Here is a 144,179-nt window from a genome sequence, read left to right on the forward strand (position 1 = left end):
ACACTCACTGACACACACACACTCACTGACACACACACACTCACTGACTTACACACATTCACCGACTCACACACACTCACTGACACACACACTCACTGACATACACACACACACACTGACACACACACACTCACACACACTCACACACACTCACCGACTCACACACACTCACTGACACACACACACTCAATGACACACACACTCACTCACTGACACACACACACTCACTAACACACACACACTCACTGACACACACACACACTCACTGACACACACACACACTCACTGACACACACACACTCACTGACACACACACTCACTGACACACACACTCACTGACACACACACACTCACTGACACACACACTCACTGACACACACACACACACACTCACTGACACACACACACACTCACTGACACACACACTCACTGACACACACACACTCACTGACACACACACTCACTGACACACACACACTCACTGACACACACACACTCACTGACACACACACAAACTCACTGACACACACACACTCACTGACACACACACACTCACTGACAAGCACACACACACTGACACACACACACACACTCACTGACACATACACACTCACTGACACACACTCACACACACTCACCGACCACACACACTCACTGACACACACACTCACTGACACACCACACTCACTGACACACACACACACACACTGACACACACACTCACACACACTCACACACACTCACTGACACACACACACTCAATGACACACACACTCACTCACTGACACACACACACTCACTGACACACACACACTCACTGACACACACACACACACTCACTGACACACACACACTCACTGACACACACACACTCACTGCACACACACTCATGACACACACACTCACTGACACACACACACTCACTGACACACACACACACTCACTGACACACACACACTCACTGACACACACTCACTGACACACACACTCACTGACACACACTCACTGACACACACACTCACTGACACACACACACTCACTGACACACACACACTCACTGACACACACAGACTCACTGACACACGCACACTCACTGACACACACACACTCACTGACAAGCACAACACACTGACACACACACACACACTCACTGACACACACACACTCACTGACACACTCACTGACAAACACACATCACGACAAGCACACATACACTCGCTGACACACACACACACTCACTGACACACACAAACTCACTGACACCACACACACTCACTGACACACACACACTCATGACACATACACACTCACTGACACACACAACACTCATGACACACACACACTCACTGACACACACACACACACTCACTGACACACACACCACTCACTGACACACACACACTCACTGACACACACACTCACTGACACACCATCACTGACTATACACACTCACTGACACACACACTCACTGACACACACACCACTGACACACACCCCCACACACACACACTCACTGACACACACACACTCACTGACACACACACACTCACACACACTCACTGACAACACACACTCACTGACACACACACACTCACTGACACACACACACACTGACACACACACACTCACTGACACCACACTCACTGACACACACCACCCTGACATATACACACTCACTGACACACACACACATCACTGACACACACACACTCACTGACCACACACACACACTCACTGACACACACACACTCACTGACACACACACACTCATGACACACACACTCACTGACAACACACTCACTGACACACACACACTCACGACACACACACTCACTGACACACACACACTCACTGACACACACTCACTGACACACACACACTCACTGACACACACACTCCTGACACACACACTCACACACCTCACTGACACACACACACTCACTGACACACACACACTCACTGACACACCACACTGACACACACACACTCACTGACACACACACTCACTGACACACACACACTCACTGACACACACACACACTCACTGACACACACACACTCATTGACACACACACACTCACTGACACACACACACTCACTGACACTCATTCACTCGCACACACTCGCACACTCACACCACGCACGCTGAAGCACTCACACACACTCACATACTCACGCACACGTACTGACTCACGTACACTCATCCATGTACACTCACTGACACACACACACACACACACACTGAAACACTCATACTCACTCACACACACTCACACACACTCACTGACACACACACACTCACTGACACACACACACACACACACTGAAGCACTCATACTCACTCACACACACTCACATACACTCACCGACTCACACACACTCACTGACACACACACTCACTGACACACACACACACTCACTGACACACACACACTCACTGACACACACACACTCACTGACACACACACACTCACTGACACACACACACTCACTGACACACACACACTCACTGACAAGCACACACACACTGACACACACACACTCACTGACACATACACACTCACTGACACACACTCACACACACTCACCGACTCACACACACTCACTGACACACACACTCACTGACACACACACACACACACTGACACACACACACCACCACACTCACCGACTCACACACACTCACTGACACACACACTCAATGACACACACTCACTCACTGACACACACACACACTCACTGACACACACACTCACTGACACACTCACTGACACACACACACACTCACTGACACACACACACTCACTGACACACACACTCACTGACACGCACACACACACTCACTGACACACACACACTCACTGACACACACACAACCTGACACACACACACTCACTGCACACACTCACTGAACACACACTCACTGACACACACTCACTGACACACACTCACTGACAAACACACTCACTGACACACACACTCACTGACACACACACTCACTGACACACGCACACTCACTGACACACACACTCACTGACAAGCACACACACACTGACACACACACTCACTGACACATACACACTCACTGACACACACTCACTGACACACACACTCACTGACAAGCACACACACACTGACACACACACACACTCACTGACACACACACACACTCACTGACACACACACACTCACTGACACACACACACACTCACTGACACACACACACTCACTGACACACACACACTCACTGACACACACACACTCACTGACACACACACACACACACACTGACACACACACACTCACTGACACACACACACTCACTGACACACACACTCACTGACACACACACTCACTGACACATACACACTCACTGACACACACACTCACTGACACACACACACTCACTGACACACACACTCACTGACACACACACACTCACTGACACACACACACTCACTGACACACACACACTCACACACACTCACTGACACACACACACTCACTGACACACACACACTCACTGACACACACACACTCACTGACACACACACACACTGACACACACACACTCACTGACACACACACTCACTGACACACACACACTCACTGACATATACACACTCACTGACACACACACTCACTGACACACACACACTCACTGACACTCATTCACTCGCACACACTCGCACACACTCACACCCACGCACGCTGAAGCACTCACACACACTCACATACTCACGCACACGTACTGACTCACGCACACTCATCCATGTACACTCACTGACACACACACACACACACACACTGAAGCACTCATACTCACTCACACACACTCACACACACTCACTGACACACACACACTCACTGACACACACACACACTCACTGACACACACACACTCACTGACACACACACACTCACTGACACACACACTCACTGACACACACACTCACTGACACACACACACTCACTGACACACACACACTCACTGACACACACACACTCACTGACACACACACACACACTCACTGACACACACACACACTCACTGACACACACACTCACTGACACACACACACTCACTGACACACACACTCACTGACACACACACACTCACTGACACACACACACTCACTGACACACACAGACTCACTGACACACACACACTCACTGACACACACACACTCACTGACAAGCACACACACACTGACACACACACACACACTCACTGACACATACACACTCACTGACACACACTCACACACACTCACCGACTCACACACACTCACTGACACACACACTCACTGACACACACACTCACTGACACACACACACACACTGACACACACACACTCACACACACTCACACACACTCACCGACTCACACACACTCACTGACACACACACACTCAATGACACACACACTCACTCACTGACACACACACACTCACTGACACACACACACTCACTGACACACACACACACACTCACTGACACACACACACACTCACTGACACACACACACACTCACTGACACACACACTCACTGACACACACACACTCACTGACACACACACACACTCACTGACACACACACACACACTCACTGACACACACACACACTCACTGACACACACACTCACTGACACACACACTCACTGACACACACTCACTGACACACACACTCACTGACACACACACACTCACTGACACACACACACTCACTGACACACACACAGACTCACTGACACACGCACACTCACTGACACACACACTCACTGACAAGCACACACACACTGACACACACACACACACTCACTGACACATACACACTCACTGACACACACTCACTGACACACACACACTCACTGACAAGCACACACACACTGACACACACACACACTCACTGACACACACACACACTCACTGACACACACACACTCACTGACACACACACACACTCACTGACACATACACACTCACTGACACACACACACACTCACTGACACACACACACTCACTGACACACACACACACACTCACTGACACACACACACTCACTGACACACACACACTCACTGACACACACACTCACTGACACACACACTCACTGACACATACACACTCACTGACACACACACTCACTGACACACACACACTCACTGACACACACACACTCACTGACACACACACACTCACTGACACACACACTCACTGACACACACACACTCACACACACTCACTGACACACACACTCACTGACACACACACACTCACTGACACACACACACACTGACACACACACACTCACTGACACACACACTCACTGACACACACACACTCACTGACATATACACACTCACTGACACACACACTCACTGACACACACACACTCATTGACACACACACACTCACTGACACACACACACTCACTGACACTCATTCACTCGCACACACTCGCACACACTCACACCCACGCACGCTGAAGCACTCACACACACTCACATACTCACGCACACGTACTGACTCACGTACACTCATCCATGTACACTCACTGACACACACACACACACACACTGAAACACTCATACTCACTCACACACACTCACACACACTCACTGACACACACACACTCACTGACACACACACACACACACACTGAAGCACTCATACTCACTCACACACACTCACATACACTCACCGACTCACACACACTCACTGACACACACACTCACTGACACACACACACACTCACTGACACACACACACTCACTGACACACACACACTCACTGACACACACACACACTCACTGACACACACACACTCACTGACACACACACACTCACTGACAAGCACACACACACTGACACACACACACACTCACTGACACATACACACTCACTGACACACACTCACACACACTCACCGACTCACACACACTCACTGACACACACACTCACTGACACACACACACACACACTGACACACACACACTCACACACACTCACCGACTCACACACACTCACTGACACACACACACTCAATGACACACACACTCACTCACTGACACACACACACTCACTGACACACACACACTCACTGACACACACACACACTCACTGACACACACACACACTCACTGTCACACACACACACTCACTGACACACACACTCACTGACACACACACACTCACTGACACACACACACTCACTGACACACACACACACTCACTGACACACACACACACTCACTGACACACACTCACTGACACACACACTCACTGACACACACTCACTGACACACACTCACTGACACACACACACTCACTGACACACACACACTCACTGACACACACACAGACTCACTGACACACGCACACTCACTGACACACACACACTCACTGACAAGCACACACACACTGACACACACACACACTCACTGACACATACACACTCACTGACACACACTCACTGACACACACACTCACTGACAAGCACACACACACTGACACACACACACACTCACTGACACACACACACACTCACTGACACACACACACTCACTGACACACACACACACTCACTGACACATACACACTCACTGACACACACACACTCACTGACACACACACACTCACTGACACACACACACACACACACTGACACACACACACTCACTGACACACACACACTCACTGACACACACACTCACTGACACACACACTCACTGACACATACACACTCACTGACACACACACTCACTGACACACACACACTCACTGACACACACACTCACTGACACACACACACTCACTGACACACACACACTCACTGACACACACACACTCACACACACTCACTGACACACACACACTCACTGACACACACACACTCACTGACACACACACACACTGACACACACACACTCACTGACACACACACTCACTGACACACACACACTCACTGACATATACACACTCACTGACACACACACTCACTGACACACACACACTCACTGACACTCATTCACTCGCACACACTCGCACACACTCACACCCACGCACGCTGAAGCACTCACACACACTCACATACTCACGCACACGTACTGACTCACGCACACTCATCCATGTACACTCACTGACACACACACACACACACACACACTGAAGCACTCATACTCACTCACACACACTCACTGACACACACACACTCACTGACACACACACACACACACACTGAAGCACTCATACTCACTCACACACACTCACACACACTCACCGACTCACACACACTCACTGACACACACACTCACTGACACACACACACACTCACTGACACACACACACACACTCACTGACACACACACACTCACTGACACACACACACACTCACTGACACACACACACACTGAAGCACTCATACTCACACACACTCACACACACTCACCGACTCACACACACTCACTGACACACACACACTCACTGACTTACACACACTCACTGACTCACACACACTCACTGACACACACACTCACTGACACACACACACACACACTGACACACACACACTCACACACACTCACCGACTCACACACACCATCACTGACACACACACACTCAATGACACACACACTCACTCACTGACACACACACACTCACTGACACACACACACTCACTGACACACACACACACTCACTGACACACACACACACTCACTGACACACACACACTCACTGACACACACACACACTCACTGACACACACTCACTGACACACACACACACTGACACACACACACTCACTGACACACACACTCACTGACACACACACACTCACTGACACACACACACTCACTGACACACACACAGACTCACTGACACACACACACTCACTGACACACACACACTCACTGACAAGCACACACACACTGACACACACACACACACTCACTGACACATACACACTCACTGACACACACTCACACACACTCACCGACTCACACACACTCACTGACACACACACTCACTGACACACACACACACACTGACACACACACACACACTGACACACACACACTCACACACACTCACACACACTCACCGACTCACACACACTCACTGACACACACACACTCAATGACACACACACTCACTCACTGACACACACACACTCACTGACACACACACTCACTGACACACACACACACACTCACTGACACACACACACACTCACTCACTCACTGACACACACACTCACTGACACACACACTCACTGACACACACACACACTCACTGACACACACACACACACTCACTGACACACACACACACTCACTGACACACACTCACTGACACACACACTCACTGACACACAGACACTCACTGATACACACACTCACTGACACACACACTCACTGACACACACACACTCACTGACACACACACAGACTCACTGACACACACACACTCACTGACACACACACACTCACTGACACACACACACTCACTGACAAGCACACACACACACTGACACACACACACACACTCACTGACACATACACACTCACTGACAAGCACACACACACTGACACACACACACACTCACTGACACACACACACTCACTGACACACACACACTCACTGACACACACACACACTCACTGACACATACACACTCACTGACACACACACACTCACTGACACACACACACTCACTGACACACACACTGACACACACACACTCACTGACACACACACACTCACTGACACACACACACTCACTGACACACACACTCACTGACACACACACACACACTCACTGACACATACACACTCACTGACACACACACTCACTGACACACACACACTCACTGACACACACTCACTGACACACACACACTCACTGACACACACACACTCACACACACACTCACTGACACACACACACTCACTGACACACACACACTCACTGACACACACACACACTCACTGACACACACACACACTGACACACACACACACTCACTGACACACACACTCACTGACACACACACACTCACTGACATATACACACTCACTGACACACACACTCACTGACACACACACACTCACTGACACACACATACACACACTCACTGACACACACACACTCACTGACACACACACACACTCACACACACACTCACTGACACATACACACTCACTGACACACACACACTCACTGACACACACACACTCACTGACACACACACACACTCACTGACACACACACACTCACTGACACATACACACTCATTCACACACACACTCACTGACTCACACACACTCACTGACACACACACACTCACTGACACACACACACTCACTGACACACACACACTCACTGACACACACACACTCACTGACACACACACACTCACTGACACACACACTGAAGCACTCATACTCACTCACACACACTCACCGACTCACACACACTCACTGACACACACACACTCACTGACACACACACGCACTGACACACACACACTCACTGACACACACACTGAAGCACTCATACTCACTCACACACACTCACCGACTCACACACACTCACTGACACACACACACTCACTGACACACACACACACACTCACTGACACACACACACTCACTGACACACACACACTCACTGACACACACTCACTGACACACACACACTCACTGACACACACACACTCACTGACACACACACACACTCACTGACACACACACACACTCACTGACACACACACACTCCCTGACGCACACATTCACTGACACACACAAAATAGTCACTCACACACTTTTCTCAGAATTGTCCATTTTTTTACAGAGATTTCTCTGATGCAGCCTGATTTCCTCTTTAAACAGGCTCCTTCTCCAGGTCCACCCTCAGCCTGAAATAAGCATGGCTATTTTAGTCTTAACGGAGGGAGAGGTATGTCACCAGAGTGACCCAGATACAGAGCAAAGCTTGGCGCTGTTTAGAATTTCTAAGGCATTTGTTCTGGTTACAGCATCAGAGAGAAATATTGTTAACCCACTTAATCCAAACGAATATGCTGGCATGTTTAACAGAGCATTGTAAGAGATGCTAGAATGTATTGATGGTAAATAAAAGGCGCCACACACCTAGAATCTTCAATCTAATTGATAACAAGTTTTATCAAATTCAATAGAACCCACTTTTTCAAAAATGAACATTCTTTAGAAGAATTGTAATGTATATTAATATATAATTATATAATACATAATGTACATCACAGTCAGACATAACTTCAGCCATTTTAAAAAGGGTCTTTAACCAGTATTTTAGAAATTAGCTATGAAGGTACCGATATGGGGCTGGTTTAGCACACTGGGCTAAATCGCTGGCTTTTAAAGCAGACCAAGCAGGCCAGCAGCACGGTTCGATTCCCATACCAGCCTCCCCGAACAGGCGCCGGAATGTGGCGACTAGGGGCTTTTCACAGTAACTTCATTGAAGCCTACTCGTGACAATAAGCGATTTTCTTTTTTTTTTCATTTCATTTCATTTCATATACATATTTGTAGAAATATAGAGGAAGAGGTCCTAGCCCCCTGACAATTCTGAAAAAGGTTTAACATTAAAACATTTTGTTTGAAAAAGGTACTCATTTATTATTTAACAGAGGTCATCCAGGGTGTACAAGGCTATGGGCTGGAAAATGCGATTAGATGGTAGGTGGTTGTTTTTGACCGGCGCTGATAGGCCTTTTCTTTGCTGTATGACTCTATATACACAGCAGGTGGGAATCTGTAAGGGTGCTGCAGCGTTGCATCCAGCATGGATCGGGGCACATTGGCTGAATAGCGGTAAAGGCCAAAATCAAGATTCGCATCGGGCGCAAACCGTGTTACGATTCACCCGCACGCTCCCAATGTCAGTTCTGGATCACACACAACAATAGCGAAAATCTCATTTTTAAAAATTGTTTTTAGTCAGGCCATTTTCCATTTTGCAGCAGACACAACATTCATTCCCGCCTAAACAATTATCATAATCAACAACTGACTCACGTCCCCCCTGGTGCGGGCCCTTTCTATTATAATAAACACCCCTCCCCCTGACGATTATCAATTCTTGAAGAAGGAGACAAACAGCCCCCAACTCAAATACAATCCCTCCTCCGACCCCCTGATGGCAAACTGGGTGGGAGACACATCTCCCACCCATGCGGGCCCCCTTGAACACCACACACATCTGTCCTCTACCTCTGGGGAGAACCCACTCATTCATGTTTTGGTCACATGCGCTCTGTACACTTGCTATGGGTGCGGTGTTTTCAGAACCCCAAAATGTATCATGGAGTTCAACCAACCTCCCCCTTTAATGTATTGTTGTTTTTGAAGCTCACGGCTTGGTCTCCAGGTGTGGTATTACAATTATGGACACGTGGGTTTTTAAACACAAAACAATGTTTATTCCATGAATTCAACTTAAACCTTTTTAAATAAACATTGGATCCCTTAACAGCCCTTACTTCAAAGATAACCCCGAAAATAATACAACACTAAATAATCCCTCAAAATGTTCCTTCAAACCTCCAAAAGACTTAACACCTTTAAACAGAAACACATCAGGTTAAAGATATTACTATTATGAGTTTAAATCACCTAAATAATTCAGAGATAGTCTCTCCTGGCAGAGATCACAGCAGATCCAGCTCACTGCAAACACAGACACACCCAAGCTCTTTTCCTCAAAACTGGCTTTCTCCTTTGAAACAGCTCACAGCAAACCAGCCAGGCACTTTTCAGCTGCTCTTTCTCAAACTGAAACTAAAAGCAGAAGTGAGCTCAACTCCCCCACCCTCTGACATCACTTCAGTAATATGAGTTGCTCCATGTCTTAAAGGTACATTGCTTAAACATCCATTTCTTAAAGGTACTCTCACATGACACACTGTTTTAAACTGGATCAGGCTCAGTCTTGCATGCGAGGAGGGTGAGTTTCTCCTTCCTAATACTTCATTCCACGCTCCCCTTTCAAATGTCCTACCCAACTCCTCCTTCCACTTCCTCTTTGTCCACTACAGCGAGGCCCTCTCTCTCTCTCTATTCACTGCCCCATAGATATCCAGGATCTTACCCTCCCTTATCTCATCCTCCGAGACAAGCTTGTCCATCACTGAAGGGGGTGGTAACTGCAGAAACATGGCCAAATTCTTTCATACAAAGTTCCTAACCGGTAGAATCCGAAACCCATTTCCCCTTAGAAGCTGAAACGTTTCCACCAGTTCCTCCAGCCCTACAAATCTACCCTCCATAAACAGATTACTAAATGTCTCTACCCTCCTCCTGTTCCCAAAGCTTATATGTCGAATCCAACCCCGCGGGGATAAATCTATGGTTCCCACCCATCGGTGCCCATAGCGACATTCCCTCTCGCTTAAAATCTTGCTTAAACTGATTCCAAACTCTTAATGAGGTTACAACTACCAGACTCGTAGAATACCTGGACAGTGAGAATAGAAGGGGTGGCATCACCAATGCCCTCAAACTCAAACAGGAAGCTTCCTCCATCCGTCCCCAAACTGCCCTTCCCTCCATGACCCATTTCCCATCCTTCTCGATATTTGCCGCCCAATAATAGTTAATCAGTTTTGACAGTGCCAACTCTCCCGACTGCCCGTCCCTCTGAAGAAAAACTCTCCAGGTCCAAGGCACCTTGCCTGTCCACACAAAGGCCGAGATCGGGTTATTAATCTTCCCAAAAAAGAATTTGGGTAAGAAAATCCTGGAAAATAACGAAGAACTTTGAAAGGATCGTCATTTTCACAGTTTGAACCTGCCCTGCCAATGATAGCGGAAGAATATTCCATCTCTCCCTTTCTACCAGGTTGGCCAAGCTCAACTTATGCAGCAATACCCAGTTATGAGCCACCTGTATTCCCAAATACCTGAAGCTCAACCTCGGCAGTAGACCGGCTGTTTCTTCAGGTCTCCGTCCTGTCCCTGAGAACTCACCGCAAACACTTCATTCTTCCCAATATTAAGTCTGCACCCCAAAAAGGAGTCTAACTTACCCAACACCTCCATAATCCCACTCACACTGGAGAGCGGCTCTGTCACATATAACAGCAAATTTCTGACCCTTAACGATACCTGCCTGATCCTCTGAGATCACCACTGGGAGGCTCCAGTCACAGCGCAAGCACTTTGGCCAGCAACATAACATCTGCATTTAAGAGTGATATAGGGTGATACGATCCACACTCTGTTGGGTCTTTGCCCTTCTTAAGACTCAAGGAAATAGAGGCCTGTGTGAGAATAGAGGGCAATGAGACCCGGGATAAGGAATCGTTAAACATATCCAGAATTAAAGGTACAAAATGCTCCGCACACTTCTTATAAAATTCAATGGGGAAGCCATCCAGGCCAGGGGCATCTGCATCAACCCAGCGTATTTTATAATTTCCTCTGGGCCCAACGGGGATTCCAACTCCTCGCTCCTCTCCCCCACCACAGCTGGGATGGATAGGCTGTCCAAATGTCAGTCATGACCGATTCCTCAACTAGAGGCCCCGATCTATAGTCACCCCGATAAAACAATTCAAAAGCCGCGTGGACCTGAGGAGGGGCGGAAACCAGGCTGCCGCTCAAGTTATGTACCTGCACGATCTGCCAGGAAGCCGCCTGTCGCTATAGCTGGTAAGTTAAGAGGTGACTGACCTTCTCCCCATATACATGCTCCTCGAGTGTTGCAGCTGGCCCACCACTCTGTCTGTTGACAGTAATTCAAATTGTGTCTTCAGCTTTTTTCTACGTAGAATAGTACCATAGAACCATAGAATTGCTACAGTGCAGAATGCGGCCATTTAGCTCATCAAGTCTACACTGACCCTCTGAAAGAAAACCCTAACTAAGCCCACACCCCCACCCTATCCCCGTAACGCCACCTAAACTGCATATCTTTGAACTGTGGGAGGAAACCGGAGCACCCGGAGGAAACACACACAGACACGGGGAGAACATGCAAACTCCACAGAGACAGTCACCCAAGGCCAGAATTGGAGCTGGGTCCCTGGCTCTGTGAGGCTGGAGTGCTAACCACTGTGCCTCTGTGCCGCCCTTGCCAACACTTTGGGGTTGGGGCAAGTGAGTACTGATGGTCCACCTCAGGAATGGAGTCCACAGGCTCTGCCGTTCCGCCCTCGCTGTAAAAAACCACGTGCACTTTGTGGGAGATAACCTACCCCCTGTGGACCACCTTCAGGGCTTTCCACAGGGTAGAAGATGAGATTGACTCACTTTTATTCAATTCTATATATTCCCCAGAGGTGGTGGGCATGCGTTTGCAAAATTTCTTGTCCGCTAAAGATGCCGTGTTCAGTCTCCATGGCGGACGCTGGGACCTGATTCTTGTGTCAAATCAACAGAATGTTGGGCATGGTCTGAAATCACAATCACTGAGTAACCAGCCACCAGCACACAAGGGAGGAGAGACCTTTCCACCACAAAAACAGGTCAATCTGCGACTGTACCTGATGCACATGTGAGAAAAATGAAAACTCTTTTTCACCTGGGTGCAAAAAGTGCCAATGATTTACGCCCCCCCCCCAACCCTCCCCATCTGTTCTATGAAAAACAGTAAAGTCCTGGCTATCCTTGATGGAATCTGGGATTTGGGCCAGAACCGCTCCAGCCTGGGGCCCAGAAAGCAATTTGAGGCCCCACCCAAAATAAGCTGATGCAGATCCAAATTGGAGATGGAGGCCAGCAAATTATTAATAACATTCGTATCATCCCAGTTTGGAGCAGAGATATTGACCAGAACCATCAGAGTGCCCACCAGACCAGATAGCGACAGACAATAACCTGTCTGCCATTGGGGCCGGCCAAGGTCTTAGCGGCAGAAAACTGAACCCTTTTATTAATTAATACTGCCGTACCCCGGACGCTACCATCAAAACCCAAATGAAAGACTTGTCCCACCCGGAAAGGACTATTTATTTGATGTGCTGCCGGGAGAGGCGGACTCCTTTGTAAAGAAATACAGATTGGGCGTGGTGTGATTGAGTGTCGGAGACGTGCATGTTGGATTGTTGAATTGTTGGGTTCCATATTTACATTTACCTGTTCTTTCTGGGCTTGAATTTTTGCAGTTTGGGCTTAGATTTGGGGTTTAGTTTCATGTGAGGTTCTGTTCTGATGGTTGTGAAAATATTTAGCCCCCTGAAGGAGCACAATGGTCCGTGGGATTTTAATATCCATTTGTCTTCACTCTAGTTGGGAGCAGCCCTGCTCACCTAAGAGTTAGCGGGCCTGGTGTTGAAGGGTTGAACTGCAGCTCATTATAGTAGTTTTTTTTTAGATAATGAGCTTAATAATGAGTTCTTGTTTTGCTTAAGTTTAGGTTTGTTAGAAGTAGATTTTAGTTGCTGATGTTCGCCTTGCTGTTAGCTGTATATGTGTATTTGGGTGCGGTAGTGTTCAAGGGCGAGGGCAAGGGGGAAGGCAGGGGAAGCTAGTTTGCTGATGGCAACTGCAGTTTTTTCATTGTTTCGTCTTGAGATTTAGTTTGGAGGCCATCTTGGATGGGCCTCGTTGCTGTACCTTTTATATATTGGGTAATCTCTCGTGGTGGAAATGCCTGACTTCGGATTTTGGGGGGGGGGGGGGGGGGGGGGGTGGCTGGTATGGCCCAGTGAAAAGGTTGTGAGTATTTGCTCACCTTAAGAGTTTCAATTCCGACGTGATATTTTTGCGGAGACTCATTTGCAGATCAGAGACCAGACAAGACTGCGCAAAAATAACTTTTCAAGTGCTAGGATATGTGTGTGTGTGTGTGTGTGTGTGTGTATGGCAGGGGAGTGGAGGGGGACTTGAATGACACAAAGAGTTTTGTGTCACGTGGCATTCTAAAATACATTCCGCCAAGATGTCTGTGCTTGCTACGGTTATACAGCTGGCTGAATAGTGCGATTTTGCCTGGAGGCAATGAGAATGCCAATTTCTCAGCAGCAACCAATCACTTGCCCTTTCCTTGACCTACTCAGCTCTCTTGTCATGCTTACTGCTTATGTCACCGCGAGAGTGACAGATCCCAGTGAAGTACCTCATTCCAGATCTGAGGGAGGGAGAGGCTGGTAACCTGACACCAAACCCATGGGTAAGGTGAGCCGCACGTTATGAAGTTCAGAGGCGTTTAATTGGGCACAATGAATGGAAAGCTGTGCACCGATCTTGATGAACCCGCTCACCAGAGGTGTTTGTGGCAGCGAGCAGACAGGTGTTAAACTGGATCTCAACTCTTACTGAAACTGCAAATTCAGGAGTCTTTGAATGACGACGGCAGCTGTGGGTGTTATTTTGTTCAGAGCTTTTTCTCCTCTAGGTTTTAGTTGCCCTTTTTTGCGATTCTCTTCAATTCCCTGCAGCAGAGGGGAGAATCCATTAGTCACGCAATACGATGTGCGGATCTGGAGGAGTGAGGCATAACCACATCAATGATTATGTTAATGCCCATGCCACTCTGTGGCAAAGGGCACATTGATCCATTGTAGGGTTTATTGATGGTCCCACATGCCAAACCTGTGTCCTTTGTACCAAACAGTGTGATCCTCACATGGAAACCAATAAATCAAATGTATTAACAGTGCAATAACTCACTTGGCTCTGAACTTCAGAATCACCCTGGTATCCGTTTTGCTGTTAGGGAGAGTACTTTGGATTGGGAACCATATTGTTCAGCTTTTTTAAGTCACAAAGATTTAGACTTTTATTCTTAATGATGCCTACCCTCTTGCCCACTGCCATCGTCAGTCAATGAATGAAATACAGGTGGAGACATGATCTGATGTTCAATTTGATCTGAATTGGATACTTCAAAAGTGAGACGCATTTTGGCTACAGTAATTGATCTGGGCCAAAACAGTTCCTGGTTCGATCCAGTTCTTTCTCCTGTTTAATAATTATGTTCAAGTTCATCTTTGAAGATGGTGCAACTGCACAACGGCCCAATGACGCAATGGTGTGATGTAACAGTGGAATGATTGGTAAAGTGTCATCTCATTACACTGGCCGAAAATGGGGTGAAATGTTGGTCCCCCCCCATCCCCCCACCCAGTAATCCCCTTCACACACGCAATCCAAAATATTAGCGATGTTCCAAGTGCAAACGGAAATCTTTGCCAACCAGCAACCTTTTATCAACCACCTCAAGAGTCACACACAACAATGTATCAAGCATAGGATTCCGAGGAGGCAAAAGGAGGCCATTCAGCCCATCGAGTCTCCTCAGATCTCTGAAAGAGCACCCTAACTTAGGCCCACTCCCCCACCCTATCCCCGCAACCCCAAACCCCACTTTTTGGACACTAAGGGGCAATTTAGCATGGCCAACCCAACTAACCTGCACATCTTTGGACTGTAAGAGGAAAGAGGAGCCAACCCACATAGACATGGGGTGGAAGTGCAAACTCCACACAGACAGTCATCCAAGGCCAGAATTGAACCCAAGTCCCTGGCACTGTGAGGCAGCAGTGCTTAGCACTCTGCTACCGTGCCACCCTGGTGATACTTTTGGCAAATTGGGGTGGGAATTTCAATGCTTTTTAAAAACATTTAGAGCACCCAATTATTTTTCCAATTAAGGGGCAATTTAGCGTGGCCTATCCTGCACATCTTTGGGTTGTGGGGGTGAAACCCACGCAGACACGAGGAGAACGTGCAAACTCCACACGGACAGTGGCCCAGGGTTGGGATTCAAACCCAGGTCCTCAGCGCCCTGGGCAGCAATGCTAACCACTGTGCAACCGTGCTGCCCGGGAATTTCAATGCTTGGATCCTTTTCCGTTTTCCCATTCCATGACATTCCTTGCACTTTGCTGCTTTCTTACTGCTTCACTTTCCCTAGAGTATTATCCCCATTTTCCCCGTTCCCACCCGAGTTGATAACAGTGAACAACTACACAAAAAAAACTACTGAGATTCTGAACAAATACAAACAAGACCGTATAATAACTCACCAGGTTTCTATAAAGCCATGAAATACAGCTGTTCCATGGATACATAGAGAATTTCTAGAACACCTCTATAAAAAATATACTGATAAGGGAATCAGAGAAAGAACGAAAGAAAAGGGCCAATTTTTGCGACTTAATATCCCATATAATGGAACGTTCCCTGGAATATTTCATTTTCTTCAGAATGCCTTGAAAACTAAGGGATACCACATTTTGTGTCTCACAATATTTAGTTGACTGGGTTTGCAGAGTTCTGTCACAATAATCCCGGGGTCAAAGTTCAGCTGTCTATCTCTCAGTGACCAAAGTATAGAACTCTATCAAACTTTGATCGAGTGAACGTGGACAGGATGATTCCACTTGTAGGAAAAACTAGAACCCAAGGCCACAATCTCAGACTAAAGGGACAATCCTTTAAAACAGAGATGAGGAGGGGTTTCTTCAGCCAGAGGGTGGTGAATCTGTGGTACACTTTGTCACAGAAGGCTGTGGAGGTCAAATCACTGAGTCTCTATAAGACAGAGATAGATAGCTTCTTTTTTTTTTAAAATGTTTTTATTCTATTCCTTCTTCGCATTTTCTCCCAAATATACAACCAACAATAAACAATAATCAGTAACAAATGTAATGTCAATCCCCATATCAGTAACAGCGATCCCATCATCCCACCAAACCCCCAAACATTAGCCCGCATGTTAACATAGGCATATGACAAAGAGGAATCAGGAACCACCCATAGTCACCATTAACACATACAGACCCCCTCCCCCAACCCTACCAACCCCCAACCCCGCTAATGTTCGATGTGATCCACTTCTCGAAAGTGCATAATGAATAATGCCAATGAATTGTAGAATCCCTCCATCTTTCCCCTCAGTTCAAATTTGACCTTTTCATAGAATCATAGAATTTACAGTGCAGAAGGAGGGCATCGAGTCTGCACCGGCTCTTGGAAAGAGCACCCTACCCAAGCCCACACCTCCATCCTATCCCCATAACCCAGTAATCTCACCCAACACGAAGGACAATTTTAGACACTAAGGGCAATTTAGCATGGCCAATCCACCTAACCTGTACATCTTTGGACTGTGGGAGGAAACCGGAGCACCCGGAGGAAACTCACGCACACACGGGGAGAACGTGCAGACTCCGCACAGAGAGTGACCCAAGGCAGGAATCGAACCTGGGACCCTGGAGCTGTGAAGCAATTGTGCTAACCACTATGCTACCGTGCTGCCCTAGTGCAGCTTTTCAAGCGTCAAGAATTCCAGCAGGTCCCCCCCCCCCCCCGCCAAGACAGGGCACAGGGTAGAGAGGATGATCTGCACCCGAACAGGATCCTCCTTCGGGAAATCAACTTGGCGAAGGCTACAACATCTGCCTCCGCACCCGTTTCCAACCCCGGCTGGTCCGACACTCCGAATATGGCCTCCCAAGGGCCCGGGTCCAGTTTCACGTGCACCACTTTAGAGATTATCCGAAACACGTCCTTCCAGTAATCTTCCAGCTTTGGACAGGACCAAAACATATGGATGTGGTTTGTGCACCCCCCCCCCCCCCCAACCCCACCCCCCCACCCCACCCCCCCACCCCCCGCAACATTCACACACATCTTCTACCCCCTCAAAGAGCCGGCTCATCCTCGCCCTCGTGAGGTGTGCTCTATACACCACCTTCAGCTGTATCAGCCCCAACCTCACACACAAGGTGGAGGCGTTCACCTCCCGGGGCACCTCACATTAGAACCCCTCCTCCATACCCTCTCCCAACTCTTCCTCCCACTTTGCCTGATCCCTTCCAGCGGCGCCTTCTCCTCCTCCAAAATAGCCACGTAAACTGCCGATACTGCCCCCTTCTCCAGTCCCCCTGTCGTCATCACCTCCTCCAGCAATTTGGAAGCCGGCTCTACTGGGAAGCTCTATATCTCCTTTCTGGCAAAGTTTTCATCCTGCACATCTCTAAATATTTCCCCCTGCTCCAGCCCATACTTCACTCCCAGTTCCTTCAATCCTGCAAACTGACCCCCAAGAAACAAATCTTTTAGTGTCCTAATTCCTTTCTCCTCCCATCTTCGAAAATTTCCATCCCACTTCCCTGGCTCAAATCTATGGTTCCCCCGAATCGGCATTTCCCTTGACCCTGCCCCCAACCCGAAGTGCTGTCGAAACTGCCTCCAAATTCTCAACAAAGCTATTACTACCGGACTCTCTGAGTATCTCCCTGGGGCTGTCGGGAGCGACGCTGTCGCTAGTGCCTTCAATCCCCCTACCCAAACTCTCCTCCCTTCTCCTCCATTGGGAATCAACCCCTCTGACCCAGCTCCGCACCTTCTCCACATTCGCCGTCCAGCAATAATACATCAGGTTCGGAAGACCCAAACCCCCTGCCTGCCTTCCCCTCTGTAGTAGCACCTTTTTAATTCTGGCCACCTTCCCTCCCCATATGAACGAGGTAATCATCCCTTCAATCGCTCTAAAAAATGCCTTTGGCAGGAAAATTGGCAGGCATTGAAAAATAAACAGAAATCGCGGCAGCACATTGATTTTTGCCGCCTGTACCCGACCTTGCCAGATCAGTTTTCACCCTCCCCACCAAACTAGAAATGTTGTACCTACGGAGCACCCCATCTCGAACAACCTGCACCCCCAGGTATCTAAAGTGAGTCCCTGCCTTACAGAATGGCAACCCCCGTCCCTGCCCCCACCCCTGGCCGAGACACCACAAAATATTCACTCTTGTCTAGATTTAATTTGTACCCTGAGAAAGGCCCAAACACCTGAAGCAGCTCCAGTATTGCCCCTATTGACACACTTGGTTCCGACAGGTATAATAACAAGTCACCGGCATATAAGGACACCCTATCTCTATACCCCCTGCACTATCACTTTCCATACCCCTGAACTTCTTAATGCAATGGCCAATGGCTCAATCGCGAGTGCAAACAGCGGAGAGGGGACATAGGACATCCCGGCCTAGTCCCACGGTGGAGAGCAAAGTATTCTGAGCTGATGTTATTTGTGCGGACGCTGGCCCTCGGCTCCTTACATAACAGCCTGTTCAAGGGACCCGGCATGGGAAGTGGTGTCTTCTGTCCTTGCTGCCGAGCCCCTCCCCCTCTGCCCTATGACCCCTTCACCCCATGACCCCACCACCCAAATGGCACGCAGGAGCTAAAAATCACCCGTTTTCCTCTAACCGGAGAACCGCTTCAGGTGAATGATGGTAGAACCTGAGAATGGAAAATTCACCAAAAATAACACCAGCATTTATCAGAACTTGGACACGCACGACTGTGTTTACGCATCAATGCAAAAACTATAAAATAATGTTTCTAACTGCAGTTCCTGGTTATAATAACATATTCAATCAGTGTTGTGTGACGTGAGACAGCAGCTCAGACTGCTGTCAGGTACAATCCCACCTGACATGTTATCACCATTGTTGTACCTCTCCTGCCCCATCCTATCTCCTGGCTCAAGACAAAAGTCAAAAGAATTGCCTCAACCCTCCAAGGTGTATTGTCCCAAACACAGGCAAAGTCACACCAAGAAAGCACAGATATGAAAAGCACATCTCCTGCAAATGCCCTGCAGGCAAGGCTTCCCAAGACTTCCCAAAAAGATAAACCCTTGCATTAACACCGAGAAATGGAGGAAATACTGATTTGTTTCCCATTTAACAAGATCCCTCAAGAGCTGAGCACTCGGCTCTATGAGGATTCAAAGCGTCTTGCTTGAGTATTTAGTCAAGTATGACACATGAGGTGACTGTGTCCTTAAATCCAACTAGTTGCGAGAATCTTATCCAGCTTTCAAATAGAAATGGTTGCTTCATATTTATATCCGGATTGTTTCAAGGACAACAAAATATTTCCATTGTCTTAGATCAATTTTAATCGGTTCTGCTAATTCAGATCAGTCGTAACAAAAAAAAGGAACCAAATCCTTCAGCTGCAGGTCTCCTGATTACCTCCCGCTGCATGTGTCCTGATTAACAGATCTTTCTGCTGCAGGTGGCCTGATTAACAGATCCTCTGCTGCAGGTGGCCTGATTAACAGATCCTCTGCTGCAGGTGGCCTGATTAACAGATCCTCTGCTGCAGGAGTCCTGATGAACAGAACCTCTCTGCATGTGTCCTAATTAACAGATCCTCTGCTGCATGTGTCCTGATTAACAGATCCTTCTGCTGCATGTATCCTGATTAACAGATCCTCTGCTGCATGTGTCCTGATTAACAGATCCTCTCTGCATGTGTCCTGATTAACAGATCCTCTGCTGCATGTGTCCTGATTAACAGATCCTCTGCTGCATGTGTCCTGATTAACAGATCCTCTGCTGCATGTCTCCTGATTAACAGATCCTCCCACTGCAGGTGTCCTGATTAACAGATCCTCTGCTGCAAGTGTCCTGATTAACAGATCTTTCTGTTGCAGGTGTTCTACATAGAACATAGAACATAGAACGATACAGCGCAGTACAGGCCCTTCGGCCCACGATGTTGCACCGACATGGGAAGTCAAAAACTAAAGGCCATCTAACCTACACTATGCCATTATCATCCATATGCTTATCCAATAAACTTTTAAATGCCCTCAATGTTGGCGAGGTCACTACTGTTGCAGGTAGGGCATTCCACGGCCTCACCACTCTTTGCGTAAAAAACCTACCTCTGACGTCTGTCCTATATCTATTACCCCTCAATTTAAGGCTATGTCCCCTCGTGCTAGCCACCTCCATCCGCGGGAGAAGGCTCTCACTGTCCACCCTATCTAACCCTCTGATCATTTTGTATGCCTCTATTAAGTCACCTCTTAACCTTCTTCTCTCTAACGAGAACAACCTCAAGTCCATCAGCCTTTCCTCATAAGATTTTCCCTCCATACCAGGCAACATCCTGGTAAATCTCCTCTGCACCCGTTCCAAAGCTTCCACGTCCTTCCTATAATGAGGCGACCAGAACTGTACGCAATATTCCAAATGCGGCCGTACCAGAGTTTTGTACAGCTGCAACATGACCTCATGGCTCCGGAACTCAATCCCTCTACCAATAAAGGCCAACACACCATAGGCCTTCTTCACAACCCTATCAACCTGGGTGGCAACTTTCAGGGATCTATGTACATGGACACCGAGATCCCTCTGCTCATCCACACTGCCAAGAATTTTACCATTAGCCAAATATTCCGCATTCCTGTTTTTCTTTCCAAAGTGAATCACCTCACACTTCTCTACATTAAACTCCATTTGCCACCTCTCAGCCCAGCTCTGCAGCTTATCTATGTCCCTCTGTAACCTGCAACATCCTTCCACACTGTCTACAACTCCACCGACTTTAGTGTCGTCTGCAAATTTACTCACCCAACCTTCTGTGCCCTCCTCTAGGTCATTTATAAAAATGACAAACAGCAACGGCCCCAGAACAGATCCTTGTGGTACGCCACTCGTAACTGAACTCCATTCTGAACATTTGCCATCAACCACCACCCTCTGTCTTCTTTCAACTAGCCAATTTCTGATCCACATCTCTAAATCACCCTCAATCCCCAGCCTCCGTATTTTCTGCAATAGCCGACCATGGGGAACCTTATCAAATGCTTTACTGAAATCCATATACACCACATCAACTGCTCTACCCTCATCTACCTGTTCAGTCACCTTCTCAAAGAATTCGATAAGGTTTGTGAGGCATGACCTACCCTTCACAAAACCATGCTGACTATCCCTAATCATATTACTCCTATCTAGATGATTATAAATCGTATCTTTTATAATCCTCTCCAAGACTTTACCCACAACAGACGTGAGGCTCACCGGCCTATAGTTACCGGGGTTATCTCTACTCCCCTTCTTGAACAAAGGGACCACATTTGCTACCCTCCAATCCTCTGGCACTATTCCTGTAGCCAATGATGACATAAAAATCAAAGCCAAAGGCTCAGCAATCTCTTCCCTGGCTTCCCAGAGAATCCTAGGATAAATCCCATCAGGCCCCGGGGACTTATCTATTTTCACTTTGTCCAGAATTGCCAACACTTCTTCCCTACGCACCTCAATGCCATCTATTCTAATAGCCTGGGTCTCAGCATTCTCCTCCACAATATTATCTTTTTCTTGAGTGAATACTGACGAAAAGTATTCATTTAGTATCTCGCTTATCTCCTCAGCCTCCACACACAACTTCCCACCACTGTCCTTGACTGGCCCTACTCTTACCCTAGTCATTCTTTTATTCCTGACATACCTATAGAAAGCTTTTGGGTTTTCCTTGATCCTACCTGCCAAAGACTTCTCATGTCCCCTCCTTGCTCGTCTTAGCTCTCTCTTTAGATCCTTCCTCGCTTCCTTGTAACTATCAAGCGCCCCAACTGAAACTTCACGCCTTATCTTCACATAGGCCTCCTTCTTCCTCTTAACAAGAGATTCCACTTCTTTGGTAAACCACGGTTCCCTCGCTCTACCCATTCCTCCCTGCCTGACTGGTACGTACTTATCAAGAACACGCAATAGCTGTTCCTTGAACAAGCTCCACATATCCAGTGTGCCCAAACCTTGCAGCCTACTTCTCCAACCTACACATCCTAAGTCATGTCTAATGGCATCATAATTGCCCTTCCCCCAGCTATAACTCTTGCCCTGCGGGGTATACTTATCCTTTTCCATCACTAATGTAAAGGTCACCGAATTATGGTCACTGTTTCCAAAGTGCTCACCTACCTCCAGATCTAACACCTGGCCTGGTTCATTACCCAAAACCAAATCCAATGTGGCCTCGCCTCTTGTTGGCCTGTCAACATATTGTATCAGGAAACCCTCCTGCACACATTGTACAAAGAACGACCCATCTAATGTACTCGAACTATATCTTTTCCAGTCAATATTTGGAAAGTTAAAGTCTCCCATAACAACTACCCTGTTACTTTCGCTCTTTTCCAGAATCATCTTCGCCATCCTTTCCTCTACATCCCTAGAACTATTAGGTGGCCTATAGAAAACTCCCAACAGGGTGACCTCTCCTTTCCTGTTTCTAACCTCAGCCCATACTACCTCGGAAGAAGAGTCTCCATCTAGCATCCTTTCCGCCACCGTAATACTGTCCTTGACTAGCAGCGCCACACCTCCCCCTCTTTTGCCCCCTTCTCTGAGCTTACTAAAACACCTAAACCCCGGAACCTGCAACAACCATTCCTGTCCCTGCTCCTGATTAACAGATCCTCTGCTGCAGGTGTCCTGATGAACAGATTGTCTGCTGCAGGTGTCCTAATTAACAGATCCTCTGCTGCATGTGTCCTGATTAACAGATCCTCTGCTGCACGTGTCCTGATTAACAGATCTTTCTGCTGCATGTGTCCTGATTAACAGATCCTCTGCTGCATGTGTCCTGATTAACAGATCTTTCCGCTGCAGGTGTCCTGATTAACAGATCCTCTGCTGCAGGTGGCATGATTAACAGATCCTCTGCTGCATGTGTCCTGATTAACAGATCCTCTGCTGCATGTGCCCTGATTAACAGATCTTTCTGCTGCAGGTGTCCTGATTAACAGATCCTCTCACTGCAGGTGTCCTAATTAACAGATTCTCTGTTGCAGGTGTCCTGATTAACAGATCGTTCTGCTGCAGGTGGCCTGATTAACAGATCCTCTGCTGCGGGTGTCCTGATTAACAGATCCTCCACTGCATATGTCCTGATTAACAGATCCTCTGCTGCAGGTGTCCTGATTAACAGATCCTCTGCTGCAGGTGTCCTGATTAACAGATCCTCTGCTGCATGTGTCCTGATTAACAGATCCTTCTGCTGCATGTGTCCTGATTAATAGATCCTCTGCTGCATGTGTCCTGATTAACAGATCCTCTCTGCATGGGTCCTGATTAACAGATCCTTCTGCTGCATGTGTCCTGATTAACAGATCCTCTGCTGCATGTGTCCTGATTAACAGATCCTCTGCTGCAGATGTCCTGATTAACAGATCTTTCTGCTGCAGGTGTCCTGATTAACAGATCCTCTGCTGCAGGTGGCCTGATTAACAGATTCTCTGCTGCAGGTGTCCTGATTAACAGATCCTCTCTGCGTGTGTTCTGATTAACAGATCCTCTGCTGCAGATGTCCTGATTAACAGATCCTTCTGCTGCAGGTGTCCTGATTAACAGATCTTTCTGCTGCAGGTGTCCTGATTAACAGATCCTCTGCTGCAGATGTCCTGATTAACAGATCCTTCTGCTGCAGGTGTCCTGATTAACAGATCTTTCTGCTGCAGGTGTCCTGATTAACAGATCCTCTGCTGCATGTGTCCTGATTAACAGATCCTCTGCTGCAGATGTCCTGATTAACAGATCTTTCTGCTGCAAGTGTCCTGATTAACAGATCCTCTGCTGCAGGTGGCCTGATTAACAGATTCTCTGCTGCAGGTGTCCTGATTAACAGATCCTCTCTGCGTGTGTTCTGATTAACAGATCCTCTGCTGCAGATGTCCTGATTAACAGATCCTTCTGCTGCAGGTGTCCTGATTAACAGATCTTTCTGCTGCAGGTGTCCTGATTAACAGATCCTCTGCTGCAGATGTCCTGATTAACAGATCTTTCTGCTGCAGGTGTCCTGATTAACAGATCTTTCCGCTGCAGGTGTCCTGATTAACAGATCTTTCTACTGCAGGTGTCCTGATTAACAGATCCTCTCGCTGCAGGTGTCCTGATTAACAGATCTTTCTGCTGCAGGTGTCCTGATTAACAGATCCTTCTGCTGCAGGTATCTTGATTAACAGATTCTCTGCTGCACGTGTCCTGATTAACAGATCTTTCTGTTGCAGGTGTCCTGATTAACAGATCTTTCTGCTGCAGGTGTCCTGATTAACTAATCCCGTGACTCATTTTGTTTATAACCCTTTACAAATGTGATTGTTGACTTTCAATATTAAATACTGAAATGCAGCATTAAAGGAAGTAAGGACATTTTAGTATTTCACTTTGATATATTTGACTATTAAAATTCGAGCCCAATATTCCTCAGAGGGTTAATAGAGCTATCGGTAAGAGCTGTCCCAAAATACTCTGGATTAATTCTGCATTGATTAGTAACTAATAGAAAGCAATGTGAATAAGATAAAAAGGGTTTGATTTTAAACAAAAGTAAAAACTGTATTTTTTACCTTGTTATCCATATTTTGGTTCTGCTTCTGAAATCTCAATGAGATGTATTTTACTCTGTCTGTTCCTCGAGTCCGGGAGAATTTGCAGCTCCCAATTCCTTTGGATTCAGGAGGAAGATTTTCCCTGAAAGATGTCCCTCTCTGAATTGATGGAGGTCCCGGCGTTCCTTGGTTTAGGAGTTCTTAGCCGGCAGCATTGATTACCGGAGAACTGAAATAAAAGGAAAAATAAGTTGCCCTACATAGCAAATCCCTCCTCCCTTATTCAGGCACGGGTGGGAATAAAGCTAAAAAGGAAAGTGAGCGGATGTTCTTTTCCCCTCTACAACCTCAAACCTGTCGGGTTGTTATCCAATTGGATTACAGGTGCTTGCTCCTACTCAAGCAGTGTAGACCACTTTGATGCATCCCCGTCTGAAATAAGAACCACGCAGCTCAATGTGTTGAAATCAGTTTACATTCTAAGCCCATTTATTTTTGTTGCCGAGAATCCCTTCTGTCAAACTGGGACATCTCTTGTACCTGATTCTGATTAGTCCACAGTGAAAGGCTGGGGGGATTGCTTTACTTTCTTTCACGTTTCTGCGTTTTCATTCACCTACAGGACAGTTTCTACTTGAGGCACTGGATACAACATTGGGTTCACCCAGTGGGGTAGATTTCCCCACTCTGTTGTACCTTGGGGGACACTCGGTTCTCACACACGGTGAATGGGAAATAGTGGTGAAGACCAGCTGTACCTAGCGGCACAGTAGTTCCTAGGGTTTCTCAACTTACATCAGCGTACCTGCACCTTGAGTAGGCCCAATTTTAGTATTTCTGGTCAATGAGGCCACTACCCTCAGTTGCCCCTGCCAGAGGCCTTTAGGCGACAAAGCAGAGAGAGAGAGAGAGAGAGAGGAACTTGAAGAAATCGGGCACTGAATCTTGTGACGGGATCCTGAGATTAGAGGATCCATACGTGTCTCTGGACAAGGGAATTAATTGAAGAAGATGGAGAGGTATTGCTCGATTTTGAATTAGTTTCCCCGCCCAGCTATTCTTGGGTCTTGTAGCTTCCAATCCACTCTTCCCCAACAACCAAAGGCCCTGATGCCAGTGATTAGGACACTAAAACCCCACATTAGGCCCCGCCTGAAGTAAGTTACTACTGGGAGTGAGTCTCCACCGGCAATATATCTCACCTGACAGCGGGTCTCTGCTGGGAGTCAGGCCACACTGGGAATGAGTGCCCACTGGGAGTCACCGTGAACAGTTTTCCACCTCTGGATTTGAATGCGGCCCACGCTGATGGGCTCAGCGTTCCCTCCGTCTGTTGGTTGTGAGGGTCCAGTCTGAAATACATTCGGACCATCTCATCCCAGTCTCCCTCGTGGACAAAGAATAAATCTCCCCCGAAGTTCAGTACAAATGGGTACTTAATTAGCAAAAGACTGCACAGTGACCACAAGGTGGGCTGGTGAGGGTAGTTCATTAAACCTGCCGCACACTGGCGATGCCTGCAGTATCGTAACTAGACTGTCCCCAGGTTCTCAGTTAGCCAGGGTTACAATATAACAATAGAATATTTTAAGTACTCTTTTAACAAACTGAAGGTGCCTGGATCAGTCAGTTTGGTGGTTATAATGCCCTATAATCCAGCAGAGTTCTCAAGGACTGAGGTGGACTGTTGTGTGCTGCACCTTCTCGTAGAGGCTCGCATGGAGATTAAAGCCACAGGTAACCAGATAAACATAGAAACGAGGAGTAGGAAGTGTTTTCTTTATTCGTTTATGGGATGTGGGCGTAGCTGGCTGGGCCAGCATTTATTGCCCATCCCTCCTGAGAGCAGCTAAGAGTCAACCACATTGCTGTGGGTCTGGAGTCACATGCCAGCCAGACCGGGTAAGGACAGCAGATTTCCTTCCCTAAAGGGCATTAATGAACCAGATGGGGGTTTTGTTTTACCACAATTGACAATGGTTTCGTGGTCATCATTAGACTTTTAATTCCAGATTTTTAAAAAATTCAAATTCCACCATCAAGCCCTGGTGGGATTCGAACCTGGGTCCCCAGAGCACTACCCTGGGTTACTAGACCAGCGACGATGCCACTACACCACCAACTCCCCACAAGGATAGGCCATTCGGCCCTTTGAGCCTGCTCCGCCATTCAATGCGATCATGGCTGATCCTCTATCTCAATGACATTGAGTAACAGCAACACCCTGAAGAAGATGCAAAGGAACAGCTGGTTGCAAAGTATACTCCTGCCAACCTGACGCCAGTCACCTTCCCATGAAAAGAGGGATATGTTTTAGAACTGGGCTACCTGCAAGCCCTTGTAAGAGAGTGTCTATTGTAACAGAACTTTACTCTCCGGTGTAAGAAAGAGGTAGTTATAACTGAGAGAGAGAGCCTTGTAATGATAGAGGAGCATAGCAGAGAAAGGTTTATGATTGGGGTGTGAGAGATAGTCTGAGGACCGTGTCACTCAGAACTTTAAAGTGAAAGCTGAGTGTATTTGACAAAACTTGACCCGGATGAGAACACAGCATTGCTTCTAAACAATAAAGCAATCATATAAAACACAAGAAAAATATTTACCCAAAGTAACAACGCTGGATGTTGGAGCTCCTATTTAAAAAGCAATGTGGGTCTGTCATTGTTTGTCAGCACGTTCACTGAGGTAAATATGATGCGGTGGTACACCCCCCCCCCCTCTCAAACCCAGCTCTGATATTTCTCCACATTCTTGTGGTCACTGGAGGGGAAAGTGCCAGTGCAATTCTAATACTCTTGCTGGGAGTGACGGTTCAACTAATTTATTCACTCCAGGTAAGCTGCTCCAGTTGCTGCAGACTGTGTCCCTGAGTGTCCCACTCCATTGACAGACCCCCCCACTGTTCCTCCACACTGGAATGTGCGCTAATGATTGTTCTGCATGACAGCCTCGGGGAGATTACCTGAGTTCCCAGGCCCTGGGTGAATATTGCCGCAGAATCTGCTCCTGGGTGACAGAAGCTGCGAACACTGTTTTTCCCACTGGGGCAAATTCTCAGTGTCCCACCAGCCGAGACAGCAGAGGAGCCGGGAAACCCTGGTCCGACAGGCTGCCCATCCTGAAATCATTTCCCACTCAGTTTTCCTGAAAAACATATAAAGTGGGAAGTTGGTTTGCATCGTGGTATTGTCACTGGGTTAGTCATCTGGAAAATCAGGGTAATGCTCCAGGGACCCAGGTTCAAATCCCTCCACTGCAGATGGTGAAATTTGAATTCAATAAAAATCTGGAATTAAAAGCCTAATGGTTATCGTGAAATCATTATTGATTGTCGTAAAAACCCACGTGGTTCACTAATGTCCTTTAGGGAATGAAATCTGCTGTCCTTACCCGGTCTGGTCTAAAGTCTGGACTCATTTCCCGGTGGTCATCGAACCAATTATAGAATCCCTACATTGCAGAAGGAGGCCATTCAGCCCATCGAGTCTGCACCGACTCTCTGAAAGAACACTCTAACCTTGGCCCACTCCCCCACCCTATCCCCGTAACCTCAAACTCCACCTACCTGCATATCTTTGGACCGCGGGAGGAAAGCGGAGCATCCGGAGGAAACGCACGCTGACACAGGGAAGACCTGAAAATTCCACACAGACAGTAATCCAAAGCCGGAATTGAACCCAGGTCCCTGGTGCTGTGAGACATCAGTGCTAACCACTGTGCCACCGTGCCATGATGTATCAATTGATCAATGGCCAGGGTTAGGCTGGCCCTGTGGAATCACTCTCACCTCAGTATCAGAGGTTATCACTTGGAGGGCCAATCCAGGACAGAAGCCTTCTCTGGATGATATCTGCTCAAGCGGGCCAAAGAGGTTCCGTGACACTATTTGGAAAACAGCAGGAAGTTCTCCTTGTGCTGTACTCAATCTTTATCCCTGCACCAATTCACGGTCCTCCCAACTGATTGGTATTGAGATAAATGATCAGAAAGTATATCTCATAAATGTATCGACCTGTACTTTCAGTGTACATGGTGGCCAATGAGGAGTCTTGCCTACAGCTAATGCATGTTGAAAAATTAAGCCAGCTCGGTCAATATAGCGAAGGGAACGCTTTAAATCTCATATACCCGTCATCTATTGGCCCACTGATTCTGTCCTGTATCTCCACTAACCAGTACTCACTACAGAGTTCCTCATGTCCTGTCATTACATTCCTCGGGAAATAATAGATACTGCATGGAGTACCACACATGCATGACAGCCAGCCACATCAGTGTGCACAAGTTAAAAGCAGCAATTTTGATATTCTGAGGCAGTTTCTATTAAAGTTGCTATCAAATGCCTCACATTTTTCTCGACCGAGACATCCGGGCAGTTTTTAACGCATTAAATTAATCGGTTAAAATGCACAATTCTGATCTTCAACGCACGGAGCAAATTTGCCCACAGATATTGGAGGATCATTGTGGATGACTGATTCGATCAGGCTTTCAGGGGAGAGACTGGAGTAGAGATTAGTGATCCTGACCTAGCTTTTAAATGTGTGAGCCCTGTAACTTCGCAGCCAGACGGGCGAATGTATCATCTGAATGTAAGAATGTGCCATTTGCAACGAGCTGGGTTAAAACATTCATGATCACACTACATTCCAAAATGCTCGAAAACGTGTCCAAAAAAGTGTCAGATGTCCAAATTTCTGGTGAGGGGAAGATAGATGGGCTCCCAGATTCCCAATTCCCCACCTCCCAACCACAGGAAATAACCCTTACATTTCCCATTCTCGCCAATTATTCCTTGAAATGCTTGTGTTTCTGCTCAGTGAATGAATGATGTGCATCCTCTCTTTCTGATGGTCCCTCGGAGCAAGGAGGATGCTTGCCACAGAGTATAGCCCCTGGAAAGGACCTGCATGTGGAGCCTTTCAGCAATGCAGCTGGTTCTGGCTGTCCGGGAGACTCTCCTGTTACCACCAGATTTAGAGATTGATAATCAACTTGTTCAGCCACACCAGGAACACACCTTCCGTGGCCATCAGGTCCTGGTGTGGAAGGTGAACCCAGAGTTCTTGGCACCGAGGCTGCACCACCGCACTTCCCAGCGATGTGTGTGTGTGCATTGACTACATTTAGCTCACTGGGCTAAATCTCTGGCTTTTAAAGCAGACCAAGCAGGCCAGCAGCACGGTTCGATTCCCGTACCAGCCTCCCCGAACAGGCGCCGGAATGTGGCGACTAGGGGCTTTTCACAGTAACTTCATTGAAGCCTACTCGTGACAATAAGCGATTTTCATTTCATATCCTGACTGTTACAACAGCAATAACATATTTATATGAAATGAAATGAAAATCGCTTATTGTCACGAGTAGGCTTCAATGAAGTTACTGTGAAAAGCCCCTAGTCGCAACATTCCGGCGCCTGTCCGGGGAGGCTGGTACGGGAATCGAACCGTGCTGCTGACCTGCTTGGTCTGCTTTAAAAGCCAGCGATTTAGCCTGGTGAGCTAAACCAGCCCCTTATATAGGGCCTTTAATGCAACAAAACATCCCAAAGTGATTCACTGGGGCACGATAATGCAAAATATAACACTGAAGGAGATATTAGGTCAGATGACCAAACTTTTGGTCAAAAAGATCATTTGTACGGCGTGTCTTAAATGAGGAGAGAGAGGTAGAGAAGCGACGAGGGCGAGGGAGGGAATCCCAAAGGGCTGGGGGGGGGGGGGGGGGGGGGGGGGTGGGGGGGGGGGTGCTGTGGGGGGGGGGGGGTCTAGGCAATTGAAGGCACAGCCACCAATGGTGGAACAATTACAATCAGGGGGAGCTCCAGGGTCAGAACTAAAGAGGCGCAGCTACGTTAGAGGGTTGTAGGGCTGGAGGACATTACAGAGATAGGGAGTGGCCATGCTACGCTCTCAGCATGACTTAATGATCAGGCCTCTAGGTTTTATTTCTCATAGGGCAAATAAAGGAGCCAAACCATGAAAAGTTATGCAAAAAAGTCATGAAATGAAAAGATATTTCAGCTTATTCTGTCACTGTGAAATGCTGGCTCTGATTCAATGTCTATATATTCAGGGGTGTCTGTGATATATTGGTTGCTTTTTCTATTCTCAATGTTTTTGAGGGTTGTGTTTGGGTTTTTTTGGAGAATTAATCAGCTTCAGCACACCTTTGATATTCCATCGGTGTCACTAACTCACAAAAATCCTTCTGTGCCATTACTGACCACAAACGTTTTCGTTTGGGACTGCAATATTTAAGGAATTCCCTGAAAGCCTTCAATTTAGAGACTCTGCATAAAGTGGATGGCGAGGTGTGAGTGACGTAATCCACTTTAGTACATCAGTTCCCAGATTGGGTACGTCCCCATTCTAAGGTCCACTCTGCCGCCCTGAATTTCTCCATTATTTTCAAGCCACTGCCTCATCTTAACTAATAATTTGTGGTGTTTTGAAAATTGAAAGCCGGTAGTGATAGGGTGGTACGATAATGCAGTGGTTAGCACTGTTGCTTCACAGCGCCAGGGACCTGGGTTCGATTCCCGCCTTGGGTCACTGTCTGTGCGGAATCTGCACGTTCTCCCCATGTCTGCGTGGGTTTCCTCCGGGTGTTCCAGTTTCCTTCCACAAGTCCCGAAAGACGTGCTGTTAGGTGAATTGAACATTCTGAATTCTCCCTCTGTGTACCCGAACAGGCGCCGGATTGTGGCGACAAGGAGATTTTCACAGTTATTTTGTTGCGATGTTAATGTAAGCCTACTTGTGACAATAATAAAGATTATTTATTTATTTATGTACCCTCAGATTTTTCATTCTCATCTTTCCTCCCCTTATCCCAATGAAGTGTTCACGCGTGGAGATTCAGGCTGTACACGTACATCCTTTTGCTACGTGCGGCAAAGGGAGTCGGTACTGGCTGCACAATTTCAAATGAATGGGCGCACTGGAAGTGCAGTTCACAGGAACATCCCAGTGATAGCAAGGTTTGGCAACTGTAAAGACTGTCTGAGATCCAAAATGTTTCAGCTTTCCAAAGTACTAACTGCCTGTGCATCACTGAGCAGATTGGCATGAAGATTTGTTCGGATTCAACTGTTTGCAGAAATGAGAACAACATTTGATCCATGCTGCACGACTTGTGCCTGATTGGACTCCGCTCATTTAGAATGAACTTTTAACAGCTTCGCATTGAGGCAAGTGTTTTCCTCAGGCTAGGAATAGTAAGGCTTGAGGTGAAGGGACAGCAGAGGTCTCTCCCTCTCTCACTCTGTGACAGTCTCTCTCTCTCTCTCTTTTTGACCGTTATATCTCTGTCTGTAATCACTTCTTGTGCCTATTGTAAATACCCTGACCCACCATCTGTCTGGTATCTGCACAGTCCCAAAGGGAACCAGTACGTTGTAAAATCCTGATCCCCTAAAGGATTAACTCACACTTCCACAATTAACGACATATTTAACACAAAGAAATATATTAAAAGCTACAGTCTCCAAGGCATCTCAGGAAAAAAACATTTCCATCAAACTGAAGTGAAAAAGTGTCAGTTGATGATCACAGAAGCCGAAACCAGCAGCTAACCCCGGGGAACGTGGCTTAAATTGTTTTGACATATAACCTGCAGAAAGTTCATTAAAGCAATCTGTGCCCCAGCTATTCTTACTTCCAGATTTGTTTTAAATGATAGATTCCGAGATGTAAAATGTACCAATGTATTTACGAGAAAACGTTCATCAGCAATATCAAGATTGCACTTAGAATAAAAAGAGCACTTAGGACACAGTGAGCTACCCCATAGTGTTGCAGAGCTATAGTCCAGAATACTACAGTTCAACAGGGCAGCACAGTGGTTAGCACTGCTGCCTCACAGCGTCAGGGTCCCGGGTTCAATTCCGGCCTCTGGTGACTGACTGTGTGGAGTTTGCACCTTCTCCCTCTGTCTGCGTGGGTTTCCTCCGGGTGCTCCGGTTTCCTCCCACAGTCCAAAGATGTGCAGGTTAGGTGGATTGGCCCTTTGTGTCCAAAAGGATAGGTTGGGCTATGGGGACAGGGTGAGGTGTGGGCCTAGGTAGAGCGCTCTTTCAGAGGGTTGGTACAGACTTGATGGGCCAAATGGCCTTGTTCGGCACTGTAGGGGTTCTATGAACGGAGATTAGGTTATGGACAGTGCTCGAAGCACTGTCAGATAACCAACAGAAGTCGTTGCCTGCTTTCATGCCTTGTACCGCCAGAGTTGATTACCAACTGGATTGCCATTCTAGTTTACATGGTTACTCATCTTGTACCTCCTTTCCCCAACTATCCCCGGGCCGGTTAACTCCCAGACTATCACCTATATGCCCAGTCGGCAAGTATCCTCAATCTACCAACTAAATCTGGAGAAGCTTGATGTAATGGCTTGAGTTACATTCTGACAGTTGGTACGGCAAAATTGAATGGGAAAATTTATAATGGTAAATGTTCACAGCAAAATGTAACCAAAATTCAACAGGAAGGAAAGTTTGCAGACTGGAATTGTGGGCCCTTTACAAGATTTTAAATAATTATATTGATAAAATATTAGTTGAACTCCTGCAGCATTCCACATGGGGAGTGAAAACCATATGTCGTTTCCAGGTGGAAAGGTGGACAGAATGGCAGATGTAGTTCAGTCCCCATTTTATGCATTCTTCCCTTATTTTTAAATAATACTTGTCCATGTCCTATAAGTCAATGTACTTGTTAATTATTCTTTTGTCTACTATGTATGTACTATGTACGTTCCCTTGGCCGCAGAAAAATACTTTTTACTGTACTTCGGTACATGTGACAATAAATCAGTCAATCAATCGATCAAGATTTAATGGTAGTTTGATTTAACGACTTGGATGAGGGAGTTGAAGGGTGGGTCAGTAAATTTGCAGATGATACGAAGATTGGTGGAGTTGTGGATAGTGAGGAGGGCTGTTGTCGGCTTCAAAGAGACATAGATAGAATGCAGAGCTGGGCTGAGAAGTGGCAGATGGAGTTTAACCCTGACAAGTGTGAGGTTGTCCATTTTGGAAGGACAAATATGAATGCGGAATACAGGGTTAATGGTAGGGTTCTTGGCAATGTGGAGGAGCAGAGAGATCTTGGGGTCTATGTTCATAGTTCTTTGAAAGTTGCCACTCAAGTGGATAGAGCTGTGAAGAAGGCCTATGGTGTGCTAGCGTTCATTAGCAGAGGGATTGAATTTAAGAGCCGTGAGGTGATGATCCAGCTGTACAAAACCTTGGTCAGGCCACATTTGGAGTACTGTGTGCAGTTCTGGTCACCTCATTTTAGGAAGGATGTGGAAGCTTTGGAAAAGGTGCAAAGGAGATTTACCAGGATGTTGCCTGGAATGGAGAGTAGGTCATACGAGGAAAGGTTGAGGGTGCTAGGCCTTTTCTCATTAGAATGGAGAAGGATGAGGGGCGACTTGATAGAGGTTTATAAAATGATCAGGGGAATAGATAGAGTAGACAGTCAGAGACTTTTTCCCCGGGTGGAACACACCATTACAAGGGGACATAAATTTAAGATAAATGGTGGAAGATATAGAGGGGATGTCAGAGGTAGGTTCTTTACCCAGAGAGTAGTGGGGGCATGGAATGCACTGCCTGTGGTAGTAGTTGAGTCGGAAAAGTTAGGGACCTTCAAGCGGCTATTGGATAGGTACTTGGATTAGGGTAGAATAATGGAGTGTAGGTTAACTTCTTAAGGGCAGCACGGTAGCATTGTGGAAAGCACAATTGCTTCACAGCTCCAGGGTCCCAAGTTCGATTTCGACTTGGGTCACTGTCTGTGTGGAGTCTGCACATCCTCCCCGTGACTGCGTGGGTTTCCTCCGGGTTCTCCGGTTTCCTCCCACAGTCCAAAGATGTGCAGGTTGGGTGGATTGGCCATGAAAAATTGTCCAAAATTCTATGATTAACCTAGGACAAAAGTTCGGTGCAACATCGTGGGCCGAAGGGCCTGTTCTGTGCTGTATTTCTCTATCTATCTATCTTTGAGAGGTAGAACTGGTTGTAAAGTTGGAGACTTCTGTCATAGGGACAGGGGAGTTGAGAGATGTGAGACTAAAGTGCTACAGCATCACTATTGGCGGGAGTTTATAATTACAGCTTGACCAATTTACATAACGAATTGTATTTATATAGTGCCCTTCATGACCTCAGGGGATTCTTATATTTTTAAAGTGTAGTTAATAACAAAATGTTGGAAAGTTTCTACCATAAGTATGAACATTGGAATTTATAATTCCATTCCTAATATAGTATAGGTATATATTTTGTCTCTTTTCCATTCATTTGCACTACTCCTTTTTCGAGTACCATGCCCTAAGAGGACAAGATGTGGAGATGCCGGCGTTGGACTGGGGTGAGCACAGTAAGAAGTCTTACAACACCAGGTTAAAGTCCAACAGGTTTGTTTCAAACACGAGCTTTCGGAGCACGGCTCCTTCTTCAGGTGAATGATTCACCTGAAGAAGGAGCCGTGCTCCGAAAGCTCGTGTTTGAAACAAACCTGTTGGACTTTAACCTGGTGTTGTAAGACTTCTTACTGTGCTAAGAGGACAATGGCAACCCTTGGCTTGGTCCATGATTATGCTGGGTAAAGTACTGCTATGGTTTGATGTGCCTCCTACACTATGGCTGACCAGGAAGCTCTCCTGCTCTCTCGGCTTACCGTCGGGCACACTGGTAGGATTCACAGGCTGATAATCAGCCTGTTGAAAAATGAAATGAAATGAAAATTGTTTATTGTCACGAGTAGGCTTCAATGAAGTTACTGTGAGAAGCCCCTAGTCGCCACATTCCAGGGAGGCTGGTACGGGAATCCAACCGTGCTGCTGGCCTGCTTGGTCTGCTTTAGAAGCCAGCGATTTAGCCCAGTGAGCTAAACCAGCCCCTGTTTGGCCACAGTATGAATGCACCTTCCATGGCCACCAACTCCTGAAGTAGGAATTGAACCCAGGGTTAGAGACACTACCACTGCAACACTGCTACATATTGTTATTTTAGCAATCGAAGATAAAGCTTTTGTTAAATGGGCTGTGGGCCAATCTGTGGGACACAAAGGTAAACGCAATCATTTTTCCCTCTTTCAACAGGCTACCGCTTGGATGTCACTCTCTGAATCCAAAAAACCCTTTTCAGCAATCACAAGCCAAACTTCGAATAATTCACACCAAACTTTGGGAGGCAGCTTCTAAATAAATAACCTCATTGGGTTACTCTAAATAAGTGCAACTGATATGCCAACCTGATCAAGGTACAACAAGAGTTAATGATTGGTTTTACAGGCCTGTCACCTTTTGCTCATTTGAGAGTGTAATCAATTAGTGTGTACCTCCTTCCAAATAAAGAAACTTCTCTTTATTTAAATATGTCTGTGTTCTCAATAACTCTTTGTGATCATAATAATAATCTTTATTGTCACAAGTAGGCATACATTGACACTGCAATGAAGTTACTGTGAAAAGCCCCTAGTTGCCACATTCCAGTACCTGTTTGGGTACACAGAGGGAGAGTTCAGAGTGTCCAATTCACCTAATGGCACATCTTTCGGGACTTGTGGGAGGAAACTGGAGCACCTGGAGAAAACCCACTCAGACACGGCGAGAACGTGCAGACTCCACACAGACAGTGACCCAAGTCGGGAATCGAACCTGGGATCCTCTTAACATTTCCCCAATCAGGCAAGCTGGTAAACGGTCTCATGCGATTTGATCAGATTCTGGCTTATTTTATGAATAAGCTGTTGGGCAAAAATGTAATTGAAGGTTCCAAAATAAAACCAATCTTCACTCTCTTCAGAGTTGATCAACTCTCCGAGCATCGTTGTATTTTACTTTATACTTTTGGTAGATTAATTTGGTTGATTACCCTGAGTTACCCCTGCATCCTTCAAATCAGTGGTGGGGGCAGAAAGTGGAATGTCAAAGTAAATAGACTGGCGCCTGTAAAGAACTTTCCATTCCAGCTGCATTGTCCTGGTGAGAAACCAAATCGTAGTAAGTGCCTTCGGTCCTGCATCAACCCAAGCCATCCCAATTGGCTATAACATCCCAGTGGTCAGCAGTGTAGCAGCGATGGCGGAGTTCAGCTACCTGCTCCATTGGCGGGGGCATCCTCTAGGTTAAGGTTGAGAAAGAACAATTCAGGGGAAAAAAATAGATGGACGTGAATCGCCCACCTCGTTTAAACTCTGCCTGGATTTATTTTCCATTAAGGTCACCAGGTTTGCATTCTCTTTCCAGTGTAGAATCCATAGACACAACAAGAAGCTTCAAGGAGCTTCCCTCTCTCTACCAGGATTCCTGTGCAGATCCAACAGACATAGGTTTTCGGTGAACCCAGAAGAAGGTCTTTTGACTCCATGGCCTGTCCCTGTGCTGCTGTAGCAGATGTCAGTTTATAACTGGAAAGTAAGGGGAGTGGCTCAGGGTTTTGTTATGTAATATTTCCCTTTAATAGGAGTCCGGTTCCATTCAACTTACAGTTACTGGGACAATGGTCACTGTTTCCAAGGTATGCAAGCATATTCTACTCAATTGATTTAATTAATAGTAATCTTCTAAATCCTACAGCATTTGATCATTCTAATGGATTTATTCAAGAAATAAATGGAGCATTTTCACCTTGATTGATCCTTGAACATCTTTGTTCTTTGCCAGGGAAAGCACTGCATTGGTTAGTAAGAGACACAACGTCCTGCTTGTGTTCCATAGAATCCCTACAGTGCAGAAGGAGACCATTCGGCCCATTGGGGCTGCACCGACCCTCCGAAAGAACACTCTACCTAGGCTCACACCCCCGCCCTATCCCTGTAACCCCACCCATTGTTCATGGCCAGTCCATCTATGGACACTAAGGGGCAATTTAGCATGGCCAATCCACCTCACCTGCACATTTTTGGAGTGTGGAGGGGAATCCACGCAGACACTGGGAGAACATGCAAACTCCAAACAGACAGTCACCCAAGGCTGGCACTGTGAGGCAGTAGTGCTAGCCACCGTGCCTCCCTGCTCATGGAATGGTGTTGATGTTACTTCTGAGAGAAGCTGTGAGGTATCTGAGACATCAATGGCAGCACTAAGGAAGAAAAGTGGGAAAAATTAATTTAACAATACCAATGAGTGAGTACAGTTTTGGGAAGTTTTTAACTCCTTTCTCGGACTTTATCAGCTTGGCCACCAGCAAGTATTGTTTTATATTTAAGGTGGTCCTTTTGCAAACACACCACAGCCTGTGTGTGATGCTGCCTGTAACCCAGCACCATGTGTGCAGCCCTGTATTCAACACTACATTATGTGTGATACCCTCTAACACTCCACCATCTGTGTTATCCTGTATGTAACATAGGGGATATGATGGAGTAGTGGTAATGTCACCCAGAGGCCCAGGCTAATGCTTTGGGGACACGGGTTCTAATCCCACCAGAGCAGCTGGCCAAATTTAAATTCAATCAATAAAATCTGGAATTGAAAGTTAGTCTCAGTAATGGTCAGCCTTGATAGTTGTTGAAAAAGAACCAAGGAAATCTGCCGTCCTTACCCGGTGTGGCCTACATGTGACTCCAAATCCACAGTAATGTGCTTGACTCTTATTAGGACTGCAATTAGGAATGACCATGTATGAAAGGATAAATAATAAATCTGTTAATCTATATGTAAGTAAAGTTGCCATAGTTTCAGATGACCACAGGCTGCTTTCCCCTTTGAGGGGGAGAGCTGATGGATGGTGATTTAACCTGAGGATCACCACACCTCAGGCGTGGGGCAAGGTTGAGAAGGCAGGGTCTCCATGAATAACCTCAGCCAGCACAGGAATTGAACCCGCGCTGCTGGCCTTGTTCTGCATCATGAACCAGCTGTCCAGCCAAGTGAACTAAACCGTCCCCTGCCCTATACAGGCGGCATGGCATGGTATCACAGTGGTTAGCACTGTTGCTTCACAGCGCCAGGGTCCTAGATTCAATTCCCGGCTTGGGTCCCTGTCTTTGTGGAGCCTGCATGTTCTCCCCGTGTCTGCGTGTATCTCTGGATGCTCCGGTTTCCTCCCACAAATCCAGAACGACGTGCTTGTTAGGTGAATTGGACATTCTAAATTCTCCCTCCATGAACCCGAACAGGCACCGGAGTGTGGTGACTAGTAACTGCATTGTGGTGTTAATGTAAACCTACTTGTAACTATAATAAAGATTATTATTATTATATGTAACACTCCACCGTGCATCGTGCATGCAATGCTCTGCCACGTGCATTTTCCTATATGTCAATCTTTCCGCTCTGTTCTGTCCTTTGGGTAACATGCGTGTTTTCCTAAAATGCAACCACTCTAGCCTTCACATTTGTCCATATAAAACACGAGGATGATGTACTAATTGACAACACATTGCAGGAGTTATGAATTCCCACCTCTGAGTTCCAGAGCTGTGGAAAACTTGTTAAGTCCATTCTAAGTTAATAATCTTTATTTGTGTCACAAGTAGGTTTACATTTGGGCGCAGTTGCCTTAAAGTTGTGGTCGTCGTTACTTCGCTGGTGGTTGTAACTCCTTCAATGGTTGGGGAAATTCTTCTGACTGCAAACTGCTGATTGCCAAAGCACCACACTTATGAGTGGGAGCTTAGAGCAATTCAAGATTGGTGCCCAGCTCAAACCACTCGGGTGGACTGAAGCCACATGCCCCTGGGCCCAAACCCTCAAGGAAAGATTTAATTCCTTTACAGCAGGGAGAAGAGGGGGGATAATAAGAAACCCTGTTCAAAAACAGACACACACCAATCCAGATCTCAACCACAATAAAATCTGTTGGAGGTGAAAAAGATGCGAGTGTTGGAGTTTTTTTTTATAGTTAAAGTCAATAAATGTAGTTTGTATTTCACTTAAAACGACTAGGCAAGCACGAAATAATCTGGAAAGCGAACCAATAATGGATGGAAGTGGCTTGAATTTGGGATGTGTTCCACCATTCTAAGCGGTGGGTGCCTGACCTGCCACTGTGTCCCCCCCATGTGTGGGGTTAACTATTGAAGAAAGTGGTGCTGGAGTGCCGAGGAGAGAGGCATTGTTTGGGTTTTAAAAGTGTTTTTTTGTTGTTGCACGGTGTCAGTCAGCGTTGGTTGTCCTGCACTCTCTGCCTGCCTCCCTCTCCTTGTTTATTGCACAAGGAGGGCCTGTGGAGGCGATCTGGACCGCGCCAATCTGGCCGCCTTTCCCGCGGAGACGCTGAGAAGCCGGGAGGAGGCGCGGGCAGAGCGGCGGGGAAAGGAGGGGGTGGGTGGGGGAGGCGGTAGAGGAGATGCAGCAGGAGCTGCTGCTGTGTGTGTGTGTGTGTTACAGCCCAGTCCCCAACAACCTGCACCGGCTCACTGCTTCATTCAGCCAGCAGCACAGAGAGAGAGAGTTTCCAGGACCAGGGAGAGAGCTAACTGGAAACAGCCTGAAACTCAGCAACAACAATCCCAGCTCTGGGGGAAAAGTTTGCAGTTGCTTTTGCTTTTTGCCTGATTCACCTGCTTTCATTCCGAAGGCGCCCTAAAAGTTGCCGGCGACAATCCTGGTGGGAGTTTGCAAACTTCCAAAAGAAACTTTTGACAACTTTTTGTGTCGTTTGCTGGAAGTTGTTACTTTGTGTATCAGTTTTGTGTGTGTGTGGTGTGTGGGGCTGCAGACACTGAACCTGCTGCAGGGTCACTTGGAGGAGGAAGGAACCATGGAATTGATCTCTGACCGATCCGACTAATCGATTTCTCCTTCCTCTTCCCCCCCCCCCCCCCCCCCCACACACACACACACACACTCAGCCACTCAGACTGCGCGCATGCGCCAGGGGAGCTGCCTTCCAGCGCCGGGAAATTCAAAAACGGTTTGTGTTGGATTCAAAAAAACTCAAAGAGGAGTTCGGAGCAATAGGAAAATCTCTGCAGGTACAGACATCTTAATCCCTAACTTTCTGCAACCCTCCCTCTCTCTTTCACCCCCCAAAAAACAAACAAACTGCCTTTAAACTCTCCATTGCATCTGATTCAAAGTTTTTTCTTTTCTTTTCCCGGTTCTGTTTTGCTCCTGTTTCCTTAATTTCTCCAAATGCAATTTAACCCTCCCACTTCCTCTTTGCTGACACACTTGCTTGGAGTTTCAACCGAATTGCAAAGAAAAGCAACCTGGCGAATTATTAACTAACTTGCTGCAAATTATGATTGCTTTGAACTTTTTATCTCCCCACCCCTCTCGCCCCAGCCCTGTATTTTGTGCAGTTTTTGTTCTGCACAATTCCACCTGTGCAACTCGCTTCTCTTCCTTTTTTTTAAGCCTCTCTGGAAGATCCCAAAGAGTCAGAATGAGTTGAGTGATATTCCCATTTATTGCCCCCTGATAGTTTTGTGAGGGTTCTTTACTGTGCAAGTTTGGCTTTTATTGGGGGGGGGGGGGGGTGAAATTCGTCTTGCTGAAGTGCTGGATAGCAACAACGTTTTAAATCCTGCAGATGGTAACAACCAGCCTCCCCAAACAGGCGCCGGAATGTGGCGACTAGGGGCTTTTCACAGTAACTTCATTTGAAGCCTACTCATGACAATAAGTAATTTTCATTTCATTTCAAATTGGACATTATGTTTTCCTCCTCCCTGCATGTCTACAGCTTCTGTGTTTTTGTGGTGTTATTGGAAGGAGATGATAGAAAACGACATCAGATCGGAAATGTCCGGGATACTGAGCACGTCAGGACCGAACCCTCACCACTCAACCCAGGACTACAGGTAAGGGAGCTTGGATCTGGGTTTGGGAGCTTGGAGCTGGGTGAGGGAGCTTGGAGCTGGGCTAGGGAGCCTGGAGCTGGGTTAGGGAGCTCGGAGCTGGGTTCGGGAGCCTGGAGCTGCGTTAGGGAGCCTGGAGCTGGGTTAGGGAGCTTGAAGCTGGGTTAGGGAGCTTGGAGCTGGGAGCTGGGTTAGAGAGCTTGGAGCTGGGTTAGGGAGCTGGGAGCTGGGTTAGGGAGCTTGGAGCTGGGCGAGGGAGCTTGGAGCTGGGTTAGGGAGCTTGGAGCTGGGCTAGGGAGCTTGGAGCTGGGTTAGGGAGCTTGGAGCTGGGTTAGGGAGCTTGGAGCTGGGTTAGGGATCTTGGAGCTGGGTTCGGGAGCTTGGAGCTGGGTTAGGGAGCTTGGAGCTGGGTTAGAGAGCTTGGAGCTGGGTTCGGGAGCTTGGAGCTGGGCAAGGGAGCTTGGAGCTGCGTTAGGGAGCTGGGAGCTTGGATAGGGAGCTTGGAGCTGGGTTCGGGAGCTTGGAGCTGGTTTAGGGAGCCTGGAGCTGGGTTCGGGAGCTTGGAGCTGGGTTAGGGAGCTTGGAGCTGGGTTCGGGAGCTTGGAGCTGGGTTTGGGAGCTTGGAGCTGGGTTAGGGAGCTTGGAGCTGGGTTCGGGAGCTTGGAGCTGTGTTAGGGAGCTGGGAGCTTGGATAGGGAGCTTGGAGCTGGGTTAGGGAGCTTGGAGCTGGGTTAGGGAGCTTGGAGCTGGGTTCGGGAGCTGGGAGCTGGGTTAGGGAGCTGGGAGCTTGGATAGGGAGCTTGGAGCTGGGCGAGGGAGCTTGGAGCTGGGTTCGGGAGCTTGGAGCTGGGCAAGGGAGCTTGGAGCTGGGCGAGGGAGCTTGGATAGGGAGCTTGGAGCTGGGCGAGGGAGCTTGGAGCTGGGTTAGGGAGCTTGGAGCTGGGTTAGGGAGCTTGGAGCTGGGTTCGGGAGCTGGGAGCTGGGTTAGGGAGCTGGGAGCTTGGATAGGGAGCTTGGAGCTGGGCGAGGGAGCTTGGAGCTGGGTTCGGGAGCTTGGAGCTGGGCAAGGGAGCTTGGAGCTGGGCGAGGGAGCTTGGATAGGGAGCTTGGAGCTGGGCGAGGGAGGCTGGAGCTGGGTAGGGAGCTTGGAGCTGGGTTAGGGAGCTTGGATAGGGAGCTTGGAGCTGGGTTCGGGAGCTTGGAGCTGGGCAAGGGAGCTTGGAGCTGCGTTCGGGAGCTTGGAGCTGGGTTGGACAGCTGGCTAAGGGAGCTTTGAGCTGGATTGGGGAACGGGCACTTGTGTGTGTGGAGGGGGGTCAACAGAAAGCGATAGTTGCACATTTCCATAGTTATCATTTTACACAGAACGATGTATTTGTGCATTCTCGAGAAAGCAGCATCTTTTAAAACAGTTTTCACGCAGCTTCGAAAAGGTGGAGCAACTTTCAAAACTAATAGGAAACTTAATTTCGACATGTTGAAAGTGTGGTGGTGATGTCCTGCGCAGGCAGGTATCATCCTTTCCACTCCTGTCATTAAGGGGAATCCAGGATAGGGTAGTGTCTCGGGGCTGGTTGGGAGAGGGGAGCGTCTCGGACATCTGCAAAGAACTAATGGGGTGGAGGAGACGCAGACTGAGGAGCTGAAGCGTAACTGGGAGGAGGAGCTTGGGGGAGAGATGAAGGACGGCTTATGGGCAGACGTGTTGGGGCCGTGTCAACGCGACCGCTACATGCGCAAGCTCGGCTTGATCCAATTTAACGTGGTCCACCGGGCCCACATGACAGTGGCCCGGATGGGTAGATTATTTGGGGTGGAGGACAGGTGTGTAAAATGTGTGGGTGGACCAGCGAACCATGTCCAGATGTTCTGGGTGTGTCCAAAACTTAGGGGATATTGGAAGGGGTTTGCGGACGTCATGTCCAGAGTATTGAAAACAAGGGTGGTAATGAGTCCAGAGGTGCCGATTTTCGGGGTGTCGGAAGTCCTGGGAATCCAGGAGGAGAAAGATGCAGATGTTCTGGCCTTTGCTTCCCTGGTAGCCCGGAGCCGGATACTGCTAGCTTGGACTCAAAGCCCCCGAAGTAGGAGACCTGGCTAACTGACATGGCGAGCTTTCTCGCCTAGAAAAGATTAAATTTGCCTTGAGAGGGTCACTGCTAGGTTTGCCTGGAGGTGGCATCGACTTCTTTGCGGACAATTAATCGTCAGTTGGGGGGGGGGGGGGGGGGGGGGGGGGGGGGGGGGGGGGGGGGGGGGGGGGGGGGGGGGGGGGGGTGGGGGGGGGGGGGGGGGGGGTGGGGGGGGTGCTAGGGTAGGGGATAAATAGGCAGGTCTTGTCGGTGTTTGCACTATGTTTATTGTTCTTTGTACATTGTTTTTATACTGTTGTTGTTCGTAATGCCAAAAATACCTCATTAAAATTGTTTGTTTTAAAAAAAAAGTGTGGTGGAGGGGGGGTGAGAAATGTGGAAATGCGGGAGTGAAATTGAAGGTCCAGGGAGCCGGCAGCGAGGCAATGGGCCGAACGGCTTGCTGCTGTAACTTTCTTCAGAATATCTTTTTCCAGTTTTGAACTTTGACCCAGTGATTTATTTTTGATAACATCATTGTGGAAATAGAATGGAATTGTTGAAGGGTTATAATGAACACATATTGAGACATTATTTGATTACTATATCTATAAATGCTGCTGACTAAAATTTTAAGTCTTTTGCACCATTCCCCCCCCCCCCCCCCCCCCCCCCCCCCCCCCCCGCCCCAGCTCCTTTATTAATGAGGTGGAAGTTCTAAGTTCCGCCCTCTGTGTTGACCTGTGTAGGCGGAACACGCCTGCAATGTAATGGATTAGCGTGGGAAAGGATTGTTGTTCATTGGGAGAGTTTGGTTTTTATTTCCCCTGCCGCCTGGGACCCTCTGCCTCACCAGGCACCGTGTGGCTGCCACCCCACCCCCCCCCCCCCCCCCCCTCCCCTCCAGCCCCATGTGAGTGTGTCAGTGACCTGGCTCCAACACCGGGGAGGGAAGCAAGTGTGTCTTTGTGGCTGCTTTCTCGGAAGGGCAACATCACGTTGAAGTCAGAGATGAGGAGGAGTGCCAAGAGGCCTTTGGAGTTCTCTTCGGCAGAGGACAGGGGTGCCTGGATCATTGCATATATTCAAGGCTGGGTTAGACTGATTGTTCATTGATTGGGGGGGGAGGGAGGGAGGGAGGGAGGGGTGGGTGGGAGAGTGGAGGTCAGGCCACAGTCAGATCTGATCTGCCCTGATCTTTTATTTTGGGTGGTGAAGCAGGCTAAGTGGGTCAAATGATCTACTCCTGCTGCTAAGTTGCTCTTATGGCAGCACGGTAGCATAGTGGTTAACACAATGGCTTCACAGCGCCAGGGTCCCTGGTTCGATTCCCGGCTTGGGTCACTGTCTGTGCGGAGTCTGCACTTTCTCCCGTGTGTGCGTGGGTTTCCTCCCACAAGTCCTGAAAAAATGTGCTGTTAGATCATTTGGACATTCTGAATTCTCCCTCTGTGTACCTGAACAGGCACCGGAGTGTGGTGACTAGGGGCTTTTCACAGTTAAGTTTATTGCAGTGTTACGTAAGCCTACTTGTGACAATAATAACATTATTATTATTATGGGAATCATGGAGGGTAGAGTCGGGTTTGAGAACTTGTTCAAGCTGTGTGTGATTTAAAGTGATCTGATAGCCCTCACTCCCTATAGGACGCTTCAATTGTGTGTGTGTGTTATCAGAATTCAGAAATTCAGCCCATCCCTCCTGCTCTAGTCCTGGGGATGAGGGTGTGTGGTGGTATGATCGATCCCAGGGTGAGACCCGAGCTGATATTCTAACCCTGGGCGTATTGAAGTTCTTCTGCAATTTGGGAGATGTGAAATATCCTATTCCGAGGACATGGAGTTCGCCTGGTGCCTTTGACTAACATCATCATCAAAAAAAGGACAGGTTAGAATCAGACAGCACACAAAGGTGGCCATTCGGCCCATCATGCAGATGAGTGAAAGAGCGATCCAATTAGTCTTTCTCCCTTGCTGTTTTCCGATAGCCCGACCAATTAGTCAAGAATGTTAATTAGTCATTAATCTCACTGCTGTTTGTGAATAGTTGCTCGTAAAGAATGATTGTCCGATTTGTCTACTTGACAATCACTGTATGTCATTAATTGTATGAAGTGCTTTGAGATGCCTGAATGCAATCAGCCGATGTATAATTGAAGGTATTATATTTAATCTTACTGTTTAAAAATCTGCAATTATTTTAGCTTAACCGCTTCCTTTTCGAGAGGTTCTGATTCTGACACAATAATTCAGTGGCGAGAAACTTGGGGAGATAGCAGGCTGGGTGGGCCCCACGTGAGATTTTGCAGCTTTGGGAAGGCTTTGTTGTTCTCCACTATCTTACTTTCACAAATCTTTTCCGGTCTTAACACGATCTTTGCTCTGTCCTCAAAAAAAAAAAATGACCTTGTTGATTGGATAGCATTTGTAAATGTATGCTGAGCACTTTCAAAATGGTGCAAGGTTGAACCTCGTAAGTTATTTGCTGAAGTGTGCATGGTGAGGGTCAATGAAGGAGCCTCTTTGCCAGGCATTTGTAATGTGAGGAACTCCGTTTGTAATGCTGTTCACTGGGGCACTCTGATTTTTGCAATCTTGCTTCACCGGGAGTGTTTGTGTACGTTCACCGCCACATTTACATCATTTTAAAGGAATTACCTTAAATGAGCTTTTTTGTCCTCATCGAAATATTTGACGTCTCTGATGGGAGAGGGTGAGAGCTGTGTGTCAATCTTTTGAGAGGACATAACCTGTAAACGTGGCAACAATGTATTTCAAAGTGATCTGATGCCGCTGTGTATTTGTAAACAAATGTAGAAAAGTGTTAATGAAGTCAATCCGCCTTAACAGGAAGGCTCGTCATTTTGTGCAGAAAGGCAGCTTTCTATTGGAGCACGCCTTATTATGACAGAGTTTGTGAAAATGTCTTAAGAGGATAGGGTGTTTTGTCTCTGCTGTTTTATCGAATGACATACGTCATCCAGTTATATCTTATCATGTAACCTAGCTATCTGCTTTCATGATCAGATATTACAATCAATTATCATTACATAAGTTTACATTCCTTCTTGGTGTGATTGCTCTAGACAGTATCAAAGGAATCCGATCCAAAAAGTGGACAAGTACTAAGTTTCTAAGGAAGATGGGTTGCCGCAGGAATGAATGTAGCTCTACAGTTCTCTGTTCAGACCCTGCATGCTGTCAGACCTGACTAGTCCCCTGAGCCAGGTATACTTCCTTGATGGTTCGCACTCAAATGTTCAAATGAGAAGGGCGGCATGTGGCGCAGTGGTTCGCACTGGGACTACGGTGCTGAGGATGCGGGTTCGAATCCTGGCCCTGGGTCACTGTCTGTCTGGAGTTTGCACATTCTCCCCGTGTCTGCGTGGGTTTCATCCCCACAACCCAAAGATGTGCAGGGTAGATGGATTGGCCATGCTAAATTGCCCCCTAATTGGGCAAAAAAATAATTGTGTACTCTGAATTTATTTTTTAAAAATGTTCAAATGAGACTATTTTTTTCAAAATAATGTACAAATCTTAGATGAAAAGACCTGTTCTATTTGATCACAATTCTTTGTGATTGCGGTCTTTAAATTATTCTGGATTGGAGATCACCCATTAAGTACCAAACTACTGGAGTCACAGAATTGGCCAAAACTTGGACAAGATCTGAAACCACAAAACCATAAGACATAGGAACAAAATTAGGCCACTCGGCCATCGAGTCTGCTCCGCCAAAGTCCCCCCACCGTCTTAAACTAAATAAATATGACAGCATTTTTGGGTGTTCTTAAATATAAGGAAGTATAAGTTATTTATTTGTGAATCCGACTGGATATGAGTGTAGCCCCTGGAGAATATTCCAACAAGCTGTTACGGTGTTAAATCAAGCTGGACCTTCCACACCAGCCTTTGAACCCCTACTTCCTTTAACCCCCACACCCTCCCAAAGACACTGTGGTATCTGAACTGACAAATTAACTTTGTTTAAAGAAATCTGTGTTTTATTTCGTGAAAATAACATGCAAGGTGTAAAGGAACAATATTTTTTTAAATGCTCTGCTTCAACCGACACATTTAATCAAGTTTTCTTATAAACTTTGTACTTTTGCAAACTTCATTAATGTGCAACTCTGTTACCTATTGGCACCTTTTCCCTGCAGATGAGCTTGGGTGATAGGGTTGGTACTGAGCCTATTATACATGTCGCTATCCCAGGCCGAAATAGGGCAAGCTGGTGCCGTACACGGAGATCTGTGTTACGGTGTTGACCTGGGTTGTGTCGCTTTATGAAGTTGGCTGAGTAAGTTTAAGGTGATTTCTCAATTGTATCAAAATCAGTTAGGTTGTAGTTATTGTTATTGGGCAGGTGGGTTTTTGCCCAGATACCCTACCAATCCGGGTGGCTAGCGGTTGTGGGCACAGTTGAAAACAAGCAGCTCCAAAGGCTGGTGGCATCGGGCAGCTGGACGTGACATTTTAGTTTTCTGAGAATTATGACTCCGCAGGATGCATTTGGGTGTTTTGGAACTGTTGAAACACATTGAAACACCGGCTCCTGGGACACTGTCCCATGTTTTCTCAATTTAAAACCGTACCCATGTTTCTGTGAGTAACAGATGGGTAATATGTGGCAAAAGTAACCCAGATTATTCTCATGGATGTCCAAGTAACTGATGTTAGAGCTGCCTGGACACAAACATGGTGGAAGGAGATTAAATAAATTACTTTAAAAAGAAAAAACGACTCGTGTCTTTAACACTCCCAACATGATTGTAACCTCACATTGATACGGTTGGGTGAAGGAATTGGGAACAACAATTACACTTGTTTCTCCTCCCCTTTCCATCCCCATGCCTCACCAAAAAAGCATTCGGCGCAGTGTCGGCGAGGGGAAAGCAGTGTAAGGGGCTGATCGATGGAACTTCAAGGTAAGGATTAGAATGGATGTTAGCAGCTGCCCAAAAGGGAGTGAAGAAAATTGAGGGCAAGTCACCTGGGTCCATTCCAACTTAGGTTCAGGTGCACAGTAGCAGTGGCCGAAAGCCTGGGCGGCAGTGGGGGTACAGTGGTTAACACTGCTGCCGCACAGCGCCAGCGACCAGGGTTTGATTCTGACCTCGGGTGACTGTCTGTGTGGAGTTTGCACCTTCTCCCCGTGTCTGCGTGGGTTTCCTCCGGGTGCTCCGATCTTCCCACAGTCCAAAGATGTGCAGGTTAGGTGGATTGGCTACACTAATTCCCCATGGTGTTCAAAAGGATAATAGGATTCCGGGTATAGAGTGTGGACCTGGGTAGGGTGCTTTTTCAGAAAGTCTGTGCAGACTCGTTGGGCCGAATGGCCTCCTTCTGTACTGTATGATTCCATGTCACTTGTTTGTCCCTGATAGTGACCAACAAAACTTCAAACCTCTTCCATTTCTGCCCAAAGTGCATTGCGAACATGGAACTCTTCAACTTGCCGCAAGTACTCATTGAATTTTAATAAAATTACATAGTAAGTAAGCGAGAGCAGATCTGATAATCTGGTAAAATTAATCTCGTAAAAGGGAAGGGGATAAAATTTTTAGCAGGGACACCCAGAGAATGAATTGGTGAGGGGGAATAACAGGAAGTCACAGGTCTCCATTTTTCTTTTCTTCATTCCTGGCATGTGGAAAAACACTGGCAGGCCAGCATTTGTCCATCCCTAATTGCCCTTGAACTGAGTGGCTTACTAAATCATTTCAGAAGGCATTTAACATCAAGCATATTGCTGTGGCATTTCGCCCAAGAAAGACAGATTTCCGTCTGTCTAGATGGCCGGGGCATTGAGGTGTAAGAATTGGCAGTCATGCTGGCATCTGTATAGAAACCTTAGTTAGGCCACACTTGGAGTATTGTGTTTCAATTCTGGTCGCCACACTACCAGAAGGATGTGGAGGCTTTAGAGAGGGTGCAGAAGTAATTTACCAGGATGTTGCCTGGTATGGAGGGCATTAGCTATGAGGAGAGGTTGAATAAACTCGGTTGTTCTCACTGGAATGACGGAGGTTGAGAGGGCGACCTGATAGAGGTCCACAAAATTATGAAAGGCATAGACAGAGTGGATAGTCAGAGGCTTTTCCCCAGGGTAGAGGGGTCAGTTACTGGGAGACAATAGGTTTAAGGTGCGAGGGGCAAGGTTTAGAGGAGATGTACGAGGCAAGTTTTTGTACAGAGGGTAGTGGGTGCCTGGAACTTGCTACCAGAGGAGGTGGTGGAAGCAGGGACGACAGTGACGTTTAAGGGGCATCTTGACAATTACATGAATAGGATGGGAATGGAAGGATACAGACCCCGGAAGTGTAGAAGATTTTAGTTTAGACGGGCAGCATGGTCGGCGCAGGCTTGGAGGGCCTGTTCCTGTGCTGTACTTTTCTTTGTTCTTTGAGATTTGGTTCACTAATGGCTTTTTAAAACAGGAGAGATTTGGTCACCATTACCGAGACTACTTTATATTCCAGATTCATTAATTGAATTAAAACTCCACCAGCTGGCTATGGTGGGATTTGAACCTATGTCCCCAGAGCATTAGCCTGGACCTCGGGTCCAACGACATTCCCACTACTCACTGTCTCCCTGTTTGTGTTCATTCCCTTGGGTCTCTTTAGTAAATTGAAGTCACAAGCCAAGGAGACATGTGGATCTCCTGTGTAAAGTGGCGGTTAACTGGCCAAGTGAAGCACCACAAGGCCTCCCGCCTGTTGGGGAGGTAATATACTCCGATCATCCAATTCCCTTGCAACTGACTACAAACAATTTCTTATTGCCTTGCAATCATTTATTGCTATTGTTAATCCTTGAAGGTCAGATTGTCATTACAACCTGAGTGACTTGAAACCCATTGCATGTCCGTCAAATGATAAATATGTTTTTAAATTGTATTTTGGAGTATTTTAAAGTAGTAATACAGCTCGGGTATTCAAGCCTTTCGATGGTCCTTGCCTCGACTGCACGCTGCGTCTTGGTCTCAAGTATCGATTGTTCGGTATTAAATCCTCAAGCTTTAGCTTACTCCAGAAACTCCATTCTTTTAGTTTAAACCTCTGAGCTCTACTTGCCCAAGCTGAGATGAAAGGAATCCATTGCATCTGTACAGCCTCTGGTGCTTGCGAGAGGATTTTCAATGTTCACCTTCATGATGGCAGGTGGATTGTCGAATTCAGTCTGAGAACTTCTGGCCCTCAGAGTAAAGGTCCTTTCCCTTCACATCAACAGCCAAAGAAAACAATTGAAATTGTGCAAAATGTGTTATTGTGTGCTGAAGCGAACTTAAAATTGGCTTGATTTTTTTTTGCTTATTACTCAGAAAGACCATTGATGCTTGGCATCTGCTTGAACCTGGGGAGGGTGGGGGATCTCCCAATCAGCTGGCCTAGCTTTGGTGGAAGCCTCGTTATGTGGTGTAAGTGGGGTGTCCAGTGAACCTTCTGTCTGAGTGATAGCAGTTCATTGGCAAGGCGGCAGAAGCCTACAGTCCTGGGCGGAATTCTCCCAAGCCTCCCTCGGCGGGTTCAATGGTGGGGTTGGGAGGGTGGGAGAATTCAGCGGGAAGCCCATAAATCTGTTTATGCTGGTTCAATTTCACGCGGGATCGTCCGCTGGTGGCCGCCAATGGTGGATCGGGAAACCCACTGATGGCTGGCGTGAACTGTTTTGTATTACGCTGATGGGATGCAGATGAAGGCCTAACCAGAATCATCACCCCCCCCCCAACCCAATCGTCAGCAATGCCAGCATGGAAAAAATGCCAGTGCAGACACATTTGGAACAAGTGGGTGTGAAAGTTGGGATTACCTGAAGGATGCCTGTGGCTCTCTCGGGAGTTGGGATGGATGCTGAAAGCCACCCAGGACCCTGTAACGCCGCAGCAGTGCATCATGGGGGGAGTATCTATCAGGGGGATGTTCCAGCTTCAGGGACTCTGAGGATCCATCTTACTGGAGATCAATCTTCTTTCTTCATTAGTGGGTCAGTGATGTAGGGCACCTTCTAAATAGGACTCCCAGATACGAAGGCGGGATGTCGGCAATCAAGCCACCCTGCCAGGAAATACGGCAATAAACCCCCAGATGTTGGCTGAAAGATATTGGGCCGGGATTCTCTGAGTCCGTGCCGGGTCGGAGAATTGCCGCGGGAAATTCCCGCCACAATGCTCCGATGCTGGGACGCGATTCTCCAGCGACCAGACTCAGAGCCAATTGCGCCCGCGCGCCAGTTGGGGGTTGCTGAAAGAGGCCCCCGTGGCGATTCTCCGCGGTCGACCGCCTGAATTCCCGCCCATTTCCGTCGAGTCCCGCCAGCGTGGTTCCAACCTGGTACCACCCCGGGAGCTCGGACCCGTGGCCGCGGTGGCCGTCCGACGGGGGGTGGGGGATCAGACACCGGGGGGTGCTCCATGGCGTTCCAGAGCCCGCGATCGGGGGCTACCGATTGGCGGGCGCCCGCGATCTGGGCGCCGGAGCAGCGTGCAGCACTCCGGTGGCGATTCTCCGCCGCCGTGCTGGCCCCCTGAGGGCCGCTGTATCGCTACGCCAGGAGGACCATTGACGCCGGCGTGCACCACTGAGTTTACGCCGGCGTCACACATTGGTTGATCACACATAGGTGTGATTTCTCGTCAGCCTCCACAACGGGAAACACTCCCTGATCCTGCCCCCACCACATGACCTAGTCCCAGACGGGAGAATTCCACCCAGTAATATTTTAATGCTATTGCCTACATATCAAATATTTTCAGAGAGCAGCTTCCTGCTGTCCTGACTGCCAGGATGGTTTTGTCGGATGCTGAACAGTGCAGAATAAGACTTTAAGCTACTATTGCTGTCTGCATTTCACCTCATCTGCCTCAAACCGGACTTCTCTGTCTGAGCTACACATTCATTCAGAGTCGGTCAGCTATTCACGGGTAACAATCTCTACAACATCTACAATCCGTACTGCTCACTCTCAACTCGATACTTGTGTCAAAAAATCATAGTAGCACGAATTGTTACGGCATTGAAGAAGGCCGTTCGGCTCACCATGTCTGTACTGGCTCTCTGAATGAGCAATCCACCTGGTGGCCAATTCCATCGCCTTCTCCCTGAAACCCTGCACATTCATTTTTTTCAGATAACAGTCTAATCCTCTTCTGTATGGCTCGATTGAACCTGCTCCCACCACGCACTCAGGAAGGGTATTCTCGACCTTAACCATTCGCTGCGTGGTAAACCTTTTCCTCATGTCACATTTGCTCCTTTTGCCAATTACTTTAAACCTTGATCGTTCTTGATCCTTGCACGAGTGAGAACAGTTTCACCCCGTCTACTCTGCCCAGACCTCTCGTGATTTTCAATACCTCTATCAAATCTTCTCTCAGCCTTCTTTTCTCCAATCTGTCTTCATAACTAAAATTCCTGAGCCGGATTCTTCGAGCCTCCTCGCCACAATCGTGGTTAGGCACAGTGGCGGAGAATGGGGCATGCGCGGACCCCCAACCGGAAGTGCAGGGCCCCATATCGGCAGCCGGAGCTGCAAGGAGCACTCCAGGGGGCCCTGCTGCCCCCTGAGAATCACTCTGGACTTCTCCAATTCCGTGCTTGTTTCTTGTGGGCGTGGGGAACATGCCCCATTTTCGGTGATTCCTCGGCCCTCATCCCTCAGACATTCTCGCAGAATCTTTCTCTGCCTTCCTCCAATGCCTTCACATCCTTCTAAAAATGGTGGCACCCCAGAACTGGACACATTATTCAGCTGAGGTGGAACTAGTGTCCTGTACAATTCAACACAGCTCCCTTAGTCTTGTACGGTGCACCCTTACTGCTCTCTCAATCTCTCCTTCAATGACCTATCCCATATACATCCAGGTTCCCTGCCCCTGCATCCTTTCAATTATACCTTTATTTTATATTGTCTCGCCATGTTTTCTGGACAAAATGAGCATTTCCCATTTCTCTGTATTGAATTGTGCCCTGTACATCAAGGTCTAGGTCGTTAACATATATGATGAAGAGCACTGACCCCTGGGGAACTCTACTGCGAACCCCTTCTCTCGTTCGAATGCTTCCATCCACCACTCCTCTCTGTTTCCTGACACATCACACAGGCTCTGGTTTTGATACCTGGTTTTATTGTGTATTCCAGTACAAACTTTCACTGTGTGGTTTTGGAGTGCATGGAACTGGGGGAAGGTACTCAGTGCCTGCATCAAAAACCACGACTTTTCTCATGACCAATATTATACCTTAAAAAGAAGCACTTACTTCACCAGTGTGAAATTGTTCTCCCGCATCAGCGACGCTGGTGACCTTAATGAGGCTGTCAATTTATTGTTAGGGTTACTTTGTTGAAATGGCGAATGTTGACGTAATTTGGGAAGCGGTTTGAAGCGGTTTTTGATAGGCCTGAGAGGGCTGGTCAGGCACAAACAGTTGAAACGGCATTAACAGGTTAATCTCACCTGGATCATTTGTCAGACACTAATTCAGCTCAGACACAGTCACACGTGGCACAAAGCGTCAAGGTAAAAGAACGGAATGTATACAAGGTAGAACATTGATGTCTTTTGCAAGTGTGACATTAAGAGGAGTCTTGGACCTCCGCTTTGATTCACGTCAGTAGGGAACTGGCCAGGGTAGAACTTGAACGGGAAGATTCCAAGTTCATTCAAACACTTTTCCCAGTTCACTGCCCGCACTGCACTTGGCAGCTCACCATCATCGTCTCAGCGGCTATTCGGAATGGTCAATAAATGCCAGCCCTTGCCGACGACACCCACGTCCCGTGAATGGATAAAAACAATGAGATTAATAGTGCCGAGGTAGCCAACCCTCAGCCTCGACAAAACTGCAAATTTCAGAAGACATTGAAGGGAGAATCTGGGGCATTTCATTTCCGTGAGGTATGCCAGTGGCAGAACACTTTTATTTATTCACGGGATCTGGGCATCGTTGGCTAGGCCGCCGTTATTGCCCATCCTAATTGCCGCCGAGAAGATGGTGTGTTTATTTTTAGATAAATAACAAAAACCAGACTGGACAATCGCAGCAGGTCCGACGGTATCTGTGTCGTGAGAAGGGGGTTAATTTTTCGGGTCTGGATGACTCTTTGTCAAAGCTCAGCTCGAAGAGATCGGGTGCCATTTTTAAATGGCAGTCTGAACTTTCGACCCCCCCCTCGGTAATCACCTCCGCGCCTCCGGACCCCCCACTGCCGCAACCTACCTCTAAGAATAAGGAGTTGACCTTGGTGACCTGCCCAATATTTATCCTTCAATCAACATCATGAAAACAGATGACCTGGCCACTGTCACAGTTCTGTTTGTGGGAGTTCGCTGTGTGAAAGTTGGCCACCATGTTTCCTACATTACAACAATCACTAGGCTTCAAAAAGTACTGAATTGGCAGTGAACCATTTTGCAACATCCTGTGGCTCTGACAGGCGCTATATAAATGGAAATATTTCATTTTTTTAAGAAGCTGTCAATTGGCCTCATAGCTTCCTCGTGAATGATAGACAATTTCCTTTATCTTGGCAGAAGGTCCTAATGAGGGCAGTTTGCAATATTCCAGATACTTAGACAGCATCCAGTTGTGATGGTGTGCGATAAACGTATTTTTTTCATAGAATTTACAGTGCAGAAGTAGGCCATTTGGCCCATCGAGTCTGCACTGGCTCTGTGAAAGAGCACCCTACCCAAGCCCACACCGCCACCCTATCCCCATAACCCAGTAACCCCACCCAACACGAAGGGCAATTTTGGACACTAAGGGCAATTTAGCATGGCCAATCCACCTAACCTGCACATCTTTGGACTAATTAGATCTTTGATCTAATTGAGACTAACCGTTAATTCAGGTCTTTCTCTTAATTTAGCACCAAGGTTCTGAAGCTCATTGTGAATCTGCGCCTTCAGGACAGGAGGCAAGTGGTGATAATTGAAATAAAAGGAATTGTGATGGGGGGGGGGGGGGCTTCCTTTTTAAAAGTTAAATCGGTGCATGTGATTCCTGGGCAGACTAAGTGTTGGATATTTGAAAGGTGCTCTGCCTTTGGCCCCCAAGCTTCTCACAAGACCAGAATGGGCACCTAAGGATTACGCAGCCTCCATTGCTCTCACGTTGCCTCTCCAACCCTGCTATTGGACTCTGGAATGATGTTAATGCGATTTGAACGCAACACCGTTTATGTTTTGAATTCAGAATATCAAGTGGCAGTTAATTTACTACAACAGAAAGTTTGACAGATAGCGGACAATGTTCACTCTCCTTATCACACACTGACCAAGGGAACACTTTCAACCAATTGAGTGTTTGGTGAATAGTGTTTCGGAGCAAAGTACAACCCAGAGGAGTTTTTGCTAACAGTGGAGGAAAAGGTGGAGGAAAAGTGGAAGATTCATGTTGAAGCGATGAATTCTTTCCACTGCCCACTGCTATTCTTTAAAGAACTTGAGGCAAATTTCCTCTGATCAACAGCGTGGACAAATCATTGCTGGTCCAACACCTCTCTTCTGCTAGCAACCAGGCAGTGTCTGAAGACCCTTTTCCTCCTTATTCCACTTAACCTTGTGGAGCCATTTCCAATGCTCATTCTATCAGGTAATCTGCTGGGTGGATTCTCGAGAACAAAATAGTAAATGGTATTCCATTGGAGTGTACCAGACATTCAGTGACTGACAAGGACTATTTTGGAGGGCCGGGAAGAATAAATCTGTGACAAACACCAAAGATGTAAAGGGTGTGGATCTCTTTCACTTATATATTTCAAGAGGGTATCGATGCAGGAAATCTGTAAATACTGTGGGATGACATTGGGTGCTCGGAGTGCTGAGACACACCCTGCTATCTAACACCCACTGGGTAGATCTAGGCCTCAGCGGGGAACGCGCGACCAAGGCCGCACTTAGCCCCATTCCCTGCACGAGCTCCTCCGTGCAGGGGGAAATCGGGGTACCGTTTTTAAATAGCGCCCCGCCCTCTCAGGCTCCGGACCACCCCCCCAAGCCCCAACTCACTATCAGGGGATTCTCAGCCCCCCCCCCCCCCACCCACCTACGCAGGGCACAGCCCAGCCTGATCCCCACCGCACGAAAAAGCCAACCTGGCACCTTGGCAGTGCCAGCCTGGCAGTGCCACATGGGCACCTTGGTAGTATCTGGTGCCAGGCTGGCACCAGCAGTACCAGGGTGCTACCTGCCCAGAGCACAACAACTGGGGGCCTCCGATCCCCTGAGACAACCCCCCCGCCCCCATGAGTGCCGTTCCGTCCAGCCCTTGTTTGTGGAGACCAGCACTGAACGGTGCCCCACGCAAGGTCTCCAAGGCAAGGGCGTTGACCCCATGCCTTGGTTAAATCCTGGGAACACATATTAGAGTGAGACTAGCTGACGCACAGATTGGCCATAAAGTGACTGCCAACATGGGCGGGATTCACATCGTGACCTGTCGCAAGATTGCATTAGATCTCGCAAGGCTTGGCAGGCCGGGAAGATCCCAGAAGAGGGATAACCCAGCATCTACTGGCCGCGCTGCTTTTCAGGTGCAAGCGACCGGTAGATCACCCCCATTATGGAGTGAGGAGGGGAGAAGGAAGAGGATGTCAGCTTTTGACTTGTAGGTGATCCCCCCCTTTGCTACATGTTTGCCCCAAGAACCAATCTTTTTTTTTTGCATGAGTGGTTTCTCATGGGACAAATTTCTTGATGACAGGAAATTGTTCTGTTAGTGTTTCTCAGACAGAGCTGGCCCACTGATTTACAGTGGCCTTTTGGCTTCCTACCTTGTCCCTTTTTAAAAATAAATTTAGAGTCCCCAATTATTTTATTTCCAATTAAGGGGCAATTTAGCGTGAACCAATCCACCTAACCTGCACATCTTTTGGATTGTGGGGGTGAAACCCACGCAGACACGGGGAGAATGTGCAAACTCCACACGGACAGTGACCCAGAGCCGGGATCAAACCTGGGTCCTCAGCGCCGCAGTCCCAGTGCTAACCACTGCGCCACATGTCGCCCTCTACCTTGTCCAGTTTAATCTGTCATTAATAACCCACAGTCGCCATTAGATGAGTTAACATTTCAGATGCGAGACTGGTACTAAGCTAGTGTGGCATGTGGCCAACGTTGTCAACACTGGGCACGTTGCTGTGAGCTTGTAAATTGCTAACCTCGTATCTAATTATTCCATTTGTACCAAAGATATCGATGTGGCTGTTTGTTGCATGGATTGGCCAGCTGTCATTAAGGTATTTTTCTTCTATCCATATTTCTTCTGGTAATTCTAGTTTTGAAATGGAACTAGCTTTAGAAACAAGGGTAACCCAGCAACCATAACCAAAACCATATCCAAACCAACAACTGTCTAATAAATTAAATGGTTCGAATTCTACCAGGAACTTGCATCACTGAATGTTGCCATTGCTCCATCTTGAGTTCAAGCTCCTCTCCAGGAACAGAACCCGTGGGCAACGCAATAACTCGCTGAAGGTTCGGTAGGAGATTTCTCCCATTAGGTTCCTGCCAAATGGCAAGAGTTGGCACTTGGCACTTCACCAGAACTGGCATGATTTTGCTGAAAGGGTCTCTGCTTGCTCCTCCCACTTCACTTCCAGCCATAATCCCTATTAATTTTATTCAGACACAAAGCCCCTAATTGGGGGAATCTCACCAACGTTGAAAAGTAGGGGAGAAGGTCACATTAACTTGGAAGGAGTGGCACTAAAGTTGTGTTCAAAAATGACCTGTAAGAGGGAGGGAGGATTGGTGAAGAAAGATGGTCTCACAGTTTTGAGAGAGAATCGTTTGGAGATGGTATGACGAGTCCTAATGTCGATACAGCGAGGAAGGGAAGAGGAAGGTGCATTCAAGGAGAAGGAATAAGTGAAGAACGATGTCTGTAGTAATGTTGGTGAAATGGAGAGATGTGATGTTATTTGTATTTGGATGAAAGGTTTAATTCCAAGCATAACACTCCCCACTTTTCCATCTCTGGAATTTAGTTTATACTGGAATCTCGACTTCTGAAGATATTTACAATGTAATGTCTATTTCTTTTCTAAAAAAAAGGGGCAGCACGGTAGCATGGTGGTTAGCATAAATGCTTCACAGCTCCAGGGTCCCAGGTTCGATTCCCGGCTGGGTCACTGTCTGTGCAGAGTCTGCACGTCCTCCCCGTGTGTGCGTGGTTTTCCTCCGGGTGCTCCGGTTTCCTCCCACAGTCCAAAGATGTGCGGGTTAGGTGGATTGGCCATGCTAAATTGCCCGTAGTGTCCTAAAGAATGGGGTGGGGTGGGGGGTGGGGGGGGGGGGGGGTTGTTGGGTTGCGGGTGCGGGTGTGGGGTGGGGTGTGGGGGGTGGGGGGGGGGTTGTTGGGTTGCGGGTGCGGGTGTGGGGTGGGGTGGGGTGGGGGTTGTTGGGTTGCGGGGTGCGGGGTGGGGTGGGGTGGGAGGGGGGGGGTTGTTGGGGTTGCGGGGTGTGGGGTGGATACGTGGGTTTGAGTGGGGTGATCATTGCTCGGCACAGCGTCGAGGGCCGAGGGGCCTGTTCTGTGCTGTACTGTTCTATTCTATCTGTAATGGATATGTCCCCTATGATGTGCATATATCTTCATAATTTATATGGTGAGTAGAAGTGCTTTGATAGCACAAAGTAGCATGAAGCATTAAGAAACCAACGTTGCTCTGATTTTCCAAACTATTTGATTACCGTAGCTGAGATCTGGGTCTCATCAGCGCACCCATTGCTTTACTTTCAAGTGTTACTGAGGTCACCCAGACCCAGTTGAAGAGACCTGTAACTGCCAGAACAGCATTTTGCTCTGGATTCATGTCCATACTGCATCATTCTCAGTGACTTGACCCCATTTCAGAGGGCAGTTAAGAGTCATGGAATCCCTACAGTGCAGAATCAAACCTAGGCCCTGGTGCTGTGAGGCAGCAATGGCAACCAATTTTGCATCGTGCCGCCCTTAACCACAATCGTCAATGTGGGTCAGGAGCCACATGTAGGCCAGACCAGTTAAGGATGGCAGATTTCCTTCCGTAAAGGACATTAGTGAACCAGATAGTGTTTTATGATAATCGACAATGGTTTCGAGAGATTCGAACCTGGGTCCCCAGAACATTACCCTGGGTCTCAGGATTACTAGTCTCGCAACAATACCACTGTGCCACTGCCACCCTCTAAATCCTGTGACTAGCCAGGATGATCCACCCTAGTGATATTCCCGACACATCTAATCCCTTCTCGGTAGCACTGCGATCACTATCAGTAACTTAGTGAAGTGTTGGTAGGGAGCGTAATAATAATAATCGCTTATTGTCACGAGTAGGCTTCAAATGAAGTAACTGTGAAAAGCCCCTCGTCGCCACATTCCGCCGCCTGTTCGGGGAGGCCGGTACGGGAATTGATCCCGGGCTGCTGTCTTGTTCTGCATTACAAGCCAGCTGTTCAGCCCACTGTGCTAAACCAGCCCCAGACGAGGCAGGAGGTGGTTGGATGGAGGAGATCAAACCATTGCTTCAGTACGCGTTGGTTTTCCTACTCTTTTACTTTGTTCCTGCCCTCCTGCTGTGAGGCTGCTGTGTGGGCCCCTGCCGCACAATCCTGCCCTCTGAATTTTGTGACGGTGGATTCGGCTCCCTTATAACCGATCGGGCTCACCAACTCTTGGTTCACCTGAGGCCTTTTGTCACAGATGCACACAGCCTTGTCCCGTTACAGAGCAGAGGCTTTAGTGACGGGCAAATTCAGAAGAACTTTTAATGTCTGGTGCTGAAAACAATGATTATGAAGGAAAAAAAATAACTTGCCGAACGACCTTTTTACTCATGATCGATGACATGGATTTAGGAGCATTTAAACAGGTGGAACAGCCCACGTGGAGGAGAAACCGTTGGAGGTGGGGGGGGATCTTGAAGTAATGTGCAGATGCAGGTTTTTGATTGGTTTCTCGTTTAAGGGTTACATGGTGTGACAGGGCGCAGACAGAGCTTGTTGTTGAATTGACCCCCCCCCCCCCCCCCCCACACCTTTTAAATAATTAGCAACTTGTCGGAGAGGTTAAGAATTCCATTTGGAATTGTGAGTGAGCCATGCTGCGTGAAAGAAGGATGTTCGTGGATGAGCACACGAGGTTTATTTACAGCAGGAGGTGTGCGCAGTCAGCTATGACCCTCACCGCCCACACGACCTAACGGTTTGCTCGGTGGTGGGGTGGCGAGATGGGGTGGGGGGGGGGGGGGGGGGGGGGGTAGTGTAAGAGGCGGGGAAGTGGTGCTGGGTGGGGTGGGGGGGGGGGGGAGGGGACATGGTGCTGGGTGGGGTGGGGCGGGGTGTAAGAGGCGGGGAGGTGATGCTGGGTGGGGTAGGGGGGGAGTGTAAGAGGCGGGGAAGTGGTGCTGGGTGGGGTGGGGTGAAAGAGGCGGGGAAGTGGTGCTGGGTGGGGTGGGGTGGGGGGGAGGGGAAGTGGTGCTGGGTGGGGTGGGGTGGGGGGGAGTGTAAGAGGCGGGGAAGTGGTGCTGGGTGGGGGGGGAGGGGAAGTGGTGCTGGGTGGGGTGGGGGGGGAGGGGAAGTGATGCTGGGTGGGGTGGGGTGGGGGGGAGTGTAAGAGGCGGGGAAGTGGTGCTGGGTGGGGTGGGGTGGGGGGGAGTGTAAGAGGCGGGGAAGTGGTGCTGGGTGGGGTGGGGGGGGGGGGGAAGTGATGCTGGGTGGGGTGGGGGGGAGTGTAAGAGGTGGGGAAGTGGTGCTGGGTGGGGTGGGGGGGGAGAGGAAGTGATGCTGGGTGGGGTGGGGGGGGAGTGTAAGAGGCGGGGAAGTGGTGCTGGGGGGGGAGGGGAAGGGATGCTGGGTGGGGGGGGGGGGGGGAGTGATGCTGGGTGGGGGGGTGGGAGAGGAAGTGGTGCTGGGTGGGGTGGGGGGGGAGGGGAAGTGATGCTGGGTGGGGGGGGGGAGAGGAAGTGGTGCTGGGTGGGGTGGGGGGGAGGGGAAGTGATGCTGGGTGGGGGGGGAGGGGAAGTGATGCTGGGTGGGGTGGGGGGGGAGGGGAAGTGATGCTGGGTGGGGTGGGGTGGGGTGGGGGGGGGGGGAGAGAGAGGAAGTGAGTTGAATTGCGCTGGTGAATCCACAGGGCCTTCAGTGGCAGATGGCATTCTGTGTCTGTTAAGTGCCTGCTGTCATTTCCTCCCCCCCCCCCCCTTCAGATTAATGTAAAGTTTAAAAAACACAATTAAGGGGATAGTGAGAGACACAATAGGCCCACGTGCCTCTGGTGAAGCAGCCGTTTCGGGAGACAATGGGGCCATCAGCCAGCCATACAGGAGCCAACTGTTACCCACGATACGGGCCGCCCTGGCTTTCAAATCATCTCTCAGTCGCTCTTGTTTTCTTATGATTTGAACCAATCACATCACTGAATAATGGTCACCTGATGGCCTCCCACCCACCGGCCGCCCGCCCCCCCCGACTCCTTTTGAATTGCCTGGCTTAAAACTAACTGCCTGATTTCTGTCACCAAGGCAACCCTAATTTTATTGTTCTTTTAAGTAGTAGGTGCATTATTAATCACCGGGGTGGCTGTAATTGCCTTCCTTTTGAATATTCAAACTGCTTCTTGTTTCTGGACTTTAAGAGGCGGTTTGTGCACTTTGCTTTCGCTCCTCTCGCCACACTCCTTCTTCGCTGGTCACTCACTCGCTCACTCCCTCTCCAAATGCTCCGACCTGACCAGCTTTAACGAGAGTGTCCGAGGCTGACTGGGTTTCCTCGAGAGTCAGTGGGTTTCAGCGAGTTCTTGCTCCCCGGTTGTGAAGTCAACAGAACCCATTACACAGGAACTTCCTCCAATCACAGTCTGCTATGCAGCCACATCAAAACGGGAGCTCAGGAAGATTTTGTTTCTGATATTTATGACTGGGCTACAGAATTATGTTGAAATATTCTCCTGGATTTGCTTGTAATTCCATTCGTGTGCACTTCTGTTGGGGGGGGGGGGGGGGGGGGGAATTCCACACTGACTGCTCCAGGTACTAATATTATGGTGGTCCCAATAAACAACAACAACTTGCTTTTATATAGCACCAGTAGAATCAGTACAGTGCAGAAGGAGGCCATTCGGCTCATCAAGTCTGAACCGACCCTTAGAAAGAGCACCCTACCTAGGCCCCATCCCTGTAACCCAGTAACCCTACCTAAATGTTTTGGACGCTAAGGGGCAATTTATCATGGCCAATCCACCTAACCTGCACATCTTTGGTCTGTGGGACGAAACCGGAGCACCCGGAGGAAACCCACGCAGACACGGGGAGAAAGTGCAGACTCCACACAGAGAGTGACACAAGGCCCGAATTGAACCCGGGTCCCTGGCGCTGTGAGGCAGCAGTGCTAACCACTGTGCAGCCGTGCCACCCTTTAACACGGGAATGATTGTGTTGATACTTGGCCACTTCAGGACATCTCAGGACAGGCGACCGACCGTAACCTTAGCCAAAGAAGTCGGTTTTGAGGAATGTCTTGAGGAGGGGAGAGACGGAGAGATTTAGGGAGGAAATTCTACAGCTTTGGGGGCTAGGCAGCTGCCAAATGTTGGAGCATTAAAATCCAAGGAGCTTAGCAAAAATCAGGACTGGGATTCTCCGACCTTGTGCCGGGTCCGACAGTCCCCGGGGCGCGGGGGGGGGGGGGGAGAATCGAGCCATGCCACCCCGACTCGTTGATTTTCGAGCGCCCGCAGGATCGCTACTGCGCCGGTCGGGGGCTGTTGAATGCGCCCCCCGCCCTGGCGATTCTCCAGGCCTCGACGGGCCGAGTGCCCGCTGCATTTGGCCGAGGCCCGCTGCGTTTGGCCGACTGTCCGCTGCGTTTGGCCGAGGCCCGCTGCGTTTGGCCGAGGCCCGCTGCGTTTGGCCGAGGCCCGCTGGGTTTGGCCGAGTGCCCGCTGCGTTTGGCCGAGGCCCGCTGCGTTTGGCCGAGTGCCCGCTGCGTTTGGCCGAGGCCCGCTGCGTTTGGCCGAGTGCCCGCTGCGTTTGGCCGAGGCCCGCTGCGTTTGGCCGAGGCCCGCTGCGTTTGGCTGAGGCCCGCTGCGTTTGGCCGACTGTCCGCTGCGTTTGGCCGAGGCCCGCTGCGTTTGGCCGAGGCCCGCTGCGTTTGGCCGAGTGCCCGCTGCGTTTGGCCGAGGCCCGCTGCGTTTTGGCCGAGTGCCCGCTGCGTTTGGCCGAGTGCCCGCTGCGTTTGGCCGAGTGCCCGCTGCGTTTGGCCGCGGCCCGCTGCGTTTGGCCGAGGCCCGCTGCGTTTGGCCGAGGCCCGCTGCGTTTGGCCGACTGTCCGCTGCGTTTGGCCGAGGCCCGCTGCGTTTGGCCGAGGCCCGCTGCGTTTGGCCGAGTGCCCGCTGCGTTTGGCCGACTGTCCCGCTGCGTTTGGGCCGAGGCCCGCTGCGTTTGGCCGAGGCTCGCTGTCGTTTGGCCGAGTGCCCGCTGCGTTTTGGCCGAGGGGCCCGCTGCGTTTGGCCGAGTGCCCGCTGCGTTTGGCCGAGGCCCGCTGCGTTGGCCGAGTGCCCGCTGCGTTTGGCCGAGGCCCGCTGCGTTTGGCCGACTGTCCGCTGCGTTTGGCCGAGGCCCGGTGGCTTTTGGCCGAGTGCCCGCTGCGTTCGGCCGAGTGCCCGCTGCGTTCGGCCGAGGCCCGCTGCGTTTGGCCGAGTGCCCGCTGCGTTTGGCCGAGTGCCCGCTGCGTTTGGCCAAGGCCCGCTGGGTTTGGCCGAGTGCCCGCTGCGTTTGGCCGAGGCTCGCTGCGTTTGGCCCGAGTGCCCGCTGCGTTGGCCGAGGGCCCCGCTGCGTTCGGCCGGCCGAGTGCCCGCTGCGTTCGGCCGAGTGCCCGCTGCGTTCGGCCGAGTGCCCGCTGCGTTCGGCCGAGTGCCCGCTGCGTTTGGCCGAGTGCCCGCTGCGTTTGGCCGAGTGCCCGCTGCGTTTGGCCGAGGCCCGCTGCGTTTGGCCGAGTGCCCGCTGCGTTTGGCCGAGGCCCGCTGCGTTTGGCCGAGTGCCCGCTGCGTTCGGCCGAGTGCCCGCTGCGTTCGGCCGAGTGCCCGCTGCGTTCGGCCGAGTGCCCGCTGCGTTCGGCCGAGTGCCCGCTGCGTTCGGCCGAGTGCCCGCTGCGTTCGGCCGAGTCCCCGCTGCGTTCGGCCGAGTGCCCGCTGCGTTCGGCCGAGGCCCGCTGCGTTTGGCCGAGGCCCGCTGGCACGGGTTACTCGGGTCCCACACGGCGGGACCTGGAAAGTGTGTCTGCGGGGGCCGACCTGGAGGGGGGGTGGGGGGGACTATGTTCCTCCGCGCCAGGCCCCTGTCGGACTCCGCCATATTGCCCAGGGGCCGACGCGGAGACGGGAACCCATGCGCATGTACGGAATCACGCCTGCCGTTCCAAGCATGTACGAACTGGCACCGGCCGCTCCGCGCCGGCTGGAGCTGCGGGGACCACTCCGGCGCTGACACAGCCCCCCTAGGAAGGGGAGCATTCCTCATTATCGGGGGCCGTTAACGCCGGAGTGGTTTTGCGCTGCTTTTCGCGCCGGCATCAGAACCTGGCCGTGGGATTGGAGAATCCCGGCCCAGGACTCTGTGTGCCAAAAACAGCCGTGAAAAGCAAAACAGCCTTAGACCAGTTGCAATCTTGCTCTCTCTCTCTCGCTCTACTCTCCCCCCCTCCCCCACCCCCCGTCAGAGGGGTTGATTTAAATAAGCATGTACAGTTCTGTTAATAAAACTTGTACTTTGAAAGCCACACGCAGGAATGGTACCTCTCCAGGATTCTGTTTCCGATTCGGTGGGTGCCAGTGTGCAGGAGGACGCTCTGCCCTCGATGATTTTGGGCTCCCCCCAGACCAATTTACAGGTGCTGGACACACAGAGCAGGCGGGCAGTCCCAGTGACATACCCCATGTAGAGCGGGAATGTTGCGTCAGGATTCCCCGTCCCCATTTGAGCGAAGCAGGCAAAAGCTCCAAGGCACAGCTCAGGGCGACGAGTAATTAGGACTTTCTAGAAATCGATCCTAAACTGTGCTGTAGGCAAATTAAGGTTTGCACATAAAACAGTGAAAAAGAGAATCAAAATGCATCTTTACTTCACTTGACATCAATGGCATGTTTTTCTTCCCATTCCCTTCCCACCCCAGCAAAATCGATTAAGCTTCGGGGGGTGAGGCTTGGAGTTGAAGGGGTTGAGGTGGGTGGTGATCCATTCACCATCTCCAATTTTGAAGGTGTACCCCGGCTGCTCTGTACCTCTGGGCATTAGGCTGTGAACAGAAGTATCACCAGGTGACGTCCTCTCGAATTATTATTGTCATTCTTTTCCCTACACCTTGAGAAAAACGCAGCGACCACTCCGTGCCTCGTGAGTCACACTTCCGAGATGGACAATTTGCCAGGCCCGGGGGTGGGGGTGGGGGGGGGGAGGACATCGCACAGTGTTCTGCTGCCCCACCCCCGGTGTGGCATCACCGAGTTTAACCATCACCCATGTGCTGCCATGTCCCGTGTTATCACCGTGACCGACATTTCCGTGTGGCTCTCCGCGTGCGAGGAACCGGCCCAGGAGCCTGTCTGACAGCGCAGTGGAAACGTGGACCGAGATCAGAGGAGGAAAGGGAAACGTGTTTGGGCGGGCACCGTCAAAGGGGAGGGTCTTTGAAAGGTTTTATTTTTCGAAAGTAGGGAGGAAAGTGACCAGTCGGAGGGAGTCCCAGTGTTCAGTGAAACAGCCACTAATAGTGCAGTGGTACCAGCACACAAAAAGGAGGAAGCCTGTGTTCAAACAGTGGACTAATCAGACCATTTGGCTGTAGACCAGTCTCTGAGGATGAGCGAGTGTGACCAGTTATTTTAACATATCGGACTATTTTGATGTGAAGCGATAATTGATAGTCCCACGGGAGCACTGGCAGAATAAACAGCCTTTGTTGGGTTCGATGCAACACATTGACACAGAGCAGCTTGTATCCTTGCTAAACGTCACATCTCTCTGCCTCCAGACCAAGCCTTTTGACCCCCGACCCGTCCCAGCTGAGCGAGGATGACCTCCCAAGTGACCTGCAGTCGTTGTCTTGGCTGACATCTGTCGATGTCCCCCGTTTACAACAGATGGCGACAGGCCGGATGGACTTTAACCTGAGCGCCCAGAATCCAACATTGACAACACAGACAGGTAACACCCAAGCGGCAACCTCAGCAACAATCTGCGTTTATATAGCGCCTATAATGTAATCAAACATCCCAATGTATTGGAAGCAGTTCTAATTACTGCTGCACATCAATTGTGGACAACAACAATTTATAAAGCACCTTTAATGTAATGAAGCATCCCAAAGTGTCCGCAGGAGCATAATAAAACAGAAATATACACAAGGAGCTATTAGGTCAGATGACCAGAAGCTTGGTCATCAAGAGATGTGTTAAGAGGTGTCTTAAAGGTGGAAAGCGAATGAGAGAAGTGTATGGATTAAATTCCAGAGTTTGGGGACCAGATAGCTAACCAATCGTGGAACAATTATAATCTGGAATGCACAAGTCATTTAAAGAGCGCAAGAGATCTCGGGAGGGTTGTGGGGCTGGGGGAGATTACAGAGCTGGGGAGGGGCAAGACCTTGGAGGGATTTGATAGCAAGGATGATCATTTCAAAATGAATTACCAGAGGTGATAGTGGAATGTGACTCGCTGTCAGGTAAAACACAGGTAGCAGAGTTTGGATGATCTCACGTTTACGGAGGGCAGAATGTGGGAAACTAGCCGGGAGTGCATTGGATTAAAACTCTCGATGTAATAAAGGCATGAATGGGGGTTTCAGCATGTAGACATTTGGATCTGCTACAAAAGGTTTGTCTCATTACAGGTTTAATACAATTAGAGAGGAGAAAGTGTCATTAATTTAACTGCCTTTGTCAGCAGGTAAATGAATTAGGTGGGGTTACTGGGTTATGGGGAGAGGGTGGCGGTGTGGGCTTAGATAGGGTGCTCTTTCCAAGGGCTGGTGCAGACCCGATGGGCCGAATGGCCTCCTTCTGCACTGTAAATTCTATGAACTACCCCCATGCAATACTGAACCAGCTGGGGAAGAAAGCCTCAGTGCTTGATCGCTGGCCCACGAGGGATTTTCCCTCAGCAATGGGTCTGAGAATCCCACGTTTTGCCACAAGTGGAGGACAGTAGTTAAAGTGCCTTCTCTCTAACGCTATCCCGTGGCTGGATTGGGTAGATACTGGGTGAAGAGAGGATGGAGCTCAACGTTGCCAGTAGGTTTCTTACCAGTTGTCCAAGGTGCAAGATGGGAGGGATTCGGGTTGATGGTGCAAGATGACGACCAACGGTCAGGAGAAAAGTTTCAAAACTGGTGAAAGGTCAGGTATAAGGACGGCTGATATCAGCGCCGGCTCTAGGGTTGCTGGCGCCCCGGGCAAGCTGAACTTCGGCGCCCTTGGGGGGGGGGGGGGGGCCGAGGGGGGGGGGGGGGCGAGGGGGGGGGGGCGAGGGGGCGGGGCCGAGGGGGCGGGGCGAGGGGGGCGGGGCCGGGGAGGGGCAGGGGGGCGAGGCCGCGGGGGGTCGAGGCCGCGGGGGGGGCGGGGGGGCGCGGCCGCGGAGGGGCGGGGGGGCGAGGCCGCGGAGGGGCGGGGGGCGAGGCCGCGGAGGGGCGGACCCGAGGGGGGGCGGACCCGAGGGGGGGCGGACGCGGGGGGCGGACCCGAAGGGGGGGCGGACCCGAGGGGGGGCGGACGCGGGGGGCGGACCCGAAGGGGGGCGGACCGAGGGCGCGGGGGGGCGGACCCGAGGGGGGGGGCGGACGTGGGGGGGCGAGGCCGAGGAGGGGCGGGGGGGCGAGGCCGAGGAGGGGCGGGTGGGCGAGGCCGAGGGGGGGCGGACGCGGGGGGCGGACCTGAAGGGGGGGCGGATCCGAGGGCGGGGCGGGGCGGGGGGCGGACCCGAGAGGGAGGTGGGCACGCGGGGGGGCGGACCCGAGGGCGGGGCGGGGGGGCGGACACGAGGGCGGGGTGGGGGGGGCGGACCCGAGGGCGGGGCGGGGGGGCGGACCCGAGGGCGGGGCGGGGGGGACTGAGCGGGGGTGGCGGACCGAGCCGGGGGGCCGCCCTGGGGGTGGGCGGCCACCGCGCATGCGCTGGTTGGCACCGGCCCAACTGCGCATGCGCGGGACCCGAGTCTCTGGCGCCCCCGAGCACATGGCGCCCCGGGCAGTCGCCCGAGTTGCCGGTGCCTTGAGCCGGCCCTGGCTGATATTACTGTGGACTATTCTTGTTCCAGTTTCCTCAGCATCCTCCCATGCCTAACATCTCCCATTCATTCCCTCAGGCCTGGTTCTCCATGATATGTCTAACAACCTGACTCCAGCTTCGGCACAAGGGGCCATGATCCAGGTACAAGCGACCATGCAGCATGGCATTATGGGAATGAACACCATGACAGCCCATGGGCAAAACGTAAGGTTACCCAATTTGTTCTCATTGAAATAGCTAAGTGGGCCAACGCCCAAATGTAACTGTGATTCATTTTGTACAAACTCTGACTTTGTCTCCCCACCCCCCCCCCCCACCCCCACCCGCCCCAAAGTGGTTTTATGGTCTAAAGCATGGCCAGACAAATAAGAGCCTAGGTGTAACAGTTTGACTTTCATTTCTTACTGAGCTGCAGGTCTCGACTTAACTGAATGTACATTGCACAACCATGGCATAAACATTAAAAAAAACATAACAATGATTTTTAGCAACACGAAAAGTATTTCCACCCAAAAGGCCATTTTGTTTTTGATAGGTGAATGCTCTTGCCCATCTCCTCGAGGACACTGGCATCCTAGTTCTCGCTTTAGAAACATACGTAATTGCCTATTTAGGTGCAACTATACTCTCTACCTGTACCCAGGTGACATATTTCACAAACTATATACTACTGATTGAAACTATGCCACCTAACTTAGTCTTAACCACTAACTTTAACTTCTGTTTAATTTGAAACTTATGGAAAGCCTGGGACATTTTTCCTTTGGATTTCCATTGAGCAGAATCCACCAGCAATCATAGAATCCCTACCGTACAGAAGGAGGCCATTCAGCCCATCAAGTCTGCATCGACCCTCTGAAAGAGCAGCCCACCTATGCCCACTCCCCTGCCCCCGATCCCCGCAACCCCACCTAACCTTTGTCTAAGCGAGTGAGGTGCTGCTGCAAGGGATTGATTGGAATTCATCATTTGACCTCCCATCTTCAGTCTCCCTGTTCAAGACAGTATTTCTCAGTGTGACAAAAGAAATGACCAGGAGTTTAATAAATGCTTAAAATATTGGAAATGAATTTCACTAACGAGAGATAATTCTTTTCCCGTCTCCTCTTAGATTTCCCAGTATTCTGTGGCTGGGCAGCACCCCTCCGGGTTTCAAACACAACAGTCCCTTTACCAAGCCCACACGCAACAGCTGTACAGCCTATCGCAACCTGGCCAGCAGGTACCGTACCCTTCCTTGTTGGTCCTCACAGCGGCAGTGAATTTATATGGACTCACAGGAATCTGATTGTTACAGTTGCGCTCCTTTCCAGTACCTCTTGCTGATATGAACTAAAACATGATCGTGTTCCTGAAATGTGTGAGACAGTGATCCCGGGGTGCCCTCGAAATGAAATGTGCCCCTATTGCGCCCTCCAGTGGCTTCTAGAAGGAGTTGCAAGCATGTTTGATGGGTCTGCTTATTGGTGCATGCAGGCATATATATATGTAACAGTGCGTGAAGGCGTACTGAACAACACATACCATTTACAGCTATTAAGGTACCAGATCATTGCAAGCAGGCTTGCAGCTAGGTTGACGTCACGCAGAATGCGGTGGTATCAAGTGAGGCTAGTCAGGGTGTGATTTTTCTGTATTGTACAAATTCCCACAGCGAACAGACATTTCTGGAATCTGCTGTTTGCTGAAATCAGTGGCTATGGAGTCCAGTGAGAATGGTGCTGTGTTAAGCATCATCTTTCAGGCTGGATGTTGAAAACCATGGAAATAAAAACTTCATTTGCTTCGAATTTTTTTTTAACATGCAAACCTGTTTACCTCATCTGCTTTCTATTGTACAATTCCCAAAATTTGATCCCCTCCCGCCTTTTTAAAACTGTTTCCATTTTAAATCATTTGTGTATATAACATCACTTCATAGCAGCACCTACACACACACACAGTCTGTGTGTGTAGCCTCTTCACTAAAGCTGCCTGATCACAAAAAGTGATGAAAGTAAGCTGGGTAGTTTGCCCTTTCAACGCCCCGTCCCCTTTCTACTGGAGGGAGAAGAAATGAATAATTTGAAGTCTTACTGCCATTTTTGTTAGTTTTTATTCTGGATTTTGACTTTGCGTGTGCGTTATGCTCTTTCTCTCTCCAGTGTTCTTCTGGCAACATTTACAGCCCATCTTACCATGCACAGTCTCAGTATGCACAACCCCGACTTGCCTCCCACACTGACCAAGACCTTCAACCCAAGACTTACCCCAAACCCATCTATTCTTACAGGTACGTAATGTCACCACCATGAAACCTGCACCCAATCTAAGGATGTTGCTTTTCATAAAATCAACGCACAAAAACGATGACGAAAAGGCTCTTAAGCAGGAATATAATGTTGAGGCTGAATAAGGCTCTGGTCAGACCCCATTTGGAGTATTGTGAGCAGTTTTGGGCCCTGTATCTAAGGAAAGATGTGCTGGCCTTGCAGAGGGTCCAAAAGAGGGTCACAAGAATGATCCCGGGATGAAGGACTTGTCAAATGAGGAGCGGTTCAGGACTCTGGGTCTGTACTCGATGGAATTTAGAAGGATGAGTGGGGATCTCTTTGTAACTTGCAGAATACTGAGAGGCCTAGATAGAGTGAAAGTGGAGGGGATGTTTCCACGAGTAGGAAATACTAGAGCCCGAGGGCACAGCCTCATATGGAAGAGACGATCCTTTAAAACAGAGATGAGGAGGAATTTCTAACAGGAGACAAAGACTTTTCCAGCACATTCACTGGGCAGCGAAGGCAAAAGGATGATGACGTGTTTGAAGCTTTGGGCAGTGCAGATGAATTGACTTCTGCAATCGGGTATGTAACCCTTAACGTTGGAGAATATTGGGAGCTATTGAGAAACTTGTGCTGGTGGTACACTTGTATTGCTCAAGGGCTGCAGGCGCTACACAGCAAACTCTCCAGACCAAGAAGGTTCAATCCCTCGTGCGTCATTAAACTAGCTCAGTCAGGTCAGCAGGTGAGGTAAGATTTTCTGTAGTTTCCCAGAGCTTTGGAGAAGTAAAATTACTCCGGGATTTTCACTCCTTCCCCAGGTATGGGGGATATTGAATAAAAGCATTGCTTGCGATGTCTCCCACAGTTAAATGAGGTTAGATGGATTGGCCATGCAAGATTGCCCCTTAGTGTCCAAAAGGTTAGGTGGGGTTCCGGGCATAGGGTGAGGGCCTGACCCGAGTAGGGTGCTCATTCAGAGGGTCGGTGCACACTCGATGGGTTGAATGGCCTCCTACACTGTAGGGATTCTATGATTCTTCAGCCAGAGGGTGGTGAATCTGTGGAACTCATTGCCGCAAAAGACTGTGGAGGCCAAGTTACTGAGTGTCTTTAAGACAGGGATAAGATTCAATACAGTGCAGAAGGAGGCCATTTGGCCCAGCGAGTCTGCACCGACCCCCTGAAAGGGTACCCTACCTGGGAGCGGGACCCCACTCTATTCCCGTAACCCAGTAACCCCAGCTAACCTAACCGCTAACCTTTTGGACAATAAGGGACAATTGATCATAGCCAATCCACCTCAGCTGCACATCTTTGGACTGTGGGCGGAAACCGGAGCACCCGGAGGAAACCCAAGCAGACACGGGGAGAAAGTGCAAACGCCACACAGACAGTGACCCAAGGCCGGAATTGAATCCGGGTCCCTGGCACTGTGAGGCAGCAGTGCTAACCACTGTACCGCTGTGCTGCAGTGGGTATGGGGAGACGGCAGGAGAATGGGGATGAGAAATATATCAGCCATGATTGAATGGTAGAGCAGACTCAATGGGCCGAATGGCCTAATTCTGCTCTTATGTCTTATGGTCGCACTGTCTTTTTAGCCACAGTCCTCCGATGATCAAAAATGATGGGTGGGATTCTCCGCCCCCCCACCCCCCGCTGGGTCAGAGAATCGGCGGGGGGGGGGGGGGGGGGGGGGGGGGGGGCGTGAATCCTGCCCCGCCGCTGGCTGCCGAATTCTCCGGTACCAGTTTTCGGGCGGGGGCAGGGATCACGCCGCTCCGGTCGGGGGCCATTGGCAGCGACCCCCCCCCCCCCAGGCAATTTTCCTGGCCAGTCCCGCCAGCGTGAAATGGACATGATCCATCCCAGCGGGACCTGGCTTGGAGGGCGGCTAGCCGAGTCCTCGGGGGGGGGGGGGGGTCCTCGGAGGCCACGGTTGCCTGGCCCGTGATCGGGGCCCACCCATCTGCGGGCGGGCCTGTGCTGTGGGGGCACTCTTTCCCTACGTGCCGGCCTCTGTAAGGCACCGCCATGGCCGGCGTGGAGAAGAAGCCCCCTACGCATGCGCAGGAAACACGCCGGCCGGTTCTGTGCATTCGCCACAACACGCCGGCAGTCCTGCGCATGCGCCAACTCGCGGCGGCCCTTCGGCGCCGGTTAGCGCGGTGCCAACCCCTCTGGCTCTCCGTGGCTTTATGAAGCAGAACCCCCCCCCCCCCTCCCCCCATCCACAACACAACAAATGGGAGGGAAATGAGCAGCAAAAGAGTGGAGTCTGAAATATTATGGGGGAAAGTTGAGCAGATGTGAATGACAAACCTGGATGAGAAAATGAGGCATTAACATTTCAAGTATCGTCCTTCTCAGGGGAGAACTGAATCAGGTTACCTGCTCAGGTTGGGCAGAGCCAGCCGCCACTAGACAACTCCCCGAGGGGAGATTTTGGATGACTCATGACATCCCGTACCGGCCTCCTCGAGCAGGCGCCGGAATGTGGCGACTAGGGGCTTTTCATAGTAACTTCACTGAGGCCTACTCGTGACAATAAGCGATTATTATTATCTCAGAGTAACAAAATCTGCCCTGCTAGTCGCACCCCGCTGGGATAGTGTGTCAGCGGGCCAGGGCCGGAGTAGTACTGAGAGCTGAGCTTACCAACAGTTTTGCTGAAGGAGAAGAATAGAGAATGGAAGAATCAATCCTTCAGCGATTGTAATAAGAAGATGGTGTGGGGTGGGCTAGAAGATGGATTCTGGAGAGAAAAGTTGGTCTGAAGGCCTATATGGATTTTTGGTTCAGCTTGGTCCAAGCTATCACCTAGCCAATCAAAAGGCAGGTCTACCCAAGGACACATGACTCATTTTTGGTGAAAGTATTGGGTGAAGGCGTGATTTTGTTTTCTGAACTTGAGTTACAATTCGTTCCGATTGACCGAAATATGCCTCACTTTGTCTAGTTGGGTAGATCCTATAGAAAAGAGAATTTGGTGGCCCACTGCTCACATCACACAACTGATCATAATTTGACATAAGTCGGCAGTCTTTAATCAGAGGACCAACAAAGACAAGCGCTTTAGGAACTGAAAATGCAACTCCGGCGTAACAAAGATGCTTGTATGAGGTTAAAGTGTTGGGCAGAGTACAGAGAGCCTTACTTTCTATAGATCTGTGCTACAAACAATCTGAGCATGCTTGATGTTGATTTTGGGTGACCAGAATAATGATGGGGCTAAAACCCTTGTGATGGCATCGGCAACAAAGAAACTTGAAACGATGGTTTACGTGCGCCATTTCTTTATTTGACAGCTGCCTCATTGCCATGGCGCTGAAGAACAGCAAGACAGGCAGCCTCCCAGTCAGTGAGATCTACAGCTTCATGAAGGAACACTTTCCCTATTTCAAGGTAGGCGACTGACAAAAGACAGCATTGTCCCGCAGTGCAGGAAGATGTCCACCAAAATGGTTAGCGGATAACTTTGCATCTTCAGTCACAAAGTGCACGAGTGTTCCAGAGTGACTATTTTATCCACTTAGTTTCTCACTGGAATAAGTCTGGCATCTGCCCCGACACATCTGGCCAATGAATTACAACCAGGAACTTTTGTTCTGGTAATCCATGGTTCAATTCATGTTCAATAAAACCCCGCTGGCCGCAAAAACCCTTAAACAAAAATTCTACTCCTCATGAACTTTGGTCTACACTCCAATACCCTTATATGCCACCGAATAGAGAATTCACTCAGGAAGAGGTGATTTTTGTGGTTGGTATTTGTGGTTGCAGCTTAGTTGGCTGGACGACTGGTTCGTGATGTGGAGCGACGTCAACAGCGCGGGTTCAATTCCCGTTATTCATGTAAGCCCCGCCTTCTCAACCTTGCCCCTTGCCCCTCGCCCGAGGTGCGGTGACCCTCGGGTCAAATCACTACCAGTCTGCTGTAGTGTAGCATTGTGTGACTGTCGACATTTTAATTTCATTGAGATGTGGAGTGAAGGGAGCTTTACTATGCATCTTACTTTGCCACATTGAATATGTATTGGTCATGGTGTCCGATTCAGGAATGATTTCATTCTACAGCTAACATCCTCTATCTAACCACATATCTAAACTTTTGAGAAACAAGACAAGGAAAGCTGTAAACCCTACACCTTACGTGCCAGCATGATTTGTGGTTTGTTATTTGCTGTGGAAGAGCCCCCGGTTTGTAAGGACATTGGATCTCTATTTCAGACTGCCCCGGATGGTTGGAAGAACTCGGTCAGGCACAACCTCTCCCTGAACAAGTGCTTTGAGAAAGTGGAGAACAAGCTGAGCGGTTCATCGCGGAAAGGGTGCCTTTGGGCTCTCAACCCGGCCAAGATTGAAAAGATGGAGGAGGAGATGCAGAAATGGAAGCGCAAGGATCTTGGAGCGATTCGCAGGAGCATGGCAAATCCAGGTAATGCTCAGTGATATTGGAATGTAGAGGGGTGGGGGTGGAATTGCTTAGCAAACTAATGCACCTTGGGCCAGTAACGATGGTGCGGTGGCGGTATATCCCTTCAACGGGATACGAGGGGCAGATATTGGGAGCTGTCTATTTACTCAAGATTCTTTGAAATCTGGACCTCACTAAAGACCTCTGTTCTCACTACAGACGAACTGGACAAATTGATATCTGATCGGCCAGAAAACTGCAGGAGGCCGTCAAAGTATTCTGAGAGAACAATCCACATGGCAACGCAGGTGGCGACCACACAAGGGAACATCACAGTGCCCCATCTCCCCCACCAGTCCGTGGCCACACTTTCCTTGCACCCTCTGCCTCTGCATCACCAGATCCAGCAGCAACAGCAGACGCGGATTACCCCCGACTCGCCGGCTCCGGCTCAAACCCCGCCTCTCCACGCAATGCCAGATATTAGCCACAGTCCGCTGTCACACCCTGGAGCTAGCAGGGTCGCTTCCGATCTATTCTGCATGACGACCGATATGAACACAGACGTTGATGCCCTGGATCCAACCATCATGGACTTTGCATTGCACGGTGAGTGGGTACTGCACAGAAAATATGCACTGAAGCATTGGCTAAAAATGCAAGTGCAATATTTTCTTTTTAAAAATAAATTTAGAGTACGCAATTCATTTTTTCCAATTAAGGGGCAATTTAGCATGGCCAATCCACCTACCCTGCACATCATTGCGTTGTGGGGGCGAAACCCACACAAACACGGGGAGAATGTGCAAACTCCACATGGACGGTGACCCAGAGCCGGGATCAAACCTGGGACCTTGGCGCCGTGAGGCAGCAGTGCTAACCACTGCCACCGTGCTGCCCCTCAGTGCAATATTTTCTCATATTTATTTGTCATAGAAAGCAGTAAAATTTGTGACTATTCGTGTGTGGAGGTAACCGCTCCCAGCGCGCAGTGTTTGAACTAAGCCGTGAAAATGGTTAATAAATGGGAATGAAAACACTGTTCCACCTCCCACGCCATTCACGGGTGCTGATCAATGTGCAGTGGAAAACTGACTTTGCCGGGAGAGGAAATGCGCTCAGCTGCTCGAGGTAGGGAATGAATACTTCTTCATTTCTGAAAATCCACTTCCAGGTCAGGAACAGCAGTTACTTTATTCCACCATCTGTCTTCAGGGCTCCTGTACTGTATCACAAGGTTTGACAATTCCATTTTCCACAAGAGACATCCTGGGTGAGATTACAAACAGAGTGGCCTTTCAGGAGTAACTTTGTGGCCAGTCAGGAGTAACTTCATTAGACAGGGCAAAGGCACCATGCCCTCAATTAAAAAGATAATTACCAGTTTTGTGTACACATGGAGTAATTGTTTCTTTGCTTATTGTCTCAAATTTATGAGATAAACTCTTGCGGGCTGTTGCTGGTGTGATAAGGGGTGGTTCAGTGGTAATGTCACTGAGCGGGTAATCCAGAGACCCAGCCAAATGCCCTTGGCACTTGGGTTAAATCCCACCATGGCATCATTGTGAAATTTCAATTCGATTAAGAAACTGAAATGAAAGCTCATCTCAGAGCTCCACTAGGTATGGGAAAAGAATTGGAATTAATGAGGCAGACTTTCATCCGTTTTCATAGCTAGTAATTCCTGGAACAGGTTGCTAGTCCACTTCAAACATGGCTGACCAGGAGGCTCTATCGCTCTTACCGTCAGCCATTGGCGTGTTGGAAGGATCTGCAGGTTGACATGCAACCTGTTTGGCCACGATATGAACGCACTCTCCTTGGCCATCAAGTCTTGGGGGTGGGACTCAAACGCCTCGGTAATGGTGACCATGAAACTATTGATGGTTCACAAACGCCCTTGGAAATTTACCATCCTTATCTGGCCTCCTCGGTTTATGTGGATCACGCAAACAGTACTGCCATTTTGTCTCTGCTTTAACTAAGTTGAGCTGGATTCTCTGCCTTTCAACCAGCAGTGGTGACACAGGGGAGAACAAATGAGGATAGCTGTCACACTGTACTTCTCTCTGGTCACAAGTCACATTTGCACCTCATTAAATCCAATTTCAAATTCCTAAAACAGCGGGCATGATTTTCACACCCTGCTGTGCCCGGTGCTGATCCCAGTGCGCCGGGTACATAGCAGGAGCGGCTCAAAACTGGTTCTGTGCGAGGCGCCATGGGATTGTGATACACTCACAACGTTCGACATGATCTGGATCACACCCTCGCAAATGGAGACCTGGCGTGATGGCATGTTGGGGGGGGGGAGTGGGGGGGTCAGAGTCCATTGGAGCCCCCTCGGGTGGCTATGGCACCCGGGCAGTGTCAACCTGTTACTGCAGGTGTGCTAGGTTGGCACTGCCAGGGAAAGGGTGGGGGGTTGGGGTGATGCCTCAATGCCCTAGGGGATGGATGGGTGTAGGGCAGGGTCACCCTCATGCCTGGGAGCAGAGAAGGGGCAGTGTCACGGGGACTTTTATTGATGGGGTGGTGGGTTGCCCATTCTGTGGAGGGATCAGCGATGTCTGAAGGTGGGAGGCGGGTGTGGGGGACCCTCAATCTCACTGACATCTCGGCACTCTTCAAAAATTGCACCCCAATCTCTGAGGAGCTGGTCTTGCCAGTGACTTCAGCCCCCCACCACAGAAAACAAAATTGTGGGATTTGCCGGTGAGAAACTCCTCAAGCTCCAACAAAAAGACTAAGAGCGTGATCTAACTTTAAGAAAAGAGAGGCTGTTCTGGGTGGGAATAACCCCGCTAGCTAATGGCACAATGATTGTTTTCAGTGCCCTGGCTGGGAATGGCCCCCACCCGCCTGATGCTGCACTGAGTGTCATTTCTGGCTCCGATGAGCGGAACTTCTCAGTGCAGGAAGAGATTTAAGATGACACTTAAATGACATACCGATCCCACGACCCACCAACCAACCTCTGGACCCCCCAACTCATCTATAAGGGGGTTATCAAGCCCCCACCCCCCCCCTCCCGCACCCTACCTCACACAGGCAGGGCACCTCGGGCCCAATCGCAGCATTGGCAAAATGGCAGCTAAGTGCCTTGGTACCTAGCAGTGCCCCTGCCAGTGTCTCCTGGGCATCCTAACAGCACCCTCAGTGCCAAGGTGCCACCCTGCTCAGAGGCTGACCTGGAGACCTCCGATCACCTGGGAGCCTCCCCCACCCCACCCCCCCCCCCCCCCCCCCCCCTCCCCACAGGTACCATTCTGCCTGGTCCCCTTTGTGGTGACCAGTTCTGAATAGCACTCGGCTGGGGTCTCCTCAGCGAGGCCGGTAGATACGGGGTGGCCATTAAATCTGGCACAAGCACGGCTAAGTGGGTTCTTGAACTCCCTTAGCCGTGCGAGACTTGGTCCCACATCACAACGTCTCACGAGATCTAACCAGATCTCACGAGGTGTAACGGCCGTCGGGAATTCCGGGGGAAGCCTCGTGCCCCGGTTCCAGCGGGACCCGGCCAGTAAATCGTACCCTAAAAAACACCAACCTGGATCTCACCAAAACGCCGGGTGCAAATCGCCCGCCAAACCCGCCCAAAATGACACTTAGTAATTTTTGGGGAGAAACGCATCCAGCAACTCTGTGAAGTAAGAAAAATCTATTCAAAGAAAAATGGACGGCGAATTATTCAGATTATTCATAATGGATCAAAAAATATTTGCCATTTTTCCTCCCTCACAAACTTCAATGTTCGAAATAAGGTTTACAAACTATTCGTCAAAACATGATTAAAGTTACTGATAAAATTGGACCCTTACCTCGAGTGTCTCCATTTAGAAGTCTGGGCTTGCAGTTGATGTATTCCCCAGATCCATAGTTCCCGAGAGCTTTAAAAGGAGTTACCATCCATGTTTGTGTTGTAATTCCCAAGCACATGATTCGGGCTGTATTTCTCAGCAGGTATTAGTCTGATTCTATCAGCGCCCTCAAGCTTAAATCATGATAGATTTTGTGATTGAGCTAAAAGAACGAATTTCGAAAAGATAATTTTCGGGTAAACCTGTCAGTGTTAAACTTTGTCTAGTCGCCCTTTGCTTCTCAAAAACAAATTGAAGTCGTCAGTCCGAACTGCAACTTTCAATCAGCTTTCTTTACTTTCACAGGAAATCTATGGGAGGAAATGAAAGACGAGAGTTTCAACCTGGACACACTGGGTGCGTTTAGCACATCCCCACTTCGCCTCTCGGACTCTCCTCTTGGAACAGTGGGCCTCACTCCCGTGTCCAGTGGAAGCGAGAATTCATTTTCCGACTTGCAGGTTACTGGTCTCTACACCACCTATGCTAGCCTGGAAAATGTCCCAGCACAATACCTGAACACACAAGGGAATAAACCAATAGCATTGCAATAAAGAAAATGCCAGGAATTATTGGTGAGGCACTGCTATGAGCATAACTGATACATCAATGCACTGATGACTAAACACACATCATTGGAAAGTGTTCCCATGCCCACTTCTTAAGACACGAGTATCATATCTAACTTTCTCATCAGGCTGTATTTTTCAATGGACTCAACTGTCTTAACTGAGTCAACCTTTGGAAAAGACCTTCCACTCTGTGCAACTGGAAGATCCAGAAAGCTAAATGTAGCCTTCTTGTGCAACAAAAGTTGAATGTAAAAAAGGGCATTACTTATTATTGACACAACTGAAGAAGATTGAAACTATTCTCATTAATTAAACAGAGAATTTTGTAAATAATAAAAAACATACAAACTGACTGTAATATAGAAGCAATGAGGTGCGATGGAAGAACAGAAGATGTTTAACTACCAAGTTAAATAGGTAAATTGTTCAAATTTACCATTGTTTACCTCTCAATGACACATTACCGTTCAGCCTAGAACAAAGCAATACCGTAATTGTTTGTGGTGTCCAGTTTGGATGAAGAATAATACCCACTCTGGCAAACAAGTCAATGTATATAGCAGTCTACTGTAGCCATTTGACCAAATTTAACATCCAGTGGGTTCAAGCAGTCTTGTGAAAGCACTGAAACAGCAGAGGCCATTCCAATAAGTTGCTCGTTCCAAAGGCCGTTTCAAAATCATAGACTCTGGACTTTACGGAAGACATTGGGTGCTGCCCAGCCTGTTAATAACTTGCGACGATCCACTACGCGAAACCTATTTTTGACGGTGAATTTTCACGGCCAAGTTTTTGAATTATTTGAGCTGTAAAGACTTTGAAAGGATTAACAGCAAAATGTTGTATCAAGGTGGAAGTGCGAACCCAGGGGAAGAACACAGCGATCCAATGAAATAGTGACCAATTAGAATCAGTAATGTGGATACTGGTTGTATCAACATCAGCTTTAATTTGCAGAAAGTGGGCAAAGACCCAGTTGAAGTCCCGAAGTGTTTGACCGTTCCAAGTTTACTGTAACAAAAGTTCTAAAAGAAACATGGGCACAAAGTTTGAGAGACATAGCTGCTTCTGTGGGTGATTAATATATATGTACTTTGAAGAAAGAGAATTGCTTACCCAGGACTCACAATGGAAACAGAAACAAATTTGAATGTGCATAATTGAATCTCATTAATAGCCTGAAACTCAGAAGTGAACAATTCTTAGTAGAGCCTAGAAATGTGAATTCCATTTTTGCTTTGTAAGTGTTCTGTGCATTGTGATAGCTCAGTACATTCTGTGCATTGTGCTGTGCATTCTGTGCATTGTGATAACTCAGTGCATTGTGCTGTGCATTGTGATAGCTCAGTCTATTCTGTGCATTGTGCTGTGCATTCTGTGCATTGTGCTGTGCATTAATAGCTCAGTACATTCTGTGCATTGTGATAGCTCAGTACAGTCTGCATTGTGCTGTGCATTGTGATAGCTCAGTACATTCTGTGCATTGTGCTGTGCATTCTGTGCATTGTGATAGCTCAGTACAGTCTGCATTGTGCTGTGCATTGTGATAGTTCAGTACATTCTGTGCCTTGTGCTGTGCATTGATAGCTCAGTACATTCTGCATTGTGCTGTGCATTGTGATAGCTCAGTACATTCTGTGCATTGTGCTGTGCATTGTGATAGCTCAGTACATTGTGCTGTGCATTCTGTGCATTGTGCTGTGCATTGATAGCTCAGTACATTGTGCTGTGCATTCTGTGCATTGTGCTGTGCATTGATAGCTCAGTACATTCTGTGCATTGTGCTGTGCATTGTGATAGCTCAGTACATTGTGCTGTGCATTCTGTGCATTGTGCTGTGCATTGATAGCTCAGTACATTCTGTGCATTGTGCTGTGCATTGTGATAGCTCAGTACATTCTGCATTGTGCTGTGCATTCTGTGCATTGTGCTGTGCATTGATAGCTCAGTACATTCTGTGCATTGTGCTGTGCATTGTGATAGCTCAGTACATTCTGCATTGTTCTGTGCATTGTGATAGCTCAGTACATTCTGCATTGTTCTGTGCATTGTGATAGCTCAGTACATTCTGTGCATTGTGCTGTGCATTCTGTGCATTGTTCTGCGCATTGATAGCTCAGTACATTCTGTGCATTGTGCTGTGCATTCTGTGCATTGTTCTGCGCATTGATAGCTCAGTACATTCTGTGCATTGTGCTGTGCATTGTGATAGCTCAGTACATTCTGCATTGTGCTGTGCATTGTGATAGCTCAGTACATTCTGTGCATTGTTCTGTGCATTGTGATAGCTCAGTGCATTCTGTGCAATGTGCTGTGCATTCTGTGCATTGTTCTGCGCATTGATAGCTCAGTACATTCTGTGCATTGTTCTGTGCATTCTGTGCACTGTGATAGCTCAGTACAGTCTGCATTGTGATAGCTCAGTACAGTGAAATGTGTTGGTGCTGTTGTGATAGACAGTATTACCGTTTGTATATTTTTAATTTATATTTATTGTTTTAAGGGTAAGAGAGAACCGGTTTCATTTGAACAAAGCACCGTTTACAAGAATATTTCTTAAAGATACTGTGTCTCCACTTGTTGGCTGGTTATTTTGAAAAGTTGTTTTTCTAAGGGCAAGGTGGATGTCAGTTTCTCAACCTTTGAAGCCGGGCCGGTGAGTCATTTACAACTCTGGTTGTATTGATTGAAACGTTGCCGCCATTTCATCTGATTTGTGGGGATCATTCTCATTCCAATATTTCCAGGGCCGCAGGGTGAATGAATTGGCAATATAGAGGAAAGAAATGTACCAGTGTGATCCTCAGCATGCGAGTTCATAGAATTCATTGAATTTACAGTGCAGAAGGAGGCCATTCGGCCCATCGAGTCTGCACCGGCTCTTGGAAAGAGCACCCTACCCAAGGTCCACACCTCCACCCTATCCCCATAACCCAGCAACCCCACCCAACACTAAGGGCAATTTTGGACACTAAGGGCAATTTATCATGACCAATCCACCTAACCTGCACATCTTTGGACTGTGGGAGGAAACCGGAGCACCCGGAGGGAACCCACGTACACACGGGGAGAACTTGCAGACTCCGCATAGACAGTGACCCAGGCCGGGAATCGAACCTGGGACTCTGGAGCTATGAAGCAATTGTGCTAACCACAATAATAGGGAAGGCATATTCGGGTGTCTTTCATTTAGAGATCAGATAGACTTTTGATAGGGTTGCTATGGGAAGCTTCAAATTAGCATCAATAGTTGTGGTCTCTCTGCAGTAGCTTCACGAGACATTCACAAGGAATTGAAGATGCAACTCATCGGCAAAACAACTGGAGGATAAACCAGAAGAACCCAGCTCATCCAAAAAGTAGGCAGAATTTGACGTGGTGTGGATATCCAACGAGGACATTTTAAAATAAAGCTTCCCAGCAATAGACCACTTTGGTTAACTGAAATAATTTCCAATTTCAATCATTTTTGGGGGGGTGGGGGCAAAATTGAATTCACAAGCATGTGAAGTCCAAACATCCAGAAACTTTGATATCAGATTTGGATTATGTCTAGAAACTGTGCACTGATCGGCAATCTCCACAATGCAGGAAGTGCATAAAGAAAACAGAGTTCCCACTTTGTTTGTTGACAAGGGAAGTGATGTCTCTGTACACACATCCATAAAATCGGTCATCCTTAATTGCCTAATGTGGCTGGCAACAGACGGAGCTTCATTTTCACAATTAAGGGATTCATTACAAATCTGATTTTTTAAATATGGTTTTTAAAGTCCTTTTAATACGGTATTTTAATACTAGCCACCAAGTGGGAGACTACAACTACAAGGTATGTTTTAAAAAAAATTTGTCATAACTTGATTAACAAACCAGATAGATCATGAGATTTATCTCAAAACTATCTTGGAGGAGAAAGAAATATTTGTTTTGTTTCTTTCCCCTCATTTAGCTTCAAATCTGTTGGCATATCTTAACTAGGAAGTAATGAAATGCTTTATGTAAAATGTCTTAGGTAAGTGAATAAATATTTAAATTTGAAAGTGTCCCTGTTGGATTTATTTGAGGATAACGACATATAGGGCGGGATTCTCCGCCATCCCGCCAGGTCGGAGAATCCCCGGGGGGGGGGGGCGGCGTGTTCTCCGGCCAGCGAAAAATCGCGCCGACGGGAATCGCGATGCACAGGATCGCGAGAATCAGCACGACGCGATGGGCCCCGGGGCTGCTTCAAATCTCCGGTCCGAATGGGCCGAAGTCCCGCTGATGTGATCCTAGGTCACGCCGACGTAAATTAAACATGCTTTTTAACGGCATCAACATGCTAGCTGTCGCCGGCAAGCGAAGAGGTAGGGAGGAGACGGCACGGCTGTAGCTGGTGGGGGGGGGGGGGAGTGGCACGGGTGCCGGTGGAAGGTGCACCCAGGGCCGAGCGGGCGTGCCGGTGATCAGGGTCAGGGGTGGGGGGGGGGGGGGGGGCGGGGGGTGGCCATGGCTCGGGAGTGCCGGGGATGGGGGGGGAATGCTGTGGCTCGGGAGTGCGGGGGTTGTGAGGTGCCGGGGATGGGGGGGGGGGGGAATGCCGTGGCTTGGGAGGTGCCGGGAATGGGAGTGCCGGGGTTGGGAGGTGCCGGGGATGGGAGTGGGGGGGGGGGGGGTGCGGGGGTGGGAGTGCCGGGGATGGGGGGGGGGGGAATGCCGTGGCTTAGGAGGTGCCGGGAATGGGAGTGCCGGGGTTGGGAGGTGCCGGGGATGGGAGTGGGGGGGGGGGGGGTGCGGGGATGGGAGTGCCGGGGATGGGGGTGCCGGGGGGGTGCCGGGATGGGAGTGCTGGGGTTTGAGGGGTGCCGGGGATGGGACAGCCGGGGATGGGGGTGCCGGGAATGGGACAGCCGGGAATGGGGGTGCCGGGGATGGGAGTGGCCGGGGATGGGGGTGCCGGAGATGGGAGTGGCCGGGGATGGGGGTGCCGGGGATGAGGGTGCCGGGGATGGGGGTTGCCGGGAATGGGACAGCCGGGAATGGGGGTGCCGGGGATGGGGGTTGCAGGGGATGGGCGTGCCGGAGATGGGAGTGGCCGGGGATGGGGGTGCCGGGGATGGGGGTTGCCGGGAATGGGGGTGCCGGGGTTGGGGGTGCCGGGGATGGGGGTGCCGGGGATGGGAGTGGCCGGGGATGGGGGTGCCGGGGATGAGGGTGCCGGGGATGGGGGTTGCCGGGAATGGGGGTGCCGGGGTTGGGGGTGCCGGGGATGGGGGTGCCGGGGATGGGAGTGGCCGGGGATGGGGGTGCCGGGGATGGGGGTGCCGGGGATGGGGGTGCCGGTGATGGGAGTAGCCGGGGATGGGGGTTGCTGGGGATGGGAGTGGCCGGGGATGGGAGTAGCCGGGGATGGGAGTAGCCGGGGATGGGGGTTGCCGGGGATGGGAGTGGCCGGGGATGGGAGTGGCCGGAGATGTGGGTGCCGGGGATGGGGGTGCCGGAGGATGGGAGTGGCCGGGATGGGGGTGCCGGGGATGGGGGTTGCTGGGGATGGGGGTTGCCAGGGATGGGGGTGCCGGGGATGGGGGTGCCGGGGATGGGGGTGCTGGGGATGGGAGTGGCCGGGGATGGGGGGTGGGGTTGCCGGCGATGGGGGTTGCTGGGGATGGGAGTAGCCGGGGATGGGGGTAGCCGGGGATGGGGGTTGCCGGGGATGGGGGTGTCAGGGATGGGGGTGCCGGGGATGGAGATGCCGGAGATGGAGGTGCCGGAGATGGGGAGTGCCGGGGATGGGGGTGCCGGGGATGGGGGTGCCGGGGGGGTGCCGGGATGGGAGTGCTGGGGTTTGAGGGGTGCCGGGGATGGGACAGCCGGGGATGGGGGTGCCGGGAATGGGACAGCCGGGAATGGGGGTGCCGGGGATGGGAGTGGCCGGGGATGGGGGTGCCGGAGATGGGAGTGGCCGGGGATGGGGGTGCCGGGGATGAGGGTGCCGGGGATGGGGGTTGCCGGGAATGGGACAGCCGGGAATGGGGGTGCCGGGGATGGGGGTTGCAGGGGATGGGCGTGCCGGAGATGGGAGTGGCCGGGGATGGGGGTGCCGGGGATGAGGGTGCCGGGGATGGGGGTTGCCGGGAATGGGGGTGCCGGGGTTGGGGGTGCCGGGGATGGGAGTGGCCGGGGATGGGGGTGCCGGGGATGGGGGTGCCGGGGATGGGAGTGGCCGGGGATGGGGGTGCCGGGGATGGGGGTGCCGGGGATGGGGGTGCCGGTGATGGGAGTAGCCGGGGATGGGGGTTGCTGGGGATGGGAGTGGCCGGGGATGGGAGTAGCCGGGGATGGGAGTAGCCGGGGATGGGGGTTGCCGGGGATGGGAGTGGCCGGGGATGGGAGTGGCCGGAGATGTGGGTGCCGGGGATGGGGGTGCCGGAGATGGGAGTGGCCGGAGATGGGGGTGCCGGGGATGGGGGTTGCTGGGGATGGGGGTTGCCGGGGATGGGGGTGCCGGGGATGGGGGTGCTGGGGATGGGGGTTGCTGGGGATGGGCGTGGCCGGGGATGGGGGGTGGGGTTGCCGGCGATGGGGGTTGCTGGGAATGGGAGTAGCCGGGGATGGGGGTAGCCGGGGATGGGGGTTGCCGGGGATGGGGGTGTCAGGGATGGGGGTGCCGGGGATGGAGATGCCGGAGATGGAGGTGCCGGAGATGGGAGTGCCAGAGATGGGGGTGCCGGGGATGGGGGTGCCGGGGATGGGGGTGCCGGGGATGGGAGTGCCGGAGATGGGAGTGCCGGGGATGGGGGTGCCGGAGATGGGAGTCCCGGGGATGGGGGTTGCTGGGGATGGGAGTGGCCGGGGATGGGGGTTGCTGGAGATGGGAGTCCCGGGGATGGGGGTTGCTGGGGATGGGAGTGCCGGGGATGGGGGTTGCTGGGGATGGGAGTGGCCGGGGATGGGGGTTGCCGGGGATGGGAGTGCCGGGGATGGGGGTTGCTGGGGATGGGAGTGGCCGGGGATGGGAGTGCCGGGGATGGGGGTTGCCGGGGATGGGGGTTGCCGGGGATGGGGGTTGCCGGGGATGGGGGTGCCGGGGATGGGGGTGCCGGAGATAGGGGGTGGGGTTGCCGGCGATGGGGGTTGCCGGGGATGGGAGTGGCCGGGGGTGGGGGTTGCCGGGGATGGGGGTTGCTGGGGATAGGGGTGCCGGGGATGGGAGTGGCCGGGGATGGGGGGTGGGGTTGCCGGCGATGGGGGTGGCCGGGGATGGGAGTGGCCAGGATGGGGGTTGCTGGGGATGGGGGTGCCGGGGATGGGGGTTGCCGGGGATGGGGGTTGCTGGGGATGGGGGTGCCGGGGATGGGAGTGGCCGGGGATGGGGGGTGGGGTTGCCGGCGATGGGGGTTGCCGGGGATGGGAGTGGCCAGGATGGGGGTTGCTGGGGTTGGGAGTGGCCGGGATGGGGGTTGCTGGGGATGGGGGTTGCTGGGGATGGGAGTGGCGGGGATGGGGGTGCCGGGGATGGGGGTGCCGGGGATGGGAGTGCCGGGAATGGGAGTGGCCGGGGATGGGAGTAGCCGGGGATGGGGGTTGCTGGGGATGGGAGTGGCCGGGGATGGGAGTGGCCGGGGATGGGAGTGCCGGGGATGGGGGTTGCCGGAGATGGGAGTGCCGGGGATGGGGGTGCCGGCGATGGGGGTGCCGGGGATGGGAGTGCCGGGGATGGGAGTAGCCGGGGATGGGGGTTGCTGGGAATGGGGGTGCCGGAGATGGGAGTGGCCGGGGATGGAGGTGCCGGAGATGGGGGTGCCTGAGATGGGAGTGGCCGGGGATGGGGGTGCCGGCGATGGGAGTGGCCGGGGATGGGGGTGCCGGGGATGGGGGTGCCGGGGATGGGGGTGCCGGAGATGGGAGTGGCCGGGGATGGGGGTGCCGGAGATGGGAGTGGCCGGGGATGGGGGTTGCTGGGGATGGGAGTGGCGGGGATGGGGGTGCCGGGGATGGGAGTGGCGGGATGGGGTTGCCGGGGATGGGAGTGGCCGGGGATGGGAGTGCCGGGGATGGGGGTTGCCGAGGATGGGGGTTGCCGGGGATGGGGGTTGCTGGGGATGGGAGTGGCCGGGGATGGGGGTTGCCGGGGATGGGGGTTGCCGGGGATGGGGTTGCCGGGGTTGGGGGTTGCCGGGGATGGGGGTTGCCGGGGATGGGGGTTGCCGGGGATGGGGTTGCCGGGGTTGGGGGTTGCCGGGGATGGGGGTTGCCGGGGATGGGGGTTGCCGGGGATGGGGGTTGCCGGGGATGGGGGGTGCTGGGGATGGGGGTGCCGGGGATGGGGGGTGGGGTTGCCGGCGATGGGGGTTGCCGGGGATGGGGGTTGCCGGGGATGGGGGTTGCCGTGGATGGGGGGTGCCGCCGATGGGGGGGTGCCGGGGATGGGACAGCCGGTGATGGGCGGTGGTTTACCTAGCCAGGTGCCAGCTGGCAACAGTGGCGACAATGCAACCCCTGGCACCTGGCTGCGGAGGGGGGGTATGGGCAATGATGACATGTCGACTACCCCCACCCCCCGCAGACCGTTATGTTTGGGTATCACCTAGCGATGTTGGCTGCCATGGCGGGAGCCGGCGTTGTACATGTTGCCCTATGGGAGCTGGAGCAGGAGCGTGCCAGGGAGACGGCGGAGGCTGCCGCAGAGGAGCGTGCCGCAGAGAGGCAGGTGGCAGCCGCTCTGGCTGGAGGGCCGCTCGCCCGACAGGACGAGGAGGAGGCGGTGGTGGTGGTGCTGGTGCCACGGCAACCGAGGCGCCCAATGAGGCCCCGTGTGTACCGGTGCAGCTCGTTGTACCAGGACCTCACGGACTGGGCATGCAGGAGGTGACTTAGGATGAGCCGAGAAACCGTCGCCCATATCTGCCATCTCATGGCACACCTGGCACCGCGTGGCACTGGGGAAGGACACTCTCTCTCGGTGGCCATCAAGTTACGGTGGCCCTGAACTTCTACGCGATGGGATCATTCCAGACGTCGAGTGGGGACCATTCCGGCATTTCCTAGGCAGTGACTGACGCCCTGTAGGACATCGCGAACCGCTATATTCAGTTCCCTGTGGACTGCGCCCACCAGGATGCCCGGGCAGCGGGCTTCGCTGCCATGGCCAGGATACCCATGGTCCAGAGGGTGATCGATGGGATGCACGTTGCCATGCGGCCACCATCGGATAACAGGGCTGTGTTGACGAACAGGAAGGGGATCTACTCCATGAACATACAGGTGGTCTGTGACCACCGGATGAGGATCCTGCACGTCTGCGCCTGGTACCCGGGCAGTGTGGGGGAGGGTGGGGGTGGGGGAGGGGGTTGGAGAGGGTGGGGGGGGGGGGAGAGGGTTGGAGAGGGGGGGAAAGGGTGTGGGGGGAGGGGGTGGGGGGGAGAGGGTTGGGGGGGGGAAGGGGCAACACGACGAAGGGCAGGCCTCCCCAGATCAGGAAGGTGATGGCAATGTACAGGACAGACGGGCTGGACATGGACGGGCGGCTGCCCACCATTACCGGCTGGGCCAGCGGGCACGGGATGGGTTGATAGCCACACGGTTCACAGACTGTGGGAATTGCCGAGCATGCGAGCATGGGCACGGAGAGCATAGTACGGCACCAGCCCACCACCCTCACCCCACCTACCACCAATCACCCTCACCCCAACCACCCACCACCAACCACCCTCACCCCAACCACCCACCACCCTCACCCCACCCACCACCAACCACCCTCACCCCAACCACCCACCACCCTCACCCCACCCACCAGCCCACCACCCTCACCCCAACCACCCACCACCCTCATCCCACCCACAACCCTCACCCCACCCACCACCAACCACCCTTACCCCGCCCATCACGGTCACCCCGTCCATCACCAACCACCCTCACCCCGCCAACCACCAACCACTCTCACCCTGCCGACCATCACCAACCACCCTCACCCCGCCCACAAACCACCCTCACCCCACCCACCAGCCCACCACCCTCACCCCGGCCACCAACCACCCTCAACCCAACCACCCACCACCCTCACCCAGCCCACCACCCTCACCCCGCCCACAAACCACCCTCACTCCACCCACCAGCCCATCACCCTCACCCCAACCACCCACCACCAACCACCCTCACCCTGCCCACCACCAACCACCCTCACCCCGCCCACAAACCACCCTCACCCCACCCACCAGCCCACCACCCTCACCCCAACCACCCACCACCAACCACCCTCACCCTGCCCACCACCAACCACCCTCACCCCGTCCACCAACCACCCTCACCCCGCTCACCAGCCCACCACCCTCACCCTGCCCACCGCCAACCACCCTCACCCTGCCCACCGCCAACCACCCTCACCCCGCCCACTGCCAACCACCCTCACCCTGCCCACTGCCAACCACCCTCACCCCACCCACCCTCACCCCGCCCACCGCCAACCATCCTCACCCCACCACCAACCACCCTCACCCCGCCAACCACCCTCACCCCGCTCACCCTCACCAACCACCCTCACCCCCCCACCGCCAACCACCCTCACCCCGCCCACGCCAAACCACCCTCACCCCGCCCACCACAACCACCCTCACCCCGCCCACCACAACCATCCTCACCCCGCCCACCACAACCACCCTCACCCCACCCACCACAACCACCCTCACCCCGCTCACCCTCACCCAGCTCACCCTCACCAACCACCCTCACCCCGCTCACCCTCACCCCGCTCACCCTCACCCCACTCACCCTCACCAACCACCCTCACCCCGCTCACCCTCACCCCGCTAACCCTCACCAACCACCCTCACCCCGCTCACCCTCACCCTGCTCACCCTCACCAACCACCCTCACCCCGCTCACCGCCAACCACCCTCACCCCGCACACCGCCCTCACCCTGCCCACCGCCAACCACCCTCACCCCGCTCACCGCCAACCACCCTCACCCCGCTCACCGCCAACCACCCTCACCCCGCTCACCAGCCCACCACCCTTACCCCGCCCATCACGGTCACCCCGTCCATCACCAACCACCCTCACCCCGCCAACCACCAACCACTCTCACCCTGCAGACCATCACCAACCACCCTCACCCCGCCCACAAACCACCCTCACCCCACCCACCAGCCCACCACCCTCACCCCGGCCACCAACCACCCTCAACCCAACCACCCACCACCCTCACCCAGCCCACCACCCTCACCCCGCCCACAAACCACCCTCACTCCACCCACCAGCCCATCACCCTCACCCCAACCACCCACCACCAACCACCCTCACCCTGCCCACCACCAACCACCCTCACCCCGCCCACAAACCACCCTCACCCCACCCACCAGCCCACCACCCTCACCCCAACCACCCACCACCAACCACCCTCACCCTGCCCACCACCAACCACCCTCACCCCGTCCACCAACCACCTTCACCCCGCTCACCAGCCCACCACCCTCACCCTGCCCACTGCCAACCACCCTCACCCCGCCCACTGCCAACCACCCTCACCCTGCCCACTGCCAACCACCCTCACCCTGCCCACCGCCAACCACCCTCACCCTGCCCACTGCCAACCACCCTCACCCCGCCCACCCTCACCCCGCCCACCCTCACCCCGCCCACCGCCAACCATCCTCACCCCACCACCAACCACCCTCACCCCGCCAACCACCCTCACCCCGCTCACCCTCACCAACCACCCTCACCCCCCCACCGCCAACCACCCTCACCCCGCCCACCGCCAACCACCCTCACCCCGCCCACCACAACCACCCTCACCCCGCCCACCACAACCATCCTCACCCCGCCCACCACAACCACCCTCACCCCACCCACCACAACCACCCTCACCCCGCTCACCCTCACCCAGCTCACCCTCACCAACCACCCTCACCCCGCTCACCCTCACCCCGCTCACCCTCACCCCACTCACCCTCACCAACCACCCTCACCCCGCTCACCCTCACCCCGCTCACCCTCACCAACCACCCTCACCCCGCTCACCCTCACCCTGCTCACCCTCACCAACCACCCTCACCCCGCTCACCGCCAACCACCCTCACCCCGCACACCGCCCTCACCCTGCCCACCGCCAACCACCCTCACCCCGCTCACCGCCAACCACCCTCACCCCGCTCACCGCCAACCACCCTCACCCCGCTCACCGCCAACCACCCTCACCCCGCTCACCAGCCCACCACCCTCACCCCGCCCACCACCAACCACCCACACCCCGCCCACCGCCAACCACCCTCACCCCGCCCACCCTCACCCCGCCCACCGCCAACTACCCTCACCCCGCCCACTGCCCTCACCCCACCAACCACCCTCACCCTGCCCACCACAACCAACCTCACCCTGCCCACCACAACCATCCTCACCCCACCACCAACCACCCTCACCCCGCCCACCACCGCATCACCCGCGTGCACAACACCCCTCGATTGCACATCTACCTACGGCACAACGGGCTGGGCTCACACGGTCGCCAGTGGAAGTGGGTGTACTGTATGCCATGGAGGATGATGACAACCCGCTCTGCGGGTCTGACTCATGGCCACAGTACCACCCTCCACCCGGACCGTTCCTGCATGCGGCCGTGACACTGCAGTGCACGGTTCTGTTCTCTGCCCGGGGGGATGGCGAGGGCGACCCGGGGGTGGGGGGGCACACTCACCTAAGCTCAACGTCCTATCACCCCTCACACACACACTGGCGCTCACCTCCCACCCCACCCCCGCACGCTTGGGACAGAGCACAGAGGCAGCTTCTGTCGGTGTGAAAGTGATTTTAATGACAAACAGTTCATACATATGCCCTAGCCCCTATAAGCCCCTAGTTGGCCCTGCACCTGTGCCAACTTACTCAGTGTCTAATTGTTTGGCCTTACGGGCCCTATGACTCCGTCCAGGTGCTTCCCCAGATGGTACAGCAGAAATGGAGGTGGACTCCTGTGATTCCTGCCCTTTGACTCGGGATCCCTTTGGCGGCCGTTTCCTGGGGCGGCCCGGCCTGGATGGGCCAGGCTGTGCCTCGGGCGAGTGGGATGGCGAGCTGCTAGCCTGTCCTGCCTGTTGCCCACCAGATGCCCCCGTGCCTCTCCATGGGTCGGGGGTGTGAACGGATCCAGCACCCGAGGCATCCCTGGCACCTGGCGCTGCCAGTCCTGGAGGCCCGCCCTGGTATCGACAAGAATCTGTGAGTTTGCAGCCATGGAGCTCAGGGAGTTGGCCATCCCTATCTGTGTCTGGGCGACGCCGGCCAGCACCTGGACGATGACGTCACTCCCTTCGATCGTCCCTGTCTATGTGTGGGTGTGGTAACTCCAGGAAGCCAGGACCCGTCTGGGCGGCAGCTGGTTGTCGGGGCTGGGCTGCCCTCCGACCATCCGGCCCCTCAGCTGGTCCTACCTCCACCTGCTGTACCGGGACGGTTGTGTTGTGCGCACCAGTCAGTGTACCAGAAGCCTCATCACTAAAGTGCCCAACCGAGGTGAGTGTCTCTGCGACGTGGAGGGCGTAGGAGATAGCAGTGGCGTAATGTAGAGGTCTGTGGTGATATGATCTGCATACTCGTCTGCCATTGGGCCAGAACGTCAGCTTACCATTGGCCCTGGTCGGTCATGTGCCTCTCGACCGATTGGCCGAGAGGCTGAGTTAACCACGCCTCTATTAACGAGGTATAAATGGTCAGACGACTGACGATCGTCCCTTTCCATTGTAGACGATCGCCGAGCTGTGTTCTAGTCAATTAAAGCCAGACTTTGGTAAATCACTCACCTCGCATACAATTGATGGTACATCAATTTAATTGACTACGACTTTGAAGATGGAGTTCCGCATCAAGCCCGAATGCCTCCGCATCAGCCCGCAAACTCCGAACTCTGCAGAACTTTCCAACTCTGGCTGACTTGCCTCAAAGGGTTCCTAGCATCTACAACCACCCCCCCACCGGGGCACAGAAGCTGCACGTCCTCCACTCCAGCGTGGGTATTGACGCTTACGCAATAATCAAAGAGGAAACGGATTATGATGACGCTATACAAAAGCTAAAAGGACAATTCATCAAACCGGTCAACAGGGTATTCGCTCGACATCTGCTGGCCACCAGAAAGCAGGTCCCCAGTGAGTCTATAAGCCAATACGCCCGGGCCCTCTATGCCCTGGGGAGAGGTTGCTCCTGTGTAGAGGTGTCCGCTACAGAGCACATGGAGCTACTGATCAGAGACGCTTACGTGGCTGGGATGCTGTCTCCCGTGATCCGCCAGTGGATGCTGGAAAGAGACAAACTCAGTTTAACTGAACGCTGACTCTCTCCGCCTCCCTGGAGGTCGCAGATCTAAGCGCTCGCACCTATGACCCTGGCCAGGCCGCCTCCTGGCACGCTTCCCACCCGCCACCCGCCGCTCCCGACCTCCCTCAGGCTTGTGCCACGGGACGCCCCGATAAATCCGCGGGGCCCCGCTGCTACTTTTGCGGGTACGCTAAACACCCTCGCTCACGCTGCCCAGCCCGCTCCGCCCTCTGTAAGAGCTGCAGGAAGAAGGGCCACTACTCCACGGTCTGCCAGGCCAAAACGCTGGCTGCAGCGCTTCTGGAAGCTGCACAGCACTCTCCCCCCCTCCCCCAGGCCTCTGCGAACGGCCTGTGTGCCTCTCTCTCTCCCCCAGGGCCCCTCCAGCCGCTCCCGACTCGCGCCCCACGGGCCGACAAGCGCACCTCCCCGGCCCCTCCAGGTCTCTGCCGGCCTGCCCCGCACGTTTCTTCCCCCCGCCCCCGGGCCCCGGCGCCCGACCGGCTCGCCTCTCCGAACCCTCCCGGTCCCTGCCTGCCCACAGCGCGACTCTGATCCCCCCCCGCCCCTGGCCTCCCGCACCCGGCCTGCGCGCCTTACCTCCTCCCGCAGCTGATGCATCTAACTGGCCTCCTGGAGCCGGCCTGCGCGCCTCACCTCATCCGCTCGCAGCGCCGGCAACGCTAGCTCCGCCACCAGCGGCCACGAGGGCTTCCTGGGCGCCGCCATCTTGGGGCGCCGACCCCACGTGCGGGTCCTGGGCGCCGCCATCTTGGGGCCCCGATCCCACGTGCGGATCCTGGGCGCCGCCATCTTGGGGAGCAGACCTCACATATGGATCCTGGCCACCGACTTCCAGATCTGCCACGCAAGGTCCCTCCAGCATCGACTCGGACGGCGACGACGGATTTTCTCCACGGCTCGCGGCCGTTCAACTCAACCAGTCTCGTCCACGCACACTCGCCAAAACGACAACGCTGATCCACCTCAACGGCCACGAGACGGACTGCCTGCTGGACTCCGGGAGCACGGAAAGCTTCGTTCACCCTGACACGGTAAGACGCTGCGCGCTCCCTGTCCATCCCGTAACACACAAAATCGGTTTAGCCTCAGGTTCGCACTCCGTCCACATCACCGGCTGCTGCATCGCGGACCTCACGGTCCAAGGGAAGGTTTTTAAAAATTATAAATTCCTTGTCCTCCCTGACCTTTGCGCACCGGCACTCCTAGGACTGGACTTCCAGTGTAACCTGCAGAGCTTGACCTTCCAATTCGGCGGCCCTATACCCCCCCTCACTGTCTGCAGCCTCGCGTCCCTCAAAGTGGACCCCCCCTCCTTGTTTGCTAACCTCACCCCCGATTGCAAACCAGTCGCCACACGGAGCAGCCGGTACAGCGCCCAGGAGCGATCCTTCATCAGGTCCGAGGTCCAGAGGTTGCTGAAGGAAGGGGTCATCGAGGCCAGCAACAGCCCCTGGCGAGCCCAAGTGCTGGTGGTCCGGACAGGGGAGAAAAACCGGATGGTCATCGACTATAGCCAGACCATCAACCGGTTTACGCAACTGGACGCGTATCCTCTCCCCGTATTTCTACCATGGTAAACGAGATCGCGACATACAAGGTCTTCTCCACTGTGGACCTTAAGTCCACTTACCACCAGCTCCCCATCCGCGCGAGTGACCGACTGTACACCGCGATCGAGGCTGATGGGCGCCTCTACCACTTCCTTAGGGTTCCGTTTGGTGTCACAAATGGGGTCTCGGTCTTCCAACGGGAGATGGACCGAATGGTCGACAAGTACGGATTACGGGCTACCTTCCCGTATCTTGATAATGTCACCATCTGCGGCCACGACCAGCAGGACCATGACGCCAACCTCCAGAAATTCCTCCAAACCGCAAAACTCCTTAACCTCACGTACAATAAGGATAAATGCGTGTTTAGCACCGACCGCCTAGCCATCCTCGGCTACGTAGTGCGTAACGGAGTGATAGGCCCCGACCCCGAACGCATGCGCCCCCTGATGGAACTCCCTCTCCCCAACACCCCAAAATCCCTCAAACGCTGCCTGGGGTTCTTCGCATACCACGCCCAATGGGTTCCCAATTACGCTGACAGGGCCCGTCCCCTCATGCAAACCACGACCTTCCCGCCGTCGACGGAGGCCTGCCAGGCCTTTAGCCACATCAAAGCGGACATCGCAAAGGCCACGATGCGCGCCATCGACGAGGCCCTCCCCTTCCAGGTCGAGAGCGACGCATCAGAAGTAGCTCTGGCGGCCACCCTGAACCAAGCGGGCAGACCCGTGGCCTTCTTCTCCAGAACTCTCCAGGCTTCCGAACTCCGCCACCCCTCTGTGGAAAAGGAAGCCCAGGCCATAGTCGAAGCTGTGCGACATTGGAGGCACTATTTGGCCGGCAGGAGGTTTACCCTCCTCACAGACCAACGGTCAGTAGCCTTCATGTTTGATAATGCACAAAGGGGCAAGATCAAAAATGACAAGATTTTACGGTGGCGGATCGAGTTGTCCACGTACAACTATGATATCTTGTATTGTCCTGGGAAGCTCAATGAGCCTCCTGATGCCCTGTCCCACGGTACCTGCGCCAGCGCGCAGACAGACCGCCTCCGCTCCCTCCACGCGGACCTCTGCCATCCAGGGGTGACACGCCTACACCATTTCATTAAGGCCCGCAACCTGCCCTACTCCATCGAGGAAATCAGGTCAGTAACCCGTGACTACCATATCTGCGCCGAGTGCAAACCGCACTTCTACTGCCCCGAGCGCGCACACCCTTGACTTCAAGGGGCCCCTTCCCTCTAACAACCGCAACATTTACTTCCTGGCGGTTATCGACGAACAGTCCCGCTTCCCCTTCGCCATTCCCTGTCCCGACATGACCACATCGACCGTCATTAAGGCCCTACTCTCCATCTTCTCACTGTTCGGCTACCCCGCGTACATACACAGCGATCGGGGGTCCTCATTTATGAGCGACGAGCTGCGTCAATTCCTGCTCGACAGGGGCATCGCCTCTAGCAGGACGACCAGCTATAACCCTTGGGGTAACGGACAGGTCGAGCGGGAGAATGGTACCATCTGGAAGACCATACTACTGGCCCTCCGGTCCAGAAATCTCCCTATTTCCCGATGGCAAGAGGTGATCCCCGATGCCCTGCACTCTATCCGCTCACTCCTCTGTACTGCAACTAATCAGACACCTCATGAACGTCTTCTTGTTTTCCCCAGGAAGTCGTCCTCCGGATCCCCTCTCCCGACGTGGCTGGTCACCCCCGGGCCCATCTTGCTCCGGAAGCATGTGCGGGTGCACAAGTCCGACCCGTTGGTGGAGCATGTCCAGTTACTCCACGCTAACCCGCAGTACGCGTATGTGGAGTACCCCGATGGTCGGCAGGACACGGTCTCCCTCTGGGACCTGGCACACGCCGGCGTGCGGCCCCCCCCCCCACCACAGACCCCCCCTCCCCTTTTTCACCCCAGCACCCCACTCAGCTTCCCCATCCCTCATCCATGGCGTCTCCGCGGCCAGCTCAGGTGACGGAGACTACTCGAAGTCTATCGCTCCCGGACTCCAGGACATCAGCAGGACCATCAGCCGATCCAACGTCAACTCCTCCACTGCGATAAGGGTAAGGAGAGAAAATTTATTCTCCCGACGGCTACTCATATCACCAGTTCTCCCCCCCCCCCACCCCACCCTGGGTCTCATTCACACCCCCCCCCGCCTTCCTTCTCCGTAAGGGGTGAATGTGGTGATATGATCTGCATACTCGTCTGCCATTGGGCCAGAACGTCGGCTTACCATTGGCCCTGGTCTGTCATGTGCCTCTCGACCGATTGGCCGAGAGGCTGAGTTAACCACGCCTCTATTAACGAGGTATAAATGGTCAGACGACTGACGATCGTCCCTTTCCATTGTAGACGATCGCAGAGCTGTGTTCTAGTCAATTAAAGCAAGACTTTGGTAAATCAAAGTCTGACAATGCAGCCTGCAGCATGTCGATTTCAGCTAGGGCTGTGTCGCCCATCCTTGGGGGGGACGGGGGCGGGGGGGGGGGGAAAGGGGGAGGTGGGTACTCACCCTGGCTGCCCTGACAAGGTCATTGACCTTCTTTGGGCACTGGACGCCTGTCCTTGCTTTTATGGCCACGGCGCTGACGGCCTCTGCCACCTCCCTCCACAGGCGCCGGCGGAGGTGTGGAGTGACCCTACGGCCGTATCCGGGGTACAGGGCCTCCCTCCTCTGCTCTACTGAATCCAGCAGTGCCTCAATGTCCAGCTCCTTGAACCTTGGTGCTGAGTGGCGAGCGGCCATTTTGCCAAGTCTACGGCAGTGGCGTCTTTTGTGCTGCGCAGCCTTGCGGCGCCAATGATGGTGTGCGTGCCTGTGACGGGTGACGCCATCGCGATTGGCGTTGCGCTGCTGCTAGCCCCTTCTGGGTCGGAGATTTCCTGAAATTCCAGTTGGCCCGACGCCGGAGTGGTTCGAGCCATTCTTGGCACCGGGCCACCCCGCCGATTGCGGGGGAATCCGGCCCATAAACTTTACAAAATACTTTACATTTGGAATTTTAATATCGAGTATTTATTATTATTATCCTTCCCCTAACTTCCACAGAGGCTACCTGCTCACAGAGTTCTGGTAATGCCTCTTCTCATCTGGCTAGCAGTGGATTCGGGGCAGCACGGTAGCACAGTGGTTAGCACAGTTAGCTTCACAGCGCCAGGGTCCCAGGTTCAATTCCCGGTTTGGGTCACTGATGGAACCATCAATTCACCAGACACGTGTTTCCGATTTGAATATAGGCTTTAATCTACTTACTACAGAGCCTGCCTGTTACCCGTTGATGAACTCTCAGTGAACTGCAGGCTGACTCTGGACAAGGGTATTTATACAGCAGCACTAGGGGGAGGAGTCATGGGCGGAGCCAAGGGTGGAGCCCTATACAAGCTCCTGAGCATTCCCAGAGCTACTCCCCCTAGTGGTCGGATAACGCTACTGCGCTTACAAAGAGCCTCACGGTAGCATGGTGGTTAGCATCAATGCTTTACAGCTCCAGGGTCCCAGGTTCGATTCCCGGCTGGGTCACTGTCTGTGTGGAGTCTGCACGTCCTCCCCGTGTGTGCGTGGGTTTCCTCCGGGTGCTCCGGTTTCCTCCCACAGTCCAAAGATGTGCGGGTTAGGTGGATTGGCCATGCTAAATTGCCCGTAGTGTAAGGTTAATGGGGGGATTGTTGGGTTACGGGTATACGGGTTACGTGGGTTTAAGTAGGGTGATCATTGCTCGGCACAACATCGAGGGCTGAAGGGCCTGTTCTGTGCTGTACTGTTCTATTCTATAGTGTGAATTATCATGTTACATTCACCACAGTCACTGTCTGTGTTGAGTCTGCACATTCTCCCCGTGTGTGTGTGGGTTTCCTCCGGGTGCTCCAGTTTCCACCCACAGTCCAAAGATGCGCGGGTTAGGTGAATTGGTCACTCTGTGTCCAAAATGTTGGGTGGGGTTATTGGGTTAGAGGATGGGGTGGAGGTGTGCGCTTAAGTGGAGTGCTCTTTCCTGAGGCTGGTGCAGACTCGATGGGCCAAATGGCCTCCATCTGCACAGTAAATTCTATGATTGGAGAACAGGCACACACTGGTGTTTTTCCTTTGATGCGTGGTACTGGTAATTCAGTGCTACACCCCAGTGCTGTGCCCTACTACAAACAAGACAGCTATTCATTTAGTGCTGCAGTCAGTGCTTTAGTGTTTTTCCTTTCAGTCTGAAATATCAGGGCAACATTAGAGTTTAAGGTCATTGCACACTTATTACTCCTAAATTACCTGAAATAATTTGCTGATTGTGGAATCACGTGGCAGTACGGCCTGAATACTGTTGTTGGCTCTTCTCTCAATTGGAACATTTTTAAAAAAAGTTTACTCTCCTGTTTTCAATTGATGAAAGGAGTTTAGACTCAGTTTAAACAAAGTTATACCGGAGTTCCCTGGAGGACCTTCAGGGCGAGTGCGTTCAAATGGATAATTCCAGTCAATAAAGAGCCCAACACTCCCATGTTAGTCACAGGAGCCATGACTGTGATTAAAGAAGTTGGCAACTTGGAACATTGACATATTACTGCCAAAGCATTTTGCATTCAAGGCAAACCAGGCCAAAGTTCCAGATAACACTGTGACTTCAAAGAATGGGTGAAGTGCATGTGGGTGCTAGGTAGAGAAAGAGAATACAGAATCACTTGTCCATTGGCTTGAGAAGCTATTAGTGCCAAACAACACTGTCCTGGTCATTGACCAATCTCCTAAATCCTTCACAATTTAGTGATCAGGATTATACAACCCTTCAAGCTTTTAAATTGAGAGAGGGAGAAGAATAGAATTTACAGTTTAGAAACAGGCCAATTGGTTTATGCTGCTGTTTTCATGCTCCCAATGAACCACCTCCACCCCACGCCCAATATAATATAGTATGGTATAGTATAGTAGGCTAGTTTAGCTCAGTGGGCTAAACAGCTGGTTTGTGATGCAGAACAAGGCCAGCAGGGTGGGTTCAATTCCCGCACCAGCTGAGAATTCTGAATTCTCCCTCTGTGTACCCGAACATGCGCCGGAATGTGGTGACTAGGGGCTTTTCACAGTACCTTCATTGCAACGTTAATGTAAGCCTACTTGTGACAATAAAGATTATTTACTTATGTATCCATTTGGTCGAAGAAGAACTTTATCCGTCAGTAACTTGCTAAAATACCTGACTGTACTTGGAAGAGTTTCTTTAAAGTAGAACCAAAAGTCCTATTAAAGGACAAGATCGATGACAGATTTTACACATTTCCAGTTTCATTCTTGGCTTAATTACCATTACCACAGAGAAAAGAGATTTTACTTTCAGACAGACTAAACATCTTGACAAAATATTAGGTTAAAGTCAGCAAAACGGACAGGGTTCATCTTCATTCAGTTCTCCTGACCAAAGCTGTTCACGCATATCCACAGGGAGTGCAAGATCAATGGCACACCCACAAAGACAGAGGGACCAATATGCCAGCAATAGGGGACTGCAGCTTTAATTCGGATTGCCCTATGAGCATCTCCCTATAAACCGGGCAACAGTTAGTTACTGCTTCTCTCAAATATAAAATTTGATTTCAGTAACTATGGGCCAATTATTGATTTATCTCAAGGTATACTGTTCTGATAGCAATGATAGCTTTGAGACTCTAAGTATTAAACCTTTTGTAATCTCACACACATAGGAGATGAGGCTTAAGGATGCCCACCAGCAAGTTTTCCTTTGGGAAGGGAAGGGAAATGGAATAACCAATAAACTCCTTCATGTTACAAAAATAAAACACAAGTGAAACTGAAAATCTGAACACAATTAAAAAATAATTAAGCCAACTACTCAACCCAACTAATATGCAAAATGCCCGTTAAACATTACAGTCATGTTAATCTATGATTAATTTAATTTGCCAATGTAGCTATAGGTTACCCCTGTGGCAATCTTGCATCATTTAGGTTCCCCCGTGTTGTAATACAACTAAACTGGAGTCCCCTATCTCAAGTCGTGGGAGCCAGCTGACCTGCAGTTTCTCACTCCAGTATTGGCATGCTTTTTCACCACAGAGGACACCACATACAATTTTATCCTCATGTACTTTCCTGCACGAGTCACAAAATAGCAAGTGGGAATGAAATTTATCTTCTGGATTATATAGTTCCATGCAACACTGCCTGACATCCAAAATCTCTAAATGTGCAGCATTTTATTAGAGCATCACATTCATGAGAATGGAGTTGATCAACTTTTATATACAGAAAAACACACATTACAGTTTATATCACCCACACTTCTGGAATAGGGATATTTGTCCAATGAGCATGTTTATCTTTAGAATAAAGCAATTGTTATAACAATACAAAAGTATTTTTTAAAGCAACCTTTAAACCTGTACCATCTCCACTCCAGAGTTGGCTCCCTCCACTTTCACCCATTAAAGACACCACATTCTTTCAAGCAATAAAGAGTATTATACGAAATTTAGCGCAAAATGGTAACTTCTATTTATACAGAGTAGCTGTCCACTCTGATTCATACATAGCAGCGTATACAAGAACAATGGCTCGGCCACATTTTTGTTTATTAGGATGAGAGGTGTTCATGATGGGGAAATGGAACATCCAGTTTCTGCATCAAGCACTCCAAGACTAGACATATTATTACATAGAGGCAGATAACACTTCCTGATGTTGAACTATGTCGCTTCGTCCCAATTTAAAGAAAGAAATTCCACTGTATCAATGATGATTCTCCTTTCCACACAACTTTCTTGCAACCTCTCTGGGTGATATTGTGGTTTAGAGGCAGTTTCTGCCTCTGCCCACCAGGATCAGATTGAGATTGAAACTGTCCAAACTCATTTCACCAAGACCTTACAGCCCGCATCCCATGGGTGGACTTTGAAGGTCTTGTAACATGATGTAACTACCTTGCTACTGTTTTGCATTAAACCAATTGCTTCTTTAAAGTGAAGATGACTGATTAATTCTCGCAATTTATAAAGCTTGATGTTGTATATATCAAGATCCCTGCAGAAATAATAAACAACTATGTTCTGGCTGCCCCAACAGTGTATAAAATAAATATATATTAAGGACAACCAATATATTCATAAATTAACTGAAATTTTGTAACAAAATTATAATAAACCATCCATAGGGGCTGGTTTAGCTCACTGGGCTAAATCTCTGGCTTTTAAAGCAGGCCAGCAGCACGGTTCGATTCCCGTGCCAGCCTCCCCGGAAAGGCGCCGGAATGTGGTGACTAGGGGCTTTTCACAGTAACTTCATTGAAGCCTACTCGTGACAATAAGCGATTTTCATTTCATTTCATTCATCTTTAGGACTTACTCGATACACATTACTGATAAGATGGCCTCTTTATTCTCCATTGTTATTCACCAATTTTTAAAAACCAATGTCTTGTGTGGGAGTCAATCTCAGCTGTACAGTGCACCAGAATGATGGAATGTGGGTGACTCTAAACAAGCTTCAGATTACAACTATTATTTATGCGCTAGCAAGTGGAGGGAAAAGTAGGTCCAGGAACCGTTGCATTTTACCTGGCGTGTGGAAAAGAAAAGTTAAAAAAAAAGTAGGTGGAACATTCTGAAACTTGTCGACTGGTGAATGGAAGCCCAGAGGTGGGTTGAACAACTGAAGTGAAGGAGAAGTCACAAATATCCCAAATATAAATAGTACTCTAGTAGCGGTCACCATGGCTAGTTAGCCTGTGAGACTGATTTTGTTTGCAGGAGTTGTTAAAAATTTTTTAAACACGTCAAGAGTCTTGGAACCCATTGATAGTCACAAAGGTCATATTCACTGTGATATGATTCAGCTGCTACTGTGAATGTAGGATCTTTTTAGTCTCTTAGAGAATGTAGATATTAAATTGGATGTGACCTCCACCTTCCCTGACATGGGAGTGATCTTTTTTGCACAGCGTCGGTGTTTATCGGCCAAGATTGCCCGAGCTTTATTACAATCACCATGATTAGTATTTAATTGGCTTTTCAAAAGCTTTCATTCTGCTTCCATGATCTGTGAATTGCACTTCCCAGGCAAAGATTTTTGAGAAAACGGCCAAGGTATGTAATGCTCCCGCAACGTTCTGTTTTAAAAATAATGTCCCCAGATGACGCGGAGGAAAATATTTTCCTTTAGTTGGTTCAGCTGGCACAAATATTACCAGCAATACACATACTATGCGGAGGCTTGAAGGATCGCTGGAGCTCAGCTGAATAATCAAGTGTGCTAAACGTTGCAAAGTTAAACTATGTCTTTGGAGCATTGTTAGCTCCTCTGCTGAGAAGAACTGCTTCGGCACTGAGGACTGATGAAGACAGATAGCTGTAATCCCCATTACTATCTGTTATGCTGGCTTGCTAGCACGTGGCTGGGGAAAGGCACAGGATTGATGTACCTGGACATTTTCTCCCCCCCCCCCCATCTCCCACCCTCCCCCTATAGTTTCTTATTATGGTGAATGCTGTTCAAATCTCCCTGAAGTAAAACATCCAGTGGTCAATAATGTCGGGTTTTGCTCTCTCAAGGTGAAGCTGGGTTGTCCAGGGTTGTTAAGAGATGAGTGATCTGTGTGCGTTGGGCTGGGCTGATTTGTTGCATCATATGAATGATGCAGTCCATTGCAACCTCTGGATTCGACTGAACCAAGCTGAAAATAGCAACAAAGAAAAAAACACAAAAAAATGTTTCAGCACATTAAGTTTCAGTTGCATTATCTGAAATTTCATTTTCACCTTGGCTGGTCATTAAGGGAAAAATGGAGAAATGGAACTCAGTGGGAACATCAGATGCCCGTGATAAATACAACACAGGCCAAACTTTACCTTTTAGTTGCTTGAATCTCGTTGTTTCCTGTTTGTTTTTGCTATTTGAGTTATTGTTGCTGCAGGGACTATGAGGGAATGGATGGTGAAGGGGGGGGGGGGGGGGGGGGGGGTTGGGAGGGGGGTTTGCCACCATGGGGAGCGGGCTTGGGGGTTCCCCGGGAACGTGGTGGGTTGAGGAAGGGCTATGGCTGATCGGCGTAGAGGGAGGCGGACGGCCCCTCGGGTTCAGTTGGTCACATGGAACGTGAGGGGGCTGAATGGTCCGGTGAAGCGATCCCGGGTCTTGGCTCACTTGAGGGGGCTGGGAGCGGATGTGGCTATGCTCCAGGAGACGCACATCAGGATTACGGATCAGGTGAGGCTAAGAAAGAGTTGGGTGGGACAGGTGTTTCACTCGGGGCTTGATGCAAAGAACCGTGGGGTGGCAATTGTGGTGGGTAAGAGCATGTCGTTCGTCGCGTCCAAAGTGGTGGCGGACAGTGCAGGTCGATATGTGATGGTGAGTGGGAGACTTCAGGGGGAGCGGGTAGTCTTGGTTAATGTTTATGCCCCCAACTGGATTATGCGGGCTTCATGCGGCGTATGCTGGGCCTGATCCCGGACCTGGAGACAGGGAGATTGATTCTGGGTGGGGGCTTTAACATGGTGCTGCATCCGGCTCTGGACCGCTCGAAGTCTAGGATGGGCAGGAGGCCGGCAGCGGCCTCGGTGCTGAGGGGGTTCATGGATCAGATGGGAGGGGTGGACCCTTGGAGGTTTTTGAAGCCGGGGGAGTTCTCCTTTTTCTCCCATGTTCATAAGGCGTACTCCCGGATTGACTTTTTCGTGCTTAGCAAGGCACTGATCCCGAGAGTGGTGGGGGCGGAGCATTCGGTGATAGCCATTTCTGATCATGCTCCACATTTGGTGGACCTGGAGCTGGGGGAGGGGAAGGATCAACGCCCGCTGTGGAGGTTGGATGTGGGGCTTTTGGCAGAGGAGGAAGTGTGCAGTCGGATCCGTAGGGGTTTCGAGGGGTATCTGGAAACCAATGACAACGGGGAGGTGCAGGTTGGGATGGTTTGGGAAGCGCTAAAGGCAGTAGTTAGAGGGGAGCTGATCTCTATTCGGGCGCAAAGGGAGAGGGGGGAGAGGGTCGAGAGGGAGAGGCTGGTGGAGGAGATGGTCAGGGTGGCCAGGACATATGCAGACACCCCGGAGGAGGGGCTTCTGAGGGAGCAGCGCAGTCTCCAAGCGGAGTTTGACATTTTAACCACCCGTAAGGCGGAGGCGCAGTGGAGGAGGGCACAGGGGGCGGTGTATGAGTACGGGGAGAAGGCAAGCCGGATGTTGGCTCACCAGCTCAGGAAGTGGGAGGCAGCTAGAGAAATTGAGGGAGCCACGGATGCGGGTGGGAACTTAGTGCGGGGTGGAAAGGACATCAATGGGGTGTTCAAGGGCAGCACGGTGGCAAAGTGGTTAGCATAACCGCCTCACGGCGCTGAGGTCCCAGGTTCGATCCCGGCTCTGGGTCACTGTCTGTGTGGAGTTTGCACATTCTCCCCGTGTCTGCGTGGGTTTCGCCCCCACAACCCAAAAATGTGCAGAGTAGGTGGATTGGCCACGCTAAATTGCCCCTTAATTGGAAAAAATAATTGGGTAATCTAAATTTATATTAAAAAAAAAAAAATCAATGGGGTGTTCAGATCCTTTTATGAGGGGCTATATCGGGCGGTACCCCCCGGGGAAGCAGACGGGATGGATCGCTTTTTGGATAAGCTGGAGTTCCCAAGAGTAGGGGACGAGCGGGTGGAGGGTTTGGGGGCCCCAATCGAGTTGGAAGAGCTGGCGGAGGCGCTGGGAAGCATACAGACAGGAAAAGCGCCGGGGCCTGACGGGTTCCCGGTGGAATTTTATAAGAAATTTTCAGATTTGCTGGGCCCGCTGCTGGTGAGGACCCTCAATGAGGCCAGGGAGTGGGGGGGGCTTTGTCCCCGATGATGTCCAGGGCAATTATCTCTTTGCTCCTGAAGCGGGACAAGGACCCCGTTCAGAGTGGGTCTTATAGGCCGATCTCGCTCCTTAACGTAGATGTCAAGTTGTTGGCAAAGGTGCTGTCCAGGAGGGTGGAGGATGTGGTCCCGACGGTGATTCATGAGGACCAAACGGGGATTGTAAAGGGGAGACAATTGAATGCCAATGTGCGGAGACTCCTGAATGTTATGATGATGGCGCCGGTGGTTGGGGAGTCAGAAATAGTGGCGTCCATGGATGCGGAGAAAGCTTTTGATAGGGTGGAGTGGAGTTACCTGTGGGAGGTGTTGCGGAGGTTTAGGTTTGGTGAGGGGTTCATTAGTTGGGTGAGGTTGCTGTACAGCTCCCCGGTGGCGAGTGTGGTGACGAATGGGAGGAGGTCAGAGGACTTTCGGCTTTCCTTTGTCTCCCCTGCTCTTCGCGTTAGCAATTGAGCCCCTGGCGATGGCGCTGAGGGACTCGAAGGGTTGGAGGGGGATTGTGCGGGGCGAGGGGGGGGGGGGGGGGGGTGGGAAGCACTGGTTGTCGCTGTATGCAGATGATCTGCGGACCCGGCTGAGGGGATGCCAGAGGTGCTGAGGATACTTGAGGACTTTTCGAGATATAAGCTAAATGTGGGGAAAAGCGAGCTGTTTGTCCTGCCGGGGGGGTCAGGAGAGGGAGATAGGGGAACTGCTTTAGGTATCTTGGGGTCCACGTGGCTTAGACCTGGGGGGCTATGCATAGGCTTAACTTTTCGAGGCTGGTGGGGCAGATGGAGGAGGAGTTCAGGAGGTGGGATGCGCTGCTGCTATCGTTGGTGGGCAGGGTCCAGTCAGTTAAAATGACGGTGCTCCCGAGGTTTTTGTTTCTTTTCCAGTGCCTCCCCATGTTGATCCCGAAGGCTTTCTTTAGAAGGGTGAATAAGTCGATTCTGGGGTTTGTGTGGGCGCGCAAGGCCCCGAGAGTAAGGAGGGTATTTTTGGAGCGAAGAAGGGAGGTAGGGGGCCTGCCGCTGCCCAACCTGTGTGGATATTATTGGGCGGCGAACTGCGATGATTCGCAGGTGGGTGACGGAAGGGGAGGGTGACGCATGGAAGAGGCTGGCGGTGGCATCCTGTGCGGGTACGAGTCTGGAGGCTTTGGTGACGGCCCCACTTCCACTCCCCCCGGCAAAGTACTCCACGAGTCCGGTGGTGGTTGCGTCTCTCAAAATCTGGGGACAGTGGAGGCGACATAGGGGGGAAGTGAAGGCCTCAGTTTGGGCCCCGATACGGGGCAATCACCGTTTTGTGCCAGGGAGAATGGGTGGGGGATTTGGGAGTTGGCCCAGGGCAGGCATCAGACAGTTTGGGGACCTCTTCTTGGATGGGAAGTTCGCGACTCTGGAGGAGCTGGTGGGGAAGTGGAACCTCCCCCCTGGGAACGCTTTTAGGTATGCAGGTCAGGGACTTTGTTAAGAGGCAGGTGGAGGAGTTTCCGCGGCTGCCACCAAGGGGGGTGCAGGACAGGGTGCTTTCGGGGACGTGGGTCGGGGAAGGGAAGATCTCGGCTATCTACCAACTGATGCAGGAGGGGAAGGAGGCCTCAGTAGATGAGCTCAAGGCGAAATGGGAGGAAGAGCTAGGGGAAGAGATTGAGGATGGAATGTGGTTGGACGCCCTGGAGAGGGTGAATTCTTCCTCCTCTTGCGCACGGCTCAGCCTAATTCAGCTGAAGGTGCTGCACAGGGCTCACATGACAGGAGCAAGGATGAGCCGGTTTTTCGGAGGGGACGACAGGTGTGGGAGGTGTTCGGGTGGCCCGGCAAACCACACCCATATGTTTTGGGCATGTCCGGCTCTGGAGGGGTTTTGGAAGGGGGTGGCGGGGATTTTGTCGGAAGTGGTTGGGTCTAGGGTCAGGCCGGGCTGGGGGCTCGCGATCTTTGGGGTAGCTTCGGAGCCGGGAGTGCAGGAGGCGAGAGAGGCCGGCATTCTGGCCTTTGCGTCTCTAGTAGCCCGGCGCAGGATTCTGTTACAGTGGAGGGATACGCGGCCCCTGAGTTCGAGGACCTGGGTCAACGACATGGCCGGGTTCATCAAGTTGGAGAGGTTGAAATTTGCCCTGAGGGGGTCGGTACAGGGGTTCTTCCGGCGGTGGCAGCCCTTTCTCGATTTCCTGGCGAAGGGGTAGAGAGTGGTCGGCCTCTGCAGCAACCCGGGGGGTGGGGTTTGGTGATGGTTGGGGAGGGTGTTTTTGCGGCGGTGGGTTTGAAATGTTATTTTCTTCTTTCTTGTATTGCTATTTGTTATTATTTATTTTGGGGGGGAGAGTTCTTTTCCTGTTTTGTTTTGGCGTGGAAACACGCCTTGTTTGTTTTAAATTGCGGGGAGAAAATTTGTTATTGTTATTATTTAAAAAAACTTGAATAAACATTATTTTTAAAAAAACATTAACCATCTTCTCTGCTGCCCGACAACACCATAAATACACCAACCTGCGAATGTGTTTTACAGCATAATCTCGCTTCAAGTACTTGATGTTCTCTCGGATTACAGAGCGAGTATCGTCCTCATCATGGAGGTGTTTCTCCAGCCATTCCACTACTTTCTGATTGTTGTCCCACAGGTATGCCTGCACAAAACAAGGAAGGAGATCCAATAACAATGGGATAGGTAATGGGATTTGAAAGATACACTATCACAAAACTGATTATGTTATTCTAATTCTGTACAGGCTGCTACTTAAACCTGGTGACAAGGAATGGGTTAATGGACTAAGCTGTTATGTAAATTGCCAGACTAAATTCAGACACAACTAAGGGAAAAGTTTCCCTTTGCATTATTAGCCATACCAATACAGTGTGGTTCTCCTGAACCAAAAACCACAAGAAGGTCAATGAACAATGGTTTTTAAGTTATGATCTGTGCACTTTGGGCATTAGCTATCCTCCAATACCTTATCGCACATGCTCACATGTGCACGCACAGGTGGGAACCTGGCGTTATCTATTTCCACCTCCTTAGCTCAAGTATCAAAATAAATCGTGGAAGACCCACTAATGCGATGGTTGAGATGACCTGACCCAACTCCCTCTTACTGACTGGCTAAGTAATTTTTCCCAAATCTTCAACAACGATGTAGTTAGCAAATGCAAGAGAAGTGGAAACTTAAAATTTAGTAAATCTATTGATCGGTTTCTCTTGAGCTAAATGTTCAAAATCTACTCTTTGCTCATTGAGGTTTACAGCACAGAATGAAGCCATTTGGTCCTGTATAGCACAGCATTCATTCTCACCCCATAGCCCATCTTCATCTTTTGCTTCAAATATTTATCAAATTTGACCTCAAAGGATGCAAAATAAACCTCAGTTTGAACAAATCCTTGTGGCAAAGCATTGCATGCTCCAACAACCTGCTGTGCAAAGAAAATTCTCTTAACTTCTCCCTCATTTTTAGTGACAAATTTAAATTGAAGAACCCTCGCTATTAACTCCCTATCTGGAGAAGATGGCATATCCCTATTCACTCTAACAAAGCATTGGAGAGGCGCTTACATTACAAAGAGATGAGACAGTATAGGTAGAAAGAGAATGTTTCCAGTGATTGGCAGTCTGGAACGAGGTAACATAGGTACAAGATTCGTAGAAGAATTAGGATAGAGAGGAGAAAATTATATTTGCACTTGAGGGTTTTGAATAGCGGGTTGTAGCATAGGAGCTTGTCATTGAAGCAGAGATTAGGTTACATAGGTGATTGAAGGTGAAGGGGGATAAAAGGAAATGGGAACATAGCAGGCATGTGGGGATAGGACAATTGTTTGTGTTGAGGATAAACACCAAAACTGACTTGTTTCAGTGAAACAATAGCTACAATGTTATAATTTCTACATAATCTCATGTACCAGAATTAGTAAGTACTTAATGTGGACACTGAGTGCAGTAAAGATGCACTTTCACAGACTTCATTAGTGAACACACAAGGTATTTTTAAAATAAGAATTGTACAGCAGCTCATGGCTGTAGCCAGCTCTCAAAATGTCTCTGCTTGGAGCCTCTCTCACCATGGAGTGACCCTTACACTGCTGCGTTTCCCTTAAAAGGGACAATCACCACATCCCTCCCCCTTCAACTCCATTATACAATCTTCAAAAACCAATCCACTCCGTACAAAATACTAACTAAGATTATGTGTACGAGTTGGATAATTATAAATCAAATCTTTGAGGGGAGTTTCTGTTCCGTGGAGGGCAGCGTAATTTTGTTGTCCAAGGTGCTTCCACAGGATGAGAATCAACAGGAACTGAAATAGGTACCTCTTCTGGCATAGGCGATTAGGCATGATTTGCTTCCACAAAGACATCAGTTATGTCAATAACATGGTGATCAGGTACTTCGGTGCTCACGGTTTTGAAAACATTTCTTGATGGCAGCACTGACTGCTGGAGAGTCTCTCTCCTCCTCAAGTGGTCCACTTGTTCACGAATAATCCGTCCCTCAATATCCACTTGGTATGAAAGGGGTCCGGTCTTAGAGACAATAATTCCGTGGATCTGACTTGTTTCTCAAAATGGATCTGACTTGTTTCTCAACTTGGATCTGACCAGTTTCTCATGTATCTAACCTCATTTACCATAAATGACCGTGCTGCTTTGTGTGAATCATGGCTTGCTTCCTGATTACTTTTGCTGCTCTCCGGAAAATTTGGAAACATGAGGCTCAGGCTGATTCTGAGATGATGCCTCATTAGCAATTCTGCTGATGGTACTCCCGTTGTTGCATGTGGAGTGGTACGATAGCTAAGGAAGAATCGTGCGATTTTGGTCTCCCAGTTGCCTCCGGACAGTTTATTTATGCCAGACCTGAAAGTTTTGATTCCTCTTGGCAAATCCCGTTTGATGCTGGCTGGTCTTTAATGCCACTGAGAGTGGTGATGGTTTGAAAATTAGCACTTGTGAATATAGTTTGTAAGGGTCCTTCCTGTTTACTCTCCATTTACTCCCTTATTTCCCCTTTCTTTTATTTTTGCTGCTATTATTTTGATCCATGGATGATTATTGGAAATGTCACGTTAAGGCAAGAAGTCTGCCCCTTTAATTCAAGAAGGAAGAATCCGGAAGGTTGCGCTGGTTTAAACAGAACTGGCAGACTGGCCTGCATCAATGACAAGAGGATGGGTTGAGAACCGGTTTTATTAATTGACTGGTGGACAATGAATTGACCCAAAAGGCTGTGCTCCCTTCAGTAACAGGTGGCGATTGGATCTGATCCCACTGGAATGCTTTTCAGAGTCCAAGGTTTGAGTTTGGTTTTGGTTTTGATTCTGGCAACACAGAGGCCTAATATAATGCTCTCCAGAAATCTGCTAAAAGTTTGAGTACTGCATTCTCTAAACCACAGAAAACCTGACTGAATCAATCTGCAGGAAAGCCATCATAGGCTGTAATTGACCTCACACCAGCCAAGGATGTCCTAACAGGTTCCATTGTCTGCTACCATGACTTCAGATAATCTGTGAGTTGAAAAGCATTGGCGTAATCCTTCGATGGTAGCTTGCGATGTAGGTGACTACTACACAAAAATATCCATCCATTTAGAATGAAATGAAAAAAAATGAAAATCGCTTATTGTCACGAGTAGGCTTCAATGAAGTTACTGTGAAAAGCCCCTAGTCGTCACTTTCCGGCGCCTGTCCGGGGAGGCTGGTACGGGAATCGAACCATGCTGCTGGCCTGCTTTAAAAGCCAGCAATTTAGCTGAGTGAGCTAAACCAGCCCCTCGTGTATCAATCACGAGCAAACACATTGTGCCCAGGAATGGACCAACATAATCGATTATGGATTCATACCCATTGCTGGCCAGGCCATTCCCAGAGAGTAGTGGGGCTGTAGCAGGCAACCTTTGTTGCACTGTTGTACGCTGCTTGATAGCAGCATCAATACCAGAACACCACACAACTTCTGGCAAGCACCGACACCTTGGGGATGCCAGGGTGAGTGCTGTGTAATTCAGTTAGGAGCAGCTCTCTACTCAGTACAGGAACAACTACTGTTGTTCCCCAGAGTATGATGCTATCCTGACAGCTCAATTCATTCTCGTGGGTAAAGAATGGTTTCATTTCCTCATAAACTGGCTCATTTACCCATCCTATAAGTATTTGTCTCTCACTTTCGACAGAAGTGGATCTCAATTGGTCCAATTCCTGATCTGCTTCACCGTGACTGGCAATGTGTCTAAAATATTTAATTCCATGATGTGACACTGGAGTACATGCAATACTTTCTTGCAAGGGTAGGTGGCTAAGAGCATCTGCATTCACTGTGTGTTCCAGATGCTTGAAAGTATATTCATAGGCGGACAGAATTAATTAATGGCCATCGCTGAATTATTGCCGAGGCAATCGGTGGGATAACCTGGTCCGCTTTGAAGAGACCCAAGAGTGGTTTGTGGTCAGAAAAATGGTAAAGTGTAAGTACTGGTGGAATTGTTTGATGTCAAAGACTATTGATAGTCCTTCCTTCTCAATTTGTAAGTATCTTTTTCAGCTTGAGAGGGTTCGTGACACAAGCCCTATCGGCCTTTCAGAGTCGTTGTCCATCTCTTGGGACACTCTATGGAGAGGCGTCACAGGTCAATATCAGTTCTTTAGATGGGTCGAAGTGTACTAACAGGTTTTAGGAATGCAGCAATTGCTTTACTCTGTTCAAAGCTTCCTTTTGGGGAGCCTGCCAAGACCAACAATGGTGTTTCTTTAGCAGAATATGCAAGGGGACCAAAACCATCAATAAGTTTGGTAATAAAAAGTCCATAATAGTTTACCACCCAAAAAAATGATTTGTGTTCAGTTGTGTTTTAGGAGGCCGATGCTTCCTTTATTGCATTAACCTTGTTTTCCACAGGGTGTAATCCTTGTGCATCTACACAGTGACCCAGATAGGCCACCTCAGTGGCTTGAACACCATTAACTTTGCTAGATGCTTGGCCTATGTTAATCTAGTTATAAAGTTATCAAGGTATACTACTGTATGTTTATCATGACATATCCCTCCCAGGAAGCATCATCTAAATAGAGTTGCTGGTACGCGTGGCTCACTACACGTGGCTCATATCCAGATTTGTGTAAGAGTGAATGCCTGTCAGCTTTGCATACATGTCTTCAATTCTCAGGATTGGATATTCATCCAGCTTGGCAGCCTGATTAACTGTTAGCTTATAATTGCCGCAAATGTGGATGGTCTTGTCTGGTTTCAATAAGGGGACTATAGGTGCTGTCCATTCCGAGAATTAAACTGGCTAGTAATGCCTAGTTATCCAACCTGTTTAACTTGGTGTTCTCTTTCTCTCGTAAGGCATATGGTCTTGCCCTAAAGAACTGGGGAGTCACCTATGGATCCACAGAAATCTTAGTAACTGAGCCTAAATCCACTAGCTCACTAAATGATTTTGAGTCACGCACACTTGGGGCTGTACGACATGCGAACAAGACTGAATTCCACAAACACTTAGGAGAATTGCTTTGTGTTTCACCTCCTCCCTTTATTAATTTGCTTAGAAATAATACCCAAGTCTCTCGACGTATTGTGTTCAGTCCTCCATGGAGGAATGCAATGGGTCTATTCACTCCAAGAGAGGCATTCTGGCCAGTAGTTTTTTAATCTCATGCTTCAATTCAAACAGGATACTCACAGGTGTTGGGCCAGAGGCAGTGTCAGGATAATTTATCCTCATTGCCAGATTTAAAGATGCAAGTTCACAGACTTTATTAGGGAGCAAAAAAGGTATTTATTAATAAGAATTGTACAGCAGCCACTTGGCCGGAGCCAGCTCCCCAAAATGTCCTTGCCTAGGAACGCCTCTCACCATGGGGTCATTCCATACTGAAGACTCGACTGGCCACCCAGGGCCAGGTGATCCTTACTCTGCTGTGTTACCCTTAAAAGGGACAATCACCACAGGTGCAGAGCAGAAAACTATTCAGTTCTGAAATCCCACCACCCTAAAATGTGAAATGAAATTTAGAAATGTTGCACTGACACTTCCAGGTTAGGACTAACCTTGACAGTTCCCTCTGTTTCCACAAACCACCTCCGCAGCATGGACTGAATGTGGCCATCACTCAGCTCCTGATTTGCTTTTATAATTTCTTGTTTCACCATTTCTTCCAGCAGCAGACGGCGCAGACGCCAATAGAAAAACCCGCGTACAGTCTTCCACTCAAGGATATCCTGAAACCGGATAACAGCCCCAGTTAGACCCAGGACAGCTTGACAGCAGCATTAGGAAATAAAACTGCACAGGTTACTAGGCACATCTAATTACTCCTTCCTTCCACCCACTCCCGTCTCCCCTCCACTGATCAAAATCCTAGGCTTCCTTTGAACACTTCTGCCCCATCCCATCAATATGCCAGAAATATGATAATGCCTCAGCAACAATCAAGAACAATCACATGGATCTGACATTAGGCTGCCCATCAGGAAAATTACAGAACAATGCAAAATGGATAACATGCAGTGACCTTCTTCTTGGTCACAACTGGCTGATCTTCTGGTTCCGCTGAGGTCTAAGGCATTTTGTACGGCTCACCTGCCGCACAGCAAGGGAACCTGCCGCATGAGGTTACCTTTGGCAGGGCCGGAAGGTCCTGCTGGTGGGAAGGGCTGGAAAATTCCACCCATGGTAAATAATTCTTACCCAGCCAATGCAATGCTACATTACAAAGGTCCAAGAGTCTTAAAACTACATGGATGGGAAAAGCTGGGTATAATGGATCTGTGTGGCAGGAAGGTGCTGCAGGTTCAAACCCTCTGAAGGTTTTTAATGAGATCATAGATTTTGGAGGTTATCTTACAACTTTTCCTTCTCTTACAGTGCGTCTTCACTGTCTGGAACACGAAACATGATGAAGACACAAAGCACTGAGCGGTCAGCTGAAGAGCTGCATTTTGCCCTGTGGCCTCCACTTTTTTATGGTCTAGATCAGGATGTCACCCTATGGAGAATATCAGGTGCTAAACGTGAACCCGAGCCCCTCCATCAGCCCCAAATCCCACCTTTCCTATCTGTAGGGCAGTATCTTGCAGTCATAAAACCCCTTACCCTACAGAACAGCTCAGATTAGGACCTCATTGTGAGAGGAATGGTGACCGTTAAAATCACATTCTACACCACAATACTGCTGACCCACTTTCCATCTAATTGCCCAAGAAGATGCATGTGCATTCTCTTTCACCGTGATAACTCCTTTCTCCTGCATCCGGCCAGGTGTGTCATGAAGGGCAGCAAACTGGGTTGCCACTTGATGGTAAATTGGAAACAGGAACTCCTCTCGTGCTTTCAGTTTGGCTTCTAGTTCTTTACGGGCTTTCTCAGACAGATCCGGAAAACCTACAAAAAATAGGCAAGCACAGGACCGAGGATCAAGCAATGGCTCAAATGGGGAGGGGTGTCCATGTTTAAAATGAAGATACTTTGATATCAGGGTAGCGTTGCCCTTACCCAGCTGGTCCGCAAGGCCTGAACAAACAGTGTCAATTCTCCTCATTGTCTTCACCAAGTCTTTCCGCCTGAATTTGATCTCCACAGTGCCTTCAGGCTCCAGCACACCACCCCTGAGGAGTGAGGAAAAGGGAGAATTCCACAGAGTGCATTTCATGGTTTAGCTCACTTGGCTAAATCGCTGGCTTTTAAAGCAGACCAAGCAGGCCAGCAGCACAGTTCGATTCCCGTACCAGCCTCCCCGGACAGGCGCCGGAATGTGGCGACTAGGGGCTTTTCACAGTAACTCCATTGAAGCCTACTCGTGACAATAAGCGATTTTCATTTATTTTCATGTTTAATCATAGCTAATTATCAATGAATTGCAACTCTCATTTTGTAAAACAGTCAGTAAGGGCATCAAATTGGAGTTTGCAGCAAGATAGGTTAAAATGACATCTCTCCCTTTTGGAGGAGTTTCAATCTTCTAATTCTCCCCCACCTCTTTACATTCTTCAGTATTAAGCACCTCAAGGTTTAGTGACACAGTGGTAGTGTCACTACCTCTGAGCCAAAGCTCCAGGTTCGAGTCCCATTCTGGAATTTGATTGTTTCAGAAAGTGCATTCATAACTAGGACAAACAGGTTGATTATCAACCTGCAAATCCTTCCAATACATCTATAGCAGGCATAAAAGTGGGAGAGGGGCAGCACGGTGGCACAGTGGTCAGCATTGTTGCCTATGGCGCTGAGGACCCAGGTTCAAATCCCGGCTCTGGGTCACTGTCCGTGTGGCGTTTTCACATTCTCCCCGAGTCTGCGTGGGTTTCGCCCCCACAACCCAAAGATGTGCAGGATAGGTGGATTGGCCACGCTAAATTGCCCCTTAATTGGAAAAAATAATTGGGTACTCTAAATGTATAAAAAATAAAATAAAATAAAAGCAGGAGAGACTCCTGGTCAGCCAGGACTTACAGAAGGCAATGGCAGTCCACTCCAGAACCTTGCAAGCATACGCATGAACCAAACACTTGGAAATCCATGGTCACCAAAACCCTCTCAGGGAACGGTCCCTGGCCCAAGAGCCAAAATAAAGCACTACCCTCTGGATACCACCTGCTCCCCAATGACTGATTTTCTTTACTGGTGGGATATCCCCCTCCTGTTTTGGGTGGGTGGGAAAGCTGTAGGGGGCAGACAATCCAATGGGAGTCCCATAACGACATTTACGTTGGCAGGATATCCCATCGAGATAGTCCCCACTCCCTGCCAATGGCGTAGTGAGGTTCCTTCCATGAAAGGTTGGAAACCCTATTACAATACATTTGAATACCATTAGCGGGTCTCCCCAGTCCATTATCCCTCCATGTAAGGATTTTGCACCCACCTTGGTGATGTCACGTTGATGGGGTTTACAACTGATCCTGACAAACAGGGACCTGGTGAACGGTCCCTGGCGAGGGCGCACAGATAGGTACAGCCCCCTGGGGGAGGGGGTATGCTGGATAGTACCCTGGCAGTGCCTTCTGGCACTGCCGCCTGATTTCCAAGAGCCTGCCCCACCAGCATGATGTTGTGGGACCTGCCCTTCCCTAAATGTTTGAAAATACAGAGGGAAAACCTGGCAAGGCGGCTGGCGGGCAACCCTCAGGTTTTCCCACTGGAAATCAAAAAATTCCACCCATTGTCTTTCCCTTGCCAATTTTTCACCGTGTTCTGCCCGTATTAACTCTACATTCAGATGCAGTTCCAATCCTCATCCAAAGTAAATAAAAATGAGGAGAGGTGCAAAACGGCTAGAAAATTGCAATCACCCATTTTACATCTGTCCCACAATGTCAACATCTACCCTATTACATGGAAGATTGTAGACATGAATGCATATTACAATTCCATGGCATGGTATGCCTGGGAAAAACAGGATACTTCACTGATCCACCAGTTGAACTCTCGCTGTAGTTAGCGGAGGAAGAGATGGCAATTATTTGAGTTGACATTAACTGAGTGAATGGATTGAGGATGAAAAAATATCTAAAGTAGACTTTGCATGAAGGATATTTTGATGGGGGGGGGGGGGGGGGGGGGGTCTTGTTACATTCACCTGACAATGGAACTTATGAACATTATTTTACCAGTACCTGCTTTCTTGGTCTGCATAGAGTTCAATGTAAAGTGGATTGATTGTAGGGTCAATAACAGCCCACGAGCCACCTCGGAGTTCAGCATGAGGTGGGATGTAAACCAGCACAGGCAGCTGAAACTCCCTCAAACTATCCACTATACTGGCGCCAAACTTCAGAACCTGGTCGTACATATCTGATGGGAAAAGGCAAGAAAATGGATTCAGACAGCCCACATTGGATTCATCAACAACTCAGCAGAAGGGCAGCCACAAAGAGTCTTCATTCTCAGCCTCTTGTCAAGTTTCTGTTGCACGTTAGGAAAATGAAAACACAAAGTAGAAACGATTCAGATCATATCAAAGTGGATCATTACAACCTCAAAGTGGAGCTGTGTACCCCTGATCGGATAATGGTGGAAGTTCGACATTTTGGTTATCTACTTTTCCAATTGCCCACCACAATCTTCCCAAACAAAGCCACGTGTAAGATTCCAGCTCATTGCCACACTCCCGGTCTGCTTTCTTTTTTTATCTTTTATGTCCTTTAGGTGCTGATTAGTCTACATTTTGTTTTGTTATTTGTGACGTATTTTGTGTTTCTGGTGTGTTATGAACAAAGAAAATTACAGCACAGGAACAGGCCCTTCGGCCCTCCCAGCCTGCGCCGATCCAGATCCTTTATCTAAACCTGTTGCCTATTTTCCAAGGATCTACTTCCCTCTGTTCCCCGCCCGTTCATAGATCTGTCCAGATGCACCTTAAATTATGCTATCGTGCCCGCCTCTACCACCTCCGACGGCAAAGCATTCCAGGCACCCACCACCCTCCGCGTAAAAAACTTTCCACGCACATCTCCCTTAAACTTTCCCCCTCTCACCTTGAAATTGTGACCCCTTGTAATTGACACCCCCACTCTTGGAAAAAGGTTGTTGCTATCCACCCTGTCCATACCTCTCATAATTTTGTAGACCTCAATCAGGTCTCCCCTCAACCTCCGTCTTTCCAATGAAAACAATCCTAATCTACTCAACCTTTCTTCATAGGGGCTGGTTTAGCTCACTCGGCCAAATTGCTGGCTTTTAAAGCAGACCAAGCAGGCCAGCAGCACGGTTCGATTCCCGTACCAGCCTCCCCGGACAGGCGCCGGAATGTGGCGACTAGGGGCTTTTCACAGTAACTTCATTGAAGCCTACTCGTGACAATAAGCAATTTTCCTTTTTCATTTCATTTCATAGCTAGCACCCTCCATACCAGGCAACATACTGGTGAACCTCCTCTGCACCCTCTCTAAAGCTTCCACATCCTTCTGGTAATGTGGCGACCAGAACTGCACACAGTCCATGTTCATGTCCATGTTCCAAGTCCATAGATCCCTGAAAGTTGCCACCCAGGTTGAGAGGGTTGTTAAGAAGGCGTACGGTGTGTTAGCTTTTATTCATGATGTGGAGATGCCAACGTTGGACTGGGGTGAGCACAGTAAGAAGTCTTACAACACCAGGTTAAAGTCCAACAGGTTTGTTTCAAACAGGAGCTTTCGGAGCACGGCTCCTTCTTCAGGTGAGGCTGTTTTCACCTGAAGAAGGAGCCGTGCTCCGAAAGCTCGTGTTTGAAACAAACCTGTTGGACTTTAACCTGGTGTTGTAAGACTTCTTACTTAGCTTTTATTGGTAGAGGAATTGGGTTTCGGAGCCATGAGGTCATGTTGCAGTTGTACAAAACTCTGGTGCGGCCGCATTTGGAGTATTGTGTGCAGTTTTGGTTGCCACATTATAGGAAGGATGTGGAAGCATTGGAAAGGGTACAGAGGAGATTTACAAGAATGTTGCCTGGTATGGAGGGAAGATCATATCAGGAAAGGCTGAAGGACTTGAGGCTGTTTTCATTAGTGAGAAGAAGGTTAAGAGGTGAATTAATTGAGGCATACAAGATGATCAGAGGATTAGATAGGGTGGACATCGAGAGCCTTTTTCCTCAGATGGTGATGTCCAGCACGAGGGGACATAGCTTTAAATTGAGGGGAGATAGATATAGGACAGATGTCAGAGGGAGGTTCTTTACTCAGAGAGTAGTAAGGGCGTGGAATGCCCTGCCTGCAACAGTAGTGGACTCGCCAACACTAAACGCGTTCAAATGGTCATTGGATAGCATATGGACGACAAGGGAATAGTGTAGAGGGACTTTAGAAGGGTTTCACAGGACGGCGCAACATCGAGAGCCGAAGGGCCTGTACTGCGCTGTAATGTTCTATGTTCTATGTTCAGTATTCCAAATGTGGCCTAACCAAAGTCCGATACAACTGTAACATGACCTGTCGACTCTTGTACTCAATACCCCGTCCGATGAAGGCAAGCATGCTGTGTGCCTTCTTGACCACTCTATCCACCTGCGTTGCCACCTTCAGGGTACAATGGACCTGAACTCCCAGATCTCTCTGTACATCAATTTTCCCCAGGACTCTTCCATTGGCCATATAGTCTGCTCTTGACATGAAATGAAAATCGCTTATTGTCACAAGTAGACTTCAAATGAAGATACTGTGAAAAGCCCCTAGTCGCCACATTCCGGCGCCTGTTCGGGAAGGCTGGTACGGGAATTGAACCGTGCTGCTGGCCTGCCTTGGTCTGCTTTCAAAGCCAGCGATTTAGCCGTGTGCTAAACCAGAGTTAGATCTTCCAAAATGCATCACCTCGCATTTGCCTGGATTGAACTCCATCTGCCATTTCTCTGCCCAACTCTCCAATCTATCTATATTTTGCTGTATTCTCTGACAGTCCGCCTCGCTATCTGCAACTCCACCAATCTTAGTATCATCTGAAAACTTGCTCATCAGACCACTTATACCTTAGTCCAGATCATTTATGTATATCACAAACAACAGTGGTCCGAGCACGGATCCCTGTGGAACACCACTAGTCACCTTTCTCCATTTTGAGACACTCCCTTCCACCACTCCTCTCTGTCTCCTGTTGCCCAGCCAGTTCTTTATCCATCTAGCTAGTACATCCTGAACCCCATACGACTTCACTTTTTCCATCAACCTGCCATGGGAAACTTTATCAAATGTTTACTGAAGTCCATGTATATGACATCTACAGCTCTTCCCTCATCAATTAACTTTGTCACTTCCTCAAAGAATTCTATTAGGTTTGTAAGACATGACCTTCCCTGCACAAAACCATGCTGCCTATCACTGATTTTCTTCCAAATGTGAATAGATCCTATCCCTCAGTATCTTCTCCAACAGTTTGCCTACCACTGACGTCAAGCTCACAGGTCTATAATTCCCTGGATTATCCCTGCTACCCTTCTTAAACAAAGGGACAACATTAGCAATTCTCCAGTCCTCCGGGACCTCACCCGTGCTCAAGGATGCTGCAAAGATATCTGTTAAGGCCCCAGCTATTTCGTCCCTCACTTCCCTCAGTAACCTGGGATAGATCCCATCCGGTCCTGGAGACTTGTCCACTTTAATGCCTTTTAGAATACCTAAAACTTCCCCCTTCCTTATGCCAACATGACCTAGAGTATTTAAACATCCATCCCTAGCCTCAACATATTTCATGTCCATTGTGCTCCATATGAAAGTCCGAACACTGACAACTATTAATAATCCAGCAGGCATTCCTTCTGTTTTAGAAATAGTCGATTGCGAAAACAGGCTGGAACAACATAAAAAGATCAGCAAGGCCATCTCATGTTGGATTCTTGCCAATTATTTAACGGATCATAATTGAATCGCTGGATAAAGGAAAAGGGTTGAAGGTTTATTGAACAGGACTTGTTTATTTGCTTGAATGCAAGGTAAATACCAAGGCAGACAGACTGGGCTGGAAAGTCCATTTTCGTATTGTAACCTCTGATGCTTCCATGTGTAAATGCAATGCTTGGTGGGAGATGAAATCATGCAGTTAAATTGGAGATTGTAGTAACAATAAAGTCATTTAGAATGCTAATCCCTTGTTAAAACATTTTTGTTCGCTTCCCAAAAGATGTTTGCCAGCCTCAATATGACCAGTAAAGAATATGTCCTCGAGTACCTCATGGATCAACCAGTGTACGGGCACAGAAAAATAAAAACAGAAAATACTGGATAAACTCAGCAGGTCTGGCAGCATCTGTGGAGAGAGAAACAGAGTTAACGTTTAATTCACCATCTTGTTGTCATGTCCACATGTCCGTCCTTGGCCTGTTGCAATGCTCCAGTGAAGCCCAACGGCAACTGGAGCAACCTCTACACCTCATCTTTAATTAGGCACATTACAGCCTTCTGGTCTCAACATTGAGTTCAAACCTTTAGACTGTGAACGTTCCCCTCCATATTCATCCTATTTTTGTTTGCTTGGGGTACTTCCCACTGCAAACAACCCATCCTCTCCCACAGGGCCATCTGTCACTTGTTCTTTAGTTTACCTTTCACGGAACACTGACTGTTGTTCTCCTAATAACACATTCTACCAACTTACCTTTATGCCATTGCCAGCACCTGATGTGTTGGGTATGCTGGGTCTGCGAGGACTGGGTTTACCATAGCAGTGAGAGAGACAGGCTTCCAACACTTGTAGAAATGCAACTCTATTTTATTGAACTATGAACTATTAAACAAACTTGAACTGTGGGTTGACACTATGTTGAGTTGACTGGAGACCTGAGGCTAACCTGACCAGTCTATCCTGCTACCACATGGTGGATGTTCGCGTTGCTGCTCACGGGCTCTGGCTGTCTCAGAGGCTGCATCCCCAAAGAGCGGGAAAACTAGTGCCCTCTGGCTTTATAGTGGCCGTGTCCTGTCTGGTGATTGGCTGCTGTGTTCTGTGTGTCAATTGGTCATTCAGTGTGTCAGTCAGTGTCTGTCTGTGCACCATCATGTACTTGTGTGTTTATTATGACAGCACCTTCTTTAAGTCCTTAATGCTATCAATCACACTCCCTTTATCTTGTGTCTATGACATAGTTTTCAATCTCTTCTTGGCTCAGGTTCTTTTTCCCCCCTGACCTTCTATTCTGCTTCACCTCCTCCAATCCCTATCCAACTATGTAATCCGTCACATTTCTACTTCTCTTCAGCTCCGAAGAAGAGACACTCGGACTCGAAACATGAACTCTGTTTCTCTTGCCACAGATGCAGTCAGATCTACTGAGCCTACCCAGCATTCTCAGTTTTTACTTTAGATTTCCAGCATCCCCAGTATTTGGCTTTGATGCAGAGTTTTGGGTTGTGCGGTTCAGCAAATAATTTGATTCAGGGAAACCACAGACCTTACCTTTCATTCCACCAGAAAACCCGCGCCAATTTGCGAACACCATCAGGGGAAGTCGCTCTCGTTTGAAATCATTAATGACCTGTGCTGTTTTGAAAGCAGAGTCCGGAAACCACACCTGCCCAGCTTGCTGAACAATCTGGTAAATAAAAGAGAAAAAGCTCATCAGCCGCAAAAATTGGAAAAATTACTCAAACATTTGAGGATTTGGGCAGCACGGTGATTAGCACAGCTGCCTCACGGCGCCGAGGACCTGGGTCCGATCCCGGCTCTGGGTCACTGACTGTGGGGAGTTTACACATTCTCCCCGTGTCTGCGTGGGACTCACCCCCACAACCCAAAAAGATGTGCAGGGTAGGTGGACTGGCCACACTAAATTCCCCCTTAATTGGAAAAAAAAATAATTCGGTACTCTTAAAAAAAAAACTATTCGAGGATTACTGCAGCATACTACCCCTGCCAAAATAGGACTACAAAATGTCCTCTCAAAATAACAGTGAGGCTAACAGTGTCCAGTTAAGATCAGCTGACAAGTTTTGGACAGAAATACAAATTATTTTAGCCAAAGGAGTTCAGCTGGAACTGATCTAATTTAATCGGCAGCTTTAAGGGTTACATTATTTCTGATCTCATCCTCAAACACTGCTTTTCCAAAGTGATTGCCTACTCACTTTTGATTCCGATTCCAGGTCGGCTGGATCTGCTGGATTTGTCAATTCAACGGTCCGGGTTTCCACCGCAATAACTCCCACCGGGATCCCTCCTAACCTGTGGAAGATAATCACATACTCAATTCAGGATCACTCAAACTAGATATTTTCTTTTAAGGTTGTTGGGAATCTCCTCTGGCATTGATCATAGCACATTGAGAGGTTGCTGGGCCAGACAATTGTGAAACGATTCAAACAGAATTGAAGACAGACATGCTCGCAGTAAGTGTGGCTTTATTGTTTCAACTTTTCCAATAGCCAACAGGTCTTTTTTTTAATATAAGGGATGTTTGGCATGAAGCGAGCACACAGCCGATACTGTTATATCTGAATCTTTAAGGATGTTGCTCACGGAAGAAGTTTTCATTCTAAAGGCAAACAAAAAATTTGAACTACCAGCAAATAAAATGTAATCATACTCGAATAAATCATAGCCAGGATCCTCTCAGCCCAGTCCGCCCCACTACTACTCCTGGCGAGGAGGAAGAATTTGGCTCTCAGCCAAAATTCCCATTCACTGCAGTGGGGCCGGAGAATCCCGTCAACGTGAAAGGACGAGAGGAGATTGAGGAGGGGACGTGGGCGGATGCCCAGGAGAGAGTGAATTCCTCCTCTTCCTGTGCGAGGCTTAGCCTCATACAGTTCAAGGTGCTGCATAGGGCCCACATGACTGGGACGAGGATGAGTAGGTTTTTCGGGGGCGAGGACAGGTGTGCTAGGTGCTCGGGGAGCCCAGCAAACCACGCCCATATGTTTTGGGCATGCCCAGCGCTGGGGGAATTTTGGAAAGGGGTAGCAACGACGGTGTCGAGGGTGGTGGGATCCAGGGTCAAGCCAGGCTGGGGACTCGCAATTTTTGGAGTTGCAGTGGAGCCGGGAGTGCAGGAGGCGAAAGAGGCCGGTGTTCTGGCCTTTGCGTCCCTAGTAGCCCGGCGGAGGATCTTGCTCCAATGGAAGGATGCAAGGCCCCCCAAGTGTGGAGGCCTGGATCAATGATATGGCGGGGTTCATTAAATTGGAGAAGGTGAAATTTGCCCTGAGGGGATCGGTACAAGGGTTCTTTAGGCGGTGGCAGCCTTTCCTGGACTTCCTGGCGGAACGGTAGGGAAGTAGCCCGGCAGCAGCAGCAACCCCAGGGGGGGGGGTTTGGATCGGTGGGAGGGAGAACTGTGTACATGGGTTTGTGGGATGTGGCGGGTGTTATCTCTTTCCCTTTTGTTGTTTAGGTGTTCTTTTGTTTTTTTCTTTTGTTTGTAATTGCTTTTGAAGTTGGGTGGGTATTTTTCTTGGGGTGTTACCGCGGTTGTTTTGTTAATAGAGTTGAGATGTTTATATTTTGTAAAAATTTCAATAAAAATTATTTTTTTTTAAAAACGTGAAAGGACGAGGGATTCCAGCCTGTGTATCTTGGCGTAGTTTTAATTCTTTACAACTTTCCTCTTGAAGTTACCCAGAACGGGGTTCAAACTTGATACATACTTGGGTTTAATTGTTGTCGTAAAAATCGTAGAAGTAGCTTTTCAAACCACCACTAAGTGAACAGTAAGTCTGGCTGTAAATTTTAATGTGTTTATGTCGTCCCTTCTTCCTCCCCCAAAACCCCACTCTGAAATGCAGTGGTGAGATTAGGCTCAACACCACTGGCAGCTCCAACATTGCAAAATGAAAGTAATTTATTTGGTGCTTTCAATATATGCTTTTTAAGGATGCAATTGTTCACATAGGAGTTACGGCACTTCAAAAAGTAGTTCATTATGTGACGATTTCTGTGAAGAGGTTTGAGATATTCTGATGTGATAGATAAGCTGCTCTGTACATGCAAATAATGCAGTGGATGCGACAATGGGATCCCCACTTTCAGCACTTCTTGTTCATGAACTGCACAGGAAATGAATTGGCACTCATTTATTTCAGGAGTAAACTGCAAACTTCTCAGCATACAAGCCACATTTGGTGAGTATTTTTGGAGCTCCCTTTGACAAACACTTTGTCATTCAATTTAACTTCTTGAAGGACCTAGGTGAAGATTCAAAGTCCATAGTGCAGAACACCACCAAGATTAAAACTATTGGAGAGAAGATGAAGTCAAATTAACGTATGGTGAAGAGATCAGTTAGAGTTTGGGTACAATGTAGGAGGAAGAAAAGGCTGAAGGACTGTACGAGTTACAGTAGGAAATATAGTGTCAACAAATCTTGATTTGAACACAGTGAGGACTGCGGGAAGAGGAAGATCATGAAGTACGGCAGATCTGGAGTGTATGGGGGAGCACAAGGGGTTAAAGGCTGTAGCATTTATAGCTGTCCCTCCCCTAATTGTCCCTCCCCTAACCTGAAGATGGGAGGCAATTTACTGATTCTTACCTTGCTCTTCCCACAACTACAGTCTGTGCCCAGGGTTTCATGATTTCACTAAAGGATCCATGGTCAAAGAAACCGCTCTGCCAGGCACTTTTGATAGCTGCAAATTAAAAAGAATCACAGAAGAAATAAATTGCTCCTTTCAACCAGCCACAAGGTGACACAGTCTTTTTAATGCTTATTCTTTTTTCAACACCTTTCGCTCGATATTCCCCTATTATCACAATAATCGTGCTGCTTATTACAATAAGTAGCATCAGGTAGTCTGAGTCATTTCACTCCTGGGGTAATTGTAAATAATTAGGAGAATTTCTAGACCCTAAATCACATGCACTAAATTGCAGCCAATTATTAAATCATCGTTTATTCTATACTGAAAGTGAAGTCCTTACTTGGATGAGGTCTGCCTGCCAGCATCCAACGAGGATCATATGGGGCCTTGGTGGGGACAAAATCAATTTCCCTCTCAGGACAATCCTTTGGAGAGATCACGGGCACTGGGCTTGTGTTGTTCTATAGGAACAGAATTAAACAATAATTCAACTTAAAAAGTCATAGCACAAGATAGCCTGATAGAAATGAATATTTAATCTGATCAGAGTTTGCAGAGGAGTGGGAAAAGCATGAGCGTTAAATATTCAGAACAAAGCATGAATAAGCTATTGGCAAATGATGTATGAATCCTGTGATGTCACACTCTGCCTTATGTTGGTCAACCCAAGAATGTCTATTTTTATCAGGTATGAAGTGGACTTTATGTTAGTTTGAATCAAAGAGTTTAGTCCCTGCATTGAAATCCTTGCATTCAAACGATTAGGTGTTGATTGGAGGCTACCCTTTCCCTTGGGCTAGAAAGGGAACAGATGTTGAAGCTACTTTAACAGGCTTTATGACAAGAGGCTTGGAAAGACATTATTACAGGCCTGACAGATCACCCTACAACCACACTTTTGACCATAGGTAATACATAGCCCACAAAGACCACCACACCAGGGAAACGGGGAAGGTGAAGGAATTCAACCTCTTACCAAAAGGAATAATGTAGTTATGTGAAATTTCTGTTGGTTTGAAACATCTTTTTAACAGAAAGGGACAGCAGACTGCCCTTAAAACTTCCCTTCCTTACCTCTGGGGAAGTAAATTTGTTTGAATAGTTTCATACTTTTTCGCCTTTCGAAATGCAGATACATAGAAAATAACACTAACGAACCTTAACCCTACCTTGTTTCAACTGACCCTATAAATTGTTTTATTTACATTAGACAGATTAAAGTTCAATATAGATAGTTAATCCTCAACTGAGACTTTGAAAGCTTTAATCTAATGAAGAAACTTCCATCTTTTACTACAAGTTGTATTCACACGGAACTGTGCTGTAAACCTACACATTCACCTTAGGCATGTAGGAGAGCCACTGTAGGATGGTATAAACTCCCTCAAAATCATCAGGAACTGTGGTGTGCGATATACCATTGTTATGCATGATATGCACTCCACCCAGCTGGTTGTTGGATGTGTACACTTCACGGCCAAGAACCTATTAGAAATGAATGACACAGCATGGAGTGAGAGAATAAAACAACAATCCTCTTCCACTTTGGCTGTGAAAAACACAGATATGAATCAAAGATAATGTGATTTATCAACGAGTCAGCTTTGACAAAGAGTCATCGGACTCGAAACGTTAGCTCTTTTCTCTCCCTACAGATGCTGCCAGACTTGCTGAGATTTTCCAGCATTTTCCCTTTCGTTTCAGATTCCAGCATCCACAGTAATTTGCTTTTATTCAAATATCCAATCAGTGACAGCTTTGTTCTGTGAACCTTCTCTGTTTATTTCCCAGTTGGCACAAATACTTAACTAATTTGCTAGAATCCTTGCAGCAGAAGATCCCAATGCTTCTGCACACCACTATTTGCAGGATTCGAACACAAGACCTGGATCAAAGCACAACAAGTCAACTCAGTTTTTAGAAGCATCACTTCTACTGTTGACTCAATGCACCACCCGCAATTTGGAGAAGTGTAGTCAGTTCATCCCCGACTTCCTGTTCTCTGTGCAGGCATATTGTATAAAGCCTGGATATTATTCCTGCCCATTCATCACATCATCTTGTCAAGGCAGTGGGAATGGAAATTTCAATGGTTCAAATCCAGCTCAAAAAGGTTCAATGGTTTTTTTTGGTTCTAATTTGCCAACATTACGTTAGTTATTCTGGAAAACAGTATGCATCATTCGGACCTTGTTCAGTGCACTGGCTCCAGTGAGAATGATATGGGAATTTTCTACTTGGATCACACGTTGTCCCAACCTCACTAGGTATGCTCCAATTCCAATTGCACGACAGGTCACCTGCAAAATACAAATGGACTTAAGTTTTTCCGGTTAGCCATTTATCCTAGCTGCTTACAGTGGAAGACGGTATTGAAAGATACTGGGGCAGAAGCTCATTTATACTGCATTTGTCACAAACTGGTTATTATGTTCTATATGAAATTCTGCAGTTGCTATATTAATTACATTTCTTGGCCATTAAAACGGGAATAGAGGAATTTCACAAAACATATTAAGTAAACCAATACGAATAGTATGCAGGGTAATTTGTACTCCATCACATCTTGTAAAATAGATATTTTAAAGCTTTTATTTATCACAGTGAAGTCCTCACAATCCTTTGTTTATGATGTTTATCACAGTGAAGTGGTCAGCACTGTTGCCTCGCAGCGCCAGAGGCCTGGGTTCGATTCGAGCCTCGGGTGTCTGTGGAGAGTTTGCGTGTCTGCGTGGGTTTCCTCCGGGTGTTTCCCCCACCGTCCAAAGATTTGCAGGTTAGGTGGATTGGTCATGCCAAATTGCTCCTTGGTGTCCAAAGGTTAGGTGGTGTTGTGGGGATAGGGCGGGGGGTTGGGACTAAGTGGGGTGCTCCTTCGGAGGGTCGGTGCAGACTCGATGGGCCGAATGACCTCCTCCTACACTGTAGGGATTCTATGATTCTCTCCAGCAATCACAGATGTGCAAGTCCTTCTCTACTTTCTGGTCAATGCTTTCTGCCATTTTATTGTTTCAGGCACAGATCTGTTAACTCCATTTCTCTCCTCAAGACAGTCAAACTGCACAGGTTTTGAAAGCACCTCTATCTAAATAATCTCCAGGTGTAAGTTAGACTATCAATTTCCCAACAAGACTCACATTAACTCCATTACAAAAGGGATGAATACAAAAATTCCCTTCAACTGGAAACAATGATATTTATTTTTCTGTTTCAATCTTCACTTAGATAATGGAAGAATGGTCTTGGTGGCGAATTTACTCGGTTTCACAATTTCTTTCTCCAAACATCTACTACTTATTCCACCACTCTCATGATTGTACTTCATCTTCCCACTCTGTTTAAAACAACAAGCGCTTTTGTCCCATTCAAAAAGAGATTAATTACCTTTTCCCTATTGGCCAGTGACGTCAGCCAGTACATATACGTCAGCCTTGCATGCCTTAAAAACATTACCTGAACAACATCACAGAACTGAAAAATGTGTTACACAACTCATCTCTTTCCAATGCAGCATAAATATCGAGCACGAAAGTCAGACCATCACCGACCAAACCTCAATGGTGAGAAACCACCAGAGCACACAAATACTTCTCCATTTCCAATTGTACTAAATAATTTACTTTTAACTAAGCCTGCCTTTTTACCAAGCAGAGAAAATATGAAAGCCTCCATTTATAGAGTGCCAACCAATTCTCAGTTTACTAAATTAATTCATATAACTTCTAAGCATCTACAACTACATTTCTTACATTTTAACCATTTATTTTATTTCCAACAGTAGGCTATAACTGTATCATCTTCCCATGCTTATAAAACATCAGATGCACCCCAATGCCCTGTGGGAAATGTTAAGGATATCCACTGATTTTGTTTTTGATCGATCTGACCTCCACCCAGAAAACATGATTATTTTTCAATCTCCAAAGTTGACTAATTAAGAGATTGATTTAAACCTGCGTATTCAGTGTGATATTAAAAGGACATACGTTAGGGAGGATGCCCTGAGGCGAGTCAATGCGTCCTCGTCATGTGCCAGGCTTAGCCTGATACAATTTAAGGTACTGGACAGGGCACATATTGGATTGGATTGGATTTGTTTATTGTCACGTGTACCGAGGTGCAGTGAAAAGTATTTTTCTGCAAGCAGCTCAACAGATCATTCAGTACAAGGGAAGAAAAGGGAATTAAACAGAATTCAAGAAAATACATGAGAATACATAATAGGGCAACACAATATATACAATGTAACTACATAAGCATTGGCATCGGTTGAAGCATACAGGGTGTAGTGTTAATGAGGTCAGTCAATAAGAGGGTCATTTAGGAGTCTGGTGACAGTGGGGAAGAAGCTGTTTTTGAGTCTGTTCGTGCGTGTTCTCAGACTTCTGAATCTCCTGCCCGATGGAGGAAGTTGGAAAAGTGAGTAAGCCGGGTGGGAGGGATCTTTGATTATGCTGCCCGCTTTCCCCCGGCAGCGGGAGGTGTAAATGGAATCAATGGATGGGAGGCAGGTTCGTGTGATGGACTGGGCGGTATTCACGACTCTCTGAAGTTCCTTGCGGTCCTGGGCCGAGCAGTTGCCATACCAGGCTGTGATGCAGCCCGATAGGATGCTCTCTATAGTGCATCTGTAAAAGTTGGTTAAACATATGTCTGTGGCCCGGATGAGCAGGTTCTTTGAAGGGATGGAGGACAGGTGTGGGTGGTGTGCAGGTGGGCCTGCGAATCATGTCCATATGTTTTGGGCATGTCCGAAGCTTAGAGGATTCTGGCAGGGGTTTGCTGACGTCATGTCCGAGGTACCGATTCCAGAGGTGGCAATATTTGGTGTGTTCAGGGGGTGAGAGAGGCCGATGTCTTGGCCTTTGCCTCCCTGGTTTCCCGGAGACGGATCTTGTTAGCATGGAGAGACCTGGAGCCCCCGAAGTCGGAGGTGTGGGCAGCGCCGGCCCTAGGGTTGCTGGCGCCCCGGGCAAGCTGAACTTCGGCGCCCTTTGGGGGGGGGGGCGGGGCCGGGGGGGCGGGGCTGGGGGGGGGGGGGGGTGCGGGGCCGGGGGGGGGGGGGCTGGGGCCGGGGGGGGGGGGGCGGGGGGGGTAGGGGGGCGGGGCTGGGGGGGTAGGGGCCGGCCGAGCCCGAGGCGGGGGGGTCGAGGCGGAGGCGGGGTGGGCGGGCCCGAGGCGGGGGGGGGCCGAGCCCGAGGCAGGGGGGGCGGCGGGCCCGAGGCGGGGGGGGGCCGAGGCGGAGGCGGGGTGGGCGGGCCCGAGGCGGGGGGGCGGGCCCGGGGCGGGCCCGAGGCGAGGGGGGCGGGCCTGAGGCGAGGGGGGCGGGCCCGAGATGAGGGGGGCGGGCCCGAGGCGCGGGGGCGGGGCCAAGGGGGGGCGGACGGAGGGGGCCGCCCTGGGGGAGGGCGGCCACCGCGCATGCGCTGGTTGGCACCGTTCCAACTGCGCATGCGCGGGACCCGAGTCTCTGGCGCCTCCTAGCACATGGCGCCCCGGGCGACTGCCCGAGTTGCCGGTGCCTTGGGCCGGCCCTGGGTGTGGGTTAGTGACATGGCTGGGTTTCTCAGGCTTGAGATCCAAGTTCACCCGAGGGGATCAATGAGAGGGTGGCAGCCGTTTATCGACGTCTTTGGGAAACATTAAGAGCACTGCCAGTCAGAACAGTCTGTCACACTTACCAGACTAATTGTGATGATCTCATGGTAGGCAAGGGAGGATTCTCCAGCAATGGTTCCAGCGCCACGCAGATTCTCCACCCCCAGGCCTTCCTCCTTTCCAATAATGTCAGTTATCACATATCTAGAAAACAGAGCCATAGTTAGGAAGGTCACATGGCCTTTCCTACACAGCCAATTTAAGAGGTATTAATGATGTTGCAAATAATATTTGGAACAAGAACCGGAAATGCTAATAGCATTTTCACTACCAAAATTTAGTTCCCATAAAAAACATTATTCAGCTAAAACACATGTATGGTCTTTTTCGAAAGCCCAGCAAAATACCTCAGCTTCCTGATAGTCTATTAGAGAGAATTGATGATCACCTCAACCCGCTCTATTAATTGAAGCGGGTGGATGGATGCACATCTTATGTTTATCAACATCCCTCCAAGCAAACGGTTCTTGCATGGATTTGATTCCTTCCCTTTATCTGAGAAAGTGACTTGGCTCCCCTCACCATCTCTTCCATAAACAGGGTGAGAAATTAATAGTAAGAAGTCTTACAACACCAGGTTAAAGTCAAACAGGTTTGTTTCAAACACGAGCTTTCGGAGCACTGCTCCTTCCTCAGGCTCCTTCATTCACCTGAGGAAGTCCCCCTAAAAGCTACACACCACCCTTGGAGATATATCGTCGTTAGGGGCTGGTTTAGCTAGGGGCTGGTTTATCTCACTCAGCTAAATCGCTGGCTTTTAAAGCAGACCAAGCAGGCCAGCAGCACGGTTGAATTCCCGTACCAGCCTCCCCGGACAGGCGCCGGAATGTGGCGACTAGGGGCTTTTCACAGTAACTTAATTGAAGCCTACTCGTGACAATAAGCGATTTTCATTTTCATTTCATTTCATTTCGTTCCTTACTGTCGCTGGGTCAAAATCCTGGAATTCCCACCCTACCAACACGGTGGGTGTACCTATACCACATGGACAGCAGCAGTTCAAGGAGGCAGCACACCATCACCTTCTCAAGGGCAATTAGGGATGGGCAATTAAAATGCTGGCTCAGCCAGTGACGTCCGCATCCTAGAAACGTAGAACATAGGTTTCCCTTCGAGCCTGCTCCGCCATTGATTATGATCATGGCTAATTATCCAACTCAATAGCCTAATCCCGCCTTCCCCCCATATTCTTTGATCCCCTTTGCCCCAAGTGCTGTATCTAACTGCTTCTTGAAACAATGTTTTAGCCTCAACTATTTCCTGTGGTAACAAATTCCACAGGCTCAACACTCTCTGGGTGAAGAAATGTCTCCTTATCTCTGTCCTAAATGGTCTATCCTGTATCCTCAGACTGTGACCCCTGGGGCGCGATTCACCGACCCCCTGCCGGGTCAAAGAATCGCCCGGCGTCAATCCCGCCCCTGCCGTGTCCCGAATTCTTCGTCACCCGAGATTTGGTGGGGGCGGGAATCGCACCGCGTTGATCGGCAGGCCCCCCACGGCGATTCTCCGGCCCGCGATGGGCCAAAGTCCCGCTGCTGACAAGCCTCTCCCGTCTGCGTGGATTAAACCACCTACCTTACTGGCGGGATTTGCGGCGCGGGCAGGCGCCGGGGTCCTGGGGGGTGGGGTGCGGCGCGATCTGACCTCGGGGGTGCCCCTACGATGGCCTGGCCCGCGATCGGGGCCCACCGATCGGCGGGCGAACCTGTGCCGTGGGGGCACTCTTTTTCTTCCACCTTCGCCATGGTCTTCACCATGGCGGAGGCGGAAGAGACTCCCTCCCCTGCGCATGCGCCGGTATGAAGTCAGCAGCCGCTGACACTCCGGCGCATGTGCGGACGTACGCCGGCCGGCGAAGTCCTTTCGGCCCTGGCTGGCGTGGCGCCAAAGGCTGTTCACGCCAGCCGGCGGGAGCGGGAACCACTCCGGCGTGGGCCTAGCCCCTCAATGTGAGGGCTTGGCCCCTAAAGGTGCGGAACTCCACACCTTTGGGGCGGCCCGACGCTGGAGTGGTTCACGCCACTCCAACACGCCGGGACCCCCCCGCCCCGCCGGGTAGGGGAGAATCCCTGCCCTGGTTCTGATCACCCCCACCATTGGGAACATTCTTCTTGTAACTACCCTGTCGAGTTTTGTTAGAATCTTGTAGATTTCTAGGAGATCCCTCCTCATTCTTCTGAACTCCAGCGTATACAATCCTACCCGACTCAATCCAATCAGTCTTCATATGCCAGTCCCGCCATTCCTGGAATCAGTCTGGTAAACCTTCGCTGCACTCCCTCTAGAGAAAGAACATCTTCCTCAGATAAGGAGAACATAACGGTACACAATATTCCAGGTGTGGCCTCACCACGGCCCTGTATAATTGCAGTAAGCCTGCTCCTGTACTTGAATCCTCTCGCAATGAAGACCAACAAACTATTTGCCTTCTTTACTGTCTGCTGTCCTGCCTACTTACCTTCAGAGGACACGCAGATCTCGTTGCACATTCCACACTCCTAATTTATGGTCATTCAGATAATGGTCTGCTTTTCCGTTTTTGCTACCAAAATGGATAACCTCACATTAATCCAAATTATACTGCATCTGCCATTCATTTGCCCACTCACTCAACTTGTCCAAATCACACTGAACAATATCTGCATCCTCCTCACAGCTCACCCTCCCATTCAACTTTGTGTCATCTGCAAATATGGAGATATTGGTCCTTTAGAGGATGAGAAGGGAGTTTTAATAATGGGAAATGAGGAAATGGCTGAGGAACTGAACAGGTTTTTTGGGTCGGTCTTCACAGTGGAAGACACAAATAACATGCCAGCGACTGATAGAAATGAGGCTATGACAGGTGAGGACCTCGAGAGGATTGTTATCACTAAGGAGGTAGTGATGGGCAAGCTAATGGGGCTAAAGGTAGACAAGTCTCCTGGCCCTGATGGAATGCATCCCAGAGTGCTAAAAGAGATGGCTAGGGAAATTGCAGATGCACTAGTGATAATTTACCGAAATTCACTAGACTCTGGGGTGGCCCGGTGGATTGGAAATTAGCAAACGTGACACCACTGTTTAAAAAAGGAGGTAGGGACTTCCGGTTGCGGCTATGACCAGCTAAGTCGCACGTTTGGCTGCTCCTGCTACAAAGGTGTTTTCGGGCCGATTGGAGGGCCCCAACGGCGCTGTAAGGACAAATCCCGGTGGGGGAAGGCTCCCTGAAGAGAACCAGACCAACTTTATGGTCGGTACCCGGAGTGGGGTGGTAAAGAGAGCAACAGCAGCTCCCAAAAAAAAGCGGGGGAAGAAGACCAAAATGGCGGCCGGTGGTGCACCCGAGGAATGGAGGAAATGGGCGGAGGAGCAGCAGGCCGCTCTCCTGCGCTTCTTTACGGAGCTGAAAATGGAGCTCTTGGAGTCAATGAATGCGACGACCACCAGGCTGATGGGAGCCCAGGCGACCCAAGAGGCGTCGATTCGGGAGCTGCAACAGGAGATGACTGCGAGGGAGGAGGAGGCCACGGTCCTCGTGGGAAAGGTAGAGGTGCACGAGGCACTCCACCTGAAATGGCAGAGCCGTTTTGAGGAGCTGGATACCCGAATGAGGCGGAAGAACCTGAGGATCTTGGGCCTGGCAGAAGGCCTGGAGGGGTCAGACTTCCCGGGATATGTAGCAGAAATGCTGAGCTCCCTGATGGGGGCAGGGGCCGTCCCTTCGCCCCTGGAGCTGGAAGAGGCCTACAGGGTCATGGCTAGGAGGCCAAGAGCAAATGAGCCCCCGAGGGCGGTGCTGGTGCGGTTCCAGCGACTCAGCGACCGTGAAAGAGTGCTGGAGTGGGCCAAGAGGGAAAGGAGCAGCAAGTGGGAGAATTCGACGGTGAGGGTCTACCAGGACTGGAGTGCGGAGGTGGCAAAGCGGCGGGCCCGGTACAACCGGACGAAGGCGGTGCTACATGCAAAACGGATCAGGTTCGGAATGCTGCAGCCAGCGCGCTTGTGGGTCACCTACAGGAACCAACACCACTATTTTGAGTCCCCAGAGGAGGCGTGGGCCTTTGTACAGGAAGAGAAACTGGACTCGAATTAGACCCAGGGGATACTTGGCGGCCGTAGCCGCTCGGGTACTTTCAGCTGAATTCTTTGTTTGGATTTTGAACTCTTGCTGTGGTTTTTCTTCTGATGTTTTTTCCCCCTTTGCCAACTTCCCTTAGTTATTGTTATTGTGGTTATTCATGGTTATTTATGGTTATTTATGCTGTTTGGTAGAGGGCGACTGTTAAGTACATTGTTATTTGTTATTTATCTGTTATTTATAATGTTAAGTTGGGGAGGCGGGACGGGGGGGGAGAGCAGATCGGGGATATGGGCTCCTAGGGGGGGTTCTTTACAGGCATGGACGGGGACGGGGGTGGAACTGAAGATGGCGGGGTGGGGTGTGGCAGGGCGAAAGCGCGGGCTTTCCTCTGTTTTCCCGCGCGCGGGGCAGAGGAGGGGGGAGGGGAGGAGTGCGGGGCGTGGCTAGCAATGGCGACCTTTCCCGCGCTGGAGCGGGGCCAGGGAGGAGTGGCAAGGGGGGGGAGGCCCCCCCCCCCCCGAGCCGGGGGGAGTCGGAGTGTGGCAGGAGCAGCCGGGTCAGCGTGAACCAGCTGACTTACGGGAGTACAATGGAGGGTACATCGCGGCTAGGAGGGGTCCTAGCCTGGGGGGGGAGGGGGGTTAGGGAGGGACACCGGGTTGCTGCTGAAAAGACCAGAAACGAGAAGTGGAGGACTGGAGAGGTGGGGGGAGGGGACATCGCCATGGGGAGCGGGTCAGAAGGGGAGGGTCGACCCGGGGCGAGCAGGGAACAGGACATGGCTAATCGGCAGGGGAGGGGGGCGGGTCGTCCCGCGACCCGGCTGATCACTTGGAACGTGAGGGGGTTGAATGGGCCGGTCAAGAGATCAAGGGTATTCTCACACCTGAAGGGACTGAAGGCTGATGTAGCAATGTTACAGGAGACCCATTTGAAGGTAGTGGACCAGGTTCGCCTGAGAAGGGGGTGGGTGGGACAGGTGTTCCACTCTGGATTGGACGCAAAGAACCGGGGGGGTGGCGATTCTGGTGGGAAAGAGGGTGTCGTTCGTGGCGGAGGAGGTGGTGGCGGATAAGGAGGGTAGGTATGTGATGGTGAAGGGTAAGCTGCAGGGGGAGAAAGTGGTGATGGTCAACGTATATGCCCCGAACTGGGATGACGCGGGTTTTATGAGGCGCCTATTGGGCCTCATTCCGGGACTGGAGGCAGGGGGCTTGATCATGGGGGGGGACTTTAACACAGTGCTGGACCCCGGGCTAGACAGATCGAGCTCAAGGACCAATAGGAGGCCGGCAGCGGCAGAAGTGCTGAGGGGGTACATGGAGCAGATGGGAGGAGTAGACCCATGGAGGTTTGGTAGGCCGAGGGCGAGGGAGTATTCCTTTTTCTCCCACGTCCATAGAGTGTACTCCAGAATCGATTTCTTCGTGTTGAGCAGGGGGCTGATCCCGAGGGTACGGGAAGCTGAGTACTCGGCCATTGCGATCTCTGATCATGCACCACATTGGGTGGATGTGGAAATGGGGGAGGCGCGGGACCAGCGCCCGCTGTGGCGGCTGGATGTGGGGCTGTTAGCGGACGACGAGGTGTGTAAAAGGGTCCGGAAGAGCATTGAGAGCTATCTGGACTTGAATGACACGGGTGAGGTGCAGGTGGGGATGGTCTGGGAGGCCCTGAAGGCAGTGATCAGGGGAGAGCTGATCTCCATAAGGGCGCACAGAGAAAGAAAGGAGAGGCAGGAGAGGGAGAGGCTGGTGGGGGAGCTATTGGAAGTGGATAGGAGATATGCGGAGGCACCAGAGGAGGGGCTGCTGGGAGAACGGCGCAGCCTGCAGGTCAAGTTCGACCTGCTGACCACCAGGAAGGCAGAGACGCAGTGGAGAAGGGCACAGGGCGCGGTTTATGAGTATGGGGAAAAGGCGAGCAGGATGCTGGCACACCAGCTTCGCAAACGAGATGCGGCTAGGGAGATTGGGGGAGTGAAGGAGAGGGGCGGGAAGGTAGTGCAGAAGGGGCAAGAAGTGAACGGGGTCTTCAGGGATTTTTACAAGGAGTTGTATCGGTCTGAGCCGCCGACGAGGAGAGGGGGAATGGAGGACTTCCTAAACAAATTGAGGTTCCCAAGGGTCCAGGAGGGGCTGGTAGAAGGGCTGGGGGCGCCAATAGGGCTAGAGGAGCTAGTCAAGGGAATAGGTCAGATGCAGGCGGGGAAGGCGCCGGGGCCAGATGGGTTCCCGGTGGAATTCTATAAGAAAAATGTGGACTTGGTGGGACCGGTACTGGTACGAGCCTTTAATGAGGCGCGAGAGGGGGGGGTTCTGCCCCCGACAATGTCGCAGGCTCTGATCTCCCTGATATTGAAGCGGGATAAAAACCACGTGCAGTGCGGGTCCTACAGGCCTATCTCGCTTCTGAACGTGGATGCCAAGTTGCTGGCAAAGATCCTGGCAGCTAGAATAGAGGATTGTGTGCCAGGGGTAATCCATGAGGACCAGACGGGGTTCGTGAAGGGGCGGCAGCTCAACACGAACGTGCGGAGATTGCTGAATGTAATTATGATGCCGGCAGTGGAGGGGGAGGCTGAGATAGTGGTAGCGCTGGACGCGGAGAAGGCATTCGATAGGGTGGAGTGGGAGTACCTGTGGGAGACGTTGGAACGGTTTGGGTTTGGGGAAGGCTTTATTAAGTGGGTGAAGCTGCTCTACTCGGCCCCCGACGGCGAGTGTAGTGACAAACGGGAGGAGGTCGGAGTATTTCGGGCTCCACCGAGGGACCAGGCAGGGATGTCCCCTATCCCCCCTACTTTTCGCACTGGCGATTGAACCGTTGGCGATGGCACTGAGGGGTTCAGGGGGGTGGAGAGGACTGACTAGGGGAGGGGAGGAACATCGAGTATCGCTGTATGCGGATGATCTACTGCTGTACGTGGCAGACCCAGAAGGGGGAATGCCGGAGATAATGGAACTATTAGCAGAGTTTGGGGACTTTTCGGGGTACAAACTAAATTTGGGCAAAAGCGAGGTTTTTGTGATACACCCGGGGGACCAGGGAGAGGGTATTGGGAGACTCCCCTTCAAGCGAGCAGGAAAGAGCTTTAGGTACTTAGGGGTGCAGGTGGCAAGGAACTGGGGGACCCTCCACAAGTTGAACTTTTCCAGGCTGGTGGAACAGATGGAGGAGGAATTTAAGAGGTGGGACATGGTACCGTTGTCGCTGGCGGGGAGGGTGCAGTCAATCAAAATGACGGTCCTCCCAAGGTTCTTGTTTTATTTCAGTGCTTGCCCATCTTCCTCCCTAGGGCCTTCTTCAAAAAGGTGACGAGTAGCATCATGAGCTACGTGTGGGCGCATGGCACCCCAAGGGTGAGGAGGGTCTTTTTGGAGCGGAGTAGGGACAGTGGAGGGCTGGCACTACCCAATCTTTCGGGGTACTACTGGGCGGCAAATGTGTCAATGGTGCGCAAGTGGATGATGGAAGGGGAGGGGGCAGCTTGGAAACGAATGGAGAGGGCGTCCTGTGGCAACACAAGCCTGGGGGCCCTAGTAACGGCACCATGGCCGCTCCCCCCCACGAGGTACACCACGAGCCCGGTGGTGGCGGCCACCCTCAAGATATGGGGGCAGTGGAGGCGACATAGGGGGGAAATGGGAGGTCTGTTGGCGGCGCCAATAAGAGGGAACCATAGATTCATCCCGGGGAACATCGACGGGGGATTTCAGAGCTGGTACAGGGTGGGCATACGGCAGCTGAAGGACCTGTTTATAGAGGGGAGGTTTGCGAGCCTGGGAGGGCTGGAGGAGAAGTTTGAGCTCCCCCCGGGAAACATGTTCAGATATTTACAAGTGAAGGCATTTGCTAGACGGCAGGTGGAGGGGTTCCCCCTGCTCCCCAGTAAGGGGGCGAGTGATAGGGTGCTCTCGGGGGTCTGGGTCGGAGGGGGGAAGATATCAGACATCTACAAGATAATGCAGGAGGCGGAAGAAGCATCAGGGGAGGAGCTGAAAGCCAAGTGGGAAGGGGAGCTGGGAGAGCAGATAGAAGACGGGACGTGGGCGGATGCACTGGAGAAGGTCAATTCTTCCTCCTCGTGTGCGAGGCTGAGCCTCATTCAATTTAAGGTGCTGCATAGAGCTCACATGACGGGGACAAGGATGAGCCGGTTCTTTGGGGGTGAGGACAGGTGTGTCAGATGTCTGGGAAGCCCAGCGAACCATGTGCATATGTTCTGGGCATGTCCGGTGCTGGAAGGGTTCTGGAAGGGGGTGGCAAGGACGGTGTCGAAGGTGGTGGGGTCCAGGGTCAACCAGGATGGGGGCTTGCGATCTTTGGGGTCGGGGTAGAACCGGGGGTACAGGAGGCTAGGGAGGCCGGAATACTGGCCTTTGCATCCCTAGTGGCTCGACGAAGGATATTAATTCAATGGAAGGACGCGAGGCCTCCAAGCGTTGAAACTTGGATTAACGATATGGCTAGCTATATTCAGCTAGAAAGGATCAAATTTGCCCTGAGAGGGTCGGTACAGGGATTCTCCAGGCGGTGGCAACCTTTCCTTGACTTTTTAGATCAGAGATAGACGTTCGGGGTCGTGGCAGCAGCAACCCGGGGGGGGAGGGGGGGGAGGGAGGGGAGGGGGGGGGGGGGGAGGGAGGGGGGGGGGGGGGAGGGAGGGGAGGGGGGGAGGGAGGGGGGGGGGGGAGGGAGGGAGGGGGGGGGGGAGGGAGGGGGGGGAGCAGCAAGGGTCGTGGGGGGACATGCACGACTGTAACGCGGGCAAGTCTGCTCGCTGCTCATGTCTGAAACTGTAGGCTGCCTTGTTTGTTAAGGTTGCCTGGGGGGGGGGGGGGGAGGACTGGTGCGCGCGAGAGGGCGGGCGAGGGAGGGACATTTGCCTAGAGGGATTGTGTTGTAAATAATTTAAAAATTAGTAGGGGTAAATGTTTGTATGGAAAAACTCTTTCAATAAAAATTATTTAAAAAAAAAAAAAAAAAAAAGGAGGTAGGCAGAAAGCAGGAAATTATAGGCCAGTGAGCTTAACTTCGGTAGTAGGGAAGATGCTGGAAACTATCATCAAGGAAGAAATAGCGAGGCATCTGGATAGAAATTGTCCCATTGGGCAGACGCAGCATGGGTTCATAAAGGGCAGGTCATGCCTAACTAATTTAGTGGAATTTTTTGAGGACATTACCAATGCAGTAGATAATGGGGAGCCGATGGATGTGGTATATCTGGATTTCCAGAAAGCCTTTGACAAGGTGCCACACAAAAGGTTGCTGCATAAGATAAAGATGCATGGCATTAAGGGTAAAGTAGTAGCATGGATAGAGGATTGGTTAATTAATAGAAAGCAAAGAGTGGGGCTTAATGGGTGTTTCTCTGCTTGGCAATCAGTAGCTAGTGGTGTCCCTCAGGGATCCGTGTTGGGCCC

General features: G+C 50.3%; 3 protein-coding genes across 6 annotated transcripts in view; 1 reads left to right on the forward strand and 2 right to left on the reverse strand.

Moving 5' to 3' along the window:
- The window catches only part of myo1ha (myosin IHa), a 216,831-nt gene extending 187,003 nt beyond the window's left edge, over window positions 1-29,828 (reverse strand). The window contains exons 1-2 of the mRNA XM_038815345.1: window positions 29,740-29,828; window positions 27,155-27,365 (exon numbers count right to left, since the gene is read on the reverse strand). Coding sequence (XP_038671273.1) covers window positions 27,155-27,166 — 12 coding nt within the window. The 5' untranslated portion in view covers window positions 27,167-27,365; window positions 29,740-29,828. The remainder of the gene's footprint in view (window positions 1-27,154; window positions 27,366-29,739) is intronic.
- Window positions 29,829-42,501: 12,673 nt separating this feature from the next.
- Window positions 42,502-85,300, forward strand: foxn4 (forkhead box N4). 4 transcript variants are annotated; one of them, XM_038815571.1, is made up of 10 exons: window positions 42,506-43,071; window positions 43,785-43,902; window positions 68,995-69,167; window positions 71,322-71,449; window positions 72,357-72,467; window positions 73,390-73,517; window positions 76,815-76,911; window positions 77,737-77,944; window positions 78,143-78,532; window positions 82,090-85,300. In XM_038815571.1, the coding sequence occupies exons 1-10, from the start codon at window positions 42,966-42,968 to the stop codon at window positions 82,335-82,337; spliced, it is 1,707 nt and encodes a 568-aa protein (XP_038671499.1). In that variant the 5' UTR covers window positions 42,506-42,965; the 3' UTR covers window positions 82,338-85,300. The 4 variants fall into 4 exon arrangements, with proteins under 4 accessions (XP_038671576.1, XP_038671499.1, XP_038671707.1 ...); XM_038815648.1 differs by lacking the exon at window positions 72,357-72,467 and having other exon boundaries at window positions 42,502-43,071; XM_038815779.1 differs by lacking the exons at window positions 42,506-43,071; window positions 43,785-43,902 and adding an exon at window positions 46,960-47,066.
- Window positions 85,301-106,690: 21,390 nt separating this feature from the next.
- The window catches only part of acacb (acetyl-CoA carboxylase beta), a 188,630-nt gene continuing 151,141 nt past the window's right edge, over window positions 106,691-144,179 (reverse strand). Inside the window, 13 exon segments of the mRNA XM_038815904.1 lie at window positions 106,691-106,899; window positions 111,549-111,685; window positions 117,105-117,275; window positions 118,283-118,437; window positions 118,549-118,661; window positions 120,666-120,843; window positions 125,911-126,046; window positions 126,579-126,675; window positions 128,981-129,077; window positions 129,370-129,490; window positions 130,371-130,514; window positions 131,219-131,329; window positions 134,711-134,831. Coding sequence (XP_038671832.1) covers window positions 106,773-106,899; window positions 111,549-111,685; window positions 117,105-117,275; window positions 118,283-118,437; window positions 118,549-118,661; window positions 120,666-120,843; window positions 125,911-126,046; window positions 126,579-126,675; window positions 128,981-129,077; window positions 129,370-129,490; window positions 130,371-130,514; window positions 131,219-131,329; window positions 134,711-134,831 — 1,708 coding nt within the window. The 3' untranslated portion in view covers window positions 106,691-106,772.

Source organism: Scyliorhinus canicula, chromosome 1 (genome assembly GCF_902713615.1).
Source record: "Scyliorhinus canicula chromosome 1, sScyCan1.1, whole genome shotgun sequence".
NCBI lineage: Eukaryota > Metazoa > Chordata > Chondrichthyes > Carcharhiniformes > Scyliorhinidae > Scyliorhinus > Scyliorhinus canicula.

Coding starts and splice junctions, on each gene's coding strand:
- foxn4 (XM_038815571.1), top strand. CDS start 42,966: ATGCGCCAGGGGAGCTGCCTTCCAGCGCCGGGAAATTCAAAAACGGTT. Junction 43,072..43,784: donor CAATAGGAAAATCTCTGCAG/GTACAGACATCT, acceptor GCATGTCTACAG/CTTCTGTGTTTTTGTGGTGT. Junction 76,912..77,736: donor AACACTTTCCCTATTTCAAG/GTAGGCGACTGA, acceptor TCTCTATTTCAG/ACTGCCCCGGATGGTTGGAA.